Consider the following 135683-nt stretch of genomic DNA (forward strand, 5'->3'; position numbering starts at 1 on the left):
TGCTAGGGAAATACAGCACAGTATGTCACCTGTATCTGTTCTTCCAACTGCCTGTCTGTTTTCTAGCCTTAACATGGTATTGGCCTTGTAAAAGTTGAACAAAGACTCAGACAGAAACAGAAGGAGCCATGAGTGTATCAACCACAGTACTGAAAATATAACAGAAACAGCGCAGACCTGTTTCTGTGGAGAGTGGTAGTAGATTGGGGGTGTGCAGATGATGTCTGCATTTTGAGGGCTCACCTAGGGAGAGTGGCAACACACCCTAGGTTGTCTATGTTGTGTTGTACGCAGCATGGGAAACTAAACAAAGGCACACAGTAAGATTTAAAAGCCATGCTTTACAAGATGCAGACAATAGTGAAATAATAAACTGTGCATCAAAACTTTTCTTCTTCGTTTATTGTTATACAGGTCCAATGCTGCAGTCACCATGCAGGTACAGCATAAGGGGAATGATCTTGCTGAACGATTCTGACTAATCAGATTTCAAGAGACCATGAACTACAACATTCCAAGTGACTGGCCCTTTCATTCCGAGAGAACAAAACACGAATAAGCAGATAGACAAAAATGACCTTTTCACATATGGCTTATGATCATGCTTCTCCCCACCCCCACCCCACCTGAGTTGATCATTAAACCAAGTCCACATGTTTGAGCCTGAAATGTAGAGCTTTTCTTTGGGTGCTTAATTAGGAATATGAAAACTCTTGCCTGCTGAGTGCATTTTAAAATTACTTAATTCCCACCCTTTCCCAATTTCATCATTACTTTTCTTTTTAGAGCTTAGTCTTCTAGTTATTAATAGAGAACCGAAGGACGAGACTGGCCAAATACTGGCCCTGGGATTTTAATTTCCAGTTCTTCTGAAACTCAGAAGACCTTTCGGCTCATCAACCTGAAAATAGCCAAGTGTTCTCCGGGCCTTAAACCCAGAGCCCTAGACCTCCTGTGCCAGGAATTAAGGGCTTAGGAAGTGGCGTTTCAATGGATCACAAAACATGATGCTGCTTTGGCATTCCACCTTTGTCAGTGCAAACGTCCAGAACTGAGGGCACCAGTCACAATTCAAGGCCTACACGATGACTGCACATGTGGTATTACATCAAATGGAGCCTCCTAAGAACACATGTAGAGACATGTCCTGAAAGAAAATGGAACACCTTTGACACTGTAGCATTTTTGTTTTCTTGCAACCTGTCCTTCGATGACTAGCATTAGAAGATGCAAGTGGGTTTTAGTTTATGATTTACAGTCCAGTGTTTTCTTCTGGTCCTGCAGAAGAGCCCCTCTCTCTGTATTGGATGCAAAACAACAACTGTTCCTTTGAGCAGTTCATCCTCAAAAACACAAAAAAAGATTTAAAAAAACTCACAGAGTTTATTGCTTTCAATTTATAAAATTAAGCCTGCCTCAGACAGGTAATACTGGTAGGTACATTCGTTATCCCTGGTTTCTACTGGAAAGTGTGCTCTGACACACAACTCTTCCTCAATATATAACGCCAGGTTCCTTCCTTCTAATACTTCGCAACCAAGATCCGATGTGATTCCCAAAAGAACACTGAAGTTCTTCTCATTGAACTCTGCCAAGCTCAGCACCCGGTAAGCTGCCACAACATCCTTCATCATATTGCCTGTTGACAAAAGGAATAATTACTAATTGTCACTGGACGCATGTTTCGAGCTTTTTTAAAACAAATGAAAAACAGGTTCAACATTCAAAAGCAAATACAGAAAATTCCCTAGGTTAGTATTTAATGTTTTCAGCAAGCTAATAATAATATCCGAAGTCACGTACAGTCTTGTGTTTAAGCCTTGCTTCTGGTTGCTATAGGTGACCAGAAATTGTATGTAAGTGAGTGCATGGAATTCTGTGTAAGTGAATGAGTGGGATGGCAGAAAAGGGGTTGGGCACTCAGTCCTCCCTCTGTGACCACAAGAGAAACCAAACAGTCTTCTAGAGCAGGGAAATCTAACCCTCTTGTGCCAAGCACTGACAGGATAGTTCAACAGGGTAGGGTTTTGCCGGGGCAGGTGAGGGCTGGCAGGCTAGTAAATTCTTTGGACTTATTGACAAGGCTGGTCTATGTATTGATACTATTTGTTTTCTCTGTGCTCTCCAGACTAAACTGAACAGTTATCTCTTCTTGCTTACTTTGACTGCAGGATTGCTACACATTTTTTAGAAGACACACTTCTAAGGGGTGAGCTTATTTCCCCCCCCCAAAACTTTCTGTTATTCATACTTTAATTCAGCAAAGAATAGTGGATTGTTATAAAGAAGACCATCATACTAAGAAGTGAATGATCCAAAGAGCTTGAATATACACCCATCACAATTGTTCCCAAAATCAGTGATGCTGATGACGTCACTGCAGACTCCTGCCTCACCTGAATCATCTAGGTACTGCATTAACTCATTAAATGCCATCTGCATGTAGATTTTTATTATTTTTTGTCTCTTCTGCAAATGAATATGAAATAAATTATCATCTTTGAACAAAAGCACTCTGTGTATTTTATCCAGCTTGGAATGAATACCTGGTGGGAAGGCATGTGATAGTTGAGTTTATCTGAGACTTTGACTTAAGGTTACTGTGCTCTAAACCATTCAAGAAATGTCCGCAATCAGGGAGAGGGTCCTGTTACACTGGTCCAACACATTCAAACCTGGAAAGCTACACAGTGCCCGTGGTACAACACACCTTGGCCCACCAGATACCTACCTAGCAGGCTGGTGGCATCAGCAATGAACAGGTAGGAGTCTGAGCAAATCTCATATGGTATATATTGTATACCTGTGTGGAGAGTTTCACTCGTGGGGATCAAATGTGGTTCTCCATAGCTCTATATCTTGCCTGTGGCATTCTCCCCAGGCCCTGCCTATCATGGATGGGTCCTGCTTCAGATCCTGAGTCCTTTTCATTGGCTAAAATCTGCCCTTGAACTCTGCTAATGGCCCTTGCTTGTCTGGATGTAGGACAGAGTGTGGGCAGAACCTAGCTTATTGTACAATGGTAAAATTTACACTTGTTGGTCTGCTCCCCTCCTTTGCCTCTGGCCCTGCCCACCACAGGCATGTGGGCCCTGGAAGTTTGCCCAGAAGGGAATGAGGTCCTCAAGATGATGACGGTCTCCTACCCTTGCTGCATAGCCACAGTTCTGTTGTTCCCACATCACTGGAACCACCCCACAAACTCTTTTTCTTTTGTGGTTGCTTAGAGGGAGAGGGTGTCCCACAAGTTGTAACTCTACTCAAGGAGTTCCCTGTAACCCACCCGCTTTGCTGGTCTGATAGGCTACACCATAAGTGCTTCAGAATCCACCCTTTGAACTAATGCAATGTCAACAGAGCCCTCAAAATCAGGCGGGGTAACAACTAAATAGACATGCATTCAAGAACCTAGCCCTTACTTTGTGCAAAGATATTCCAATGTAAATCAGAAGGCATTTCCCGTTCAATCAACCTCAGAGTGCAGAATAAAACGTGCCAAGGAAGCACTTGACAGAACTGCTTCGAGACTGGGCAGGGATAGACGGCAAGTAAATAATTCCCCTTGGAAAGTTTAAAATATCTGAAACATAATCTAAAGAATATGTTTAAACAAACAGGAATCTGCCAACTCTCCAAAGAAAATTAAGATCTATTAAAAACCCATGCACTTAGAAGTAATGCTGCACAGCACATTAAAATGTTTGGGTTAATTTCCTGTTCTGAAAAATTGCTCCATAATGACAGCTTACGGTCTTGCTTGACTCAATAAAACCAGCTCAAGAGTGCTTTTGTCAGCCTCTTTATTTCTGCATATTTCTGTACATATGCAACTGTTATTTTTTTTTACAGAGGGGCACCTACTAGCAGGATCTCCTCCTTTCTACCGAGGTCATAAAGCTGCTACAGCCCTACTCTTGCGACATAACCACCTGAGACAATTGACCTAGCACGGTCCTTTGGTTCAAGGGCTGTGAATTGCCCTGAAAACTACAGAGGAAGGGCCGTACACAAATTTAATTAATACTGTAAATAAAAATACAGGTCAGTGCCTCAGCACCCAGGAAGCTGAGAGGAGAGGAGCTCAGAGGGAGAGCAGCTCAGACTTCCTTGGCTTGCAGGATGTCAATAGTAAATTAGCAGGTCTGCAATCCCAACTTGTCTCCCATGGAAATCCATGAACCTAAGTTAGTCAGGTCCGTTAATTTCAGCGGGTCTACTTCTGACTAGAACTAGCATTGGATTCAAACCACAGGAAGTGCTCTATTAAATAGGACCGCATTACCCATGCAGAATACAGGACAGAAATGGTAGAATATGGTATCACACCAATAAAAGAAAAAGGTTGAAGCTTCTTCTAAATACCACCGAACCTGTATCAACAATTGACGATATGTTAACTACTAAAAGCTTAACTACTAAAATGCTCTTTGGTAGTTCTTGGAAGGATACATCTGCTGCAGAACCCAGTGGTGTACATCCTTATAGGAGCACAATACACCATTGAATCCTTCTGGCCATAATTAAAGATGCTGTATTTATATACAGTGTGTGTGTGTGTGTGTGTGTGTGTGTGTGTGTATCTCCTTGAGGAACAACATGAGTAGCTCTTCCCTTGTTTTAATGATCTCTGTGGTAAGATGCAGGCAGATTCTTGATGACGCTCATCTTGTAGTAAGATCAAAAAGTGAGAGCATGTTGTAGAGGGACAATTGTTACTCTATTTTTATTAATGATCTCATTCCCTCCAGAGGCTCTGCATACCTTCCAGAAGATTATGAAGATTATTTTGGGGAAGGGAGCCTGGCATTGATAAGCAGAGAATTGCTTTAATGGTGGGTTCATTTTTAAATATATATGTTACGTATATGTTAAGAGTTAACATATAATCACTGTTAAGGTTGGGGGTGCCTGTGGCAATTGCTCCAATGTTACTGTATGACCCTGGACCTACCAAATAGGCACTCATTTACCCTAGCTTTGGAAACTTGAGGTATATTTTTGGGACCCACCTCAAGTTGTTTTAAATTGTTTTAGTATTGTGTTTTAATATTGCAACTTGCCCTAGGACTTTGGTGGAAAGCGTGGTTTAATAATACAGTGGTACCTTGGTTAACGAACTTAGTCTGTACTTAAACCAAAGAATTCTTAAACCAAGGTGTGCTTTCCCATAGCGGGGGGGGGGGGAGACTCAATTTACACTCAACCGAAAGCGGAACATGTTCTGCTTCCAAGGTAAAGTTCACAAACCAAAACACCTACAGCATTGGATTTGCAGCATTCTTAATCCAAGTTGTTCATAAACTAAGCTGTTCTTAAACCAAGGTACCACTGTAACAATAACAATAACAACAATGACAATAATCATTTTGGAGCTTCACAATTATATCACCAAAGCACAATTAGGAGGAGAGAAAGGAGTATTGTGCTGATCATGCTCTAAGGGAAGCTCAATTTGGAATCAATAAGATGAAGCTCCACTGTCATTATTCAGGGCTATTACAAGAGGAAAAGGTCATTGATAAGCGGAGATCTTAGATTGCAAGGAGGTTTCCCCCTCAGAACCGGTATTTGATTTCCTGCTCCGCTTAGGACTTTCAGCACCAGAGGAGCTTGTAATGTCAAGCTTGTAATGTTTGAAAAATTCACATTACCTTCCTCATAGTCAAAGGACCAGATCAGAGTCCACAGTAGAACCCCATTTCCCCATGCCATCAGAGTCAAAGGCTCTTAAAGCACAGCCCATAAGGGACGGAGCTAGCTGCTCAAAGGAAGCTGCAGTCCTACTTAAGACTCAATATTGATTTGCTTCTTGCCTTGATGGAACCAGTTGGTTGTTAACCATGGCTTGCTTGCTGGATCACAAATTGGGATTAGTGGCATGTGTTGTTATGGTTCTAACACCTGTGTCTAGTGACACCCCTCCCTTCAGCCTTGGGCTCGAATCCTGTCCTCTGGTTAGGATCACTGCCTGAGATGGAGCATCTACAAATCTACCAGTTGATGGCATATGCTATTTAGGCTTAAGAACATTATCTTAACTGAATCAAGCGCTACAATGGGCCTGTTAACATAGCTGCAGTCCTATATGCCTACTCAGAAGGAAGCCTAGGTAAGTGATGTCTTGGGTATAAAATTATCCAATGTAAAAATTTAAAACATTTTGTGGATTCTATTGCTTCATTCTGTGGCCTACAGAAAATATTTCTCTATTCCCCTTGAGTTGCAGGGGCGGCTGCAATTAAAAGTGGCATGATGGGTGGAAATAACTTTGTAAATAGGATTTGCATGTTCAGGGCTAGGAAGAACTGAAGTACAGTGGTACCTCAGGTTAAGAACTTAATGCGTTCTGGAGGTCCGTTCTTAACCTGAAACTGTTCTTAACCTGAGGTACCACTTTAGGTAATGGGGCCTCCCACCACCGCCGTGCCGCCACCACGCAATTTCTGTTCTCATCCTGAAGCAAAGTTCTTAACCTCAGGTACTATTTCTGGTTTAGCAGAGTCTGTAGCCTGAAGCGTCTGTAACCTGAAGCATCTGTAACCCAAGGTACCACTGTAGTATCTTTCTAGAACTATTTCCTGCAGGTAAAGAGACTGTGCCTTGATCACTTATGTTTTCTGCTTTACACTCAGATTAGTCTGTATTTACTTAATACATTTATATCCTGCCTAATCCAATGGAAATGGTTAGTTTTCCAGGCAGTCTTCATCAAGGTTGCTGCATCATGGCAAAATAAAGTTCAGTGTAGGAGTACAGACCCTTGGGGTATATCTTGACAGGAGGGTTTAGATGTGATGACTGTAATTTTGTGACAGGCTCCTTCCTCCTATGCAAACAACGGTGAGAGGATTCTAAACGGAATACAAATTGTGCATTGTCTAAGCTATGGTACTTCAAATTTGGTTTCCATGTATTTTCTGCTGCTGAAAATAGAAGTGATATAATCTGGTTCATTTCCAGTGGAGAATTAAAAATAATGGTCTTAACGTGTCAGAAGAAAAATGTGTTAGCAGAGTCCAGTATAAAATTGTAGTATGTAGCCACTGTCTGCATCTAACACTGAAAAGAGATGGATGTGTGAATCCATTCACATCTTCAAAAAGTAACAAAATGCTTACCATCTAGCTTTTCTCATTGTACGTGGCATATGTAAAGTCTGTATCCTCAGGGGATGTCAATTAGGGTTGCTACTTATACATTCCCAAATATTAGTACTTGCAAATTGTATGCTTATTTATATTTATGGATATACGTAAATTGGGATATGCTACTATAATTTGAATCAAAATGCATCCTGCCCAAACAGATAAGACTGTGATCGGGTGACCTGTGAGCCTCCTCTGTTTGCAATATCAGATTCTAACCATTGATGGCCACCTTTAAGGCCCTCCCCTTTTATAACCAGACACGGACAAGACAACCCTGCAAATAGAGGACCATCCTCTGTACGTAAGATACTTGGCCACCCTAATAACACATTTGAGGATATACCAGTTGAAGAAAATGTGAACAGCATTTCTGCTGAGATGCAACAAGTGCCCACTGTCTGTACTCTCCGTAAACAATTGAAGACACTTTTGTTTCAACTTTTCCAGCTGGGTTAAAAGGTCACTCTCTCCCTTTGGTTTCCATCTTGTTTTGTTTTTTAAAACCTATATTTAGTCATTCTTCCATACTGCTTTCAAAACTATTTTTTAGTTGTTTTAAGATATATTCGGAAATTGCTTTGAGAGGCAATTATTAAATAAATAAATAAATAAATAAATAAATAAATAAATAAATAAATAAATGGATAGATGGATAGTCTATGGCAGAAAATACATTTAAATGGAAGGTTTGAAAATAATTTGAACATTAAACGAAACTTTCCTAGCTTTTATATGAAACTCTACAGTGGTCATTGTCAATGAAATAATCTTACTCGTATTTGTCATAATTACAATCTGTACAGTGCTGGATTACCAAATAGGCAAAGTAGGCACCAGGCAATGGGCCCCACTCCTTTTAGGGGTCCTGTGACAACAGATCAAAATAATATTGATTTGGTTTATGAAAATTATTGGTTGGTAAAATCAAAAACTTATTAGAAGATAATTTGTGAAGGCCCTCCCCAACTCCCCGAAGATTTCAACTGCTTCGAGGCCTCCAGTCCTGAATCTGTACTGTCAGAAATATCGACAACAATATAAAGAAAACAACATTATTAGGATTATAACAACTGTGCCATCTTAAAGTTAACAGCAGACCTGGATGTGGCAGAGAAACCTCCAATGAGAGTCATTGGTGGAATGCAATGATTTTCAAATAAGGAAAGACTCTTTTTATTAGAAAGGAAATGACTAAGAGGGAACTTAGCAGGTCTTAACTGTAGCTGAAGGCGTAAGTGCAGGACGTAAGCCTCTCCCTCCCAGAAACCTCAAGTGTTGGGAGATGTCTGATTAATTGCTGACAGGTAAGTTTTAATGAAAGCCAAGTACTTATTCAAAGAATGAATAGCGAGCTTGTTAAATTTAATCCTGAGGGATGTTATTAAGAGAAATAGTACAGGGAGAAAAATAAAACCAAGTCAAAAGGAAAGAGCTCCGGCGATCTTGTAGGGTTGCTTATCTGGTGTTACAGTGGTACCTTGGTTCTTGGATTTAATCCGTTCCGGGTGTCTGTTCGACTCCCAAAACAGTTCAAAAACCAAAGCACAGCTTCTGATTGGCTGCTGGAGCTTTCTGCAGTCAATCGGAAGCTTGAGAAGCCGCGTAGGACATTCGGCTTCCAAAAAACGTTCGCAAACCGGAACACCCACTTCCGTGTTTGCGCCATTCGGGAGCCAAAACGTTCAACAAATAATGTGTTCGACTTCCAAGGTACCACTGTACTTGTATTCTCACAAAGAAAAAGCGTTTCACTACCCTTAACAAATATACAACTCACGAAGAACAGAGTTAAGGCAAAACATTCCATTATAAACTTCATCTCTATTCTTTCTAAGGCACTTGTTTTCAAACCAAAGAATCGCACTAAGCTTCCAGGAGTTCCTAGGAACAAAGCTGACTGACTACCAGTGTAGTCTATTAATATCCTTAATATCAGCCATTGTCAAACAGGGTAAGAGGTCAGGCCACCATAAAGCTGACAATATATCCCAGGTTTGATTAATTTCTGGTCACACACTTTATCGTTCCTGCTGTAATTATATCTGTGTTTCAATTTGGGTTCACTCTTTTTGTTTTATATTTATTTAACAAAATTTATATACTGCTTATTTTAGAAAAGAGCTCTAATTGGTTTATAATTTGGGTCAGCTGCTCTGAATTTCATTATGATGAAAAGGCAGCAAGATGATGTTTTAATAAATTTAGAAAACAGTCAAAGATTTAATTAGAAGAATCAAACCCTCCCCTGCTCCTGCCAGCTAATGCCAACACTTTTTACATATGAAAATATTCACCCACAGATTTTTGTTTTTGACATTGGCTGGAATACTAAAGGGTAGAATTACTTTACTACATGTTTAAATACCTCATGAGTCTCTGCATGGCATCAGTTACTTTGAGGTAAATTTGCTTCTTTTTTAAAATAATGAAGAATGGCTACAACAAACTTTGAAACTCAGAAACAGGCAAACTTTTAGCCATGGGTTACCATGTTTCAAAAAGCAAAAACCTGGACAGCCCCCCAAAACCCGCAATTTTTCGACTGACTTGCCTAAGATCCAGGCCACCTTTTGGAAATTTATTCCGGACATAAGTTCCACCTTTGAATTACTTTTTTTGCATGTGTGCATACTCGGAAGTAAGCCCCATTGAGTTCAATGGAGCTTGCGCTCAAGTAAGTGGCCATAGGACTACGTCTAAATTAATATGCATTCTAAATTAATTTGCAGATTAAACCACACCAACATACTGCACTAACAGCAGAGAGTATTACGGAGAACATTCTGGGAATGTGCTCATACATAACGTTGAGTGAACTAAGGGGGGAAAAACAAACTTCAGGGAGGGAGGACCTGAGGAATGTCAGATGGTGACATGGAACAGGGCCTTTTCTGTGACAGCCCCACCTCTACAGAACTCCCCACACTAGTGGTGGTGATTTGGTGCCATCTTAAAATGCTTATATTTCATCAGGTATTTGGTGACTAACCATACAGCACTTCTGAGAGAATATATTGTTTCATGTTGCTATTTTTATAGCTGGCATGAATTTGTTGTATTTCTAACTGCTGCCTTACTATTTTGTTACATTTTTATGGCTTTCAGCAACGTTGTTAGCTGCCTTGTGCTCTAATCAGGACAAAGGACAGGCAATCAACCAACCAACAAATGATGACAGAAAAACTCTGTGGCAGATGCAACTAACTTGATTCCAAACATTTCAAATAATTTATAGTCAAGGGAAAGAGCTCTGGCACACCTGCTCCACACCAGACCAATTACATCTTCCTCCGAAGGGATGGGGTTTTCTCTGATGCCATTAGACAGGGTCCTATGGACTTTCCACACTAGCAAGTTCTTATAAGGAAGAATGTAGTCACAGAGTATGGTTTAAAGGGTATGATTTGAAAGCAACTTCCTGAAACTAAGCAGGTCTGGGACTAGCCAGTGCTAGGATTAGTGACCAGCTGGGAGCCACATGTAAACGATCTTGGATTCCATGATGGAAGGAAGTAGATAAGAAATGAAAAATAAATAAATGAACGAGTGTGCTAGCAAGCAAGGCAGCCTGCACTGACTTTGTTTTTCTCATCAATTATTATCAGGCATTTCCTTCAGGCAGTAGAAGATACTCCTGGTACCTTTCTGGTAATGCTGATGGAGAAGATTGAACTATCATCATGGACGGTTGCAAGAAGCTGAAGTCAAACCTCACACTACTGAAGAAATCATGGATTCAGATAACCAGGGTGAGTGAAGATTATGACAGGTTATATACGTCATATGTTTCTCTTCCAACTGCAAGAGATACTTGCAAACTGCTTCTGATTTCATGACGTACAAAAATATCTTGCTCCGCCCACATTCTTAGGCAAACCATTCTTTATTTTCCCTGAGAGATACTGTTCCTGGCAAATCACTGGCTGGGAGGATGAATTAGACTGGGTTTAGAATGCTTTTAAAATGTTTTTATATTGATGTATTTGCAGCCCTGGGCTCCTTCAAGAGGAAGGACAGGATAGAAATTGAAATACAGTGGTACCTCGGGTTAAGTACTTAATTCGTTCTGGGGGTCCGTTCTTAACCTGAAACTGCTCTTAACCTGAAGCACCACTTTAGTTAATGGGGCCTCCTGCTGCCACCGTGCCACTGCTGCGCGATTTCTGTTCTCATCCTGAAGCAAAGTTCTTAACCCGAGGTAATATTTCTGGGTTAGTGGAGTCTGTAACCTGAAGTATATGTAACCTGAAGCGCATGTAACCCGAGGTACCACTGTACTACTACTACTACTACTACTACTACTATTCTAGGAACGATCAGACTAAATTAGGGTTGGCAACCTTTTAGGACTAATGGGGACATTTTGAATTTTGACAGTGTGAGGGGGGCACCAGTCACAAATTGGCTGCCATGGGGCATTGGCAGAACACAAATAGATTGTTCTGGAAAGCATGGCATTACATAAAACTAGTGGTAGCCCTAGTGAAACTTTTCCCATAACTGTTTCCATACTATAAAAGACTTAACATGTTGGATTTATTCCTGCCAGACAGCTATTAAAGGCATAAGAGCCCTGTTTCCCCTCAATGCTAAAACCTAGGCTGCTATCCTGTACCCACTTACCTGAAATTAAGCCACATTAAACACAAGGAGACTTACTTCTGAGTAGATATGTAGACCATTGTACAGTGAAATCTTAACAACTGCCTAGTCTTTATTTCCTGCAAAGCAGACATGCTTAGGCTTCTTTGCAATGCTTTCACATTTGCCCTTTGGGGACAAGGCATATTCTTTAGCATCTACTCACACGTATTGTGGAGTAGTATTTGCAGAAAACAACTTCTAGGGAGTACTTGATCTCAGATTAACCCTCCATAGAAAAGATGCATCCTGGTTGCTGGGAAAAGGGAAGGGCAAACTATGGAGATTCCAAGAGCTAGCCAATAAGACAGAGGCAGGAAAAGTGCACTAAAAGAGAGGGAGAAACAGCAGCTCTGTGCGACCCCAGGGACTCCTATTGCCTGATCTCCTGGCAACTCACTTATCAACCACAGCTGTTTGGCCACAAACACTGACAACTGGGGGCAGCCAGGATAGCTCGTCCCAAAAACAACTCAGAAGAAAAACTCCATATTTTGCTTTATAACTTTCTAAGATTGCTAGAGCCTTACTTTTTATTAAAAAATAAATGAAAGGTCAAAGTCTCTGGTTCCTAATCAGGCATGCCAATGAAGGCCTTCACAGGTGCCACAGTGCACATAGGGGGCTAGGCTGGTGCCCCCCCATCCTAAATATTTGAATAAGAACTTAGTATCTATTCCAGTCTAATCCGTAATAATAACATTTTACTGAATTTTGGGTGGTAATGCATGTTGAATAACACATCATTCATAATATTTATACTATCTTAGCTGCCTGAAGTTCTGGTGCAATATCACTGAATACTGCTATAAGGTAAAGGTAAAGGTACCCCTGCCCGTACGGGCCAGTCTTGACAGACTCTGGGGTTGTGCGCCCATCTCACTTAAGAGGCCAGGGGCCAGCGCTGTCCGGAGACACTTCCGGGTCACATGGCCAGCGTGACATCGCTGCTCTGGCGAGCCAGAGCCGCACACGGAAACGCCGTTTACCTTCCCGCTGGTAAGCGGTCCCTATTTATCTACTTGCACCCGGAGGTGCTTTCGAACTGCTAGGTTGGCAGGCGCTGGGACCGAGCAGCGGGAGCGCACCCCGCAGCAGGGATTCGAACCGCCGACCTTTCGATCGGCAAGTCCTAAGCGCTGAGGCTTTAACCCACAGCGCCACCTGTGTCCCAGGTATATTATTGTATTGATGTAGCCGCTTGCTGGCCCCAACCAAAGCACTTCTGTACTGATAAATAAAGCTTGGGCCAAGACTGTTAACATTGGGCCTGCAACCCTATGCATATTTAGCCTCTTTGGCAAGTGTCACTGAACACTTTGGGAACACATTTGGGAACACAACTCAGAAACATCAATAGGATGTTTCATCAATAGGATGTGTGCATTTATACATATTTACAAGTCCCACTTTGTTCTGCAAACTTGCTTCCAAATAAGTATAAGTAGGGATTAGGTAAAATTGTCAGATACTGTCTTGTCTCTTGTGTTAAGAGCGGGATTTCTGAAGTGCAAAAGTTGAAATGGTGTTCATACACCGTACAAAAGAAAAGATGATATGTTCCAACATTTGAAGTCCAGTTTTATTGAGACAATACATTGGTGTACGCAATTCAAACTTTATTTTTACGCACCATCTATCATACATGTTTTACAAAGTTCAGTAATACAATTTCAGTGTTGATGTAAAATGAAAGCAGATGGCATATCGATTCAATGTATGATGCCTTTTAAAAATGTACACAGATTCAAAAGAACTCTCATAGTCCTTAGAAGCCCGCTTTGTTCTGTCTCAGAAGCTATGAACCTTCTCTAGGTCAACTGTGAATTGTTCTAAATTGCATTGGGATTAGGTCTCTAAGGTCCTGCCTGAATGGCTAATCAAAACCTACATTTCCAACCCTAAATCAAAATAAATATAATGATGCTTCTTAGCATACAGGTGGAAGAAAGACAAGTTGTTAGACCAGATACCTAAATCCTCTTGCTGATGGCACATTCACCTCTCAGTTGTGTGGTATCTATACAGAATAAAGTGAGGAAGGTAGAATAAAGCTGGTAGCTAGACTAGGCAACCCATTGGGCCGTCTTCAGTCTTGATCACTTTTACACTAAAATACCATCCAAATCACACTAAAGTCAGAAGACCACCCTCCCTTATAGGGACTATTCCCAACGTTCAGCTTTTGAGTGCCATTGCTTATGTAAGAAAAAGGCACCAATCACAAGTGGGAGACATCACTAGGGGAAGGAGGCAACAAATCTCGTAAAAGAACAAAAAAATTAGAAAAATTGCCTTCTAAGGGGAGAACCCTCCCCCATCGTGAAGCCTGAGCACATCCAGTGGTCATGGAATGCTCATTGGCTGTTGGGGAGATGCTGAAATATGGAATCCCTTTTTATATACCCAATTAATCAATGTGCTCTGTAAAAGTGGACCTCTTGAACATGCTATCATGCGAGGCACTACAGGAATTGGGCCATTAGTGTGGTGTCAACAATTCTTCGGCATACTCTCCTATTGCATGTTAGGTACCATGTCCGCTGTCCTTTTGGTTCCTACTGAAGACCTCTCTTTTTCAACAATTATTTCATCCCAGTCTGCATCTGTACTGGAACTATTTTTATATATTGAATTGTTTTAGGTGTTTTTAACCTTTCCGTGTTTTATGGTTGTTCCCACCCCACTTTATAATCACATAGCTTACAGTTGTAATCTGCCCTGGGACCTTATGTGGTCCCATAGGTGTAGGAAAGCTGTGGTGCTCCAGATGTTGCTCCCATCAGTCCCAGCAGGCACAGCCAATGGCCAGGGATGAGAGCTTATTTCAGTGACATCTGGAGGGCCAAAGATTCTCCACATCTGCGGTAAAGGGTGGGTGAGACATCAAATACACAAATAAACACTTTAATAAATAAATAAAGTTCAAGACATTTCAGCAATCTTTACAGCCGCTCTTTAAAATAGGCCAGTATTATTATCTCCAAATTGCAGGTGGGAAGACTGATACGGAGAGAGTCGCTTGGCTAACACTGCCAAGGATGTTCTCATGAGCCAGGGATGCCTGAGCATCCAGTCTTCTTCATACCTGCAGCAAAAGGGGGACATGTTCTGAAATGAATCTGAGTTGTGTTATCTCAACACTTTGGAGATGAGGTAGATAAGATTTGTAAATCCTGAAAATGTCTCAACTTTCAGCTTTCTTGTATCAGAATGTTTTGTGACAACAGGAGCTGTCGTAATTGTAATCAGAGGCCTCTTCTATGAGACCTCTTTCATATTAAAGGAGCATTTAAATGTTTTGACTTAATGCTGAGTCATGTTGGGGTACCCTACCAATGACTTCTTCTAAAACAGGTGCAGCCAACCAGGTGCCCTCCAGGTGTTAGACTATGATTAGTATCAGGCTCAGCCAAAGATAGCCAATATTGAGGCATGATGGGACTATATTAATTTGTGGAACAAAGTAATAAAAATAAATGGAGAAAAACAATGTGCAAAAATTACAAAATCATGTAAACAACTTAACAACAAAATAAACAACAAATTAACAACTCTGTTTGTCCAACAACACCTCAAGAGTACAATATTGGCTCTCTTTGTTCTAAAGTGTATTTTTCAAGCGGTTTTTAATGTACTGGGTAGCAAAAGGCTGCATTTGCATCATAACTGAGATGTGATAATCTCAAATAACTTAAATTTTGAAAAACATTTTCTAACTGCAGGCACATCCTTTTCATCATACATCTATTAAGTGCACTTAGCGAAAGTCAGTTTCTTGAACTGGAGCTACATTCAAATACACCTTTTGCAGCAGAATCCTGGGCATGTCTACTCAGAAATGAGTTACCCAGAGTTCAGTGGTACCTATTCTCAGATTAAGTGTGTAAAACTGATACTTCTGAGCATCCATGCATTGGATTACATTGTTTAATCTCTGCTCTTCTCATTCTTGTTTCCTTTCTTCTTTTGCCACTTCACACATATTTCCTATAACCCCAGGCAGCTGATTCAGATGTTGAGGGACAGCCACCCTACTCTGTTGTGACACAGCCTCTTCTGGGCTCAATCTTGCCTGCTTTCTCAGTGGTGGTGGGGGATGATATTCTGCCACCAGTGCTGAAGTAAGATTCAGCTGTAGTCTAGTCAGCATCTGTATGTGGACAAATACCACATGTCTTGGCTCAGCTCTGTGAAAACCTGAGAGTTTGTGGATAAGACTGGGGCCAGGAAATACACTGATTTTGGCCAGACCTGCTTCTGGGCTTGTGATCTTAGGCAAAGTACTGCTACAAGGCCTTAAAGGTAAAGGTACCCCTGCCTGTACAGGCCATTTGTGTCCGACTCTAGGGTTGTGCGCCCATCTCACTCAAGAGGCCGGGAGCCAGTGCTGTCCGCAGACACTTCTGGGTCACATGGCCAGCGTGACGAAGCTGCTCTGGCGAGCCAGCACCAGCACAGCACACAGAAACGCCGTTTACCTTCCCGCTATAAAGTGGTACCTATTTATCTACTATTTATCTACTTGCACTTAAGGGTTCTTTCGAACTGCTAGGTGGGCAGGAGCTGGGACCGAAAGACGGGAGCTCACTCCGCTGCGGGGATTCGAACTGCCAACCATGTGATCGGCAAGTCCTAGGCACTCAGGTTTTACCCACAGCGCCACCCGCGTCCCTGCTACAAGGCCTTAGGAAACCACAAAGCACAGCTATGTGGTCCCAATGCTAGACCTGGGATTTCTAGTGAAGCCCAGCTGTGAAGCTCCAATCATGCTAAATCCAGTGATTTTGACTGGGTTTTTAGGAGTTTGAAGTCCATTGTATGAGAAATCTTAGGCCCAACTGCATTTGTGACAGGTAAGTCTAGCTAGAATCTTATTGTGCAACTTAGTTTGAAACAGAAAGCTTCTTTTTACATCTGTAGTAGCATGTTGAGCATGCAATAAATTGACCAGTGCCACATATTCACTTACTGCTCAACACGTTGTACCACTTCATATTTTGTGTCCTCCAAAATATGTGTAACATATATGAGTGAAATGCATGTATGGTTGATTCTTGGTCTCCGCAGTGAATATTTGTGATAAAACACACACATGGCACACATCATATATTAAGTAGCTCTCTGGATCGATATAGCTGCAGTCATAGGAACTATGGGTTAAATTGTTATGAATCTGGTTATAAATACCCTTTTCCGATGCTTCTAGGCTAGAGTCCACCGTAGGGCCCTGAGGCTTAAATATAGCATCCACATGTGGCAATCCAGATGTCGTATGTGAGAAATACAGACTTTTAAAATATTCTAAAGGCCAATAATTTATTCGCTGCATGAAAAGAACCACTGCAGCTGCTTTTGAATGTCATTTTCAACACAACATAACTATCTGTTGATTCAGAGATAGTTGCAACTTTTATATAAGTGGCAGCCGACAGGCTTCCCTCCAGATACTGATTGGACTGAAATTCGCATCATTCCTGATCATCAACCTTGCTGGCTGTGGCTAATGTGAGCTGTAGTCCAACATGTGGAAGGCATTATGCTTTCACCTTGATCTTATGTATGCCTCTCCCAGGGTCATACCAGAACACAAATTGTCTGTAATGGAGGATCAAAGAGTCCTTTTCAATGACAATTGTAAGATTTCTTGTAAACTGCTTAAAAGGTTTTGCTACGACTGAGTGGCATAAACATAGTTAATGCATGAATCAACCAATAATGTATGCACTTTGTTGATACCCAGCCTAAGCATCAATGGGGTCTAGATAATGCTGTGAAGGGCAGCCAACTTTGAACTGGCCCCACCTGTAGAGTGTATAGCAGCCGTCCCACCATTACAAATCTGTATTGGATGACCCAGACATCAGAGCCTCGTGACATTCCTGGTGTCCTGCTTCTGAACAGTGTTTGTTTCTTGCTTCCTGTTTTTCTTTTCTTCCTCTTCTCTCATTGTGGCATGCTTCAGAATCTTGGCAAGATGATGGGGAGCAAAAAGAAAGATCCCAAATCCTAGTATCAATAGTGCAGTTTGTCATTTGCTGGGTGTGTGTGTGTGTGTGTGAAGACAGTAACAATTCCTTCCAGTTAAAAAGCTAGTCAGATGCTCTAATCAAGCCCCACTTGCAGTTTTTCCCTTTTACTAGTCTGTAAAGTAGATATGTGAGAAATGAGATTTCCCCATGTTAAAGTACTGCAATTAACGCTTACCAACCATTTATGAAACAAACTAAATGTTACAAGTCCCCACAAAAATGATGGTGGTTAAATACACCTGCCACTCACAAGCCCACCTGAAATTTCTGTATATTGTTGGAGACCTCAGGGGAGCAACACTTTGTACCAGAGACTGGGGTCCGGATGAGACCTTGAGGAATGACTGTGCCTGGCCTCTCGTGTCTCATTTCGTGCAACATGACAAAAGAAGCCTATGTTATTAATCCCACAGAAGGTTAAGTATTGGGATCCTAGCCCAAGAAAGGCTAACCGCTGAACCTGAATAACGGGTACTAAGAGGCTTGAATTCAAGAATGTGAAGTGAAAGATTAATAAACTGCTGGGAATGCTAGTGCAGCAGCCTTTTAATGAGGAAGTGGAATGAGAAGTCAGCCATTTAGAGTTTTAACCAGCTAGTCCCATTTAGGCAGGGATGGGAAACCAGTGGCCCTCCAGATGTTAATGGATTACATTGGCCATGCCAGCTGCAGCTGATGGGAGTTGGAAATCCAAAAATATCAGAACGGGCATAAGTTTCCCATCCCGGTCTTAATGCAAAATGGAAGTTGGCATTCCTCAAGAAGAAGAAAATACTGCTCTCCACATATGGTACAACAAAATAATAGACCTTTAGCACCTTATTGCTGGCATCCAAGGGTGCTATCATCTTAAGTACAGGATGAAAGAGCATCAAGTTGCAGGGAGCATCTTCCTCTAGTTGTGGCAAAAAGGCAAGACGCAAAACTGCTAAGATTAACAACAGAAGCTACTGATTCTACTCATGTTTTAGTTCTATGTGGCTGCATTGTTTTCTTTTTGGTTTTTTAAAAAACACACAGATATAACCTGATGTAAAATTTGCTTTTCTGGCTTTTGGCAAGACTGCATGCACACAGGTAACAAGCAAATGTGATCCGTAAAGATTCCAGACTTCTGACAAGCCACAGGGATAAAATTGGGGGAACAAGAATGAGCATTGCAAGACTTCAACTACTATGCTTGCCTACATTTATTAAGAATTTGAATTATTAGCATTACACTAATAGTGTATGCAACACCTTTCATAGTTACATAAACCAAAGAGACTAGTCTTGCTACTGAATTGCTGACAATCTTAAATACACAGTGGGGATACTGTCCTCAACTGTGGCTTGGGTGGGGGGGTAGAGAGATATAAAAGTGTTGGGTGGTAGAATGTATGTAAATTGTCATTATAGCTGCTGAAAGCTTGCTTACAGGCGAGGATGTGTGCAACATGTATTACATTCGTATATGTAAAGAATATGTTATTTCTGACTTGTAGAAACATGAATAACCAATGTGGTCCTCTCCTAATGTTCTGAGACTACAGCACTCATCATCTCTAACCACTGACCATATTGACTGGGGCTGCAGTCCAACCATGTCAGCAACTCCTGCCCTACATCTTTTATCGAATGTCACTCATCTGGAGCAAAAAGGAGTGCGTGCACACACACCCCTCATAGAAATGGGACCCCTCTCCTGTACATCAAAAAGAAAAGTTGCTGCTATTCTGCACTGTGTACATAATAATTTGCTAGTAAGATAACTAGAAAGCACCAAACTGCCTAGCAACATCAATTTAAGAGGTAAATAAGAAAATCTTAATACCACCAAGTTTGTGGCCTTACACCAGCCAGTCTTTCATTCAATCTATTTCTTTTGGAGTTCCAGTTCTTCCACATTTAATAGGCAACCCATAAACATAATAAACAGAACCTTACAAATGTTAAATCTCCACCTTCTTTACCATCCTTTCTCTGGTTGCCAGAAACCAATGTAAGTAATAAGAAGGTACTGCAAGATTTTTGGAAAATGCACAGATTTGGGTTTGGTTAATCTTTTTAGGAAAGTGTTTCTAGAATATACTGGCAGCTACTGAAAACTCCTCCTTGGCCCCCTTGCTGTCCTAAAACATGAGAGATAAATAATAAGCTTAACAGGACGCTTTGTGCTGTGTAGATGGGTCTCATAGAACAAAGGATCAAGCTTACAGGTTCCCTCCCCTTCTCCTACTTGCCTCGGAGGACTTCTGCCACATTTACTTTGGGGCGACTGCTGCCCCCCGGACCTGGTAGGATGGCTAGGAGGTTGTGGGGGTTTGGTCAATGGGGTCAGGGAGTTTCTCCTCATATCCATCCCTTACAAAGATACTGTGAGCATTTAATAATTGCCTTTTTACAAACGCTTAGTACCTAACTAAACTATGTGCTGTGATGATAGTTATGAGACTCACAAAAATCCACACATGCATGCACACACGCACAGTGGCATTCAAGTAGATTTTTCTGAGAGTAAACCCACTGAAATTAATTAGTTAGGGCCATTCATTTCAATAAGTCACCTGTACTGTACTGTGAGCATAATGATGTTAACGAAACATTCATTCTGCAACACTGAGTTGAATGAGGATAATATAGTCCAAGATGATGGATAACAAAAGCATGAAGCAGAAGACCCACGCTGCAGTCCTAACCCTAGTGCTACTACAGTGATGATGGTGATGGTGATATTGGTAACAAGAAAAAATCTCCCCTGAAGTAAATGGGGAATTGAGCGACAAACACACTCTTAGGCTACATTTCTAATCCCACTACTACACTGCTGCTGATGGTGATGATAATATTTTTTTAAAAACATCTATTTCAAAGGAAATAGGGAATTGTGCAAAGAGCATGAGAGAAAAACAGAAACACTTAGCAAGCCATACTTGTCTCTCATTTCAACAAAAGCCTCCAGAATTATACCCCCTCCCAACTAGCATCACACATGTATTCTAGCATGTGGGTGGTATTCAGTGCTAGTTCTTCTCAGAGTAGAATCCTGAAAGGGCAATGCCACACAAAAGAAGACCGTTCCATTGTATCTGCAATCTTGGTTTACAATAAATGATGGTTAATTGTTGAGTCAAGCAATTTCAAAACATAATTTATGAAGCTGGCTTGTTTAACAAACCAACGTTGTAAACCAGTATTCCTGGTTCATGCAAGATTCTTTGAAACTCTAAATAAATTTGGTAGAAATCAGCTTCCCATCTATATACAATACAGAATTGAGGAGGGGTTGGAGTTTACAGAAATCTGCTGGGATTGGCTATGCTATGAAGATCCTGGTAGTGAACACCACTGAACTGCTGATCGCTGCTGGCTTGCTGTCACCACCAATCACCTGCTTGGCTCTGACTTCAAGCCTCCTTTGCCAAGGCACAACAGGGAGCACTTGTAAGGATTTCAATTGTTCATTGGCAGCTGCATTTCTGGCTGTCATCACATATGACATCAGGTGTGGGGCAGATTACATGGATGGGGGAAACAGCCACGCCAGCCAAATTGGGACCCATGCCAGACCTAATTAGGCCCACAGGCTCTCCACTCATGGACCAAACCATGATTTTAGCGTTATGTGCAAACAGACCCCATTCTGGAGCCATTTATACACTGTTTTAGCTGCACAATTGCCTCTACTCCTGCAAGTTGCTCCTAAGCTGCTCCTGGCAGCATTTACACCTCCTACTTACATGACAGTGGATTGTATAGTTACATACAATGGTAACAATATCTGACCCATTAAGCAAGTGTGTAAGGAGAGTGATACACAGCCACACAATTAACAGTGTCTCCCACTGGCCCAACTGGTGGTGACATAGGGCTAGGCCTTCTCTGTAGTGTCATCCTGGCTGTGGAACACTATCCCAACAGAGATGTGCTTGTGCCCCACACCAACATCATTCCACCAAAAGCTAAAGATCCACTTGTTTTTCCAGGGGCTTTGGGGAAGGGTGGATTTGGCTGATGACCTGTTATTCTTTGAAAGCTGCACTGTGAATTCTGTATTTTACTGACGCTATTGCAGGTTTTCAAGGTTGTAATTTTATTTGTATTATCTGCTGATCTATGCTCCACCCTGGGATCCTAATGGAGGAATGGTGGGGTATAAATATGAAGAGTAATAAAAAATGACAGATGCAATTATTCTGGAGGGCGGTTTGGGAGCAACCACAGTAGTGGCAGCGACCACACAGCTTTCAAGGTAAGATATAGAAAGTATTAACAGGACACGATTGGAGCTTTTCAGGGATTATATTATCATGAACCAGATCACTGGTGAAAAACTGTTGTACTGTTACCAAAGCATTCATCAGGCACTACAAAATCTTTATACAGTATAAAATATGCAAGTTTGAGGGTTCAACAAACTGACAAAATTTGCATGGGGTCCAGAATAAACCAAAGAATGCTATTTAAAGGAACTGGTTACTTGTCATTTTATTTATTGTCCATTTACTTCAATAATTTATATATTGCTTAATCAGCTATCTCTAAGTGGTGTTGTCACTAAGCAGTTTTGAATTGGTTGCTTTCAGGGAGACAGCAATTGTGATTTTCTTTTAAAATCCCTTGTCAATGCAATTTGACAAATCAAGAAATAATTTGCACTGGTCTAATGTTTTAAACTACTGTTTAAATCTGTGATCAGATATCTACTGTTATACAAACCTGATATTAATACCCCACACCAGCAGTATGATGCAGAAATGTATTCTTAAAAAAAGGCAAAATGGATTTTATTATCTCCTATCTTACAACAAAAGCAGAAATTTGCTAATAATGTGATCATTGCAAGTCACGTTGATCAGAGACTAAATCTACAGAATTCCTGGAAATGTGTGTTACAGTGTCTTACAGCTTTGATTTTGTTCAAGTCACATTAATCCAATTTATTATCTTATTAGTGCCTTTTAATGCTGACAGAAGTACTGATGAAATTTGTCCTCCTAAAAGATGGGCTCACCGCTTACATCCAACTGTTCACTGTGCTCTGAAGCAGGCATCCTGCAGCAATCATCTCATCAGGAGGTTTGTTCCACATGTTGTTGGAATCAGGTTTTCAGTATGGCGGCACCTACCATTTGGAACTCCCTCCTCTTACATATCAGACCAGCAGTGTCTTTTTTTGTCTTTTCAGTGAAAACCTTCCTATTTCAAAAGGTCTTTTAAGTGGAGATTTCCCCACCAGGTACTGGATTTGATATATATGATATTGTGTTCTTTTATCATTGATATTTTTATTGCTTCAGGATGTTCCATAAGATGCACGCCACAAACCGAATGAAATGAAATGAATAAAAAGAATCTTCCAAAAAGAGCCCAAATGAGTCAAGGGTTAAGCCCTGAAAACAATAAGGTACTTATTTGCATGAGAAGCTGTGTGTTGATACTACCAGTTTTCAATTATCTCAGTATCTAATTGGATTACACAATGAAGTGATTAATTTACAGCTGATGTTAGCGGACAACATAAACGAGACTCCATGCCTCTTAGCTTATATGGAGCTCAAAATTCAGTGCAAGGATTCAATGATCCACTGTAACTTGAGTAACTTTAAAGAACAAACTTAGTTGGTCCCTAAGGTGCTACTGGTCATTTATTTTAATTTAATTTTAATATATTTTTAAAGAACCCCAAGAGACTGGCTGCTTATATTGATCCAGGATAATTTTAAATCAACGTCTGATTAACTTGAAGTGGGGAAGAGCTCAGTGGTAGAGCATGCCAAAGCTTCACATTTCAATCCCCAGCATCTCCATGTTCAACTGAGAAAGGCTCTTGTCTGAAACCCTTAAAAACTTCCGTCAATCAGTGGAGAGAATAACAAGCTACATGGACCAATGGTTTGATGTGGCATAAAGAAAGTTCTTGTGTCCTAGGTCAGGCAGCAAAATAGTTTGCTGTCCATTTTCTTTTTCATCCCCTTACACAGCATCAAATGTGGCTGAGAAGAATCCACTAAACTTCAAGAGCAGAATTTGGGGAGGTTGATTGGGAAGGAGTAGCCTGAAAAGATCTGGTGCATGTGCAGAATGTTGCTTTCAAGCCTTTGGATCCTGGTTATCTTTGACAAATAGAGATATACTTTGGTATCTATCTAGAACAAGAGCTGAGATACCGTACAAATGTGTGCTACGTTATACCAGAATATTCAAAATGTCCTTGATTCAACAATCACATCTCAAAATGTTAACCTGGGTCTTGCAAGATCCAAGGAACCATCAATTTCAGCAAACATGAGAGCAGCCATGATGAACTAAAATGGATGACAGCAATGGAACAATCCTGCTCTTCAAAGGCTGCTTGGAAATGCTGCTGAATATAATGACAGCCAACATGTGACTTTGGTATCTGGATTGGAGAGGAAGATTAAAAAAAAGCTGTACAAAGATGCCAAAGGATCAGCAAGTGTTATTGCATATGGTGAAACACTTGGACTATTTTGGAAGATGATACAGTACTGAGACATGTAACACATATTGACACTGGGACGTGTCAGTGACCTGTGTGAAGTCTATGGTGAATGGCAGAGATACCAAGTGCACCTTCCACTAGATCAGGTTGTTAATGATAAAAAATTATGCAGAATGAGTAAAAGATTAGAAGAGGGTGTACAGCCTCGGCCTCGGCCCAATATACCTGAAGGAGCGTCTCCTCACCATCATTCTGCCCAGACACTGAGGTCCAGCTCCGAGGGCCTTCTGGTGGTTCCCTCATTGCGAGAAGCAAAGCTACAGGGAACCAGGCAGAGGGCCTTCTCGGTAGTGGCGCCCGCCCTGTGGAACACCCTCCCATCAGATGTCAAAGCGATAAACAACATTCAGAAGACATCTTAAGGCAGCCCTGTTCAAGGAAGTTTTTAATGTGTGACATTTTAGTGTATTTTTGGTCTCTGTGGAAGCCGCCCAGAGTGGCTGGGGAAACCCAGCCAGATGGGCGGGGTACAAATAAATAATAATAATAATAATAATAATTACTACTACAACTTTATTTCGTTTACTTTTCTTCTTCACACTACACTACAGCTTCCTTTCTTTTCTGTCCTTATGGTTTTATCTCCCTATCTCCTTTCTTTTTTACTGTTGTAAAAAAGAGCAGTGGTTAAAAAAAAGAGCAATTATAAGACAGTGTAGAATAGCCAGAAAAACAGATGATATGGACTGGAGTGAGTTTTAGATGCAGGCATTGGATTCTTATTCAAACTGCTTTAATAGCTTGGACAATGGCGTGCCATTTCTTAGATATTATTCTGTTAGTTGCCATTCTATGCTTTTTCCATGGTACTGCCTGAATAGGAGGGATAATTCTGCCATATTGCAGTAAGCTCAACTGAAACCCCCTCCCCTTAATTACAGTGTAATTCCATATATTAAGAATAAGACACCACCAGTAAATCTTTAGGTAAGCTGCAGATACACAGCTATGAAGGTCAATTTCCTTTTGTAACTAACACACACATAATTTTAGTAAATGTCTCTTCCATGAAATTGTATCACTGATACAATCATTTTATATAGTCTAAAATCTCTCTTGACATAAATATCCCAATTTTCCCACAACTGAACCAAGGGTCTCCTCTTTATACCCGATTCTTTAAACGATCTTTCCTGCTGGCCCCTGCTTCTCATTTTACAACTGTGAGGTGAATTCTATTTTACTGCACAGAAAATATTTCATGAAAACGTGAAAGGCAATTATGGGCAAAATTTACAGCAGCTATATTTTAAGAAGCAATTGAAAACTTAGGAATTGCTTTTGAGATCACTTTCAGGCCCTATTAGAAGACATTTTTCCCCTTAAGGGATGACAGTTTAATGCATACTTGGTTTGATTATAATGCTAGGCTATGCACACTGTGGGTGGAAGGGGGAATGGAAATGTAAGAAAAGGCATGTACCATTTCTTGGCTGCCTATCAAGTTTCTTAAAAAAAAATTAAAGCCTTCAAAAATAAGATACAACAAAACTAAGCTCTTTCACTTCTATTTTTAGCCAAACATTGTACAGGTGGGCTGGCATTAACCTACCTCTTGCGTTTATAGGCTACTGAAGGAATGTAGTGTTAGCACTGTGCTGAAAATTTCTGTTTCCACTATTCAAAATGAAAGTAGCACTCTCAGTGGGTAGACATACCCTTTACATTTTCACCTTTTTTTATCCTGTTCTTTACAAATGGACACATCAGTTTATTTTCACTCTATATCAGTTCTGAGTGTGTTCAATCATAGGTTCATCCATCCCAAGTTTTGTACATTTTAAAAAACCAACCAATCATGAAACACTTAAACTGGTCACATTATATAGGCATTTTGCATGCAGTCTTCCCCCTTCCTTTTGTATACTTTCAAATGCATTTCCCCCCCTAAAATGGATTGTTTTTTTGGACTAAAAACTGCAGCACAAAAAACAAAATCTATAAGCAAGTCTGGCAATTTAGGTCACTTTGCTTCAGTATTTGGACTAAATGGATTACTCATCCATCCCTGCTATCCATGGGCACTTGCTCCCCCCCCCCATACGATGCTTCTTCAATTACCATTTATGGGTCTCTCCTTTCCAGAGTGATCCCAGCCAATCAACGACAATATAATAAACACAATGATTTCATGATGCTGTAATCCCAGTTTGGGTAGCTAGCTACAAAGCCACCTGATGGAGGGCAACACAACTAAGTCAGAGAGGGCAGTACGTCCTGGACTAGTTACACGGGTTATCCTGGTCAATCAGAAAATATGCACTAAAATGATGTCACTGAGGGAAAATGGATTCCCGTTTAGGAAGTCCTTTCCTGAATATAGGAACATTTGTTGCCTTTTGTCTTACCCTAAAAAATAGTAAGAGAATATTCTTTCAATGCTTATTAAAGTGTCACAAAAGCTGCCCTTTCTTTTGGTTCAAACATACAGTGGTACCTCGGGTTACATACTTAATTCGTTCTGGAGGTCCGTTCTTAACCTGAAACTGTTCTTAACCTGAAGACCATTTTCGCTAATGGGGCCTCCTGCTGCTGCCGCGCCGCCAGAGCACGATTTCTGTTCTCATCCTGAAGCAAAGTTCTTAACTTGAAGCACTATTTCTGGGTTAGCGGAATCTGTAACCTAAAGCGTATGTAACCTGAAGCGTATGTAACCTGAAGCGTATGTAACCTGAGGTACCAGTGTAATGATGACTTGTAGGACAGCGAGTAATGGGAAATGGTTTGCATGTACCAGGGAGTATCAAAATGAACAAATAGCCCTGAAGAACATAGCATTCTGGTGGCCATGTGTACTTGTGCTAAGTATAATGAAGTCAGATAAAGAACCAAAAGCAAGCTTTTTCAAAAACTCCCAACTGTACATCCACATTAACTGCTTCATTTCTTCAGCATCTACACACCCCTTTCAAGAGCCATTTGACAACTTTCATTAGTCACCTTTCATGTGCATCTCATATTAGGGAATCAATGCTGTGGTTATCCAATGTTCCCTTGTATTGATGAATCAAGTATAATTCCTAACAGTTTACATGCTTGTCGCATGTCTCCCAACAATCTGACATAGCCAAATTTACACACAGTGGTGGATCTTTTGTGCACTTCTTGCGGATATGATTCAGATAGCAGATGATATTTCCCAAATAGCAAAAGCACACTTTATTCTTACATTTGAAAAGGTTTGTTTTCAGATTGTGTAAGAGCCAGAATATCCTCTAAGGCAGGGGTCAGCAACCTTTTTCAGCCGTGGGCTGGTTCACCGTCCCTCAGACCATGTGATGGGCCGGACTATATATTTTTTTGGGGGGGGGGATGAACGAATTCCTATGCTCCACAAATAACCCAGAGAAGCATTTTAAATAAAAGCAGACATTCTACTCATGTAAAAACACACTGATTCCCAGACCGTCTGTGGGCTGGATTGAGAAGGCGACTGGGCTGCATCCGGCCCACAGGCCTTAGGTTGCCTATCCCTGCTTAGCCCCACGGGTTCAAGTGCATCTGGAAGGGAACATAATTCAGTGGCAGAGCACATGCTCTTGCAAGTCTCTGGTTCAATTCCTGGCACCACCAATTAAATAAAAGATCAGGTACCAGATATGGAGAAAGCCACATGGATCTATGGACACAGTATAAGGAAGCTTCCTAAGAAAGCAGCCCACAGCACTGACTTATATAGATTCAATAAGCAAATGGGCACATATGGACAACCTCTGATATAGAGAATAGTCTCCTCTATGAGCTTGGACTTTGAATTCATGAACAGTTCTCTATTAACACAGGATTTATTGGCATCAACTTAATTGCAATATTTTTAGTCAGTTGAGCAACGCAGGGGCTATAGTATGTATTTTAGGTGCCACAAATGAATAAAATTACCACCATTAAATGTCATTCAAATGTTTTACTCCTTCCAATACTGAACTAGGTAATTATGTACCTATCAGTCAGGAAGCAATATGAGGCCACCCCAAAATAAAATAGTGGTTTCCCTGTACTTGGGGAAACAGGTATGCAGAAGTGTATTAGTTTGCATGTTTCATTTAAATGGTCCTGAGAGTTTCTAGGACATACAGAATGCTGAATGCATACAGGCAAAAACTTAGTAACTATTTTCCTTTCCTTCACATCTCCAAATCTGAAGCACAACTACAAGTGTCTTGATTCATACTGACTGGAGCCCCGAACAATAGCATTTCAGCTATCAACAGGGATATTGCATGTTTTCCAAAGGTGGTGTCCACCTGTCTTTTCTTAAAACAAAAACCACAGAGGAAAGATTGACTCCAAATTCTATTAGTGATTTTTAAAATCTCAAACTCTTGAAGAAAAACTGTAACTACTGATGAGAAGTTGGTGGCATGGTGAGTAAGAATCTGATGTTCTAGAGCTTATATCTTCAGTTTTACTAAACTTTAGCAAAGAGGAAACCCAGGATTTTCGGAAAAAAGAGAGACATCTTGGAGAATGGATCCTCATTGCACCAGTGATCACAGGATACTTTTTCAGGTCCTCAGTAATCTATGATATCCTATATCTGCCAAAGAATATTATTTGCCTGTGCATCAAAATTAAAATCTGAGCAACTGGACAATATTTAAACTTCTTGTATGCACTTTCAGGATCCAAGGAGGAACAAGCCTTGAGAATGGGGAAACAAGAAAAGATAGAAAAATGAACCATCTATAATGCTGGAAAGAAAAGGGTTGTGGTGATAGCAAAGCAAAGAGACATAATAAAGAGCCAAGAAGTTCATATGGGCCACAGTGAGGAGAGACCCACTGTGCAAGCTCAAGTCCTTCTACTGACTGGACCTATCAGTTGAATCACATTCATTACATTTATAGTATTATTTCTGAAATTCTATCTATACATATACATTAGCATATGCAAATCCATGTGGGGGTTTTTTATTATTATTATTAACAATGTGTTAAGTTTCAGAGGGGACCAAGTTGCAGAGGAGGGCTAGGTGACTAACAAAAGGCTCAAACATCCTTTCAATCCTACATGCTTTTCTTCAGGAGGGGAGGAGCAGCCTCCTCAGCCCCCACATTGCCTAGAACTGGAAAACATCCCCACAAGCAATAAGCTTATTTAATACCAGAACTTCTTCTCAAAGCCATTTAGAACAGAGGTACCATGTTCTGTGCTTCTATAAGCACATAGCTCCAAAACCGCCCCTTACTGAGAAGCAAGCTTGCCTGCACTTTAAGCAGGTCAACAGAAGTGTAGTAATGCCAACAAAAGATGCTGGGTAGAATCCAATGCAGTGCTAAGTCTCTTGTTCCACTGGCGCACGGATTTTTTTTTTTGCGGAACGGAACATCCCCCCCCCCCCACACACAGGGGGAGTGCTATTGTGCAAACAAAAATCATTGCACTGATGGGATGCAGTTGTTAAATACCATCCACAGACACAACAAAGACAGCCTGGAGCAGCTCCAAATTTTGGAGATTTCAATTAGAAATTGTGGCTGGGCCCTTAGCTAAAGCTGGTTACAGATGCCTGGTTACAGCAACACCTTGTCAATGTTGTATTTCCATACATGATGTTTTCCCCACTTAAAAAAAAAAAGAAAATCTCAACATTTTCCTTCAGTAAGATTCTGTATTTCCTTACCATCCTGTAAGCATAAACTGCCAAAACTGAATAGCATAGACATGTCTACTCCAGGAAATTAAAAAACTAACTATCCTGTTGGGTTGGATTAGTCCAGTTGCGGATGACTCTGGGGTTGCGGCACTCATCTCACTTTACTGGCTGAGGGAGCCGGTGTTTGTCCGCAGACAGCAGACAGCGTTTGTCTGCGATCAGCATGACTAAGCTGCTTCTGGCGAACCAGAGCAGCACACGGAAACGCTGCCCCCCCCCCCGCTGGAGCAGTACCTATTTATCTATTTGGACTTCGTGCTTTTGAACTGCTAGGTTGGCAGGAGCAGGGACCGAGCAACAGGAGCTCACTCCATCGTGGGGATTCAAACCACCAACCTTCTGATCGGCAAGCCCTAGGCTCTGTGGTTTAGACCACAGCGCCACCCGCTGATGGGAGTATTAAATGTATTCCCCCTCCCCTTTACATCTTAACCTCTGCATTTCATTGTTTCTGGATTTTTTAAAAAAGCTTTAGTTAGTTTTTTGTGCTGTTTTTAACTGGAGTTGTGATTTTCAATGTTTTAATCCATTTGCTGCTGCATTGAACATGAGCATTGTTATGAAAATTAAACAGCTGCATGTTTGACTGCAAAAATTCATGCATTTATCTCAGCCAAGACCTTTAAATTGATGGAAATAAATATATGCTTTATTTAGTACACATTTATATGCACTTTTATTACTTTACATCATGGGTGAGGAATTGGATCTGACTAGTAGGCCAGATTGTTATCTCCTTCAGCCCACCACCCACAGGCCAAGTCTGACAGGTGGATGAGGCCCCCTAGCTGTTAATCATCTGATGCTTTGACATCAGGTGACCTGTTTTTGCTCACAACTTACTTTCAAACCATGTGGGTAAAGGTGTAGCCCATGGAAAGCACTATGAGGGGCTTTGCTATGCATAGTGCTCTGTAAGTGCAACAATCAGCTGTGCATAAGTGCAACACAGTTTCACAAGCCTCTTGCATAGCATGTCAGAAGCCTGACAGCTACATCCTTACCTGTCCTACAACGGGCATCATATAATGGCACTGGTGGGTGTTGCTTGGCTACAGTGGCCTGGTGGACCTAATTATGCCTGTGGACCAAAAATGCCCTACACTGGGTTCCTATTAATGAAAGTATTTTTTGGCAGAATTAAACTAAGAATTTTTTGGCAGAATTAAACTAGCTCATAATCAGTGCAAGAGTATTCTGCTCACAGTGCAAGCGTATTTCAAAACATTCCATTTATGGCAGTCCTATGGTATTTTACTTATTTTTCTAATGCATTAAGAGAAAATTCTTCAGCACTGGCCATAAACGTTAGTAAAATAACATATAAGAGTAGTTTCCATTCACCATTTGCTCCATCTTGTCACCATGTGTAACTTTGTGGGACAGCAGCAACACTTACAACTAATTCTATTTTAGAGTCGCTTGAGGTCTGGCAGAAAAACACTTGTGACTACGCCAACAAATAGGATACTTTATCCCATATATACTTTGAAGTCCTGAATCAGGTGATCCAGCATGTACTATGCACCATTCTTCCCTGTGTCTCTGGGGCTGTTTGCATGCCATGTATTTAACTCTACAGTAGTTTTAATGTCTGTCTGCACTGAAAGTGGACAGGAAAGGGAAACACAAGAAATGTTGCATGCTTACACAAGCTTTGAAATCTAGTTTGGGATTGTAAATTTTCCATCTATCCATGCTTCTAAAGGTTCCAATCCCAAGCTTCATGATAAACTGAAGAACTGATCTGTTACAAAAATATGCAGTGTTTCAAAAGTACAAATACACAAAGGTTATTCGGTGCTTAGCATGAGAAAATTGCTGTTACGTCATTTTCACTTTTCAGGTCATTCCATGGTTGGGTATGATTTACAACAAACATGAGGACCAGGTGGAGAAAAGTGAGGTAAAAAGCAAAAGAGCTTTCAAAAGTAAAAATTTCAGAAATTGTGGGTGTCAGAGGTAAACTAGCTCAGTTCTTCCTTGCCTGAGAAACTGTTCAAGAACAATTATATCTGCTTATCATTTTCAAAATGCCATTTCTGAAAATCACATTTGTAGGGACTGCAAAAACTTATCAGCTGTACTCCATAAATAAGACCAAGATAGCTTAATTTAAAAGTGAACAAGCACAAGCCCCCGAGGTTAAATTTCATTGAATGCCAAGACTGCAATCGCCACTGAACTCAATGGAGTTAGTTCTGAACAAACAATGCTATAAGAGTAATAACCAGGAAACAAAGAAAATCAAGTTTTATTATTAAATAACCTGACTGATGTCTTAAAACAGCTTACATATTTTTAAAAAATAAGTCTACTGGCTTAATCACTTGTGATTTGAAACAAGAGGTTTTAGATGAATAATCCAAATATGCGCTTTGTTTAAAGTAGTTCTGATTATGAGGATATGATTTTACATTAATTATAGGAACTATGCAAAGTGTTACTGATGACTGTAATACTCCATGTGTATTCGTGGTCAATATGAGTTAGCTTATTTTAAACCGAACGAAACAGCATATTTAATTAATCCTCATGCAGTGCTGTCAAAGTATTGAGTTGTAGGAGAATAATTTTATTGATCAATTAAATTTGCAAAATATTTTCTCTACCTATTTGGGAATCTGGAATATATTTCCTATTATAACACCACATCACAGTCAAATTTAACATGCTAAAAGCCATTATGCCATCAGTGAAAGAATACTGCCAGTTACTTCACTTGACTGTGTCATATTACTAAAAGAAAGCCCTTAGCAATTTCAACCTAAAATGCAAAATATCTGCTATGTGTGGGTACAAAATAACAGGAAAATAACAGGGAAGAAAGATCTGTCCAGCAACACTTCCTCAACGTTACTGAACAATCTGGGTGGAAAATTTTAGTTTGCCATTAAAGCTGATGATCTAATTGACAGATTAGTCACTATACTAAAGCTATTGACTCTAGCTAGCATCACAAAGAACAAAACAGATCCTTTCAACTAGAAGACTCAGAGAGCAGACTTGGATCTCAATTTTTGAATTTTGTCTTAACAGAATGCCACAACTCAAGACTAATTTAACCATAACTAAAACCTTTGGTGGAAAACATACATAATGTTGAATAATAAAAGGCAGGAGTCTTGTCTTTCTTACTTAGCCTATTCCAATAATAAGCGACAGTACTCACAAATATACCATTCTGTATGCAATTGTATTGATGTACAGATTCTAATCAGTTAAATACTAATACCAGTGTTGCTACATTCATTATTTTAACTGTTAAAGTCTTAAAAGACCTGCAGAATTGCCTATCAAGGCTCATCACTTAGGCCAAACTTTCTATCCAGAATCTAACAAACATCCAGACTGATGGAATCTGGATAACACCAGTTCCAGCAAGAATATTTAACAATCTTTCTCCCAAAATAGGGAAATGCAAAGACATTCAACCTATTACATTATTCCAGATTAGCACACAAAAACCCTTCAGGATTACATGACTCAATTCCTTCACTACAATTTGAAAATTACCTTAAAATGTGCAAGTCCAATGAATCTGAATCCATTTTAACAGCCAGACCATCAACAGTCTGGTGCATTTTTAATGTATATCAACAGACAATAGTGTACAGGTTTCCGTTCTGGAATGAAAGATAGAGAACTCAAGCTTTCCTAAGCAGCAATGTAACTGTAAATTGGATTTCCCTTCCCAAACAGCAATTACCAAACATCATGGCAACAAAAAGATACCTTCTATTAATGGCTGTGTTCTAGTTATTCACGGACTCTTTTCAAGTATTGCATTCTTTCAACTTCTTAGGGAAAAAAGTTAACTTTGTAAGACCTGAATTGCTTCTCCCTCTAATTATTTTCTACATCAAATGTTAGTTTATTGCAACACTCTCAACATTATTATTAAAAGGTGGGATCCAAATAGCATTGCTTTGCTAACAGAAGACATCTGTCAGCAAAATGGAAGACAATTTGTGGTGGTTGCTCTTCCCCCCATCAGCCTGCACTGCCTCCCTAATTTGGTCTAGATGGTTTTGCAATCTTCTTGAACAGACTTTAGGATTATACAGGAAGGGGGAAGTGCCTCAAATAGCCTTCCATTCTACTGCTAAATGTCAGGGGAGTAATACTGAGTTCCACCCATATTCTTTTACCAGGTTGTATTGTGAGAGGATGAGTAAGAAATGTAGAAAATAAAGTTTGCTTTTTTAAAAAAGAAAGGACCATGTGACAGTACGATGCCAACCTGACTATTTTTTGGCAACTAACAGGTCCTAAAAATATTTTCATCTTTTAGTACAAGGAATCACATTTTTGGGGCTGCATTAAATTTTTAGAAACTGGTCTGCTAAAAATATAAACTACTAGATGGTAGTACCTAATATTTAAGGAGATTGACAACCAGATGCCTGGGATTTTTTTTGTGGCCTCATCTAAGAGATATAAGATGCTAATTACTGGCATGGTAGCCATTTTAGTAATAGAGCAATCGTATGCATGGCTACTCAGAAGAAAGTTTCACTCCTAGGTAAGCATATATAGGATTGCTGCCAGGATGATCTGAAGTGGCCAGCTATTTGTTATAAGCTAATAGTGTTTTGTTTCATTTTGTTCTTAAAGAGGTTCAATTATGTTTTGGGCAACAACCATGGACCAGATATTCACTGCAAGAAGATAATCACAAAGTATTTTAATGCTACCACTTTCTATCCAGAACACTATAACTATTACAAAAAAGGACAATTCAAACATTTTCTTCAATATTTGCTTCAAACATAACCACACTTTTTTTAAAAAAAACAACAACTAAAATCTTACTTTACACCCTCCCTTCAGAGTATATTGGACTCCACCTTCTAAAGCAATCATAATTTAGAAGAGCAAATGTTAATTTGATTTAACCTGTCACATCAGCTTTTATCATCTTCTTGCTATCTAAAGAAGGTGAAAGACAATTTTTCATTTTATAACCTAATTCCATTTCAGTTTTATTTAACTGTCTACATTATTCTGTGAGTGTGTGCACATACACAATCACACACAGAAGCAGTGGTATCTACATACAGTTTTACACAAATATTTACATACACATGTTATACACAAACTAATGCGATTCCATGATTTACTTTTAAGTAGAAAGGCATATGCTTTTGTAGCATATTTAATTGTTGCACTGGTCTTACAAGAGTACTATAAACCTTTTGCAACAATTAGCTAAAGCACATTTCATTCAGGATTTTATAGATTGTATATAAAAAATACAATACCTAGAATGCTTATCAAACAAATAATGCTTTATTGGCATCTAAAAAAAACATTAAAATGTATGTTAATTTTTCAAATTTTTTTAACCCACTGCAGTACGAGCAACAAATCACAGACACGTACTTTTGAGAAATAAGAGACTATAATGCAGAAATATCAAGAACACACCATTTTCTGTATTATTTATGCTCCTTTTTTCTTTTTGGCCAAACTGTAGGAACATATAGTATCACAGCTCTGCCTATGCTTTAAAATTCTGCAGCAGCCTAAAAACCTGGACAAGATACACCAGCACCTGTTTTCAAGTATAACAATTTCCATGGCCAACCTAATAGCAATATCTAAAAATTTCCATTTCTTCCATAGGAAGTCTTTGTTTGTTTGACAAGCTGTTATTTATCCTTGTGAAGTAAAAGCAAGTGGGGCAAGTTTGCGTTTTGTCAGAAAAAATAAAAAAAGAAAAAAGAAAAGAAGGAAAGTTTACCTACCATGTTCAAATTAAGAACAATTTTCTATACAGGTCAGTTGTACAGCTATTTAAGTGAAAGATGAACATGAACATTAGATTAACTTAATTCTGGCAGACAAAAGTGAACTACTAAGGTCCAGTCAGCAATTCATCTATTACAGAGAGAGATGACAACTTTACAAAAGGTATCTTTTTACCTACTGAGTGATGATTATGTCCCCTCAGTTTCTGTGCTTTCTACCACTGGTTCACTTTCTAATTCAGCTTCTGTGTCACTCTTCTCTTTTTTTGTGTCACTTGAAGTTGCCAGCTTTTCATAAAGTTCTGGTTCACCCTGTACTTGCGCTGCGGGTGGCTGACTCTCTGTCTCTGCATTTTCACCATTAACTTGGGGCACACTGTCAGTCTTTTGTTGAGATGTGCCACCTTCAAAAAATTCAAATGCTCTTGGATGTGGAGGGGGTATCCAGTTGTTCTGTATTCTCTCTCTCCCAAATCTGTTTCCATTAATTTCTCTGCCAAAATTAAAATCTCTGTCATCCCTGTCCCTCTGCCTTTCCCAAGGTCTTCGGCGATCATCAAAGTCTCTGTGAGTGTCTTGTTCAAGTCCCCGGTTCCAAGTTGGGCCACTTCGATTTTCAAATCTGTAGTTTGTTTGACGATACCTTTCTCGGTCTTCCTGGAAGCCTTTAAGACCACCAAATGTAGGAAATGAATGATGCTCTCTTTCATCAAAATCTCCTCTTTGTCCCCAGTGCTTGTCTGAATTGAAAGCAAAATGGTCTCTCCTACCAAGTCCTTCCATGCCTGGTCTTCCAAAGTTCTCTCTTAAATCTATGTGTGGCCTGGCAAGATGTTCTCTTCCATCTACTGGAGGTCTTCCTAGACTTTCTCTTGGATCTAGTGATGGCCTTCCAACTGAATCCCTCATATCCACTGAAGAGGTCCGATTAATGTTCTCCCTATTTTCCACTGGAGGAAAGCGATAGTCTCTATCTCCTTCTTGCTGAATGCTGTCATCTCCAAGTGCCAACCTTTTATCTGAGTTAGACATGTTATCAACACTTTGTCTACCAGAAGTTCCAAATGGTCTCTCTGTTTGAGTAAACAAATCTCCTGAAAGAAAAGCTCTAGGCGGAGGAAGGGATGGGTCAAGGATTGCTGGAGGAGGAATGCTATGCTGTAGTGGTATTCCAGGCTGCAGGAGAGGAAATCGTGGCCCAGGTGGCTGTGGCATTAGTCCTGAGCGGATATCTACTAGAGGCATTCCAGGCAACCTTTGACTAGCAATAGTTAAATGGGGTACATTTTGAATTCCAGCATGTGGCTGTAACCCTAAAAGTCCAGAGCCACTTGAAATATTTGGTGGTGGTAATCCTAATAGTCCAGAACTACTTGAGACAATCGGTGGTGGCAATCCCAGAATCCCAGAGTTGCTTGATACAATAGGTGGTTGGAGTGCTGCCAAAAGCCCAGAACTACTTGACACTATAGGTGGCTGGACTCCTGACAAAAGTCCAGAGTTACTTGACACTATGGGTGGCTGGAGTCCCATTAGAAGGCTGGAGCTGCTTGAGACAGTCATGGGCTGGAGTCCTGCCAGAAGTCCAGAGCTGCTTGAGACACTTGGAGGCTGGACACCCGTCAAAAGCCCAGAGTTGTTTGAAGCATTAGGTGGCTGAACTCTTGTCAAATGTCCAGAGCTGCTTGACACACTGGCTGGCTGCACAAGCCCAGAACTACTCGAGACACTAGGTGGCTGTATTCCCCCAACAAGCCCCGAACTGGTTGAGACACTTGGTGGCTGCATTCCCCCAGTAAGTCCAGAACTGCTTGAAACATCATCTGGAACTGAAAGGCAAATACAAAAATTTAAGTCAGCAGAAAAAAAGAGTACATACTATGAAATAGCTAATTTTCTTTTTTTAATCAACTACTTGTGTTGCTTGAAACTGTAGCTGTTTAATCTCTGAGTTAGATTAAACCAAGATCAACATTTATCAGTTGGCTTCTTATCTGTTTGAAATCATATTTGTAAAAAGTAAACCCAGCATCTCAAATTTGGGGACAGACTAAATTAAGCAGGATTTGAAATAATAATAATAAAAATGCTCCTCAAATATTTTAACTAGGGTGTCACACAATCAAAATCAAAAGAGGAGATATTTCCCTGTCTACCTAGTCATGTAAGTTGAGATAAAATATAAAAGAATACAGAAAGGGATTTAAAAATTTGGTGCCGTTCTTTGTAAAATGCCAACATGGAACAAGAAATACACATGAATGCTACTGAAAAGGCCTGCAACGCTAATGAAAGTAACATGTACTCTGATCTTATTGTAGAACACTCCAGAATGTAGGAAACAACAGGAACTATGTTCCATATGAGATAGCATGGAGCTCTAGACATTATGAATCCATCTTTTACTCCTCCAGGAAAAAGAAGCAAAATGTTTCTTGGTCTCAGATAAACAGTGTTTCAGCAGCTGTATCTGCATCTGTTGCACATTCAAAACCAACATGTCATGTAGAAAGCTAAGCTATGCACTGTGAGTTTTAAAATCAGGGGACATTTTATTATTTGATCAGCACCTTACAATATGTGGCCTTGGCATCAGTAGCTACTCCAATAACTACCCCTTTAGAATACCCATGCAGAAATGACCACTCTAGTTGTACAAACTTTATGAGCAAAGTTTCATTGGGCTACTTACCAGCTCTGTTTTCACTTGATGAAATCTGAAGATCTGCAAGATGGGATCCCTTTTCATCTAAATCTGACTTGTTACTTGACAGAGGAGTAAAAGCACTTCCAGCAGATAATGTTGGGGTGGTAAGACTACTAGAAACAGTGCCAACTGGTAGAGCAAGGTTGCTATAATCTTTCATTGACTCTTGAGCAATTGGTAGCGAAGACTGTACAAGAGCTGTAAAACAGAACACACATACAACTTCTTATAACCCTATGCATGCCTACCCACAATGAAGTCCTGGTATATTCAATAGGATTTGCGCCCTAGTAGAAGTGTTAAAGATTGCAGCTTATGTTGCAGTATCACAGTGAATTCTTTTCATATAGTTGTATGTGCAAATGATGTAATAAAAAAATCTGGTAATCCTAAACTATAGACTAAATATGCTATTTGCAGTATTATCAAGCTACCATTTACAGCACCACAAAATGAACACACATTTACTATGCCTTCACCTTACAAGCAAACAAATCATTTTAAAAACAGTTTGCTATCAAAGTAGCTATCATAGAGGCTGGCAAGTTTCTCCTGAGCTACAACTATTTCCACTGATCTATACAATTAAAAACAAAGGGCATATTCCAATACAAATACACAACACAGTTAATGTTTTTTTAAAAAATTCTCATCAGTAGCTCCCTCCAACAAACATACCAAATGTATTTTAAGTTGTCCTCTAAATGTAGGAGCCATTTTGGAGTTTGGTGAAAGAGCACTGCCTAACTGAAGACACAAGAAGGAAAGATATAAACTAACTTACGGGTTGGAACTACCGGCGGTGGAACAGGTGGTGGAACTGGGGGAGGCAAATAACCTAGAAGAAACAAAGAATAAATCTGAATAGACAAAGCCAGCAAAAGTGATCTGAATAACTTATTTGTATAGAAGACAGCATTCACTGCATACAGTCGTACCTTGGTTTTCGAACACCTTGTCTCGAACGTTTTGGCTCCCGGATGCCACAAACCTGGAAGTGAGTGTTCTGGTTTGTGAACTTTTTTGGGAAGCCGAACATCCAACGTGGCTTCTGATATAAGAGTGCAGAAAGCTCCTGCAGCCAATCGGAAGCTGCTTTTTGGTTTTCGAACATTTTTGGAAGTTGAACGGACTTCCGGAATGGATTCCGTTCGAGAACAAAAGGTACGACTGTATTTGCAAGTGCTCGACTGAATTAAAATTATGAGCAAGCGGTATTATTTAAACCAATATATTCTGTTTTGCATCTTTTGTGTTTTAAAGTGCAGTTGTATGGGGTTTTTTATTTTATTGTTTCATCTTCTTGTAAGCCGCTCTGAGGTTTTTACAATCAAGTGGTGTATAAATTTTAATGAAATAAAGGAGTATCATTTAAGCATTACAAGTTAAATAAACATACGTCAGTTAACTCCAACAGCCCATCCTATGTATACATACTTAGAAGCAAATCCTACAGGATTCAATGAAGTTTGCATCCAAGTATGGATCTTTTAATCAGATCAATCTATGTGAATTTATGCATAAATTTATGTCTAAATTATATAAAGGTAACTTACCTGGAGGTGGGTGTGAAGGATTGAAGCTTGCTCTCATGAAGGGAGGTGGAGGAATTGGACTATAGCCAGGAGGAGGGACAGACATTGTAACAGGAAATGTTGGTGGTACTAAACTAACTGCTGGCACAGATGGAGCTACAGGAATCTGTTTAGGAGAAAAGCAAAGTATGTCTTCAATATTTACATAATCCCGTTATTTTAAGGCTATGCAGATTTACTGGGAAGTAAGTCTCACTGAATGTAGCAGTACTTCCTCTGGAAAACATGCCTAGTATTGGGATGTATAAGTAATAATTAGAATCAAAATCTACGCAATGACAATAGTAACTATGGTAACATTTTGGAACTATGGTTCCAAAATGTGAATTAAAGGCTGTTAAGCCTGCTCCATCTTGCAGTGTCACTTCTTACTAAATCTACTGTACACTGCTCTGATCTCCTCCACTGAACAGTGATTTGGGACTTTGGGTCCCCTACTCTGTCACTTAACAGCCAACCAGCACTATTGTACTGTACAGTGGTGCCCCGCAAGACGAATGCCTCGCAAGACGAAAAACCCGCAAGACGAAAGGGTTTTTCGGTTTTTGCGATGCTTCGCTAGACGATTTTCCCTATGGGCTTGCATCGCAAGACGAAAGCCTATAGGGAAATCTCGGGGACCTTTTTTTAAATGCTGGCGGTGGGGAGCAAAGCCTTCCCCCCCCCCTCTGGACTTCAGAAGAGGTCCAGGAAGGCCGGCGGGGGCGAAAGGCTTTGCTCCCCACCGCCAGCATTTTAAAAGCGGCCCGGGATAGCAGGGAAGTGCTTCCCGCTATCCGGGACGGCTTTTGAAGGCAGGCGGGGGGAGCAAAGACTTTTGCCCCCCGCCCGCCTTGGAAAGAGGTCCTGGACCTCTTCCCAAGGCGGGCGGGGGGCAAAAGTCTTTGCTCCCCCCTGCCTGCCTTTCCGGGAGAGCGGAAAAGGCAGCGCTGCATTTTAAAAGCCCCCGGGACTGTCCCGGGAAGGCAGGCGGGGGGGAAGCAAAGACTTTCGCCCCCGCCAGCCTTCAGAAGAGGTCGGGGGACAGACTGTCCCCAGACCTGGTCTGAAGGCGGTTCGGTTTCCATAGGAACGCATTAATTGATTTTTAATGCATTCCTATGGGAAACCGTGCTTCGCAAGACGAAAAACTCGCAAGACGAAAAGACTTGCGGAACAAATTACTTTCGTCTTGCGAGGCACCACTGTATCAATATTGCCTAAAAATCATGTCTGATTGGCTGAAATTTCCCAACATTTTGGAGCTTAAGTGAATACAGAAGGTTCTTAACACAAAAAGCTAACTCAAAGGTATTTTGGTTAATTGAAAGAAACAAATGACTAAGTAAGAGAAAAAGAGATCCCTGAAATAATTAAGCAAAAACATAAACAATTAAACTCACAAAAACAAACTCCCAGATCTGATGAGACCCCGCAGTGAGCAGAGCAGAATCTATTAACATACGACCGGCAGGGAATATTGCCTTTTCATCATTAGTGTGCAATGAAAATTCACAGGAAATCCAATTTTCAAACTCATCCAGAGAGAAAATAGGAACTGGATGTCTAAAAGCAACCACTTATCCTTAGAGGTTCAGAGGAGATTCTTGTCACACTTGCCTACCACCTATGTGTTAGTTTCTGTTTCCCTCACTGAGCAGCAGCTGCAAGTCATGGGACTTTGTTTTCATTCCACAGTGCAGATACTGTTGGATTCTCACGGGAAAGGGAGACTGGATGTGACGTTCACTGGTTTCCTGTTTCTTTGATCTTTCGTTTCTTTGGGAGTTGCTCTCTGCTTCTCACAGAGACAAGATGTATATTTGAATGCTCTCAGCATAGGTTAGAAATAAAGCTTGGCAATGTAGCACCATATCTGCTTCATCCTTTCGTTTGCGGACTCTGGGATGTTTACTCTGCTGGGCTCAAGGCAAGATGAGCCATATCAGCTCAAGGGCCGGAGCTGAATAAAACTAACACTATGTGCTTAAAGCTCGACTCTACTGAAGGATTTCCTCTGGTCCATTTTGTGGTGATTGTCAAGAGGCTGAAATAAGTGCCCATGCTAATGACTGTGAGTGGGACCTCCACACAGAAAAGGACAATCATAATCTTTCAGCACTGAAAGAATCATCACCTGGATGCTAGGCCTGCTTTCGGACTTAGGGATGTATACACTAAATAAATATCTCTTCAGACCATCTTAAACCTGCAGCATATTTTAGGGTATTATTTGGTTGTTATTTTTATTTTGATTATATATATTGAGATTTTTATGTTGATCTTTTATGTGACCTGCTCTGACACCTCTGGGTATAGGGCAGTACATAAATTCAATCAATCAATCAATCAATCAAATAAATAAATAATCATCATCATCATCATCATCATCATCATCATCATCATCATCATCATCTCTCTCTCTCTCTCTCTCTCTCTCTCTCTCTCTCTCTCTCTCTATATATATATATATATATCCAGGTTGTGCTTTCCTTCAGATGCACAACCTTTAGACATAAAAATGGTTAAAAGTGTATAGTTAGTGTCACTTTACATTGCATAGACAATAAAAGATACTCATAATTATGGAGTACTAATAATTGGGTGTTTCTTCAACTCACAGCTAACTAGAGCATTGGGAAAGTGAGCATGCAGGGAGAGAGATTTACTGTAAATCGGGTGGCAAAATGAGCCTATTCTGGCAGCCTTCTAGCCCCTGATCAGACAGCAGCTCTAAGCAAAGTACCTCTTCTCACCACCAGTGAACAGATAGGAATGCTCCAGAAACAAGAAGGAGCACAATGATGTGATCCATGTTACCTGGGTGCTCAGCAAGCTCAGGAAGCATTGGAGGAGACTGTTATACACCTTCCTGTTTCTGGAGCGTTCTGATCTGCCCACTGGTGATGAGAATAAGGGGTTTCATTCTGTGTCATCTAAGCTAGAGTGATTTTGATCCTGATCATCCTTGGGGAAAGTGTGTTGAGTTGGAGGTGAGTTAATTCTGACTTATAAATTATAATGGAAGATGGAGGGGATGGAATGTCCACTGTCTCTATTTGAGGGGCTTACTCTACTGTCATCCCCTATCCCCGGTCAGCAGGTCGTTCCCCACTGCTGCTGGGGAGATTGGGAGCCCTCATCCCTTGCCAGACTGGCTATATCAGTGGTCCCTTACTAGCTGAGTGCTCTCTTGAGGGCTGGACCTGTAGTCTATCTGTTTTAGCATATATCCCCTTCCTTCTGCAGTTGGCAGCCCTTCAGCTTATTGGATAGCAACCTTCCTAGACAACTTGCTTTAACATCCATGGGCATAGCCAAGGGGTTGCGGCTGGGAGCAGCTGCTGCCCCAATCAAGAAAATAAATAAAATTGCTTAACTGACCAATCGTGTCACAGATAACTCAGTTCTGCCCCCCCCCCAACATAATGCCTGACTATGCCCATGCCAAGACCCAATAACAGAAGTATAAATTCTTCACTTTCTGCTTTTCAAATGGTATGGGGGATGAGGGGGACTTCTCCTACAAACTGCAGGGGGTCAGAAACCTTCTGCTAAAAGGGGAAGCAAAAACTGCCTGGCTTTGCAGGCTGCAAAAGTCAGGCGTTTGTGCTAGATGGCAGCAATAATCGAGAAGGGTAGAGTAAAAACTTTTGAAACCAGAAAATTTCAAGTCCTGCTTGCTGACACAGAATATAACCCATTCCATGTCTGACTACCTTTCCTGGATGAGAAAAGCAAAGACAGAATTGAGTCCAATACTAACCTGTAGCATAGTGACAGACTGTGTGTAAGTTTCTGTTTGGGTTGTTACGGCTGTAGTCTTGTCAACTGTTATAGTCTGGGTTGTTTGCACAGGCTCTTTCGTGGTCTCTGAGCTTCTTGCGGTTTCCCATTCTTAAGAAAAGAAACAAGATAATAAGATTTAATTAGTGTTTCAATAAAGGAAGAAAAGGACAATTGGTCTTACCTGAATAGTAGATTTATTAGGTGGGTGATGTAGTATTTGGACTGGGCTGTTTCTCTTGTATGAGACTTAGACAAGAGCAAATAATTGTGTGTGGTAGACCGCTTCTCAGTTTTTCGGACTTGCCAAGCAGGAGCATGGTCACAAAAATCTCAAACTAAATTAAATACAAGGGCCTACCTCCCCACAGCTAACACGTGAACAAGAACAAGAGTAAAGAAAATCAACTCCCCATAATAAAATTCAGGCATATATAGCATCCACCTCCTGACAATGTAATTCAAAAGAAATAATGTCATATAATGTATACAGTAAGAAACTGTTAAGGAAGCAGCGTGTGGTTGCTGTAACAGGTAGCCCACGCCACAAAAATCATTGAGGAAAATGGCAGTCCAACTGCTGAAACAGCAACTGCCAGCAACAGGAAATAAAGACCAAAAGTAAATAATTAATTGGAAATAGAAGTAAAACACTGGACATAGGTTAGCAAAAGACGTTTAGCAGGCAGAAAGGTTTTTTTTGGGGGGGGGGCTGTTTTACCTCAGCAGAGGACAAATCAAAGGGCAGACAGCAATAGTAACCAAGACTGGACAAAATATCTGGACAAACAGATTAAGAAGATGAAGATTGTGAAGTAACTAAGAATAACAAAGAAAGGTGTTACAGAGGACTCAGTTGAATAACAGCCAACAAAACAGTGGTCTACCTCCCACAATTCTTTGCTCCTGCCTGAGTCTCATGAAAGAGGAACAGCCCAATCCAAACACTTCATCGTCTACCACAATAAATTGAAAATATTAAAACATTTTCAGAATACTTTCCATGAAACCTAAATCTTTTTAATGACTGGAGAATAAGGGGATATGCTCAGAAAAACTGCCTGGTCATAGCCAATTCATGAAAACTTTAATGCACAGCTAGATGTGAACTACTAAGCTTGCTCTTTGAATCTACAGTGAAGGCAGTCAACAATTTGTGCCTGATAGTTTTAGAAACTCTTATATCGTATCGACAGTTTTTGGAAACCAATAACTAGAGTTGTTTTGTTATACCATCCTTAGAAGATCTAATATGGCAAGTTTTAGAGCACAATCCTACATTTTTACTCAGAAGTAAATACAAGTATGCCCTATGGAACTGACTCCTTGGTGAATTAGTTTAGTATTGTCAATCAATCCTAAAGAAGCTTACTCAGTAAGTCCTAATGAGCTGAATGGGAGTTACTGCCAAAGAAGGGTATAGAGGACTGCAGTCTTAGTCTGGCAATCATTCTAGTGCAAGATAGAAATTTTCTAGTGACTTTAGAAACTGGACACTTATGATTCAGTCTGACTGCCACCTGCTAGCCTACCTCTTAATTAGTATGAGAACAAAACACCTGTCATTATTAGTCTAATGGGCACATCTAGTATCTCGGAAAAACATTTTTCTGTAACAAAAGATGAAAATAAATAAACGATTCTTACCACTATTTACGGTTTCCTGGTCAATCATGCCTCCTTCTGCAAAGCCATCTAAATCATCCAATTTAACTTTTTCCCAAGGTATATATGAAACTCCAACATCTGCATCCCAAAATTGTTTGTATTCAGTTTTCACACCTTTGTTTAAAGCCCATGCAATCTGAAAATAGAATACAATTCAATAGTTATGGAAATAAATCACAACTAACATTTCTACTAGGCTTTTGATCTCCTTTCAAACATACTAACCAACAGTCCTATTACATTGTTCATAAGATGGAAGAACTCGCTATGCAAAACCTTCAATATATCCAAATTAAAATGAATTCTTTCACCATCATGTAATTATTTTCCTCTTCTGAGTTATACTTTCTACAACTTCATTGTCAAGTTATTTAGCACAGACCAAATTCTTTGAGCCTTTTTGTCCTCTACAATTATTGTGTTGTACTTGCCTGAAATTCTTCCCCTATAACCAATCCCCCCCCCAAATGATGCTCTAATGCAGATACTGTTACCACCAGCCATAAAGTTATATTAATTGGTGTTTTAAAACTGTGTTCCTGTTGATTTCCCATTTTGAAATATTCCACTTGTAATTCTAATCACTGTCTTGACAAGAAAATTATTCTACAGAGTATCAAGAAATTCCTATTTTTTGTCAGTAACTATAGGTATTACCAACCATGAAATGTTATATTCTTCACTGTATATGAAAGCAAACAATTAATATAATTTATCTTGAAGATGAATAATATGAAGATGTACCTTAATAATTTTAGATCCAATCTTGTAGGATCCAGAGCTTAGTTTCTGAAGAGCACGATAGGCATCTTGTCTATGAACCATACAGACATAGGCACAGCCCCTGGGAGGGATCATCTATAAGCAAGAGTCAAGTAATAGTAAAGTGTAAACTAATGGCTAAGACTCAGGAATGGCCATCATGGTGGGGCGGTGCTATCCTCTCAACTCTGGTGTTGCTGCCACTTACTAGGATTGTGCAGAGCTGTGCATCAGTCAAAGTCTCTGGTGCTCCCATCCTGTGCTCACAAAGCTCTGACCTTACCACTGCCCTGTCCTAGTACACAGCAGTGATACCGAGTGTCAAGAAGATGACTCCACAACACTCTTGCAGCTGTGATCCCGTCTCCACCACCACCACATGCACACACTTTATGTCAGCTTCCCCTCCTTCAGCACCACCCATGCCATTCTGGAGGGTCAACCTGACTTTCAGGAGTGACGTTTCAAGAACCACAATGAGCTGCAGATGCAATGGAGAGGCAGGCAAACCTGCCTTGTTGTGTAAGCAGAACTCCACTTAAATTCCTCTAGAACTAGCTAGGAAGTACAGTTACCTCTATGTAAAAAGGTAAAGGTAAAGGGATCCATGAAAATTAAGTCCAGTTGCGAACAACTCTGGGGTTGCGGTGCTCATCTCGCTTTAAAGGCCGAGGGAGCCGGCGTTTGTCTGCTTCTGCAGACAGTTTTTCCATGTCATGTGGCCAGCATGACTAAGCCGCTTCTGGCGAAACTAGAGCAGCACACGGAAATGCCATTCCCGATAGAGCAGTACCTATTTATCTACTTGCACTGTGTGCTTTCAAACTGCTAGGTTAGCAGAAGCTGGGACAGAACAACGGGAGCTGACCCCGTCGTGGGGATTCAAACTGCTGACCTTTCGATTGGCAAGCCCAAGCAGCACAATGGTTTAACCCACAGCACCACCCACATCCCTTACTGCTATGTACTAACCCTTATTTTCTACTAACGAGTACACAACTGTTCAAACAAGGTTATATTATTTTTAAAAAGACATATGCTGATTATTTCACTTACATTTATAGATTCTATTTGTCCAAATTCTTCAAATAAATTGGTTAAATCTTGCTGGGTGGCTTTCTTGTCCACCTGACCAACCCAAAGTGTAGTACTGCAGACTGTAAAAACAAATTTTGAATAAATCAAATAAGAGTTTGTCGCATATGTTCACTTAAGCTGGAATCTTTTACGCAGGCTTTTGCCACAGACAAGCTAAAGCAAGTTGGGGCCTTGCACAGGGCATGTAATGTATCAAACCAATAAATACAATTGTTTAATTTTAAGCAGAGAATTCTACTCTTAACTAACCCCTACCATAAAGCATGTAAAATCTCACGCCAAAACTAATATGTACCGTAAACACATTGCAGGAAAGTGAATTAGGAAACGTTAGGAAAAAATGTCCCAAGAAATCAGTCTCAACCCTCTGCTTCTTTTGAAAGAATGACTAATAATAAATTAAATATTATTTTATTCTTAGAAACATTAAAGTGCAAGCAGATGACTTACCACTTAGTGTTTTTGACCGTATAGGAGGCAATCCTTTTTTCTGTCGTTCTTTTTCCCTCTCTCTAGCTCTTCTTTCACTTGAGTAGGACCTGGAGGACTTCCTCTTCCTTTCCCTTGATCTAGAGCGCGAACGCTTTCTATGTTTACGCTTTCTAGAGCCAGATCGTGATCTGGACCTTCTTTTTCTTGGAGACCTGTAAAATAATTGGTTCAATGCTGCTAAAAGAACACTCATAAGAAAAGCACAAAACTCATTTTGGTTTTTGAACTTTGGGACAAAAAAATAATAATCTACTATATTAAGAAAATTACAAAATTACCTTGAGCGGGATCTTGAACGTGTTCTTGATCTTGCAGGAACTACAGGTTTCTTTTCCTCTTGCTCAAATACCTCTTGTTCTACAACTTCTTGACCTTCATCTATGTCCATGTCCTGAATAGAGAAGAAAGAGGGGCTCACAGCAAAGTACAGGAAAACATGCTCACAATAATTTCGCAAAAGCAATCTATATGCACAAAATGGCTTGCATATGAAGATCTTATTCCTCATTGCGGTTCTATTCGCAGAAAAGAGTGATGTGGGAAAATCCCCACATGCAGAATTTGAGGGTATATGTGCTATTCTCTTGTGGTGCACATATTCATGAAATTATCACTAGATAGCAACCATCTGTTCAATGAATGGGGAAGAATTCTTAGGCCCAGTATCATATCAATAGCATACTGCTGCCCAGGAAGACCCTAACAAAGGCTAGTGCATTTAGCCTTTATTTTACAAAATTTACATTACTGATCTTGTAAAACTGTAACGACAGAGATCACACTTCATAGATGTAAAGAGAAACAGCATATTTCACCTGTTGTTGAACATCCATTGAATTGTCAAGATTTGTTTCTACTTCTAAAAACTGCTGGTGGCTGCTGTCTTGTGAAGGTGATGCTGAATGCTCAGAACCAAAATTCCCTTCTTGTGTTTCCTCAGGACTTGCCTGCAAAAAGAAATTATACAAGGTTAATATTTCCATCCATTTTACCTGAAACTCTACTGGCTTTGCAGGAGGCGGCATGCTGTACATATGTAGCAGCCCAATTTGGCATTAACTTGTATCATTATTAGAATATTTGTTGGTTTGTTTGTTTTTGCCCAATTATGTGAAAAAACCAAGAGAAGAGCCGTTGCAATTCTAGTGAGGAATCGAAACATTAATATTATGAACTGCGAAAAATATTGGAAGATGAACTTAGAATGCATAGTTCTGCATTTTAAGGAACTGCTGTATAAAAAATTACATTTATTGTTTATTTATTAAATTTCTATATTGCCCTTCATCCGAGGATCACAGGGTGGTTTACAATATATATATATATATATATATATATATATATATATATATATATATATATATATATATGCTTTCGTAGATTTTCACGGGTACAGGAATGCAGGTTTTGGTGTCCTCGGGTGTCTTCCCGTGTAAAAGTTGGGGTGTCTAGGCGACGTTTCGACGAGGTCTCACTCGTCATCTTCAGGCTGGTGCTTTCGGCTTCTTGTTACTGGAACAGAGCAGGATCTCAGTGTTTGAGTTCCTATAAATACTGTTGAGGGGGTGTGGTGTATAGCCTCCAATGTTCTGGGCAGAGAGGAAGTTCCCAGGCTAGTGTGCCTTTTCTTCTTTTGTTCCTTAATTACTTGAGGGATATCCTGAGTGATTTCTTGAGTGATATCCTGAGTACCACTTAGGTGGGTCATTAGGTGTGGATTAGTTGCTAAAGTCTTTGTGTCTTGACCTCTTGAACTTTGTGAAGAGTTTTTCTGAGAAGATGGCTGTACTGCACTTAGTTGTGCTCTGGCTTTTCCAACACATGAAAGAAACAGGACACGAAATTAATTTTGCAGATTCCAAATTGCTCTTTAACATGGAACATCACCACAAGAGAATAATCATGGAAGCCATCGAGATAGAGAAACACCCTCACAACATGAACAAGCGTGACGACACATCCCGCTTGCCAGACATCTGGAAATTAGCCCTCCCCACAAAAACTGACACCAGATCCAGAGGCACACAGAACGCCATCACCAATCAACCACACCAGACCCAAACCCAGACCCTCTCCACAGATAAATTACAGACACCATCCAGTAGCCAAACCATGGTGGCACCTCCGGATGCTGCACCCCCCTGCAATCCCTACACAGATCTGGCTGACACAAGCCACAAAACCACAGCTCGCCCCTATACACGAAGCCAAGCCAGAGCACAACTAAGTGCAGTACAGCCATCTTCTCAGAAAAACTCTTCACAAAGTTCAAGAGGTCAAGACACAAAGACTTTAGCAACTAATCCACACCTAATGACCCACCTAAGTGGTACTCAGGATATCACTCAAGAAATCACTCAGGATATCCCTCAAGTAATTAAGGAACAAAAGAAGAAAAGGCACACTAGCCTGGGAACTTCCTCTCTGCCCAGAACATTGGAGGCTATACACCACACCCCCTCAACAGTATTTATAGGAACTCAAACACTGAGATCCTGCTCTGTTCCAGTAACAAGAAGCCGAAAGCACCAGCCTGAAGATGACGAGTGAGACCTCGTCGAAACGTCGCCTAGACACCCCAACTTTTACACGGGAAGACACCCGAGGACACCAAAACCTGCATATATATATAAAATCTACGAAAGCATATATATATATATATATATATAGGTTACACAGGAGAAGTTAACAAATTTGCTGCCTTTTGAGACTAAAATTATGACTCCATCAAATGCCACTCAGAGCATAGATTCATAAATCCAGATGGATATGTTAGATGTGTGTTAGATGTCAAGGCTTGGTGACATCTAGTGGCAAATCTACTCAGGTTTTCTCCTGAAAAATGGAAAAAAAATTCTCCTGAAAAATGAAACCAGTACTGAAGAATACCAATATTAAACTAACTCTCAACATTACAACTCTGTTCAGCAATGTACGATTTTTAATTCATCCACCTCAAAGTTTGCCAAACCTTTTCACTATGCGAACCCTGTATTTCATTTGATGACAATTTATAACTAGACCGTTGTGAGAGAGGTTAGTTTTACCCTACTGATGATGTATTGTTGCGATCGTAATCCTGCTCAGTACAAGAGGAAAGGCAGGTTCAGACCTTTGGTGTATGTGATTGGCTGAGGAGCCAATGGGGTAAAGCCATGATCTGTCGGATTATAACTGAACGCCTCTAAGTCAGAATCCCCCCCCCCAACGTATTTATAACTATTATCTAATTCCCACTTAGCGGTGTTTCTGCTATCAGAATATTTTTATTGAAACAATCCATTTTCTTTCAAATCCATTCCTAGTCTGTCGATTCAGATACTCTTTGTACAAGTCCTTTGCAAAACTATGTAAATCTACAAAGTAGGGCTGCTATGCTCCAAATTCACAGTTATGGAGGGATGTTAACTACTAGTATTATTTCGGGGTTATGACACTAGGAAAAAAGGCCTAAATTATGCAAGCCTTTCTTCATAACCTTCTGCCACCCCACTTGAATAGTTTGAACCTTGAAGAAGAAGAAGAAGAAGAAGAAGAAGAAGAAGAAGAGGAGGAGGAGGAGGAGGAGGAGGAGGAGTAGTAGTTTGGATTTGATATCCCGCCTTTCACTCCCTTTAAGGAGTCTCAAAGCTGCTAACATTCTCCTTTCCCTTCCTCCCCCACAACAAACACTCTGTGAGGTGAGTGGGGCTGAGAGACTTCAGAGAAGTGTGACTAGCCAAAGGTCACCCAGCAGCTGCATGTGGAGGAGCGGGGACGCGAACCCGGTTCCCCGGATTATGAGACTACCGCTCTTAACCACTACACCACACTGGCTCTCCAGTTTGGACTTGAAAGCTGCTTAAAGAGAATGTCATTGGGATATTGCTACATACTCCAGTTTGCGTTTAAGCCACTTTCACCAAACCCTCATCCCCAAGCACTTTTTGATCTCAGGGAAGTGCTTCTTGGTGGCAACTGATCAGAAGAAATCACTTCAAAACAAACATACACACACAGTTGCATGTGTGCATCTTTGTACTGCTGCCTTCACTGTGTGAAAAACATTAAAAGTAAGTTATAATGCTTTTCTGCTTTTATGATAAAGAACATTAAAGTAAAACTCACTTTTGCTAACTAGAAACATAGTAATAATACTAAAAAGATGACCACCTATTGTCCAAAAAACAAAATATTATACCTTTGGAGGTTGCTGCTCCAGAAGCTGCTGGCGGAGATGTTCTAGGTTTTGTTGCTGTAACTGTTCAGCTAGTTGGTGAAAAAGTGAGTTGTTCACAGATTCAGATACAAGAGGCCTAAAACACACAATTAGAACAGTCAACCGACCTCTTACTACGTAGTAATAATCTTATAGATTGCTTTAATACAAAAACAAGTTCGGTAATAGGGCTGTGCGATAAATCGCCATATCGTGGTAAGTGTTTCAACAAGGCAATATACTGGTGAACAAAAGGTGGAGACTTGACATCTTCCCAGGGGGTAGCTCAGTTGAACCTATACTTTACAGATACTTTGCAGATTATTTGCAGGCACCTGGTCTCCTGCTTTGGTTGCTCTCTCATGCCGTTAAGCCCTCACACAAACCAGCATACTCTCTCAGCTTCATGGTATCTTTCCACTTAGAGCTCAACTAATTATTCAGAGTCTGCTAACAATCCAGGAGGAGACCCCCCCCCCAGTTAGACAATCAAATATCCTGGGAAAAGTAAAAAAGGTAAACAAAAAACTGGAAAGCACTTCTTTCTTCCCTCACACTCACACCCACCAGTGAAAAAAAAGAGGAGGAAGAGTTTTATTATCATTTTCTGGTTGGATTTTGATTGTTGGTTCCCCCTAAATAGCTTTCCTGCATATTAAAAAGGAAGGGTTTTTAAAAATTTAAATGAGACTATCTTTTTGCTTGCCCTCCCTCCCTTTGACAAAAAGGAAGAGATTGGTGGGATGAGGGCTTCTGTGAGGGGCCTTCTGTGTGGTGGTGGTGGTGGGGAGTAGATTAACTGGCTGCCTTATGCTGAAATAGGAGGTTGGGTAGTATGTAAGAATGGTGGGAAGGGTGTTTTTCGGTAAGCAGTGTAAGCAACTGCGTACATACTCACAAGCAAGCCCCACTGAATTCAATGAGGCTTACCCCCAGGAATGTAGAAGTAAGTTTAGTTGAACTTAGTGGGGCTTACACATGCACAGATTCCACTTAGACCTCTGAGTGGGGAATCAGATGCAACTTGACTAGTAAATCACCTAAACTACTCTTAAATTAGTTTAAAATATATTAAATATATTATATGGAGGTTTATTTAATATTTTTGTGAAATCTACTACTTCCTTACATTTTAAGGCCCTCCACTGCCACAGGGAGCCTCATCAAGGCCCATAGCTGCTACAAGGAAGCACAGCACGCCCTCTGCAGCTGCGAGGAGATACAGTGGGACCCTCTGACCACAGGCAGGCACAGCAAGGCCCTCAACCACAGATATATATATATATGGTGATATATCACAATATTGCGATATTTAGCTGGTGATATATCATGGTGTTGAAAATCAGGTATCACCCAGCCCTATTCAGTAATACAACTGAATTGTGCACTAATTTGCAATCTGTTGCTATAGACTTGAGGTTACAATAATAGCTTTGACCCAAAGATGCTGTTGTAGGCCTCCGTGAATTCTTGCTCTTGTTACAACTCCGAGGGCCAAATCTTATGCTAGTTTAGAAGGCTCCCCAGGAAGCAGCTTTTGGCAGCACAAAGGGCTCCAGTAGGAAGGGGGAAGCAAGAAAGTATTTATCAAAGAAACTCATACCACTCCTTTCTTGTTCAAAAGAAACTGCTCAAGGAAGTTTGCAACATACTCACTGATACAATATGACAGAGTAAAACAGAGAAGAACACAACCCATGGAAGTTAGTATCCAAGCCAATGTTCTATGTACATTTAGATTAATGAAGCATGGGACTTTGAAAATATGTTTTAAGAACAGAGTACAAAATTGTAACATCTGCTTTGGCAAATCGTTTTTTGTAAAAGACCAGCAACTTTGAAACAAGCAACATTCAGCGTAATAGGAACAATATCAAAAGTAGCAAACTCTGCAACTAAAAGGCTTCAATGAAAATTAAACTCATTTCAGAAGTTTCCATTGAGATTTAAATCCAATGAAAATCTGAAGTAAAGAAAAGTCTTATTAATTTGCTGGGACAAACATAGCACTAGATGTTATAATAAGTAATGCAACTAATTGTTTTGCCTTTGCCCACCTAACAAAGTTTGAAAAAAAGGAATCTAAATAGGTACACCCAAAGGTACTTCATAAAATAGGTACATTTATATAAAGTGGTTTAGAAGTGCTCTTAATTAAATACTGCTTTTAGATTACCACTTATTAGCTTAATAGGCAAATACAGAAATGAGCATTCTGTCTACACATGCAGCCCCTCCGCTTTGCAAGCAAGAAAGCAAACCAACCAACCAACCAGCCAACCAGGAAGTCTACTTTTCACACTATTTCCACTTGATATATTAAACAAAGTGAAGTCTTACATTTGGGAAGTTGGAGTTTCTTTTTTAGGTTCTTCATTAATGTCAGCTTCTTCACCAAAATCGCTAAACCTATCCATCAGCTTCTAGGAGAAAACAAACAATGCATTAGAAATGCACTATATCCACAAACTATTCAAGATGGCATGTTAAAAGGAAGTCACACTAGCTTTACTTGTTTATTTTTGGCCTGTTGGAAATGTACATTTTCATATTTCTGTATGTATTTTACTTACTTGGCATATGAAAATGGTAATACAGATAAGCCATAAATAGCATGAGACTAATGAATACAACTTAGTTATTTGTATGGTTACATCTTATGCCTGGGTTAAATGTGATGTTTGATATGCTAGAAAAAACCAGCACACCTCAAACAAATGCAGCCAGTGCCCCATTTAAATTGGGTTACCTATACATATGTATAAAACTAGTGGTATATTTAAATTGGGTTACCTTACTGAATCAGGGATCTATGTCCCAGGTTTATGCTGGTGTACTGACACATAAGCAACCACCAACCAATTTAAAGCTGGTGCCAGCAGTACAGAATTATGTACAGGTAAGCTGCTTCATGGTGGGACACAGGTGGCGCTGTGGGTTAAAGCCTCAGCGCCTAGGACTTGCTGATCGAAAGGTCGGCGGTTCGAATCCCTGCGGCGGGGTGCGCTCCCGCTGCTCGGTCCCAGCGCCTGCCAACCTAGCAGTTCGAAAGCACCTCCGGGTGCAAGTAGATAAATAGGGACCGCTTACCAGCGGGAAGGTAAACGGCGTTTCCGTGTGCGGCTCTGGCTCGTCAGAGCAGCGATGTCACACTGGCCATGTGACCCGGAAGTGTCTCTGGACAGCGCTGGCCCTTGGCCTCTTAAGTGAGATGGGCGCACAACCCCAGAGTCTGTCAAGACTGGCCCGTACGGGCAGGGGTACCTTTACCTTAAGCTGCTTCATATGGCTAGGTCAAAGTTTAGACCAGTCAGCATAAAATAGCCTACTGCATTCATAAGTAAGCTCCTGGGATTGCAAAGAAAGAAACTCAACTGTCTGTTACCTTTAAAAAGTAGGTTTGATGAAAAACTAGTTCAGTGATCCAGCATCCAGGTCTGTGCATGCAATTCCCAACACTGGGTCAATAACTGCATATTAAAGCACCAGACATGGTGTGAATATGGATCATCTGGTTGCAGGTATGGGGAACTGCATCCAGATACCCCCCACCATCCCCGTATCAGGAAGGGGCTTGGATTCAGGCTCATCTCTCTTTCAATCTAGGTGACATTTTGACCCTTTGATTTGTTAAACATATTTCTAGATCAGGGCCAATATCGCTGAAAGAAGATGAAAGATTCAGCATATCACTTCTAAAAAAATTTAAGAAGCTGACATATTTTAATAAAAAAATTCTATTAACATCTTAAGATTTAGAAGATATTAAAAATCTATTTTAAAAACAAAGCAAAAGGGAAACAAGGAAACAAAATCCATATATATTTTTCAAATTCTAGCAACCTTTCTCAAACTTGGTAGATCAACTTCTACCTTGTTAAAAGAGACACTCTGTTCTAGTGGGTTAAGTGTATTGGCAGCAGCGGCAGCGGCTGTAAGTTGTGCAGTGAGGGCTTGTAACTGAACGACAAGACCCGCATCCAGTGCTTGAAGTAATGATGGCTGTGGTTTCTGCTGTTGCATTTGCAGTGTCTGTATTAGTTGTTGAAGCTGGAATGAGGGGAAGAAGAGAGAAATGACATTGCTAGTGTTATGTACACATTTATAAAATAAACATATAATTTGACTTCGAAAATTAAGTTTCATTTATGTCCAGCTATTCGTATAATGTGCTTTGATAGACAAGGGATGGCAAAACACCAAAATAAAACAAACCCATTTATATATGCATTATTATTTATTGTATTTGCTTATATTTTATACGCAACATTCAACTCGTTCAAGCAATTTTCTGCTTCCAGAGAAATGCTGCTTCCAGAGAAATGCTTCCAGAAATGCTGAAAGGAAAAAGATGGATATCAGGGCTCTGCACCCAGTCTGGCCAAAACCCAAGAGCTGATTTAGGCCAGTGTGTATCCTGTCCAGATCAGGCTGAAGCAGTTACAAATCACTACAGGCAGGATAAGATTGCCTCAATCAATTTGTACAGATTTGTGTCGATGCGTAGCTCAGAACTCTCAAAACTCAAAAAGTGTGTCTCTGAAATGCTGCAATTATTAATTACAACACCATAGAATGGCGGTGAAAGGGGAAACAGGGGAGCTGAACTATGCTTAATGAGAGCTGTAGGGTATGCCTAGTATGCTATTACCCCACCCAACACTCTTCAATTACTGTATGTGTCTGTGAAAGTTTTAAATGCACAACTCTTTTGTAGGTTCTGTTTCTTAAGAAGTGTTTGGTGGGATTGGGTGGCATTCATTCAGTTTGTGTTTATTTTCTATCCTTTTACAATCAATGCCAGTTCCATCATTAAAACAAAAACAAAATTTTGTTATCTGTCTTTTTTCATTTTAGTCTCTATCAGCCAGCCAGCCTATCATTGTGGACGTTGTCTACTTAACTTAGCATTATCATTATTATCAATGTAGGGCAAACACAGGAGCATGAAAATTGACATAATTGAGCACTCACTGTTTTTTATTGAAAAATTATTTGCTTTTTTTAAAAAAATGTAAACTTTAAAGATGACTAACATGAAAACCCCTGGAGATAGCCATATAACATTTCACAGAGTTAAACTCCTCTATACGGCCTATCAAGTCTCCATATTTCATATTCCTATGTAAAAAAGGAAAAGTTACAACTGTTCTTGTTTTGCAGTGCAAAGGGATTTCTCGAGATTTCCCTAAAATCCCGGTCCAGTTGGACCAGGTCCAAACCATATTTACAAATCATAAAACACAAGTCAAATCAGGGCGGGATACCTCATGCATTACTCTTTTGGAAACATACAGACATACAAGGGTACCTATCATGTTGGCATTCAGTATCACATCCAATACCAGCATTTGACAAATCAAGAATAAATTAAAGTAGGGGGGGAATACTCTTGGACCTTTCATGGACAATTTAAACTAAACATATAAGTAAGGAGGTTAATTACCCAATTCTGTGATTTTGTTTTAAAGCCGAACACACTTTACCTGTTGGCCTTGTGGACTCTGCAAGATCTGTGCTACAGCAGTAAGAGTATCTGTATTAGTTATCTGAGACACCCAAGGATCAGGTAAACTTTGGACCACATTGGCTGGTGTAGCAGGTGTCACAGGCGTTCCTGAAATCAAGGGGAAAGGCAGGAAGCATGTAATAAAAAGTATGTAAAGAGAATGAATGGGGAAGGGAAGGGAGAAGACATACAAGAGCCAGGTTGTTGTTGTTTTTTTAGCCTAGGCTGTGAACATATATATGTAAAGAGAAAAGCTGCATATTGCAAAAATACAAATCAACCAAAATTTTCTCTCTCTCCGAACAGAGCTTCAGCAAACCATGTGAAAGCAAGGCCTCCCCAACAATTAACTTATTCTGATTTTAAAGTTTTAACACATTTCCAGTTTTATTTTACTGGGTTTCCTGAGAAGACTGTGACTAAGCAGTATACAAAGTGTTAAATTAAAAAAAAAACTTAATGGAGCTACCTATAATGACAACTTGTACTTGACCCATATGATAATCCTACAGGCAAGGACTACGAGCAGCACAAAGTAACACTATTCCTTCGACAATGCACACAAAAGTATACCAGTTGAAAACCATCAGACAAAAAGGGCATCTCATCATTATCAACCAGTCAAATTTGAAGCAAAGAGAACTTAGTTGGCACCATCATTTCATACCCCTATATGAAAGCCTTGGGTATGTTTACACACATCCCTCTCTAAACACCAACCAGGCAAGCAAGAGTAATTACCAGACTTCAAGATCAAATTTCAGGCAGCAAAGAACAAAAAAATATGGCCTGAGGAGGTATGGAATGGCGAGAATCCCAAGGGTCAGAACATTTGGCCCCTGGACCGGAGGTTCTCCACCCTTACATTAACTGAGATATAATTTGATTCAAATCCTTTTAAGAAGAGCTATTATATGAGGTCCTTACTAAATAAACTTCTTTTCCTTATCAACTAACTACAATTTATTATAGTAGTACCTGAAAGAACAAGATACAGTACTAGGATTAAAATATCAAAACACTGGACAAAATAATCCCTGTATATGAAGTTCATCATTCCTACAGACATAAAACAGGCAAGTGTCATATATCAGCCTTTGCCAAATTAAAACCATGACAAAGTATTAATGGAGAAACAGTTTTTCACAATGGTGTATTGTTACCTGGTGTATTGTTACTCATAGTAGCAGTTGTCCCAGGCAAGACAGGGGTCACGACTGGAGGAGGAATTCCCGCTGCCATATCCAATAGAGGCTGGATAATTTCACTTTTGAACACATTATTCTTCTGCCACAAGTTTAGCACTCTCACAATTTTACTCTAAAAGGAAGCAAGGGTAACACAACATTTTATATTAGAATTTACATAATACACACTCCCTACTGTGGAATAGATGGCTGAATTTGGATGATTCTCCAGAATATGGTTTGGAAGAAATGTGTTGAGGGCTTGTGTGCTCCCAGTTTCCCTCTTGAATGTCAATTCCCTCTACCATTTCTAGGTTGCTTTATCGCATGCATGCCAAACCTGCTTCAAATCATGGTGTTATGGTCTATAACTCCCATCATGCCTGTCCATTAGCAATGCTATCTGGAGCTGATGGCATCTGCAGACCAACAACATCTGGGTGCACCGTGCTGGTTACCCTTAGCCTGGAAGTTGCGACTCATCTACTTTGCATGTCAAGGCAAAGTAGACATGCAAGGCAAATTACAGTTACAGCAACTTGGAAATAAATGAAGGAACCAGTATGCAAGAGGTGGCGGTGGCAGCAAATAAGTCTATGCCATGCTTCTGATTTTCCAAACTGTTTCAGAAAATTGTTCAAAAGAAACCCACAATGTTATCAGATATAAAGGAGGATTTTTTAAAAAAATCAGTTGCCCCTTAACCTGAAGCTCCCTCCTGCATGTTCCCTCCCATGCTGTTCCAAAGGGTCCACAAACTCTAAAGCAAATGGCAGATGGAAGGGGGGTTTTTGTGTGGCAAAAATCACCTCTCCCCATTTTGATCCAGCCTCAACTGGATCAAAGCGCAAGCAGAGGGACACCATTAGATACAACCCCTATCGTATATGAAAGATGAAACATGAGACTGATGTGCTTCACATTATGCTTATAGCTAGGCTGACTTGAATGAAATTGAGGAAATGAAACAAAAAATCCTAAATTCTGTTTTTAATATAAATAGTTGTGCCATTAAGCTGCATGATAAAGAGATGAATGCATTATTCCACTGACATAAGCCTATGCTTGATCAAAGCCCTCTGTCAGTGGAGGGACTCCACTGGATACAACCCTATGTGGATAACACCATTGGATTCTTTTTGCTTGCTAATATTTTTAAGGTTGTTGAGAAGATATACTGAGAAGGCTTTTTTTCTGGCAGATGAAGGCAACAGCCACTATGCTGTGATTCCTTAATTAACAGTTCCTCTTTCATAGAATCTTAGAGTTGGAAGGGACCTAAGAGTCATCTAGTCCAACCCGCTGCAATGCAGGAATCTCAGCTAAAGTATATATTATAGATGACCAACCAAACTCCGATTTAAAACCTCCAAGGAATGACTTATTTGAAAAATAAGTCATGAGCAACATGCCATCATCATCATCATTATTATGCAACTGAAGCACTTTGAATAAACAAAAGCGTTATATAAGAATAATATCTATGATATAATAACAATGTAAGGGTGTAGAGAACAGTGATAATCCTGTACTTAAAATACATAAAAATCACTATACTTCTTTTCCACTTTCCACAAATAGTAGTACAAAATTTCCAGTCACTATTTTAAAAATCTTATTGATGATTGCTACACCTTTCTCCCAAATTCTTACTGGAAATGTTTGCCTGTTTTCCCAGAGACACTGTCAAGAAATACATTATCACCCACAGTACTAAAATGAAATTTAGATATGCTGAACTTTAATTACTGGACTGTCTGGGGGGAGGGGGAATAGAGATGATCACCATACCTTGTCATCCCCAGGGCAACGGTATAAATTCTGGAAAGTGCTAATTATGTTATTGCTAAACCTAGGAGCGAACACATCCTTTTCTTGTCCAAACTGATGTCGAGACTGTCGAACAATAGAGTCAATGACATATAAGCCAGGCACCTTGTATTCTGGTTTACACTATGAAGGAATGTAGAAAGAAAACAGCCATTTTATATGTGAATCTGCAAGTAGTAGAAACAATAATAGCAAATTAAAACAATTGACCTAATTTCAATACTGTTTCAACAGTTGAATGTACCTGGGTAACTGCAAAAATAATGACAGGCAGGATGTGGTGGGGATTCTTCTTTATCTTTAGCTCTCTTTCTTTTTAAAAAAAGAGTTCTATTCCCATTGGTTTACATAGGAACATAGGAGGTTGCCTTATAATGAGTGAGACTATTGGTTCATCTAGCTCAGTATTGTTTACACTCACTGGTAGAAGCTCTTCAAGGTTTCAGGCAGGGTCCTCTCCCAGTCCTACCTGGAGATGCTAGGGATTGAACTTTGCACCTTCTGCATGCAAAACAGATGCTCTATTACTGAGCTCTGGCCCTTCTCCTATGAAGGGTTCAAGCTTTCAAACTATCTGCAGAATGAAGGGACTTTGAGTTACCTTATTCATTCATTCATTCATTTCTATACTGCTCTTCATCCGATGATCACAGGGTAGTTTGCAATATAAAACTACAAAAATGCACAACCCAGTAGCAAATTAAACCAGTAACTACCCCCACTCCAACAGTTTAAAAGTCCATAGATTGTTTAATTAGCCAAAGGCCTGGTAGAAGAGGAATGTTTTTGCCTGGCACCTCAAGATATGTAATGGAGGCATCAGGCAAGCCTTTCAGGGGAAAGCATCCCACAAGTGGAGAGCCATGGCAGAAAAAGCCAGTTTTTGAGTTGCCACTCTCCAGACCTCTCATGGAGGATGCACTGAAAAAGGGCCTAAGATGATGATTGCTGGGTCCAGGTCAGTTCATATGGGGAGAAGTGGTCCTTGAGGCATTGCAGTCCTAAGCCATTTAAAGCTTTATAGGTCAAAACCAGAACATCCCACTTTGAAATCTACCTCTGGTATCAATGCGGTAAGTAGATCTATACCCATGGAGGTTTCTGTGCATGTAACTGTGGCTTCCAGGTCAGACATATACCAGCCGCCGCAGCCGCCGCCCGCTAGTAGAAAAGCATCTCTATCCCATCCTAACTCTGCCAAGCCAGGAGACCTGGACGTCAGAAGCACCTCCTAATCTTTAAAATTAAAGTATCTTAAGCTACAGCAACTTATTCTTCCAATAGCAGCCTAAGAATAAAAAGCAGTGGGGTCCTTTTTTATTCCTTACTTGTTGTATAAATGACTATACTTTGGGTGCATGGCACAACATTACTCACAACACAGAAAACAATGCTTCCATGCAACAGCTTCAGCTACTGAGAAAGTTTTACACTATTTTTCTTGGATGTTTTACTATCAAAATGATGTGAAATGAACAGTACATATGAAAGTTAAAGTAATTCATATTTAGCTCTCAACATGCAACAAACACCTATCATAACATGAAAAAGGAAAGGAAGCATAATAGTAGTTATCGTGCAAATAAAGATTTTTAGCCTGATTTCTATGCACATACTCTGAAGTAATTATTGACATCAGTGCCTCTTATGCATATATGTATTTTTATTTGTCTTTAACAATCTATCAATTGATTTGATCAAGATACTAAAATATTACTAATATGATTTTATTTGGTAACTTACCTTTTGTATGAATTTTTCAACACTTTGTACAACATGCTTGTAGAACTAAAAGAAAAGAAGATATTTTTTCATTGGTTTAAAAATATATATATATATTTTCATTGGTTTAAATGTATGTGTATATATATATATATATATATATATATATATATATCCCTTCTTGTTTAGTGATTTCCTTATATATTTTCTGGGTTCAATCTAATCAAGCACACAATGACCACATGTTGAAGACTCCCACAGGACTCAATATATCCCAATCCTTTCCCCATTGAGAACATGCAATCAGCTCAAGATGGGTAGAGGCATGGCAGGGAACGTGGGAATGTTTCTAATGCTCCATTCAGACCTTTCTACGGGCAGCATGCAAATTACTTGTGATCCTATTCCTTGCAATGTCCCCTAAGACTACTTAAATGCACACCCACATACTTATTGGGGGGGGGGGTAAGGTGAAGAACAAGAGTAGGATGAAAATCATGGCTCTAAGGAGGCCTGTGGAATTCTCCACCTGCTGATATTGCACTTGCACTCATCTGGGTTGAACATTAAGTATCTACTTGTTTTCCCCATAAATAAAGGATACCTACCAATACCTTTTGCTCAACATTTTAAGCTACCCTGAATAAATTGATTGCTGGTTGCTAGTAAGGCAAAACCCCTATTTTCTCCCATGGCTTCAAAATCACCAGAACTTTTACAGCTCAAGTAATCATTATTTGACACTGATCTTTTAAATTAAATTTTTTTTTTTTTAAAAAAAAGATCAGGAATTTATAAACATTGTAGTGCACTAACAAAGACCACTACCAGTTAAGAGACATACGTAAGCAGTAAAACCAGTTTCCTACCTTTATAGCCTTGATTGCTGCCTTAGTAATCTGTGTCATTTTAGCCTTTGAAATAGGAGGTTTGTAGTCATTCAGCGAGTAGAGCTGAAAGAAAGAAAAAAGATTGCTGTAAATGGTGCCTGCAAACAATTTCCATGTTAACAGCACAATACCAACAGATTGTTCTCCAAAGGAACCTGGGAAAGGAAGTTAACCTAAGGAGAAACTCAGCATAGGAAAGTAAACAAGTATTGGATTTGGACATGAGAAACTTAGGTTCAACACCCTGCAAAGTTATGAAGCTTACTGAGAGTTCTACTTTTGCCATAAGGGTGAATAGAATCATTCACTGTTTTGGAGCAAATAAAAAGGCACAATCAGAAAAAAAGCATTAGAGGAGAAACTAAACCTGTCTTCTCCTTCAATGACCCTGGTGTCTGCAGAAGGTACAGATCCCACCCCCCACCAATCAATGCTGCCAAGTGTATCCTGTCTCCTTTCTTTCATAAATCACTGGAGCTTATCACTTTTGTGGAAGAACTTTAAGCAGACATAACTGAATTCCACAATTTGCGCACCTCTATGTGTCTGAGACTGCAGTCCATTTAATGGTCCCTTAGAATTTTATGGGAGCCACTGACAACTAAGAATGCCCCTAGATAAATAAATCTCTCTTTCTAGATTATGGAGAAACCCTGAATTAACCTTTAAATATCATATATATTTTATATATATAGACAATATTTGGGCCAATATGCAAAAAGCTGTTCCATTTAATTATACTGATAAAATTTATATCCTATTCTTCATCAACAAATGGTTTCAGTGTGGATCACAATAATATAAATATACTATTTCATAACTTTTGCTGATCCAATGACCAATTTAAGGTGTTTTAAAAAGCAAAATGGACACATTACATTTTACATTGATGAGCAGACATCCACTCACACAATAAGACTTCCTCTCCTTCCACCTACAGCCCCCTGCACCCCTCTGGATGTGCTCTGGAGGGTCCCCCAACCCTCTGCAGATTTGGGGGGCACAGGGTGGAGTGGAAGTGGGAGTCCCATTTCCCAAGTGGAAGCACATTCTGCAGGCACCTTTGGATCCAATATTCCTAAATCTCATGGAAGCACTAAGATTCCTAGGTAGAACGGATTTTCCTGGGCCAGGAGACTTTTGCAACTATTGTTAAAAGTTGCAATAACAAAGAAGCACAGGACTGAGTGAGGGAGAAACTTTTGGAATAACATCTGGACATCAGCTCCGCGCAAGGCATGACAGATAGCAGCAACAACCGGTAAAGATAGACATACAGTGAGGGGGGGAAGTATTTGATCCCCTGCTAAATTTGCCCGTTTGCCCTCTGACGAAGAAATGACCAGTCCATAATTTTAATGGTATGTTTATTGTAGCTGTGAGAGACAGACTAGCAACAGGAAAACCCCCAGAAACCCAGAAGACAAAAGTCAGAGATTGATATGCATTACAATGAGTGAAATAAGTATTTGATCCCTTTGCAAAAGATGACTTAGTACTTGGTGGCAAAACCCTTTTTGGCAATTATAGAGGTCAGACGTTTCTTGTAGGTGGCCGCCAAGTTTGCACACATCTCAGGAGGTATTTTGTCCCACTCCTCTTTGCAGATCCTCTCCACGTCAGTAAGATTTTGAGGCTGATGTGTAGCTACTCGAACCTTCAGCTCCCTCCACAGATTTTCGATGAGATTAAGGTCTGGAGACTGGCTAAGCCACTCCAGGACCTTCTTGTGCTTCTTCTTGAGCCACTTCTTTGTTGCCTTGGCCGTGTGTTTTGGGTCATTGTCATGCTGGAATACCCATCCTTGACTCATTTTCAATGCCCTGGCTGAGGGAAGGAGGTACTCACCCAAGATTTGACGATACATGGTCCTGTCCATTGTCCCCTCGATGTGGTGAAGGTGTCCTGTCCCCTTAGCTGAAAAACACCCCCAAATCATAATATGCCCCCTCCATGTTTGACAGTGGGGATGGTGTTCTTGGGGTCGTAGGCAGCATTCCTCCTCCTCCAAACACGGCGAGTTGAGTTGATGCCAAAGAGCTTGATTTTGGTCTCATCTGAGCACACTTTCACCCAGTTTTCCTCTGGGTCATTCAGATGTGCATTGTCAAACTGCAGACGCGCCTGTACATGTGCGACCTTGCGGGCTCTGAAAGATCTCAGTCCTTCATGGTGTAGTGTGTTACCGTTTTTATGGCGACTATGGTCCCAGCTGCCCTGAGATCATTGACAAGTTCCCCTCGTGTAGTTCTGGGCTGCTTCATCACCGTTCTCCTGATCATTGCAACTCCACGAGATGAGGTCTTGCATGGAGCCCCAGACCGAGGGAGGTTGACAGTTATTTTGTGTTTCTTCCATTTGCGAATTATTGCACCAACTGTTGTCACCTTCTCACCAAGCTGCTTGGCAATAGTCTTGTAGCCCAGTCCGGCCTTGTGCAGGTCTACAATCTTGTCCCTGACATCCTTGGACAGCTCTTTGGTCTTGGTCATGGTGGCTATTTTGGAATCTGCTGGATTGATTGCTTCTGTTGACAGGTGTCTTTTGTACAGGTACTGTAATGAGCTGGGATTACAGGTAACACCTCTCCCTTACAGCAGGTGCTTCTAATCTCAGCTCGTTACATACAGTGAAGATACCAGGTAGCCTGACATCTGGCTGGTTGATAGGGGATCAAATACTTATTTCACTCATTATAATGCACATCAATCTCTGACTTTTGTCTTCTGGGTTTCTGGGGATTTCCCTGTTATTATTCTGCCTCTCACAGCTACAATAAACAAACCATTAAAATTATGGACTGGTCATTTCTTCATCAGAGGGCAAATTTAGCAGGGGATCAAATACTTTCCCCCCTCACTGTAATATTTTACAAGGACAGGAAGAAACAACATGGGCAGAGCAAATGTTACACACAGGAGGAACAAGGATACAGTAGGAGATCTTCACTTGTTGACTTATAAATCATTGAATGTGTCAATATGAATAGACGTTATAAATATTGCAGCTGTTGTATAAGGGATTACTATTATGACTGGAATATAATTGAAAGAAATAAGATTTTGGAATGTAGAAATAATGTAAATCATCAAACCATCAATTCTAGAACATGGGGAGCCACCTAAATTATGTAATTTGGTATTTGAATGATTGATATAGGGAATTGTATTGTAATTTGACATTGATATAATGAGGCTATTATTGGATTGAAAACTAATAAAACTACTTGAAAACTAATAAAAATTATTTAAAAAGAACAGATTTGTGAGAAATCTGGAAACACTTTATTTGTTTGTTTGTTTGTTTGTTTCATACATAGACAAACAAACAGTAATTGTTCGCACCAACAAAAATACATGTAATATCCCCGAAATAAAAAAACAGAAAAAAGAAAAGAATAATATTAATACCTCGTATGAGTTCCCTCCTCCAATACTCATCATCCCTTAAACTTTAAATTCTTAGTTACATTGCATCTTATACGTCTCATCTTTAATGTTCTGAATATATTAGTTTTTCCTAGGTCTACTTTACAAACTTTAGTCTAAACATACCAACATGATTTCCTTTGAACAGTGTTTACTCACATACTCTTCAAAACATTGCCTTTCTACCCTTAGTTTCGGGTTTGTCTGATACCTTATGGCTGCTGTTAATTTTGCCATTTCTATAAATTCAGATAAATTAAAAATCTAGTCTTTCTTTGTGGGAATAGAATTTCCTTTTCAATTCTTTGCAAGTAAGAGGCTGGCTGCTGCTGTTGCATATAAAAATATTCTTTTCTTCTCTTGCGGGATCTCCCTCCCAATTAGACCTAATAGATATGCCTCTGGCTTTTTAACTATAGAAATTTTGAGCATCTTTTTAAATTCCTCATGGATACATCCCCAGTATTTTTTAACTTTCTCGCAGCCCCACCAAACGTGCATCTGGAAACACTTTTATTAGTAGTAGCAGCAGCAGTAGTAGTTAGGTTTTTTTATGACAAAAAATGGTTGTTCTCCCATCTATACATAGAGCAATTATCATGCTAGTCAGATTGTTCTTCACAACTATGGGTTTAGCCCTAGAGTTCCAGATAGGCATTGTCTATGATACCTTCAATTTTAAAACTCCACTACAGGCAACTCCCCATTTGCGTGCATTCAAACATACAGTTTTCTGTGCCGAAAGGGGTGGGACAGAACAGAAGGGACCTGGCACACAGTAGCCAGGAATGGACCTACTGCGTAAGTGGGCATTCCCCTGTCTAACAATAACCATAGTGTTCCGAGTTATACAGCATTTGTCTCAAGTCATAAATCTACTTATGACAATATTTTTATGGAAGTTTTTGTAATTATTATAATTATTGCTATCTTTTCAAAACAGAGCTCCAAAACCGGAAAGTTATTTCCCTACTAGCCAGATACTATCAGCTGTATTTGTAGCATAAAAATACAGCAGGATAATTGATGCAGACCTGAATGAGTGGAATGCTTGAGGGAAAAAACATTCCAGATCCTTGAATCTCCTAGAAGCCTATAACTGTAACTTTTGGAAAATCTGTGTCTATAGGTACTTTTGTACTAAACTTTTTATCTGATATTGACATAACCCACTCACTCATTTATTCCTGATAACATAGACAATGTAATAGTTTGGGACAATAATTCTCCCAAACTACTGCATTTCCTTGCAGTTATTCTCTCAAACTACTGCATTACTGCATTTATTACTAGGTGTCACGCTAAGTTTTGAAAGTGCTGTAAGAATTTTTTGGAGCTCTTGTACTAATTCAAATCACAACTTGCCACAATTGTAAAACACGCTTTTCACAGCATTTCTAAGCACATAGCTTAGAATTGTGCTTTGTGACATGTCTCATAATATGTAGTATTATGAGCTTCTGAGAGAAGGGGGAAATTGAGAAGGATTTCCTCTCTTAAATTCTGCACCTAAGATTTCAAGGGAAAAGGCAAAAACAAAAAATGAAGCAACGTTGACAAATCATCTGTAAATTTGCCTTCTCTTCATATGGGACAGTAGCTACAATAGCGTTAAAGAAGAAAGGGATGTGCAGCCGTACCAATAGTGGCTAGTGGGAATATATTTTTTTACCTCCTGGAACAGAAGCAGCAATTACAGCAAACTTATTTGTTTACACCTTGAAGCATTCTAAACTTATAATCATCTAGAGAGTAATTCATCTTATTGATTTATTAAATTTATATCCCATCCTTCCTCCCAAAGGAACCCAGGGTAGTAAACCCAGCCAGATGGGTGGGGTATAAATCATAAAATTATCATCATCATCACTATCACTTTAAAAACAATTCCAATAAAGATGCAGGCTGCGAAAAGCTCACAACACAAAAGGCCGGTTGAAAGAAGAAGGTCTCAGTAGGAACCAAAAGGACAACAGAGACTGTGCCTGTCCAAGTCATGTTTTTTATTTTCTTTTTTAAATCAATTATCACTGGAAGACAACGGCTTCCAAGGTAACTACATCCCTACTGACTTCCAACTCCCATTCAGCATGAACAGGGCTCACTGGCAGAAGGTGACATTAACTATGCACTGTTCCGCTAACTTTCAGTACCAAATGAATTACTGTGGTATCACACAGCAGAATGGGAGAAAGCTCCAAGCCAGCAATCAAACTGTAGTTGGTGTGCTGTGTGTGTAACATGTCTGTCCTGAAGAACAAAAAGCAGCAAAATATTCTAAGACTACTATGACTGTGTGACAGTTTAACTTCAACTTGTTAACATTCTGATTTGCTACATAACAGTTGTAGATCAGCCTCAGTTGGGCCAAGCATCTGTAAGTTAGCCCACTACTGCCTTTTAATTATCCCATTCTGCATAAAGACCTGTGTAACAGTCAAAAATCTAATCATACCTGACCAACTCACACTTGACATAATTAGACAGGTCTTATAATAAATACCTCATCCCCACCTAATTCTGCCACAAATGGCTCAGACATAATAACAAAATTCCACCCAAGAAATAGCAAAGAATGAATAACCAGTTACTAAAAAGGACAAAAAAATGAAGGTCACTTATCTTACATCTGTTTTATTGTTCATTAATGGCTCAAAAGTGTCTGGAGTGCCCAAAGGTGGGAGAACTATTGCCAATGGTCAGAATATGCAGAATCCTAGGCTGCAGTAGAATTCAATGAATTCAGTATGACTTACTTATGGGTAGGTAGGCTTTGGATTACACTGTTAAATATTACCAATGGAGTACTGAGGAAACAAGTTGTGAAAAGGCATGCTTATTGGAAGACTAAGCAGCATTGCTGCTCCTGTTCCCCTGAAGGTCACAACCTCATCTCCAAACTGCTTTCTCAAGTATGCATACATCCAACTGAGTTCTGCTTTGCTTTTTCAATTCACTGTTCTTTTTTATGCACAGAGACAAAGCAGAGTCCACAAATAATAACCTGCAATGCAGCTGCAGATGGGATTGAACAGAAAAGTATTTGGGGTACATGTGAACTAAGAGTCATGTAATGTGAGTGATAGAAAAATTGTCCCCAAATCTCCTTACAAATCTTATAAGGCTGCCACTTGCATGTGTTTGCTGACTGATGCCAAACTTATACACACATGCCACACATACATTTGTTAAATGATGTTGTTTGTATGTGACAATTTCACAATGTGAATCATGAAGTTTTCCACTGGACTTCATCGGCCATTTGAAATTACATACCATATATGTAGCACAAAGTTACACAAGCAACATGCTACATACAAATTGAAAGGCTGAATAAATGTCCTCAAGCTGTTGTGATAATGGACTAAAAATCCAGCAGCTTATCTAAATACACAAATGGCAGGTCACTGATGTCCAGACAGTTTCCTAGAATGCTTAAAGGTACTGCTCCTATGCTAAAGTTCAATTAGAAATTAATATCAGGTTATAATATCAGACAAAATACTGGAGAATCTACATCAATGAAGAAAAAGGTTCTCCAGCTTCTAAAAATGTACAATTTAAAATGTTTATATTATTTGCTTCCAAATAATGTTGTTTCCAAATCACTGTGAAATTTCTGAACTCTTAAGACCTATCTCAAATATTATTTTCATGTATTATGCAATTAACAGACTACTCTAACAATAACTTTTGACTGCACACTAAAAGAACCTGGGATATCAAAAACACACAGTAGGTAAAAATTTATCCACAAAATAAAAGGGAATGCAGTATTAAACTGCAAATGGTTGCTCCAGTGTCTTTCCTTTTCCATTTTCTTTTCTGTCTTTTTGAGAGGTGGAAGGTATTTTGCGTTGTTTTAACAATAATTCCAAGAACTGGAATTCCAGAGGCTCCAAAAACAACTGAAGTCATTTGTCTGTCAGGTGCCTTTAAAATGAGAGTCACCTCAGAGGCCTCTGCACAGGTTTCCAGACTGACCCCTCACTTCCTGATGCCAGTGTCACTGTCAGATTGTGAGCAGAATGCAAAAAAACTCACACTGCCTTCCTGAATTTATGAATACTCTTAAAAATACCACTACTGTAGCAAAAAGTACACTCTATGCTTTCCCTGCTGGTCACTGAAATATAATTTCTGGCAATCATATTTGAGGACTCATGAGCTAAAACTACATGCATGCCTGCTCAGAAGTCCATTGAATGCAATAGTTCCAAGAAAAAGTGAATAAAAGTACAAACATAAGACTGCAATCCTTTACATAGTTACTTGGGAGTAAATATCATTGAACTCATTGGTGCTTGCTTCTGAGAAGATTTGTATAGGACTGCATTGATAGCCATTAATAGTACATGTGAAGAAATATGAACACTTGAAATCATTCTAACTTATTTTAAATTATTTTAACTATTATTAACATTATAAGCACCAGAACATATAAAATGTTTTATACTGATGACTTCAAAGGATATATAGTTCTGTGGTATTTAATTTCTGTCCTATGTAATTTTTATTTAGTCCAATTCAAATCATACTTTTCTGTGAAGTCCCACTGTTTTCAATGCAAAAAACTATACTGCAGCTGCAGCTTTTTAGCCGATTCCTATGTTTGTTGACTCGGATGTAAATTCCACTGGGTTCCATTGGGTTTACTCCTGAATTATGGTACACAGGATTGCAGCCTTGCCATATAAGGTACCACGAATGCCCTCTTTCAAAATATTGTATCATGCAATACTATCATATTCACAGATGTAGGTTTGTTTTGAAAACTAAATACACATACTGGTTTTAAAAGCTGGAGTTCTGCTGAAAAAAAGTACACCTTGCACTATAATGCAGTTCCGTCATATTCATAGATGTAGGTTTGTTTGGAAACTGAATACTGTACACATACTGGTTTTAAAAGCTGTAGCTCTGCTGAAAAAAGTACCTCCTCACACCGTGCATAGTCAAAACTGCAGAATTCACTCCCACAGGAGACAGTGATGGCTACCAACTTGGATGGCTTTAAGAGAGGATTAGACAAATTCATGAAGATAGGACTACCAACAGCTACTAGCCACAATGGCCATGTTCCACCTCCACTGTCGGGAGGCAGTATGCCTCTGAATATCAGTGAGTCAGAGTGCTCTTGTGCTCAGGTCCTGCTTGTGTGCTTCCCACAGGCATCTGGTTGGCCACTGTGAGAACAAATTGTTGGGCTAGATGGGCCATTGGCCTGATACAGCAGCTCTTCTTATGCCAGTATAGCAGTTCTGAACGTTAGCCCCTAGTTGGTAAATAAAAGTGTGTTTGGTTTCTTCTTTCTACTTATTTCCCCTGAAAAGCATGTACCTTTTTAACAGTATTAAATCACTTTTCTAAACAAAGCTGCATGCTGTTTGTACAACTGGAGAGTTTTAAGATAATGCAGCTTTATTGTGAAAAACTGATTTTATTCAAGGACACGTGTCTCATCAACTGGTGTTTCCTTTCTTTCCAGACCAAATATTTTTAAAAAATAAGCGACATAACCAAACTCCAACGTGCATACAAAAAAGACCTTCATTTTCATTAGCAAGGCGTTTTTTGTTTTTTTTGACAGGCCAACGACTTCTACTGTAACCATCTGACCCCCTGACCCTTCTATTTGGCGTAATAATATTCTGCATGTGGAGCAGCAAACCCACTGGGTACGCTCCTGGGCAGAGGGGGAATGTTGTGCATGTGATGCTTGTTGCTTTAACAGGCTAACGGAGACGCAGACTTTTATCAGGCCTCTTCCACCATCTGCAGTGTTGCTGTCTCGATATCCCAAAACATAACCTACAAAAGCAAAGGCTGGTACAGCGCGTTTTAGTTTTGACTGCAGCAGAGATAGACGAGCATCATGGAGGGAAGGGGGAGGGCGGCGGCGGCGGCTTATTAACCTCCCCCCTCCCCGACATAATGTAGGCAGTCACGATGGAGGGGGCGGCGACACACGGAAGGTGCTCGGGCAGTATTTAAACAAGGACGGGCAGGGCAGCATTTCAACGGGGCAGAGAGAAAGAGAAGGTGAAAGTGGGGAGGGGAAAGGGAGCAGGGGGGTCAGGAGAACAGGGGCCAGAATGGGAAAGCAGCCGGGTTCTTATTTTCACCTCTCCCCAATTCCCTCCCTCCCCTCGCCGGTGTTTCATCGTTTATATAGGAACCGGGCCTCCCAGACTAAGGAAGAGAGCTCCCCCCCCACCGCCTCCCCCCTCCCTCGCACCGAGGGCCTCTCCTTCCCTCGTTCCTCTCGGGAGGGGAGAGGCCACCCGGCGCCTCCCCGCCCCTGGGCCTGCCCCCGGCGACCAGAAGCGGGGCCCCTGCCGCCCTCCGCCCGCCCCTGGGCACAGACCTCGCTGTTGAAGGCTTTCACGGCCTCCATGTTGTGGCGGAGGGAAGAGGCTGGCGACGAGCTGAGCGGGAGGGGGGACGGCGGCTCTGCTCCCTGCTGTGGCGGCGGCTGCGGCCGGTTTCCTTCAGAGGCCTTCGGGCCTTGTCGCCATGGCGGCGGCGGGGTGGCGGGGTGGCAGTCGGGTAAGGGAAGGGGGCTCCTCCCTTGCTCCGCTGGGCCGCCCCAGGGCAGGCTCCGCTGGCGCTGCAGGGACAAACACGCAATAGCTGCGGCGCGGGCACCAATATGGCGGCCGGGAGGGCTCTTCGCTCGCTTGCAGCAGCAGCAGCAGCGCAGTTCTCTCTCCGAGAGCAGCCGAGATGCCGGCCAGAGCGGCCCCTAGCGGGCGACCGAAACGCCGGGCAGACAGCCGAGAGGAACGGCGGGACACCAGAGAAAGCGAGAGACGCAGAGCGGCGTCCCGAGTTCCGCCACCTCCCCCCCCCTTGGCGGACTACAGACAGCTAGGGTTGAGGACGAGCTCCCCTCGCAGGGAAGTAGGAGGTAGTGCAGCTTGGTGGGCGGCGGCGGCGGCAGAAGGAACGCAGCTTTTGGTCAGCTCTGGGCGCAGAGGCGCGCGCAGAATGTCCCTGTGTTGGTAGCAAGAGATGCGAGGGGACAAGAGAGCTGTCACCGCCAGCCTAGTTGCTGGATCCTGCGCCGTTTTGCTCTCCCTCCCACCCTCTCAAGTCCCATCGAGCTGAATTCAAGATGGATTCCGCACCCAAGGGGGAGGGGAGAGTGTTGCAGACTGAGGCTGCAATCCTGAATGCGCTTACTCGGGAGTAAGGGTCACGGGAGACAGTGGTTTTTGCATAAACACACATAGGATTGCTCTTTCAGTAATATTCCTACCGGATATGCCGTTACAATATAGCTGTTCTAAATCTGCTCTTGGCAATGTTTATAAAAGTGACCATTTTTGCAGTGCCACACATGTATTCTCAAGAATTAAGTCCTACTGCGTTTAACGGGAATTACTCCTGGGTAACTGGCACCGTAAATTGGATTTGCAGTCATCCTTAAATTGTAGGTTTGTCTGAATGTTACAATCTTGAATAGTTACAACAGAAAACTTTAGACACTCTTCTACACAGAGTATTCAGTAAGAACAAAAACACAGGAAGCAACAAAAATGCATTTTTTAAAACAACCAAAAGGCAGCCATCCTTTTTGTCAAGCTCATTTGCCAAATGATTGGTTGATGTTTTCTCTGAAGGTGTCAGTGATTGTGTTATAGCTGGGGTCTTCCTTGGGTGCTTTGAATAGGAAAAGCCACCAGAACTGGGAGGGAGACCACTCCCAAGCTACATGTGTTCAGCGGAGCAGCATTTGTGGAGACAGAGTTGGACAGAACTGAACTGCTGCTGGGCTCCTAAGGGCACCAAGTACCAGATGCCTGAGGTTGGGCTTGTCAAGGGTGTGTTTGCTGCTTGCCTTCTACCTTCCACTAGCATAAGAACAACACTGTTAGCTCAGACCAGCACTAGTGGCTAACATGGGAAACCACAAGCAGGACCTGAGTGCCATAGGGGTCTCCTCACATATCATTCCCAGCCACTGGTATTCAGAGGCTTACTGCCTCTGACAGTGGAGGGTACAGCCAAACCCATCATGGCTTGTAGCCACTGATAGCCTTATCCTCCATGAATTTGTCTAAGCCCTTTTTAAAAGCTATCCAAGTTGGTGGCTATCACTGCTTCTTGTTAGAGTGAAATTCATAGCTCAGCTATGTGCTTTGTGAAGGAATAGTTTCCTTTTTGTCTGTCCTGAATCTCTTCCAACATTCAGCTTCCTTGGATGTCCATAAGTTTTAGCATTATGAGAAAGGAACAATGTGGGCAACTTCTCCCAATCCACATTCTCCACACCAGGCACAATTTTATGCAACTCTGTTTGTGCTATGTGTGTGCAGATTAGGTAAATGATAAAGAGGATAGCAACTTTCAAGTGCAGCTGAGAAAATATGCTGGATATCCAATTTCTAATATTAATGAGCAATTGATATATACAAAAGTGTGTTCATATAAAAGAATCACTACCCCTGGTACTTAATACCTTATTGATTAATCCTTTTAATAATGACCTCAGAATAACAAAGCTACTACATTTTTAATAGCTTAGCCAAGTCATAAATAAAATGTAATAGATAGCATTACAAAGTTGTTATTTTTTTAGTCCTTAGTGTTACTTTATTAATTGATTTTAGATTTCTGGACTGAAATTATTTTTCTTTGAGTTTTGTAATGGCCAATGCAGCTAAATAACAGAAACTGAAAAGTTTACATGATTTTTGGCACATTTGGTGGAATTTTAATTAAAACATTCTGGTGAAAGATGCTTTTTATATAGTTCCATTTACAATTCATACTCAGAATAGGCCCACTGAAACCAACAGACATGACTAATGTAGGTCCATTAATTTCAATGGGTCTGTTCTGAGTTGAACTTAGTTGGATACAACCATATACTTTAGATTGGATAGGGTTTAAATATCAACAGAGTCTATGTTTGATATGACTATCATTTGTGTACATATTCTATACAGTGGTACCTCGGGTTACATACACTTCAGGTTACAGACTCTGCTAACCCAGAAATATTACCTCATGTTAAGAACTTTGCTTCAGGATAAGAACAGAAATCATGCAGCAGCGGTAGTGGGAGGCCCCATTAGCTAAAGTGGTGCTTCAGGTTAAGAACAGTTTCAGGTTAAGAACAGACCTCCAGACCAAATTAAGTACTTAACCCAAGGTACCACTGTAGTACTATACAGTATTGAAACAACTGGCGTGGAGGTATCCCGCTGGCTCTGTGAGCTGCAAGTGGGAAAGTAGTGATAGGAACATTAGAATTCTTAGCTGTTCTTTCATCTGTGTACAGTGGTAGCTCCAGTTATGAACTTAATTCATTCCGGAGGTCCGTTCTTAAGCCGAAACTGTTCTTAACATGAGGCACACTTTTGCTAATGGTGCCTCCCGCTCCGCCAGCTCGCATCCCAGGGCAAAGTTCGCAACCGGCAGCATCTGCTTCCGGGTTAGCAGAGCTCATAACCTGAAGCGCTCGCACGGAGGATGGTATGTAACACGGAGGTTCCACTGTACATGCTTTTAGACTACTGCTATGACTTTTAACTGGTAGGGTGAGTTGTGGGTAAGCTACCAGATGCAACACAGCACAAATGATGGTGTTGACCTGATGAGCTGCTTCCTCAACTCCACAGCACATAGGATCAGATGTGTACGGTTTTCCATAAGGAAGGAGTTTATATTCCTGCCAGCTCAAGACTGGCATAAAATCACCATTCGTGTCCTGGTCCAGCAGCTGCCACCACAATTACATCACTGGGTCTTTCCCCATACATAGCACAGTAGCACAGCTTGTACTGCTGCTGCCTTTTTATAGGAAAAGGGTAGAGGAATAAGCCAAGTATAGGGTGCTTGTATTGCAAAACATTTGCTTTAGTAGCTAAAAATAATTCATAGGGTTTTGCTTGCTCCAATAATTGTGGGCCAGAACTGAGAGTGATTCCAACTACGGTAATCAGAATGTTTCCATTGTGTTGCCCATTTAATAAATGCTTTTAGAGCTGTCGTATCAGTGGGACCGGGGGCTTTCCACTTCAAATACTGAGCTCACCAAAGCTGCAGTTTTGAGCATACTAGGGAGAAAGCCCTATTGGACACAGTGGAATTTACTTCTGAGTAAGCGCAAATATGATTCCATTGTAGATGCAGCAGGCAGGCTGCTCTCAGTTCTTTCTCCATGTGCGTTAGGGGAAGAAGCCTTAACTGGGTTGTCGAAAGGGTTACTGACAAGATATGCAAAACACTTCGAAGTTGCTTGCAGCAATATAGGAATGTTAAGTGGTTAATTTTAGAATCCTTGCCAGACACCGCTGCAAGAGGTGCTGATAAAGACAATGCAGAAAACAGTCCTAAATGGTCCGTCGTGAGGACAACAGCACCATCTAGTGAGCAATCCTGTGGCTAACAAGAAGAAAACCTGTACCTGTTTTTAACTCATTTTAATTTAAATCCTTCTCAAGGTTAACGGAAGGGCTGCATCCAATGGAATAAGTGACACTAACAACCAAATTCAGAGCCTGACTTTTATGCATTTGTTTATTACATTTCTTTCCTTACTTTCTTCCCAAAGGACCCCATGTCAGCAAAAAGATCAGCCTTAAAAGAATATGGGGTGTGGAGCAGATGTAAAAACAATCATATAAGAGACTGGTTTGCGGAATAGAGAACCGGTGCCCATTCAGATGCTGCTGAACTGTCAAATTCCATCATCTAGCCATCCTGCATAACTACTGGTCAGAAATGATGGGAGGCAGCAGCTTCTGGGGAACTGTCCCTTCCCCATCTCTGCCATATTTTTTTTAACCTGCATGCATTTCTCAGGGAGAGATAACCATCAGTGTCAGCTTTTTAAGATGGAAATGTTCTGTTGATTTTACAAGTCATGATTAAGAGCTGCTCACATATCACTTCTGGTAACAGCACTGCAAAACGTATGGAACCAATGATGGTATCACTGGTGTGAAATTTTGAGAGAAGACCACATCTGCCACCAGTGGTTCTGGTACTTTTGCTCTACAGTGGTACCTCTGGTTATGAACACTTCTGGTTACAAATGCTTCAGGTTATGAGCTCTGCTAACCCGGAAGTAGCTGCTCCTGGTTGCGAACTTTGCCCCAGGATGCGAATGGAAATCACGTGCCGGAGGCATGCACACAGCAGGAGGCCCCACCTCCTGCGAAAGCACACCAGGATAAGAACGGTTTCAGCTTAAGAACAGACCTCCGGAATGAATTTTGGTAAGTTCATAACCAGTTCGTAACATCATGGTGTTCACAGTTCTTTAAAGTCCTAAATAACTTGGGACCGTGTTACCTAAGGGACAATCTCACCCCATATATCGCTGCCCTGAAGCTGCACTCCTCAGATGGGGACACTGTTAAGGGTATGGAATGCCCCAGGTACGCTTAGAATGTACTAGAAACAGTTTTTAGCAGTTTTTGCAGCTGCAGGCTTATGGAATCAATTACCAAGTGAAATAATACAAGCATGTAGCTTTCCTAGAAATCTGACTTGGGTCATTTTATGAAATAGTAACTGTGTGGCCTCAGCCTTGTTGCTGGTTCCTCCCCACCCAGTCCCCTGTCACACCGCATCTGAGTTTTATTCTCATATTCTCTTTTAGTTGCTGCACTTATTGATGGAATTTGTGTGATGTTATGTTGCTGGAAAGGTTTTATTTCTATAAAACAGATGAAAAGCAAATTTGTGCACAACTGATTGGCCCAATAATAATAAATATTTAGAACCGTGCGTATCCGCCTGTGTTTCTCCAGCCACTCTGGGTGGCTCCCAACAGAATATTAAAACCATGATAAAACATCAAACATTAAAAACTTCCCTGAACAGGGCTGCCTTCAGATGTCTTCTAAAAGTCAGATCATTGTTTATTTCCTTCACATCTGTTAGGAGGGTGTTCCACAGGGTGGGCGCCACTACTGAGAAGGCCCTCTGCCTGGTTCCTTGTAACCTCACTTCTCGCAGTGAGGGAACTGCCAGAAGGCCCTCGGAGCTGGACCTCAGTGTCCGCACTGAACGATAAGGGTGGAGACGCTCCTTCAGATATACAGGGCCAAGGCCATTTGGGCTATAAAGGTCAGCACCAACACAAGAACAATTTGAGGGGGGAAGGGAGGCTCCAAAATGAACCTGGCACGAATGTTCCAGCCAGTGCTGGTGTGCCAAATCAGTTTCACACAGTGTTTATGCTCTGCCTATCCCTTATGTGGAGAAAAATTGCTACTTGTGCTGTGATTCTGTGGGGGATGCCTCTTGGGACACAGCTGGGTGGCTGATGGTTGACTGGGCAGCAGATACATACATTTTAGTTGTTATGCCTTTTGTTTTCCCAGCTGGAGGTGAGGCCAGGAAAACGCAGTAAGATAAGGCTGCCTAAGAAACAGAAAGCCTCTCTTGGCAATCTTACATTAAGCCCTACCCTAGTTTTTGTATTTTGAGCAATGGGTGTGGGGGAGAATAGCAGCTGGCCTTTTGAAACTCTGCTTGCATTTGTGCTGCCCCCGCTCCTTTCATTGCTGCTTTTCATCAGAGAGTAGTGAAGGGAAGGAATTGACAACAACATCAGTAGCCTTGTGACCAGCCAGGCAATGCAGGCTCAGGCTGCGCTAACAGGCTTTATGGAGTGCAAAGTGGAGTCTGGAGACAGTGGAAGCAGAAGGCTAATGTTAAAACTACAGCAACAGCAGCAGAAACAACTGAATGGGGGGAAACATTTTAAAAGTTGGTACTGAAGTGAATTGTGTCTCCTGGATCTGTGCAGCTATGCCTTCTAGTGTGGGCAGATCATAGGATGTTCACACACACACACAGTGATACCCACAGTCATGTTGAAAGTAAATGGTGCGTACATTGTACATATGTTCACTCAGATGTAAGACCAAATGAGTTCAGTGGGACTTACTCCCAAATAAGGGAACTTGAAACTATACCCCTGGTCTGCTAGGAGCTCTATGTGTTGTACAACCAAGGTTCCATCTTTTCAAGTAAATCTCTTTACATGAAACAGTCGCTTTCATTCCAGGCTTTAAGGTTAAAGGGAGCTATAATGTCTGGGGATTTTCTGATATTCTTTCTGACAAGTACAACCTGTGGCTCTCTGCCACTGGAATACAGAGCTGATCTGGTAAGCAGTTGCGTTTATTCTGTAATTTCCTGAACAGATTTAAAGCAGGATAAAACACTGAAGCACAGGACAAGGTTTCCTTGAACTCACTTCTAGGCAGGCAGGCAGGCAGCTGCTTAACCTGGCTACTAGCACAGGGTGGGACACATTGCATCATAAGGGGAGTTAGCAGCACCTTCAGAAATCAAGATACTTTGTTCAAATGCAGCTTCAGGAAGTCAGAAACCCTTTAGGAACCCTGCATTGCCTTGAGTGTAGGGGGAAGCCTGGGAGCCAGGCGTGCAACCTCCCCAATATAAAATGTTTTTAAACAATAATTTTTTTAAAAATTCAATGCTCAGATCTACAATTTTTCTTAAATGGTAGTTAGTCATAAAAAAGGTAAAGGTAAAGGACCCCAGACAGTTAAGTCCAATCGCGAATGACTCTGGGGTTGCGGCGCTCATCTCGCTTTACAGGCCGAGGGAGCCAGTGTTTGTCTGCAGACGGTTTTTTTGGGTCATGTGGCCAGCATGACTAAGCCGCCTCTGGCAAACCAGAGCAGCGCATGGAAATGCTGTTTACCTTCCCGCCGGAGTGGTACCTATTTATCTACTTGCACTTTGACATGCTTTCAAACTGCTAGGTTGGCAGGAGCAGGGACCGAACAACAGGAGCTCACCCTGTCGTGGGGATTCGAACTGCCAACCTTCTGATCAGCAAGCCCTAGGCTCAGTGGTTTAGACCACAGCACCACCCGTGTCCCAGTTAGTCATAGTTTCCAAAATAAAATATGATAAAAGGTTTCAGACACTCCTGGAAACCATCCTTCAACTAGAACCACAAAGCCTAGTGTGTGCTGGCGGCTGCTTATGCACCCTCATAAAGTGCAATTGTTTGGAGGGCTCAGATGAAACTTGGTTGTATCTCTAGATTTCAAGAGTGGGGGTGGAGCTTGGCTTCCATTTCAGGATTTCAAGCAACAAACGATAATTGATTTCATTATTTATTTCATTAATTTCAGCCCCCCTTCTTTTCCTCCAAAGATGGCAATAATAATAATAATAATAATAATAATAATAATAATAATAATAATAATAATAATATACCCCGCCAATCCGGCTGGGTTTCCCCAGCCACTCTGGGTGGCTTCCAACAAAATAGTAAAATACAGTGGTCTGTTAAACATTAAAAGCTTCCCTAAAGAGGGCTGCCTTCAGATGTCTTCTAAAAGTCTGGTAGTTCTTCTCTTTGACATCTGGTGGGAGGGTTTTCCACAGGGCAGGCGCCACTACCAAGAAGGTCCTCTGCCTGTTCCCTGTAACTTGGCTTCTCACAGTCAGGGAACTGCCTGAAGGCCCTCGGTGCTGGACCTCAGTGTCCGGGCAGAATGATGGGGGTGGAGACGCTCCTTCAGGTATGCTGGACTGAGGACATTTAGGTACATGGTACCCAGACCATGAGAGAAGGAGGGCAGGGAGTGCATTTGAAGCATACTCTTTTATGCAAAGAATTCTGGGCACTGTTGTTTTGCTCAGGGGTTGCTTGGAAATGTAAGTCTGTGAGGAGTAAACTACAGTGCCCAGAATTATTTGAGGAAAAGACTGTGCTTTCAAAGTACAGTTGTACCTTGGAAGTCTATCGGAATCGGTTCTGGAAGTCCGTTCAACTTCCAAAACATTCGAAAACCAAAGTGCAGAAACTGCGGAAGCAAAAATAGTTCACAAAATGGAACAGTCACTTCCAGGTTTGCAACATTCTGGAGCCAAAACATTTGGGAACTAAGCTGTTTGACTTCCAAAGTATATATTATAGTGCTTACACAGCATATCTCTCAGACTAATAGGGTTGTTGTGAGGATACAATGCAGGGGTGGACGGGTGGACCTCATGTCACATTAATGTGTCTTAGTTCTGCAAGGACCAGAGAACTACCCAATGGATTTGAGGGTCAAAAGTTATTTTTAAAGAATATCCAGTGTTGTCTTTTCAATTGAAGATACCCTCCAGACAGTTTGGACCATGACTCCCATCATTCCCAGCCAACACTGTGGGAAAGGCTGCATTCTGATGTAGGGAAGCAGCCAGTTTTGCACCCATAGTGTAAATATGTATCTTTGAATTTAGCCGCCGGTGCTTTGGCATCTGGATGTATAGTGAAATGTGGGAGGGGGAGAGCCTTCTCTGTTCCCATGGCAGCATGAACAGTGTTTGCCCTTTGGAGCAAGCCTAAGCACATCTACACCTGTGTACACCCTTGAAGGTGAAATGTCCTCAGTGAAGCTATCTGAAAATATTAACCCTAAACAGCACGGTCAATAGCCACGGACAATGCATTATGTTATACAACAATGCATTAGGGCACGTTGCTTGCAAAAAAAATATGTACATTAGTCAGAACTGCATACAAAGACGTGTATTAGGAGAAATATGTACTAAAATGTTGATGTATTTCCATGTGGATTTTGTTTTTAATTTCAAATTGTGGCTGAAATGTGGAGAAGTGAACTGTGAAGAAATGAGCAGCACAGAGAACTGAAACAGACAGATCCAGCCATCTGTGCTTGAAAAGAGGCCTGGGGCACTGTTTTGGGGAGGTTAGAGGTGGGTTCCAGCAGCAGCATTGCCCAAGTTGGTGAATATTCTGCCAGAGGAGGCTGAGCTACATCTGCCCATGCTTTGCACATCCAAGGTCCCAGGTTCTCCTATCCAGGTAGGTCTATTCAGTTCATAGGTTTACTGTTCAAGCCAAAGACCATGACAAACTTGTGTTAAGCAATAGTATTAATAAAATAATACAGAGCATCCATCCATCATATAAAAATCTGCAAAGACTTTGCCAAGTGCCTGAGCATAAAAGCACAATTTTCCTTGTGCATCTCTGACAACTCCAATTCTAATATTATTTTGCCTTTTAAAATCCAATTTGTCAAGATCCATGATGTAAGAGAGAGAAGTTACCAGAGACACTAACAAACTCAAATCCAACTTGATTTCAGTTTAAATCTCTGAATCACCAAAAAATATAGTGATTTTGTATATTTTTTCCTGACTCCCTCCCCCCCCCCCCAGCCTATGCATACAGGGCCACTCTGTGTGTTATGAAGCTATGTTTATCTCTCAGAAGAAACCAAACCCTTTCTGTGAGGCCTGAGAAGGACTCCTGTCTGAAACTATAGAGAGACATTGCCAGTCAGGGAAGAACCGACGATACTGAGCTAGATGCATAAAACAGCTGCCTCTGCAGCCCCATCCACTCTTGGATTGCATGAAATGGCATGGTTACATCTTGCTGCCATAAAACCGAATGAGTTACAAACATTCAGGCACTTCTGCCCAGGTTTGGAAACTTCTACTGTACCATGATCAACTCTGCAATACCTTTAACTTAACACTCTCCAAACAAGTAAGACTGCCAGCTGCCCAAAGGAACTGGAAGGAGGTGCTTTTTCACACTGTGATAGAAGTCACAGACCCAGTAAAGCATTATAAATGTCCTGCTTGGCTCATCATAAAACAGTGTGTAATACACCTGGAGTTCAGTCCTGCTCCTTGGGGTATGAAAACAAAGCATAAGAGTTAATTCAGACTCTGTCTTCTGAACTTGAATGGGAATGTTCTGGGTAGAGCACCAAGCCCATCTTGGAATAATGCTTTAGACAGGAGGTGGAGAACCTCAGGCTCAGGGAGCAAATGTGAGGCCTCTGTACCTGTCCCTCAGAACTCCAGGTGGTTTTACCTGACTGGAATGTTGCCCTTGAACTCTAATAATGCCCAGAAAAATGGAAGATAGAAAGGTGTGTGTGAATGTGTGCAGAAACTAGCCTCCTCCTCCTCCTCCTCCTTCTTCTTTTATTTATACCCCGCCCACCTGGCTGGGTTTTTTCCAGCCACTCTGGGCTGCTCCCAACAGAATATTAAAACCATGATAAGACATCAAACATAAAAAACTTCCTTATACAGGCTGCCTTCAGATGTCTTCTAAAAGTCAGATAGTTGTTTATTTCCTTGACATTTGATAGGAGGGTGTTCCACAGGGCGGGCACCACTACCAAGAAGGCCCTCTGCCTGGTTCCCTGTAACTCAATTTCTCTCAGTGAGGGAATGGCCAGAAGGCCCTCGGAGCTGGACCTCAGTGTCCGGGCTAAACGATGGGGTTCCTTCAGATACACTGGGCCGAGGCTGTTTAGAGCTTTAAAGGTCAGCACCAACACTTTGAATTGTGCTCAGAAACGTACTGGGAGCCAATGTAGGTCTTTCAGAACTGGTGTTATATGGTCTCGGCAGCCACTCCCAGTCACCAGTCTCACTGCCACATCCTGGATTAGTTTCCGGGTCACCTTCAAAGGCAGCCCCACGTAGAAAGCATTGCAGTAGTCCAAGCGGGAGATAACTACAGCATGCACCACTCTGGTGAGACAGTCTGTGGGCAGGTAGGGTCACATATTCACATTTGTTGCTCTAACCACTTTTGTCTCTGGCCTGACACCCCACTGGCACATAGCCCTTGGAAGCTGCCCAGAAGGCAATGCAGCCCTTGGACTGAGCAAGCTTCCCCACCCCTGCTTTAAACTGCTGTGTATCCCAAATAAGTCTTGCACAGTATCACTGTGCTCTGTCGGTGATCTGAAAAGGGCTTCTGACATCATAGCTCTAATCAGCTCAGTCCCTATTGAACAGAATTTGGCCTTTTAACCCTCCCTGAATGTGCCATTGCCTTGTTGGCAGGAAACACCATTAAGATAACTCAGGAATGAATGGTTTGGCAGGCACAGGAAGGCCTCCTTTTATTTCCTCTCCTCTGCTCCTTCCATTACCAGACAGCTTGACCTGCCTTCACATTTATGGGAGAGTCTGGCAAAGGTTTGTTGACATTTCTTTTAATGTCAGTGATTCCATACAGTCAGTATTTAAGGGTGTGGGGAAAGATCAGCAAGTGCCTATCTTTAAACGCAAGGCCAAGCAAATGACTGCTATATTTTACATTCCTTTGCAGCTTTAAAAGAGTGCTGTGATGTTAAAAGCTAGCTCCTCATAAGGGAATGTATTAGCAACGGGCCTTTCTGTTGGTGGTGGCCTGGAGTCAGGGCAAGTAGTGAGGACTGAGGAGAGAGAAGCTTTAACTTTTTCTGTAAAACTGCCTTCTACAGTTGCCTAGGAAAGGGAATTTCAATGCTGCGGCCCCTCAGCTGTTATATAGCACTACAGCACTTCAATGTTATAGATTCTTGCTGTTCACAGTTGGTACATGCTGCACAGAACTGCTTTGCACAGAAAATTGCGACAAGAACTTTATTTGGAGGCTGCCCTGCAAACTTGGCAACTCTTTCCACTTAGAGAAGTGACCAAACAGTGTGTAGCATTAGGTGGTAAGAAACATTGTATTAGTTGTTGTTGTTTTTAATTAATGGTTATTTTTTATTTGTGGTTACATTTTTTGTGTGCTGGGATGTTATGGAATGGTGAGGAAAGGAAGCTTTCAGTAATAAAATGTTTGCAACTATTATAATTTATGTGAGGGAAGCAAGTTCTGGGCAGTTTTGTTTGGGGGAAAATCCGCCTGGGTGAGGCAGCTTGTAGAGAGGTTTATTACTTAAAAGCTGACTGGAAATTGATTCCGGGAGGTAAGGAAGCTAAGGGATGGAGGCTGCTGGAGGTGTGAAGGAGCAAGAAATTAGAATCTGGGGGGAACATATGCGCAAGATGGAGCACAGAAAAAGAAGAAGAAGAAGAGTTTGGATTTGATATCCTGCTTTATCACTACCCAAAGGAGTCTCAAAGCGACTAAATTTTCCTTTCCCTTCATCCCCCACAACAAACACTCTGTGAGGTGAGTGGGGCTAAGAGACTTCAAAGAAGTGTGACTAGCCCAAGGTCACCTAGCAGCTGCATGTGGAGGAGCTCATGAAAGGAGGGTTATAATAAGGACATTTGGAGTCCAATAAGAACAGGAGAAGCTTTATATTGATGGTGGGTCAGATCGCTGAGGGAATAGTGAATTCTGGCAGGCCGAAAGGTTGGAAAATTGTTAAAAGGGAAAGAACAGAGAAGGCAGTGGCCTAAAACAGGAGGTGATGAGTGGTGGAGGCTTGAAAATGAAGAAAAGACAGGAGAAGAGAATAAAGTGGGGAAAACCATAGGTGGTTCTGTGAGCTATTTGCAGTTACCAATGCCACTTGTTTTAAACTCATCCCATTTGACAATCTTTGATAGTTTAGGAGTGTTTCTGAAAGACACAACACAGACTGGGTAGTTTCTTTTGTATAATTTATATGAGAGAAATATAAAACGACACCGATAATCCTTTCTGCTATATAATAAAACTGTGTGACAATAAAATACACAAGATAAGCAAAGAGATAGCATTAAACTGATTGCAGTGGTCCAAGGCAATCACACATGTGAGGCGCCTTCATCTGTGGCTCCCACCTTGGAAGAATGTTAGTGCTTCTCACCCAGCAAAGTGAGAAGTTACAGGATTGTGTTTTCGTCAAAGTTCAAGTCAAGTAAGCAAAGCATTTGGTTTGGAATCCGCTCTACCCCGTACTACATAGAAAGTTGAAAGTGGCCTTGTACATCATCTAGTCTAGGCCTGGTGGGAGTGGGCAGCCAGGTTGGGCAGTGCTCATGACAGGCAGAAATGGCCAAAGCCCATTGATACTTGGCAACGCAAGAGCCCACAAAAACCTGGAGCTGGCTGTGAATCTGGCTCTGAATCCAAGCCCATGGTGAATTCTGGAAATCCAGAGCTGGAGCTTCCATGGCAAATGGTTCTCCAGTCTCTGCTTGAAGACCTTCAGTAATGAGACACCCACAACCCCTCTATATGCCAGGAATTGGTCCCATTGTCAAACTGCTCTATATCATCAGTAGATTTCTTCTGCTGCTCAACACTCATACAAATTAAGCACATTAGGTCTCAACCTGCAGAGAACAAGACTTTGCCCTCTTCTGTGTGACAATACCTTTATTTATTTGAAGAGTGCTATCTTGTCCCCTGCTTCAGTCTTCTCTTCTCCAGGCTTAAGTATCCTGTACCTAGTTCCTTCAACTGATTTCATACACTACTTTCATGCACTAGGTGGCAGCACTAGTACTGGCAAAAAATCAATCAAGCAGTCCTAAATTACCTGCTATAGTAAAGGGGAAAATATTTAATGTCTCAAATGGGGACCAGTGCTAAGATGGTTTACTCTTTGATGTTATTTGGGATAGTCAGTTTTAAATCAGTGACAACAGTGATTTCAACATGGTGGTGTGATTATAAAGCTGCTTAATTTGTCCAAGATGTCCTTTGGAAGCAACTGTTGAAAAATGGAGTACTCCTGATAGCACCTTTTGCTCCTGCTAAACTGTGTACAGCTTCCACCCACTTTTGAAATAAGGTGTATTATTAACTATGACACTATGCAGTCGTTTCCCCAACCATAGGCCACATCACAGGGATGCAAACATAGGAACAAGATCTTGCAGCCAGATGCCAGCTTTACCTTCATATCGACCTAAGCAAAACCACTATAGGGCCTAATAATGTCAGCCAAGACATCAGATGATTGTTCACTTGCTTCTCTGCCAGCAGTGCTCTTCTGCATTCTACATAGGACTAACTGGTCAGTACATATGCAAAAAAAATCAATGGACAGAAATCTGACAGCAGAAATGACAGTATTCATAAACCCAGTGATTTTTTTCTAAAAAAAAAAAAAAAGTTCAGGGATACTCTCATTTTGACTCAAGAAAATTCCATTTTATAGTTCAAATGGGAAAAAATAAATACAGTAAATGGACAAAAGTACAAAGGTTCACAAAATGTTTAGGGGTATGCATCCCCCTGCATCCCCCAGAAAAAGCACTGCATAAACCATTGATTGATTGATTGTATGCCACTGTATCATAAAAAATATATCACAGAGGTTTGCAACAATATAAAAACATAAAACAGGCAATAAAATATAAAAATCATAAAAAGATCAGCAGGGGAGGCTCTGTGAATAGTGCTGCCACTCTCTGTGGTTTGAGGGCTTGTACTACATGTGAGGGTCTTCTCTGTGGTGGACCTCAGGTTGTGAAGTGACCTCCTTTCTGAGATGCATCTTGCCACCATCATTGTATACTTTTCAACATTTGGTCAATGTACACCTTTCAACCCATGTCACTGGTTGCCTGGCTGAGTTCCCCCCCTCTTCCTTCATTGCTGTTCTGTGCTCTGCTTTGTTTATTTTGTTGTTGGTTAGTTTCATTGATCTATTTTATGGTTTTAATATAATATGCAGTTGTTTTAACTGCAGTATTGTTGTAACCTGCCCTGGGACTGTCCGGCAAAGGATGGACTATGAGTACAAATAATACATAAATAAGTAAATATTTTGCATATACTCTGCCTCTAATTCAGCTGTTCCCCATCTTGGTGCTCTCCAGATGTTTTCAACTTTGTAACAGTGAGTCCATAAGTGATTGTGGAGGCCAATTCTGGATCCACAAGTCCTTCCACAGTGGGGACATAGGTTTCCGGGCAGGAGTTGATCACAGTGAGGGTTTGCCAATCATGCCTTCCTCTCCTTTCTCCGTTACCATTTGCCAATTGCCATGGGACTCTTTGAGGTTTGAGTTTGGGATGAGTTTTTGGAAGACGCCTGTGCATGAATTTGTTTTATGTGTATAGATCAGTGCACACTGACCAATGCACAGTCTTTGCAGTAAGGCTCTATTCCAATGGCATGAGTATCATGACGGACCGGTAGATTCTTATCTACTGCAGCCTTCATCCGCCTTCACAGCTGTTGTAACATGCCACTTGTTCCCTTCCACCTGTTCTGCTCCTCCGCTTTGACCTTACTTCCTTGGGTGACCCTGCTGGGAGTATGTGACTCCTGACGGCTTCGCTCACAAGGGTCATAGATGTTGGTTTCTGCTTTCTTCTCTGTGCAGCGAAGTGCTTGTCACGAGACAGGTTGTTTACATTCCACAGTAAATGCACTGTTGGGTTTCCCACGGGAATGGGAGACTGGATGTGACGTACACTGGTTTCCTGTTTTTCACTGTTCTTTGCAGTTTCACTTTTGTGATTCTCTCCGTGCTTTAGAGGAGAGAGGATGCCTTTCTCTGCTCCGGCAGAGGGAAGATGTTTTTCTGTAACTTACCAGCTTTGAAATGTAAATAAAGCAATATAGAGTATGTTGGCACGTACTTTTCATCATTCCGCTGTGCACGGGACACTGCTTATCTCCAACATTTGGTTCCGGGCCCAGAAAAACGCAGTGTTTTGAGAATGGACTCCAGAAGTCGGGCTCCTGGCAAAGGAACAAAGGAGCAAAGAAACGGAGTGCCGGCAAAGGATCGGAAAGCAGAGGGACGGATCGCACGGTATCTGCTCTGCGCGTCAAAATGATTGATGTGAGGTATGTGCTACTGCTCCGGGCAGCCTGCCAGCTTCTAATTAATGGCTTTAAGGCTGGACTTTGAACTTTTAAAGCCGTTTTCCACGGCACAAGCGTAGTGGCTTGGATGGCTGGGAAAGTGAAAGTAACTTTGAATTTGCCTTTGGAATGAGGTTTGAAGCAGCAGTAAAGCAGCTTGATTTAAAGCAGCAGAGATGACGCAGAAGGCTAATGCCAGAGTCATGATGGCCCTTCAGGATGCTTTTGGGATTCCTAAGCTCAATAAGAAAAATTATACGGACTGGGTTCTGTATGCAGAGGCAATTCTGCGGAAAGAGGGTCTGTTTGAGGTGATTACAGACAACCCCCCAGCTCCAATTACAGATGCATGGGAAGCTAAGGATTCCAAAGCAAGGGGAACTCTTACATTGATAGTATCCCCAGAAGAGCTCTGTCTATTGCGTGATAAGACCTCAGCCAGAGAAATTTGGGACGCTCTGAGAGAGGCTCACTTGAGGACAGAAGCTGGATCCACTATGTTTTACTTTAACAAGCTGCATAATATGGCTCTTGCTGAAGGTGGAGATGTGCGTATACATCTGATGGAGATGCAGAATCTGAGACATGAGCTGCAACAGAGAGGACTCAACTTTCCAGAGGCTGTGTATTCCTTCATGATACTACAATCTTTGGGTTCAGGTTGGGAGTCTGTTGCAACCCAGATTGCTGTACAGCCAACTGCTCAGCTGACAGTGGACTATGTTACTGCCGTGATTCAGAATGAAGCAGATCGCCGGGGTGCTGGCTGCATGGGAAAGGGGGAGTCTTCACAGACGTCATCCCATAGTGCAGTGGAACCACCAGATGGCGCCAAAGCTTTGAAGGCAGTGAAATGCTACTCGTGTGGACGTCTAGGCCATATGAAAAGGGAATGCAGATATCCCAGGGCCAAGACAGAGCAGCGCAGCGAAAGCTCATCGCGTGGAAAAGGCCGAGGCAAAGGCAAAGGTCCGGTGTCCAGGACAACGCAGCACAAGGCAATGGTCTCACGCTTCACTCCAAAGGTTGCAGAGGTCCAGAAGACGTCTAGATCTTTCTTCGTTGTTGATTCAGCGGCGACCCACCACATGTGCAACGATAAGCGACTGTTCGTGTCTTTTACACCGCAGGAAGGTGCAATTCACCAGGCGGATGACCACACAATTCCCAGTAAAGGCTACGGAACTGTTGTTCTTCACAGTTTGGACTTATTGATACAGAATGTGCTTTATGTGCCGGATGCCAAACATAATCTGCTCAGCGTTGGACAGCTGAATGAGCGGAACATTGACGCTTCCTTCAAGAACAAGAAGTGCATCATCACAAAGAAAAACGATTATGTATTGCATGCTGAATATGTCGATCGTTTGTTTGTTTTGTATTATGATGATGTTGTGCAGGATGACACTTGTTGCATTGCAGGTTCTAACAAAAGTTTGCATGCAGAATGTATTCACGATTTTCATCGAAAATTTGGTCATTTGCATTTTGAGGCAGTATCTAAAATGCCTGCCTTGGTTGAAGGTATGACTATTAAACCCTGCAGGTACCACATGAAGTGCAAGGCATGCGCAGCAAACAAGGTGAAAATGGCTGCGAAAGGTAAGGTGTCTAGTAGGCAAGCTACAGAACCATACCAAGTTATGCATGCTGATTTGGTTGGACCACTAGCGCCCTCTTTGGGTGGAAATAGGTACTTCATGGTTCTCATTGATGCATTTTCCAGATATATTTATGTGTATAATCTCAAGCAGAAATCAGAGGCTTTTCCTAGGTTCAAGGAATTCTGTGCTTGGTTGGACAATGTGCATGGCAAGAAGATAAAGACTCTTTTCAGTGATCGGGGGGGAGAATTCACTTCTCAGCAGTTTGAAGCTTTTCTGACTCAGAAAGGAATTCAACACGATTTGTCTAGTCCTCGCTCGCCATGGCAGAATGGACTTGCGGAACGGGCAAATCAGACATTGCTTCAAGGGTTTAAAACCTTGCTGCATGATGCCAATCTTCCAGAGAGTTATTGGGCCGAATCTCTCTCGTGTTTTGTTTACAGTTACAATCGCAGGTTATCTTCAGCGATTGGTTGTACCCCCTATGAGAAGATGTTTGGCAAGAAGCCATACATCAAACACATGAAGATTTTTGGTTCTGACATGTGGGTTCACTCACCACAAAATTCCAAGTTAGACAAGCGTGGATTGCATGGTATCTTTCTAGGTTATCAGAAAGGGTCTTACAGAATAATGATGACTGACTCTAAGGAAATTAAGCTCACAAGAAGTGTTGAGTACAATGCCAAGTGGGGGGAGAATGTGGGAATTTTCCAATGTTATCCTGATGACAGTGATGAGACTGAGGATAGTCAAAAGCAACCGCAACAACCCACACCCACTGATGAAGGTTCTGATTCTGAGTCTGAAACTGAATCGGGTGATTCAGAGGATTTCAAGAGTGCGAAAGCCTCTATGTGACCCTCTGAAAGCTCTGATCAAGAATTGGAGGAACCATTGTTCACAATAGGTCACTTTTCTCCTAAGAAGGAAGAGGAGAGTGTTGAAGACTTAAGGCTAATTCGCAGGTCACAGAGAGCCACAAGAGGCAGACCTCCAAAGAGATTTGCTGATGAGTTTGCTAAGATAGCAGTAACAGCTGTTAAAAGCTCCAAGAAGGTTTTTGAACCTTCAAGTTTCCAAGAAATCCAGGATCTGGATTCAAAGGAAGCTGAGCCATGGTTAAATGCCATGAAGGCTGAGCTTGACTCCTTGGAAAGGAACAAAACATGGGACCTTGTTCCAATAGTTCCAGGAATGAAATTGCTTGGAAGCAAATGGGTCTTCAAAGCGAAGACTGATCGAAATGGCAAGATAGTCAGACACAAAGCCAGATTGGTAGCCAGAGGTTTTGCACAGGTACCAGGTGAAGACTATCACGAGACCTACTCACCCACAGTGAGGTATGAAAGCATTAGGCTTATGCTCAAGCTAGCTGCAGAGGAAAATCTACACATTAGTCACCATGATGTGAATACAGCTTTTCTGTACGGATCTCTAGATGAATCACTTTATATGCTTCCACCTGATGGCGTACAGGTAAAACAGGGATTTGTTTGTGCTCTGAAAAAGTCCCTTTATGGTCTCAAACAAAGTGCACGGTGTTGGCACACAAAACTCACTGAAGTATTGTTTTCTCTAGGTTTTAAGCAAGGGAAAGCTGATCCATGTGTATTTGTCAAAGAGGAAGGGCAAAAGAAACTGTATTGTTTGTTTTATGTTGATGATCTTTTATTCTTTTGGAAAGATGTCACAATGTACAATAACGCCCTAGCTCAACTGAAAGAGCACTTTGACATGAAAGATCTTGGTGAGGTAAACAACTACCTATCTCTGGAAATAGACAGAGATCAAGATGGTAACATTCTAGTACACCAGTCACGGAAAATTGCTGATGTGTTAAGCAAGCTAAACCTGATGGATGCTAACCCTGTAGGCACACCGATGACAACAGGTTATCAGGTAGATGACACTGAAGAAGCATTTTCTGACACTACACTGTACAGAAGTGTGCTAGGCAAGCTAAACTTCATTGCCAGATGTTCAAGACCAGACATTGCTGTTAGCTGTAATTTGCTAAGCAGACAAGTCAACAATCCTACTGTTAAGGATTGGAAAGCTCTGAAACGCATAGCGCGGTATTTGAAAGGCACTATGCATTACAGACTGAGATTTAACAATCAGAAGTCTGGTGGTCTTGAGATATTTGCAGATGCAAGTTTTGGAAGTGACACTACAGACAGGAAAAGTACGTCTGGAGTTTGCTATAAGTACAATCAGGGTCTATTTGATTGGTCATGCAAGAAGCAAACAACAGTTAGCTTAAGTACTTGTGAAGCTGAACTGAATGCACTGTCTTATTCACTTAAGGATTGTGAATGGTTGTTACAATTGTGCAAAGACATGAAAATTCCTGTCAAATGTCCAATCCAGGTTTACCAGGACAACAAAGCATGTTTGGCTTTGCTGAATTCTGAAGGTTGTAAGCAAAGCACAAAGCACTTGCAATTGAAGTTGCAACATGCTAGGGAACGTATTCAGAAGGGACTCGTAACGGTGTCCTATATGCCAGGTAATGAAATTCCTGCTGATGTATTGTCCAAGATTGTATCAAGGGATCAACACTGTACCTATGTGCAGAAGTTGGGTTTGTACTGATATTGTACGAACACGCTGCCCAGAGATGTTCACAGAAAGGGGGAGGATGTTGGTTTCTGCTTTCTTCTCTGTGCAGCGAAGTGCTTGTCACGAGACAGGTTGTTTACATTCCACAGTAAATGCACTGTTGGGTTTCCCACGGGAATGGGAGACTGGATGTGACGTACACTGGTTTCCTGTTTTTCACTGTTCTTTGCAGTTTCACTTTTGTGATTCTCTCCGTGCTTTAGAGGAGAGAGGATGCCTTTCTCTGCTCCGGCAGAGGGAAGATGTTTTTCTGTAACTTACCAGCTTTGAAATGTAAATAAAGCAATATAGAGTATGTTGGCACGTACTTTTCATCATTCCGCTGTGCACGGGACACTGCTTATCTCCAACAATAGGAACATGTGAGCCCACTCACCACAACAAGGTGATGATCCAGCGAGAGAGTGTGTGTCTGTGTGTACACACACACACACACACACACACCATGTATCTGATGAAGTAGACTCTAATCTATGACAATTTATGCCATAATCAGATCTGTTAGCCTTTAAGGGCCAAAAGACATTCTCTTGTTTTTTCAACAAAAAGTGCTCAAGGCAGTTTATTTGAATGAGATCGGATGGTCAGTGTATAGCAGGGGGGTTGTGGGAAGGAGATGCCTCAGGGAGAGGACTAGGGAAAGCTAGTAGGCCACATTGTGAGGCCATGCAAACCACATTTGACCCATGGTCCAGAGGTTCTCCATCTCTGCTCTAGAAGCTTCAGTGAATTGGCCTGGGCATGTGCAGATCCTATTTCTGTGACTGCAAAGAGAGCCATTTGAGTAAGGGAGGCACTAGATTGTAACCCGGCAATCCTAGTTTTCAGTGACCCATTCATGGGGCTTAGGGAATATCTTTGGCTATGCAGAGATGCTAAGGTATTGCTGCCAACTTTTGATTCAGATTGAAAGATGCACATTAAAAAGACACACATCAAAGGATGCTTCAGCATCATCCACTATTATATGCTTTGTCTTGTTTGCTCTTGTTTATAAAATTCCAGTATGCCTTTATGCAGTGTCATATGATGACGTCACTCCATCATGGGTGCAGTTTTAAAACCATAGCAAAGCAATCACTGTTACCTGCCAATTTCTCTTTTCAAAATAGAAGCATAAAGAGCTGTGTATGTCTTCCGAACAATTGCTTTGGGGATTTTTTCTCAGCCCATCAAAGGTCAAGTATGCACAGTGGTCACTTTAGCTCCTGCATTTCAACCTCTGCAGACCACAAATTACCCAACACATGCACACAACTGGTGAGTCGTCATTGTCTGTTAGTTAGGACAATAAGAAAACTCCAGATGTTTGATCATCCAAAGGAGGAGGAGGAGAAAGAACATTTCAAAATTAGAGGTTTTGTTTTCTGTTGCTCCTTACTTTGTTGGGGCTGCAAATGACAAAAGTAGGTTTTGAGTCTAAGGATGATGCTTATCCAGTTAAAAGAAACCACTGGTGAACACTTGCAATTTCCCTTCCAAACCTGCTTCTCCTGGGGCCAGATTATGCATGATGTTCATTGGATAAAAGAAATTAACATGCTTAGTCTTTTAAATTCTAAGTAGCAGTCATAAAGAGAGGGATGAGGAGCAGGGCATGGCACATTGACAAAGTGGGTGTGTGGGTTAACATTTTCCTCCCATCCTGTGTTGCCAATAACCAATTTTGGGGTCAGGGAGGGATTGGAATCATAACATAGGTGTCTGGGGTTTTTAAATTTTTTTAAAAAAATCTGGTGTAGGAGGCCTGAGTTGGATTGGGACCATGGCAGGGGTGGGGATTATTCCCTTTCTAGTGCTGTGGTCCTGACTGGAATAAACGCTTACACATCCCTCACACCTGCTATTCACAGTGGGAAGAAAGCTCCCAGTTGGAACTTTCCTTTCATTGTGATTAGCCGGTGCCATATGTGTGTGTGTGTGTGAGAGAGAGAGAGAGAGAGAGCGCAGTGGCGTAGCGTGGGTTGTCAGCACCGGGGGCAAGGCAAGTAATTTGCACCCCCTAACCCGTGGATTTGCGCCCCCTAACCCTAACCCCGCAGATGTTGCGCCCAGTGCGGCCAGGCCCCCCTGCACCCCCCACACTACGCCACTGAGAAAGAGAGAGAGAGAGAGATTCCGTTTGGGGTCACACAGAAAGCAAAGGGTTAAAGTCCCTTTCTACCCATGTCTATCCTGCCCTCCGGCCTTGCCTGCAACTTTTGTGTTGCATAGGTGGACTTTGTTAAGCACTGGAACAAGATGTCCGCATTGAGTTTGGCTCTTGAGTTCCTACACTGATTTCCTTCATTTAGAGTGCTCCATGAAAGATCAAGTGTGGGGTGCGGAGGAACCACACAAAGATCCAAAGAGCGGGGGATGAATAATTCATGTAGTTCCATCATCATCTAATTAGTGTTAGAAATCTTTAGATAACATGATCAAACACACTCAGTTTCAATTCCTACTTCATCTATGTTGAAGGTATTTTTGCCTCGAGAAATAAATACTTGTTAGGTTTTCTTGTTTTAAGTAACTGGAAGAGAATAAGATGTGTTTAGAACTGAGTGTTCCATTGTAGGGTTTTCCAGATTGTGCAATTCAGTCTTTTACAAATGAATTGCTGGAGCTGTTTCTTACAAAGATGTCAACAGTTTCTTCTCTCCAAACCATGATTGGTATGGCCTCCTTGTTCCTATCGTTGTGCTTCTTAAGTAGGACTGCAGGGGATCTTGATGCACATAAGAATAATTAACTTTATGCCTCAATTCTATACACACTTACTTTTGAGTTGATATGTATTGCACTTAAGTCATGCTCAGTGAACAAAAGGTACAGCTTACATACAAAATGTTTCCTACTGATAGAAACTGTGCTGAAGAGCAAAATAGCATAAACATAAGAGAAGCTCTGCTGGGTCAGACCAGTGGCCCATCTAGTCCAGCATTCTGTTCTCACAATGGCCATCCAGATGGTCTCTGGGAAGCCTGCAAGCATGACGTGACTCACTTGTCATTCCCAGCAACTGGTATTCAGAGGCATATTGCCTCCAACATTGGAGGTAGAGCATAGCCATCATGTCCAGTAGCCAATACGAACATATATTCTTAATGGTGTTTACACTCTTCTTCACAGAAAAGCAAGGTCCTAAGTGTGCCAGCTACTTCATTTAAACTTCAATATATTGTGCTTCTGTTCTTACATGTCCAAAATGTTCTCATAAGCACCCGGGCTCTTTGCTATCCTGTGGGTGGCAGTAACAGGCAATTCAATCATGTGAAACAGGTGTACAGGTATGGTTTACCATGAGAGAATGGTGGAACACACAAACATGGAACTTGTTCCTGTCAATTCCACTTCCCCACACTAGCTGCAGCTGCCAGTAAATCTAATGAAAGAACTTCATGGATTTGGAAATCTGTGGAGAGTAGGGTGGCAACTGCATTGCTCCTTAACCTTCTGGTCTACTACCTAGTTCCTTTCTGGGCTTCCACAGAGCCTAAAACTCATTAAAAAAAATTATCTCAGTATAGCATCATTCAATCCACTTGAATTCTTAGGAATGTAGGAAGCTGCTTTATATTGAATAAAATTTATCCACACTTTTCATCTGCTCTTGCAGGCGACAACCTGTTCTTTAAAGCTCAATCAGAGCAAACTTCAATGTGTGAAAAAACCAAATTGACATTTGCTCCAGTTGAGTGCTAAAGATTGTGTTTTTGCGTGGAAAGCTCTGGAACAAAAAAACTAAAACCAAAACCCCCACAGAGCTTTTAGGTACGAACCTGTGCCTGGAGAGAGTGGTGCAAAAGGTAAGTGTGGATAAACCATAAGACCTTTTGTCCCTCTAGCGTAGTGTTGTGTACACTGTCTGGTGGCAGCTCTCCAGGCTTTCAGACAGTTGTCTCTCCCAGTTGTACACCAGGAAATGATCCTGGGAGCCTTATGGTGTGACCCTCCACACCGGATTATAATCTTCTTTTAAAAATAGTGAAGGGACCCTAATATTGTTCCTGTCCATGCTCTCAGATCAGCTTATGTGTGCACCCTGCCTGTGTTCAAGGTGCATTTGGTTTGGTGGGGACTGGTAAGATGTCCTTCTCCATGGCTATGCCAGGTTGCTGAGCTCCCTCCTCCCTTCTCAATGTCCCATCTATCACCTCCTTAAGACATTTTTATTTCAGCACTTGTCTGCTTAAAGCTTGTTTTATTTCCTGATCTGCTATCCGTCTGTGTTTAATTCTCTTTTACTTTTTTAATTTAAAAAATGTGGTTTTGATTGTTTTTAATTGTTTACTTGATCTGGATTGATAGCTCCCTTGCATGCTTTTAAAAAAGTACAAAGGAAGGCTAAAAACTGATAAAATAAATATGCATCAATTGCCTGGGGAGCAATTCTAGTAGCACAGAGCTGGGGCAATCGTGCGTGGGCGGTGAACGAGTCAAGACTAGGACTATAATAAAAAAGCAAATCAGAATTTATGTGGCATTTAAAAGGTAAAATGGGTGGGAATCTAAAAAAAAAAATACAAAAGGCATCGAAGTATACAAGCTTTCTAAGTTGCCTGGTCAGGAGGGTCCCAAAACTACTCTGTTTCAAGAGATAAGTGCTTTGTTTGCAAGTCATTTCTATCCACATGGACCAAGCAGCAATTTGATCTTGCTACATCATCTAGAAGGGCTGTAGCTCAGTGGTAGAACATCTGTTTCAATCACTGGCAACTTCAGGTGGGACTGGGAATGTCCCCTACCAGAAACCCTGAAGAGTTTCAGGCCAGTTATTGTGGACAATACTGAGCTATATGAACTACTGGTCAGACTGGGAATAAGGCAGCTTCCTATGTTCCATAGATGAAAGAACCACCTCCTTTATTTGAATATTTCAGCGGGATTGAAAACACCTCCAACCATTGGCCTGCAGAACATTGTCACGTGTGTGTTTTAAGCCAATACAATGACTGAACGCAGGAGAAGATTGCAACTCATTCATCATGGCAAAGAATGCAAAGGAGTTTTCCGAATCTTGCACAGTATATGAAAGCTCAAGGCAGCGACTTCATCTGGTTATATGACGTGCAATCTACCTCTGACACCTACGTGAGATCAGATGTGGAATCTTCTCATAGGAAAATAAATAAGACAATCAAAGAAACTGTTGTGAGACTGGGAAAAGGAGAAGGCTTTGTGACTGTAGAAAACTGGCACTTGTTTGATTAAGCTGACAGACTTTCAAAATCCAGCCAATTTCCTCCACAAGGATCAACACAAAAAGGAGAATGGAGAGACTACATGCGAGAGGCACATAAAGGGATAAAGTACAGAGAGCGACATCTTCTCAATTAACCTAAAAAGAGTCAGGAACCAGAGAAAATGATTTTGGCTGAGGGCAACCCAGTTCCTGCAGAATAACCCACAAGGTGTGGACCCAGCATACAATTTCTATTGAGTGGCTTTAAAAGCAGCTATGTCACTCTCTTTTTTTATCATCAACGTGCATCAAAGCTGGTTTGGGGGAAAGCACATAAAAATGCAGTGGTGCAAAGAGTAAGTGCATCTGGCTGTTAACCAGAAGGTTGTTGGTTTGAGCCCACCCAAGGATGGCTGGGGGTAGGATTCCATAATGTGGCCCATACAAAGACAGGTAAAGGGTTGATTCACAAAGTATCCCTAGAACTTCAGTTATCAAAAACATTTCTAAGGACTGCTTGAAAGTTGTTGAACTATTCAACACATGTTTTGTTCCACAAATCAAAATGCATACATAGCTCATACATAACTTTCAGCCTTACCTCCCAGTCCAGGATGGCCTGGGGATGTTACTTACGAGTGCTCCTGGAAGAATTGGAAGTTGAACTTCTCACAATGAGCTTTGGTGACTTTGGCAAGAGCTGAAGAACCCAGAAGAAGACATGGACCTTCCCTTTATTTTCTTTTGCTAGTCTCTGAAATCTTGTTCCAATCTAGGCACCCCAGCTGGGTTCTTGTCTCGAAGCCCATGATAGACTCTTTCTTCTCCTTTTTGGCTAGAAGATCTAATGCCATCTGCAGGCCAATAGCCTTCATGTCATTCTTGCCAAGTGCATTTCCAAGAAGCAGTTGCTAGGGTCTTCTTCAGACTGATTGATTTCCAGCTGGGTCAGCAGGCTTACAAACCATTCAAATGATTTTCGGTCTCTGTTGATCCAGATAAAGTCAAACTTCAGGAGAAACTCCTGTGGATGTTGACAGAATCTACAATACCTCAACACCAGCCATTTAAAGGGCGTGAAGCAGATGCATTCCATATGTGCTAAAATGCAGAGTGATCCACAGTGGTCTATCAACTGCCGTCAACAGGACCAATCACAGGACACAGCAGGCACTTTTGCTAAAGGCATGCAGAGTGTTTTTCCAACACTCAGTTGTCCTCTTAGGATGTCTACGGGTGTTTCCAGTCTATGCACAGATCTTTCACACATTTGGGCAGATGTGCTTAGTGCAAAAAGGGTGCATCTTCTTAAGCCTGCAAACAAATGGGTACATTGCAATAAACAGCAATGGTTAACTAGTACTTTTCTGCTTTTTAAAAAATGCCTTTAAAAAATTGTACAGTAAGAAAAGTGATGCAGTGGAGCTTGCAGAATAACAACCACTTGGTGTCAACATTGTATAACCTCCGTGCAATTTTTGTATGAACAAATCAGGGGAATTGCTCAATATACACTCCTTCTCAAAGTGAACCTAGTTCTGTTTAAACTGAACAGTCTGAAATTGCCACAGAATGCACAGAATGAGGTTAAATTTCCAACATGAAGACTGTAGTCTGGGCCTCTGCAGACCTTTCCAGGGCTTGAGCGGAAATATTATCTACCTGCAAAAATCTCCAGCCTTAATTAAATGCATTCTGAGAACAGGGCTTCTGGGAGTGCAGATGCAAACAGTTGGAAAAAGATGCAGGATGTCAGCTGATGGGGTGATGGATTAGCACTAGAGGATTTTGTTTTGTTCCAAAAGCAGACGGATTAGATGGTGCCCCAGTTGAAACTGGCTGGTGGGATTGAAGACAACAAAAGGGCAACTGTCATGTAATTGTTTTCCAAGAGTGCAGACCCTTCCTCTTTCTCTGCTCATGTCAGTGTAGTAAATACAACTCCAATGATTTGTGTGGGGGAAAGGAAAAGTATATACAATAGGAAGAATCCATTGTATGGTGGAGCACATCTGCAGATCTTAATGTCCCTAAGGACCAAACTAGACATTATGTTAATTGCATAGGTAAAAGTAATTGCTGCTTCTTTAAGTGCAAACAGCACTGTGCAGTAACGGGGGGGGGGGGGGGTTCAGGAGGAAAAGTTTAACCCTTTCCCACCATGATCCCAATGAGACTCACCTCCCTTAAGCAGCTATTTGCCCCTGGAACCAAGCACCCCCTTTGTGCCCAGGAAGGCTTGTCTTCTGATGCAAATAGCTTTGGGTATAGTGGGGATGTCTCGTCAGTACTACAGTGGGATGGGGATTAAACTCTCTTTCTCTGTCCCCATATAGTACCCTTGCTGCTCCCCACACCACAGCTATAATTTGCATTGAAAAAAAACCCTAATGTTGTGCCTTCTTTGCCCACATTGCAGCTTGATATTGTTGTTGTTGTTTAGTCGTTTAGTCTCCAGGCACTCCTGTCTTCCACTGCCTCCTGCAGTTTGGTCAAACTCATGCTGGTAGCTTCGAGAACACTGTCCAACCATCTCGTCCTCTGTCGTCCCCTTCTCCTTGTGCCCTCCATCTTTGCCAACATCAGGGTCTTTTCCAGGGAGTCTTCTCTTCTCATGAGGTGGCCAAAGTACTGGAGCCTCAGCTTCATGATCTGTCCTTCCAATGAGCACTCAGGGCTGATTTCCGTAAGAATGGATAGGTTTGATCTTCTTGCAGTCCATGGGACTCTCAAGAGTCTCCTCCAGACCATAATTCGAAAGCATCAATTCTTTGGTAATCATCCTTCTTTATGGTCCAGCTCTCACTTCCATACATCACTACCTACAGGCAACTCACACCCCTTCCAAGGGCGAGACTGCTGTTTCTTCATGACCTTACAGCAGCCCCAGTTGCAACAGAGATCAGCGAAAGACTGTGTGCACATATAGGCGTAATCCCCGGCAAGAACACCTGAAAAGAATGTGCTGAGTGGCAGTCAGCTTAGCTTTGAAAGCAGTTTTTCAAGCATTGCTTTGTTATGCTACAATAGAAAATAGGGCTATGGACAGATTGATTCTTTTCTTTTCACTTTCCTGGGAAGTGAGCGCTCATTTTAAGGCTGGTCAATTAAAAAGATAAAATCACATTAGGGTTATAATCTAGTCTACAAAAGCATTCAAACTGTTCTTAGAATACTAGCAGGGGGAATCCCTAGTCCTTTCCCACCTCCCTCAAAGGATGATTCACTGTACAGGGAAGCTGGCAGTGGATTCAGGAAGCCATGGTTGTATCAGTGCTGTTCGGCTGCCAATTTTTTATGAAAGGGTCCCAGAAACATTCTCCCCTGTACGTGAGAGAGCCCAAGTACAACATGTACGCATGCACATAGGAGCAAAGGCATCCTTGCAAAGAAAGGGAAACATCCCCAAGTCTCTGTCTCCTTTCCTTATTTAGTTTCAGTAAACAATGATATTTAAGGAGGAAATTAAGGCCATTGCATTTTAAAAAACTTTTCCAACTTGTTAACCTATGCTTGTCAAATCCCAATTTGCATGCATGCAATTGGAGTCATATTTTTGAAGTACACCACCCTATCTAATGCATTTTTTTAACCGCTTGGCCCATTTTAAAGCACCAAGCCCTTCCTCTGTGCAGAAGACATGATAGACGCTCAGTTTCTTTTGCCCATCTCTTCCATTGCTCCTTTTGCCAATGTCCTGCCCTGTGTACTATAGCAGGAGCAGATGACCTTTTGGAGTCTGACGGCCGCATTCAATTTGTTGGCAACTTCTGGAGGCTGTTTACCAGTGGTGTGCAGGGCCAGATGCAAAAGGAGGCAGAGTAAATGAATGTCATTCTTACTTTTGAACATTATGCAACATTCCAGCCTTGCAAAAGTCAGGGATTGTTTATTAATTAAATTTATATCCCACCCTTCCTCCCAAAGGAGCTCAGAACAGTGCATGATGGAAGGAGAGCAATGTTTAATTCCACCCAATACTACCAATTTTCCAGGAAGGCATATGGGTCTCCAGAGCACAGTGTTTGCCCTTTCACTGAATTAAGCATGCCATAGCCCACTGATTTCAGAATCAGCAGATAAACACACTGATAAAATGGGAGACAAAGCAGCTGAAATTTCATCCTGCTCTTGGTGCCAAGGCCAGCCCTACCATCAGGCAGAGTGAGGTGGCTGCCTCAGGCAGCAGATGCTGAGGGGTGGAGACCAGACCAATCTGTGTGTGCTGTGCAACTTGCATTGAACTCCCTAAGGTTCAGGGAGTTGCTCTGAGGTTCAGTGGGAAATGTTATCCTATCGCTCGTGTTGAAATGCCTGTATGGGTGGCTTTTGTACATGGAATGGGGAGAGACACCACCTCATCCTTTGTCTCACACAGCAAAATAACTTGGGCTGGACCACAGTTTGTGCTTTTATCCACCTGAAGTGGCCGGTGTTTGTCCTACTACTTGCCAGGAAGGAGAGGTTGGGTGGACAAATGGTCCTGGGAAGAATGGACAGGAAGAAGCATGGATACCTTATCTTCTGCTGTGCTCTTTCATCTGGCTCAGACCAGATGTCTGATCTTGACTTCATTTTGCCTGCCTCTGCCTGTCTTCACATTAGCTCTATGGCTATAGGCTCTGTCTGTATTATTGGGGACTAGCCCTTTGACGAGTTGCCTTAGATTTACCTGGTTTGCCGGCCTGGATCCATGGGCCATGGGCAGCTCTGGTGCTCCCTCTGACTCATATTTCAGCTAACATCTTGATCTGAAGTGAGGGAACCCATGGCTCTCTGGATGTTACTAAAACTACCATCCCTAATGATTGGCCATGCTGGCAGGGGCTGATGGGAGTTGGAGTCCAGAAATATTCGGGGGGGGGGCGGTTTACAGGTTAACTACTGCTGATCTAGATCCTAATGCAGACTGAATTTAACTGGGTGATGGGGCCATGGCTTAATTCTTTATGCATTGTCTGCATTTTTTTTCTTGTTTAAAAGGGTGTCATGAATGTTTTCAGTGACAATGATGAAGGCTCACCAAATTTTATAATGAGAAATCTTACTAAGCTGTAACATGCATATTTTTTCAGCGATACAGTTAACATTTGTTGAAAAGGGAAAAGAAGATGAAAGATTTCCTGGCTGGGGATCAATAAAGCTGTTTGAGAGATAAAAAGCATCCAACTGCCCTTTTTCCAAAGATCTTCTGTGGGATCTCAGCTTCCCCTCTATCTCAGTTCAAGCTGCTTTATTAAATATCAAAGAATATTTTTTTAAGGTTTAATCATTTCAAAGGAAAGCAGCAAATTGATTTAATCTCTTCCCAGATCTTCTGCACATTGGGACACATTTTCCCATCAGTTCTCACGGAACACTAAGCAGAAGAAATAGATAGTTAACAAAATTGAGGCCAGCTTGCAAAGCACATGTAGCCCAATGGCTGCTCTCTGCATGTACACCATCTACAGTGATGCTTATGTAAGTGTGCCTAGGATTGCAGCCTTAACTGCTTTCTTCGGAGCACAGTCCTCATATACTCCAAAGCAATCTTATTGCTCTAATAGGACACAAGTTCTCACTGTAATTACAAGTCCCAGTTGTCTCAGAGAGGGATGCATGTGGAGGCACAGTATTCATAACAAATCAAGTTGCCTGCTTGCAATTCTACAACACCTTGAAACTCTCCAAGGAAGTGGAAGTCACAGGAGGTGGCAAGCAGCGTGCTCCTCTGGGGTCCAGATCTGCTGCCCCTCCAGCTGTCCCCTTAAAGCAGGCATCCCCAAACTTGGCCCTCCAGATGTTTGGGGACTACAACTGCCACCATCCCTAGCTAAGAGGACCAGTGGTCAGGGATGATGGGAACTGTAGTCCCAAAACATCTGGAGGGCCGAGTTTGGGGGTGCCTGACCTAAAGCAACTGGCTGTAGCCTCTGCTTCTCATTTCTTCCCAGACCCCTCGACTGCTGTTTGGCATGAGAGAACCTGACAGCAAGAAATGGACAGGGGACTCTCTGTGTCAGTGAAGAATTTAAAGGATTTGTCTCTGGGTTACAACCTGGCAAACCCAAATATCAAGTGATCTTAGTATGAGACATTTAGCAAGTCAGCACAGCTGATGCTTGCAAGCTCGGAGGTCACTGACGATTCCCATGCTGAGGACTCATTGCAGCGAGGGGCGCCATCCAGAACGGCAGTCACTGTCAATAAATAAATAATGCCCTACACCTATACTAGTTGGTTTCTCATTCTTGTTATACCTTTTCTCTACTTCCACTGCCCATTGGGACTGGTAGAATGGAAACCAGGAAGACCAACAGTAGAGGCAATGACAAGCAAAGCCGATCTAGTTTTGTCCGCATCCTTCTTCCACAAGAGCAACACTGAGGCTAAGAAAGAAGAAACCGATGGGCAGTGCTCCGCCTGTACTGGTTGCAAATAAGAAGTCAGGCAGGTGGGGTCTGGCCAAGGGCAGGATGAGGTTAGTAGGGCAGCGCCCCATTCACCCTAATGGCCAAGCCTCCATTGCTTCCTTTTCTTATGGGTTCCCGATCAGATTCCTAGGTGGGGCTTTCATTGTGGGGTGCCCTGGAAGCAGATCTGGCCAGCAGTTCAGCCTTGATGAAATAGCATTGGTAGCCAGTTGATGTGCCTTTGTGGGAGCTAAGAGGATCCCAAAAGGTCAGGTGATGGTCAGAGGGCATGGCACTTCCCTGTATTGATGCATCACTTTGTTTTAAGCATTGAGTAGGAACAGAAGATTTAAAAATATGAAAGTTACATGCCATTGCAGCTTTTAAAATGAGGCGTCAAATGTGGAATTGCTGGTGTCAAATGTTTCATCTTCGGTTGCTACTCCCATCTGTTTTGTTGCATGTTTCTGTTGCTATAGCCTTTGGCTAAAAGTGATGAAAATACTCTCGTGTCAATCTATATTGCTTCTTTAAACATTTTCCTGCTTTGCTGGCAACACTGACACAGCAACAGTAAGGGTTAATTACCTTGAATCTACGTGCTTTCTTGTTCTGCTAACCACCTCTAATAATCCCTCTCCCACAAAGGGGCTTGGTATAGTTTGTGACAGACTGTATGATTTAGAAACACATTTGGGGGCGGGGGAATGCCTTAGGCTTTTAAAACTTTTTTCTTTTCTTTTAACCTCTCCTGATACAGACACATTGGAAACACATGTTTAACACTCTTGCTTCCCAACAGGGCTTTAACTATCAGGGTTGACCTTTTAAAGAATGTAGACTGTGTAGTTATTGCCACTAGTATTTCACACAGTTATTTATTTATTTAAACATTCATATACCAGTATTCTTTTAAAAAAAAATCAGAGTGGTTTACAACAATTATACATAAAGCCATATGATAAAAGCCATATAAAAATGTTAAAATCAGAAATCAGCCAAGTCTTATGGAAATAATTGCCTGCATAGGCCTGATGGAATAGAAAAGTTTTCAGAAAGTGCCTGCAGAATTGCTATTGGCAGAGTATTCCACAATACTGGGCAGATGACACTAAGGGATCTGTTTCTTCTTGTTGTCATATGAGCCTCACCAGTTCAAGGAATGACCAAGGATGCTCCTGCAGATGATCTCTATGGCTGAGCTGGGATAAGGGGCCAGGCCACCCCTGACAGACCCTGGACCCAAGTTATTCACGATTTTGTAGCAGAAGGACCTTGAACTTGGCTTAGTAGTAGATGGGCTGCCAGTGCCGATGTCACACGTTGTTGGCCAGATACCGCCCCCCCCAGCAATTTGGCTGCTGCATTCTGCACCAGCTGCAGCTTCCAAACCGCTTTGTTCTAAACAGAAGTACTGTAATTCCAATGTTGTAGCAAGCATGTTATATTCATACACACAATGCCCCTCATCTGCCAGCTCTAGTGGCACAGCCTGCAGTAACCCCAATACCACTAGTCCCCAGGTATTTCTGTAGACGGGGATCAAATCCCCATATGCTTCCAACAACCACTGTTTTATGAGCACAGCACACAAAGGCAAGGCAAGGAAGCTAATCAACACAGCAACCACATAACGCCCTGGGCACAGAGTTCACACAACTCTGTCTGAAGGAAAGATAACCAGTGAAATGAAGGGACTAGGACACACAGCAACAGTGGCCACATACACGCAGTGCTGCGTGCATCCCATTAAATCATAAAGGTAAAGGTAAAGGGACCCCTGACCATTAGGTCCAGTTGTGACCAACTCTGGGGTTGCGGCACTCATCTCACTTTATTGGCTGAGGGAGCCGGCGTACAGCTTCTGGGTCATGTTGCAAACCAGAGCAGTGCACGGAAACGCTGTTTACCTTCCCGCCAGAGCGGTACCTATTTATCTACTTGCACTACTTGACGTGCTTTCGAACTGCTAGGTTGGCAGGAGCAGGGACTGAGCAACGGGAGCTCACCCCGTTGCAGGGAATCGAACTGCGACCTTCTGATCGGCAAGTCCTAGGCTCTGTGGTTTAACCCACAGTGTCATCCACGTCCCTTCATTAAACCATAGTTTATGGTAATGTGAAGCAGCAGGATGCTAGTCCATACTGCTTCAAAAACCTTGCTTTGCTTCTCCCCCACCAGAGGAATATGAAGAGCGAACAAATGAAAAGGCACATTTATTCCTTCCTGGTGTATTGAATAAAGGAAGCTGGGAGGAGTACTGTGGTGGCCTTTGAGCCGCATGCAGCAGCATATCGGTCATTTACTTTAAACCATAGTTTACTTTAAACTTTGGTTTAAATAATGTGCAAGCCAGACCGCTGACAGCAATGGCCTCCAGAGGCTCCCTGGCTAAGGCATGTGGTTTGGATTCAGGAGTTTACACTAGCAATAAAGTGGGGGAATGCTTCCAATGATATTTTGCATATCTTGAGGCAGGAGGCAGAATCAGTCATGTCAGTCCAAAGGTTCAGATCCACACTGCAAATACCACAGAGCATCCAGCCACTCAGTTTTCATCATGACTTGAATTATTTGACCTAGGTTCAGGTATGTAGGAATGCCAAGGTTTGGTTATCCAAAGCTTTGAAATACATTCATACTTGAATCACGTTCATATTTATCTGATTAGTCTTGGCTGCCCTAATCAGTCAGGGAATAACAATTTTGGCCAGTGAAAAGAATGCAAGAGGTGGATCACAGAGACTTAGAAAATGCAAGGTGAACTTTAGGCAGAGCAGAGGCTGTATTGTTGCTTTGACCAGAAAACTCTTACAGCACAATCCTATCTATGTGTACTGAAAAATGAGACCCACTGAGTTTAATGGAGCTATAGAGGTAGGTAGGTAGCCATCTCCAATTCATGCCCCATCAGCGCATATATGAAGCTGGGATTCTTTTGCCCCAAATTCATGCATCCCTTTGCACACTCACCAAATCTCATTTGCCAGTTTGTTGCCCCATTCACCCAATTTTGAGAGATGTTTCTGGTGTTGTTTGTTCAACAATGAGTTTTCAGCAACCTGAGTTTTCAGCATCTAGAACAATTAACTGGCGTCTGTAAACTTAAGCTACCTTACTTGCTCAGTCTTACACTAGTTCATTCATGAATGTTAAAGAATATTGGTCCCAAATACACATACTTGGGTGTGTGGTTCATTTCCACTGCTTGCTTTCTGCCCCTTAAACAGTCATGAATCCAAAGCAGGATCTGTCCTCTTTTCACAGAGCCATTAAGCTTATTCAGAATGCTTTGATGAGGGACTGTAAGCCCTGACAATCATGTAAAGAAGAGCAGGGAAGCACTGGCAAACCATGCACCCTCTGACATGTTACTTTCCCTGTCTTTATAGATTTCCCTCATTCAAAGTGCTAAATCCTGCATAGTCAGGGTCTTAAATCACATGTGGGGAACCTGACTGATGGCCAGCCAAGACTAATAATCAGATAAATATGAAAGTGATTCAAAGTTTTGGATAACAAAACCTTGGAGTTCCAACATACCTGAATCAAGGCCAAATATTTCAAGTCATACTGAAAGCTAAGTGCTTGAATGCTCTGTGCTATTAACAGTTGGGTTGGAGTCCCAGAGCTTGCTCTCTTTGGCCTTTGACATGGCCGGTTTCTCTCCCTCAGACATGCAAAAGCTTATTAGAGGCAATGCCCTCTTCCCCCTGGTGGTGCCACCACAAGTGCAGGAGGGTCCCCATTTCAGAAGTCTGCTGTTCAATTTACAAACAGCTGTTAAAATGGGGAAGGTGACACATCAGAGTGGGTGGTCCTGCCAGTACATCTTCCATGCATGCTTATCCTCACAGGAGGAATACCCAAATAGGACTTTTGTCAACAGTTTTTTTTTTTAAAGCTGCGGTGCACCCATTTCTGTGCGTGTTGAGGCTCCCAAATATCATAAAAGTTTAGCAACACCACTTGGCTGAAGCCATTCCAATTCATCCTCAGCAAGTCTTGTTCTTCTAAATGTTTGACAATTCTAGCTTTAATCATGCTTCTACTAAATTTCCTTGGATAGAAGTTAGGCTCTGTCTGTAATTTCCCAGCTGTCCTCCTTGTTAAAAATTGGATTCACTGGTTTGCAGTCCTCTGATAAGGGAGCTGATGTTCATCATATGTTTGCATATTTTTATTAAAAGACACATAATTTAACATTTCCACCTTCAACCCTGTTGCAAAAATATAGAAAGAGCCATTTGGCATCACTCAAATTATAAACAATTGCAAACCTTATTTCTCTGCTGTGGGGTCTGTGACCTATTCCTATTCATGTCTTACATGCACCCACTTCACCATATGCTTGCCTACACCTAGCAACTAATTGTAGCCTTGTTAGCTTTTCATTTTGTCTGTTTGTGCCCGGGTTACATATGTTTGCAGGCAATTTCTGTCTCATTTGCAACCTTCATTTAATGAGCTGATTTGTTTGAAACTTGACTATTGTCTGTTTACAGAATCTGGAGGGAGAAGTTCTAATCTGCCCAAACAAATAATGTGGCCGTATTGAAGGAAGTGGTTGGTGTTGGGAATGTTCTTTGGATATATGAGCCTCGGACGAACATTTTACCCTTGCTTGGGGTTGGTGGGCAATGTATATTGATTCACTTATTTCAGTGGCAAGGCAACCTTCCTGTATTTGGTGTGGGGGAGGTAGTTTCCTCCAGCTTATGCTACTAAATGGCGCCCTGAGTTCTTGCCCTGAGTGCATCATTACTAAGGGCAGGTTGGCCATCCAAGCAGGAACTGTCCTTGGCAAAAGCAAGTCTCTTTCCTTCTGAGGCAAAGCTGTGGAAACTCTGTGCATATGGACTATAGACCCCAGAGCCCACTTTGGCACCACGCATGCAGTCCTTTTGAGCAAATAGGGCTCTGTGGTCAACACACACACTATGCAGTTCTTTACGTCTCTGAATGGCAGGAACAGAGTTCACTTCACAAGCACATCCAACCTATGAGCAACAGGTGGATGCTGCACCTATTGTACAGGGCTGTAAGAGAACCATACAGAGCACCTTCCAGGTACAGAGCACCTTCAGAAAGATGGTAAAATAAAAAATGGGGCAAAACCTAAAAAGCCCTCAGATCCCAAAGGGTTTGGCCTGGGCCCATACAATACACATGAAGTAGAAAGAATTTATGATTTTATTTAGAAATATTTATCAACCACTAAATCACAAGACTCCCTAAATAAAATTATTGTTAAAACACATCAAACTGTTAAAAAAAACCCCCAACTAGAATACGTAAGGTAATTATCAGTAAAACATAGATACAATCAGTAAAACATTTTAAACAAGCATAGATAAGCATGTAAAAATGCAGTGCTTTCTATAATGATAATAGAAAGAAAATTAATTACAGTACACAGCATTGCAGTCGTTCAAAGAAAACATTCCACAGCCTGCATGGTTTTCTCCTCCACATGAAGACATGAAGTCCGAAAGAGGACGAAGGTACCACTAATTCCTGCTCTGAATACATCCAACAGCTACACCAGGGCTTTCCAAATTGTGTGTTGCGACACTTTAGTGTGTCGGTTGCAGTGCGTAGGTGTTTTGCACGAACTCTCCTCACACTCCTCCTGGGCCTGGAAAGAGGTTTGTTTAACCTCTGGTTTCCTAGTAAAACTGAATTACTGTGTCACGAAATGATGCATGTCTAAGAAGTATGTCACCAGCATGAAAAGTTCGGAAAGCTCTGAGCTACCCAGTAAGGGGTTGGTGGGTCAAAGTTTGTGATTCAAAGTAAACATTCACTCTGAAGGAAGGAGAGGTCAGTTTTGTGAAACCTTCAAACCTGTAAAGGTTGTGGAGGGTGATTGTGTAGAGCAGGAATGTCCAACAGATTGATCAACAACTTTGGGTCTTCCTCCCCCAAAAAAGCTCAACAACTTTCATCAATACAATGGGTAGATCACTGCCGGGGTCTTTTTAGTGGGAGTAGATTGCAGTCTCTTGGAAGTTGGACATCCCTGGTGTAGAGCACATGGGGAAGAGGAAATGCCTGATCCTTTAATATGAAGCATCTACCAATCCTTGTCTTGATCACACAGCAGGCTGAGTGGCAGAACTAATGACTAAATGGCTAATGGCTAAAATGGGGTGACTCAGATCTTGATTTCACAAACTGCACTGCCTAATAGCCAGTGATATTCTAAGATACTATCTAAGTCACCGCTCAAAGATGAGGAGAAACAAGAAAGAGATAACTCACTCCCTCCCTGATCCACAGTACCACAATCCTTGTAGTGATGGCAGTAATGGAACACTTCAGCATCTTCTTGTAGGCATCTATTTTCCCAGCATCTTGTAGGCATCGATTTTTCCAGCATAATCTGATCTTCTCTGAACTATTCTACAAAACTGGAAACAGAACTGGGTAGCCAATATGGCACCCTCCAGGTGATGTTGGACGACATATTCCATCTTCCTGACCATTGGCCATGCTGGCTGGGGCTGATGGGAATTGTAGTCCAACAAAGATCTAGAGGGCATCCCATTGAATGAATTATGGAGAGCCTTCTCCAACTTTTGATGCAAGGTTGCCATGCAGATAATTATTTCCTTGGAAATGGGCTTAAGGACAACCACTCCTTCACAAATATTACTTCAGTGATCACCACAACAGCCCTAGTAAGGTAATGTGTGGTGTTACTATTATCACTAATATCTCAACCAATAGTGTCCTATGTTACCAGTTTGGGATACAAACAGTTGCCTTCTGGATCCAGTAGGTTTTCTGTGGGAGGGCCCTGGAGCTCATGCATAGAGGTGCTAAAAAGTACTAGAATAAGTTAGTGACTTAACCTCCATTATGTAATGGGGAAAGCTATGCTTTGAAGATGAGAAATGAGATGCAAATGGAAGGAGATGAGGTTTGCCTATTCTGGCCAGTTGTATGAATTTGGCGTGCCTATTTTCTGGAGCATTTCAGAGAATTCACACTAATCTCTTAGTGTGGCAGCACCTACACTTATACTCTTTCCAGTATGTCCTTAAAACATTTTTGTTTCAGCAAGCCTATCCAGGCGTGCAGAATTTACATGTGCTTTAATCTACCGTATTGCTAATTTTAATTAGTTGTTGATAGTTTTATTTTTTTATTATTATTATTTTTTAATATAATTTTTATTGGGTTTTACAATTTTTAAAGACAAACACACAAAAAACACAAAAAATACAACAAAAACAAAAACATATATCCTCTCAAAACCTTGTTTTCTTTAACCTTGTTTCCCGGACTCCCCCCCTCCCCCTCTTCATACATCCCTATTTCCCTAATTCATTCAGCAAATTTTTGTTTCTCCTTCATAACCCATAATAATATTTTTAATGGTTTCTCTTCAAAGTTGACCCCATTTCTCTCATCCCCAACTCTTATAAACATTTAGATTCTTTCCTAAGGTCGGCTTAATTTCCCTTCCACCGATTCCCCATTTTTAAAAATAAACCCTTTTCACACAACCCAAAATTTATCATCGTTCTTACCCTTCTGCCCCCCCTCCCCTCCCCAGGTTCTAGTCCCTTTTCAAACAAAAGTCAACCATGGTTTTTTTTTTTTTAGCCCGGATTCCTCACGTCTGAAGCTTTTAAGTCACTTTCAGTTCCTCTCCGTCGATTTTGTTGGAAATCTCTTGTGTCAGTCATCAAATCTCGGAACAACCCATCCTCCATCACTCCGGTTTTTCTTTTAAAATAAAGGTAAAGGTAAAGGTACCCCTGCCCGTACGGGCCAGTCTTGACAGACTCTGGGGTTGTGCGCCCATCTCACTTAAGAGGCCAGGGGCCAGCGCTGTCCGGAGACACTTCCGGGTCACGTGGCCAGCGTGACATCGCTGCTCTGGCGAGCTAGAGCCGCACACGGAAACGCTGTTTACCTTCCCGCTGGTAAGCGGTCCCTATTTATCTACTTGCACCCGGAGGTGCTTTCGAACTGCTAGGTTGGCAGGCGCTGGGACCGAGCAGCGGGAGCGCACCCTGCAGCAGGGATTCGAACCGCCAACCTTTCGATCAGCAAGTCCTAGGCGCTGAGGCTTTAACCCACAGCGCCACCTGTGTCCCCTAGTTTTAAAATACCTGCTTTTAAATTTCTTTTATTTATTTCTTTTTGTAAACCATTCTGAGGTTTTATTATGATCAAGCAGTATATAAATTCTGTTAGATAAATTAATAACATAAATAAAATCTTCATTATGAAGATTCAGTGGACAGCATTTGTTATGGGTGGTGTTCATTCTGCCCTAAAAGAAACAAGTAGCCAAATACTTTGTAATAATGAACACAAAAACATAATTGTTAGCAATATGCTCCATTAGTTACTCAGAGGCTATGTCTGTCCATACCTCTTGGCGCTAAATATTATGACCATTCAAACTCGGAACATCTGCCTTAATTGTGCCAGTTCCTGATGCTTTGTGGGAAAAGGGCTGAAGTATTTTATATCTTAATGTCATAATCTCTCAATTATTATTTACACAACAGGCAATAACTATATTTTATAAGTCTCATTTCTTCTTTCAGACAGGAAATACCTCTGCTTACTCTTCTCATAAAGTATGACCAGTGACCTCAGCAGCAGACACATTTGTATCTCCGATCTGCTCTGACATAGAGCAAACAAGATGTGAAAATCTCATTTATTTGGAGGAAATCTGTCTATTTTCCAGGATGCTTTGAAGACTTCAAATACATTCTCCTCCTGGATGAAGAATTGGGGCCTTTTCAAGCAATTGTGTTTTAATGCAAACACTGTACAGCTGTTAACTCAGAAGGGTTGAGGCCCAGTCATCCTTTGTGAAGGGGAGTACACAGTTGCTAGATCAGGGAACTGTCATATTTTGTTCCTGGTAAAATGCAAATACATACCTATTTTAGCACTTCCTTTGTGAGCCTAGCTTCTATCAGAGCTTGGATTGAATCTAATGAAGACCTTTTTCTTCTTGTTTATGACATCACCAGTGACCAAGCTGACAAGTTCTGCTTCCATTTCATTTCATTTGTTCTTTTTTCTTTTTGATAATCTTTATAATATATGATAATATCAGGAAATATTTAATAGATTCTGACAACTGAGTTGCAACAGTACTTCATAAGTGCTGTGTTAGCTTTTCATCGTTACTTAAATCAGGGAATGTCCCTTGGAACTAATGAAAAAGTATTAAATAGATTAGTCATACTGATGTCAAAGTTTGATTTTGAAATGCAAATGTCAAAATTTGGGCTCAGTTTTCACCATCAGAATCTGAAGTGCTACATTTGAAAATGTGCTGGTCAGAATTTAACATTTTAAAAAGATGTTCTATATCCATTTCTGATTTGGGTTTTTTATTACAGTTTTAAAATCAAGCCACTGTTTTATGAAATTCTTTGAAGATAGTCACTGGGAAAGATGGGCCGGAAAGATTTATTATAAATACATTCCAGGATGCATTTTTTTTTTTTAAAAAAGATGAACTTACTGATACTATTTTGGGACTTGTCCAATGCTGCTCACTCATATACCTACCTGCTTTTTGCCAGTTCAATTATGGGAGCATTTTTATTTATTAATATAAATTTCATCCCACTGCTAGACAAGGCTCCTCTGATAAGTGGAAAATTAAAGAAAAACACATCCATGCCATTGAACAATAAGAATGTACCAAACAGAGATTAGAGGTAGTTGCAATATGTTGTTATGTCAGTAAGAACAATATAATGATGATGATGATGACGATGATAATGATGTAAATGATGATGATGATAATTTTATAGACCGCTTCACAACATGAAGCCATTGAAGTGGTATGCACAATTAAAAAAGCAGAATAAAACACACAAACATATGTTCTAAAAAAATAAAACCAACCATATAATTTTTAAAAACAAAACAATTTCATTAGAAATAAATATATATATTCCACAGATGGTTGACATAACATTGATGGAAGAAAGTGAGGAGGAATTAAAGAACCTTTTAATGAGAGTGAAAGAGGAGAGTGCAAAATATGGTTTGAAGCTCAACATCAAAAAAATGAAGATCATGGCCACTGGTCCCATCACCTCCTGGCAAATAGAAAGGGAAGAAATGGAGGCAGTGAAAGATTTTGCTTTTTTGGGCTCCATGATCACTGCAGATGGTGACAGCAGCCACGAAATTAAAAGACGCCTGCTTCTTGGGAGAAAAGCAATGACAACCTAGACAGCATCTTAAAAAGCAGAGACATCACCTTGCCAACAAAGGTCCGTATAGTTAAAGCCATGGTTTTCCCAGTAGTGATGTATGGAAGTGAGAGCTGGACCATAAAGAAGGCTGATCGCTGACGAACTGATGCTTTTGAATTATGGTGCTGGAGGAGACTCTTGAGAGTCCTATGGACTGCAAGAAGATCAAACCTATCCATTCTTAAGGAAATCAGCCCTGAGTGCTCACTGGAAGGACAGATCCTGAAGCTGAGACTCCAGTACTTTGGCCACCTCATGAGAAGACTCCCTGGAAAAGACCCTGATGTTGGGAAAGATGGGGGTGCACAAGGAGAAGGGGACGACAGAGGACGAGATGGTTGGACAGTGTTCGCGAAGCTACCAGCATGAGGCTGACCAAACTGCGGGAGGCAGTGGAAGACAGGAGTGCCTGGCGTGCTCTGGTCCATGGGGTCACGAAGAGTCGGACACAACTAAATGACTAAACAACAACATTCCACAGATGACTGGGTTGCATTCTTAGGTAAATATGGATCTTTGCTCTAATGGAAGCTTTTGCCCAAGCAAAGAGCAGGTGCAGGATGCCCTTAACCAGATTGGGACCCCAGAAGGGAACATAGGCTAACCCTTCCTCCCCTGATTCATCAAACCCCTTGTAATTTGGCCCTGTCCCGGTATGGAATCCCACACTCAGCTTCAGCTTTCAGTTCCCACAAGTTTTCATCTGTATATGAAGTAAGGACATAACTGGCGAGGGCACGGCAAGCTGTAGAGCAGAATTGGATGTGTCACTACAAGCCTTATCTAGGATATCTGTGCGCTGATTGCTACAGCTAAGATGGTATCAGGAAGCATTCGGAAGTAGGCTGGGCAGATGAAGTACCCAGGATGTCCCCAAGCCTTTCAGTGATCTTGTGATGAGATATGCTGACTTCAGATTCATGCATAATAGAAAGTGGTGGGATGGGCAAGGAAAATGTACTTGATCTAATGTGGCGACATGTACATGAATAACAGGAGTGATGAATGGAAACATTCCCAAATTGGCAGGTATGTAAATGGATCCTGTTTTGAATAGGTGTAGTGCTTGTACTGTTTCTCTTAAAGCAAACCTTGTTTCAACAGTGTTTAATAAGGTGTTGTGTTCCTTAGCAAAGTGACTGTAGGGCCAGAACATTTTGCTGCTTGAGGCAAAAGAGAAAGTGCTTCCTCTTTCTCCGCTGCCCAGCTGCCACGTCTTCTTCCATAGAACCCCCCTCCTGCTCCCTGCCCCTCTGTAGCCCCCTTGCTGCCACTATCACCTTCTCCACAGGGAGTAAAAGGAGGCCAGAGAGGAGCAGGTGACAGGTGGTGGCAGCAAAAGTCTGTGGTGGGTGACAGCAGCAAGCAGTGTGTCCCCCAGAGGCTGAATCTGCCACCTGAGGTGCTCTCGGCTCACTTCATGAGCAGGCCGGCCCTGTGTAGGACTAAAGTCATTGGCAGACACAAACAATGAAGGCAGAATGACTTCAGAGTGGGTGCCCTTCTACCTTTCAGTCTAGCGCAGTACTCAGTCTACATCAGTAGGCAGTAGGGGTGGCAGGACCTGTCAACTTCGATTCTCTTCATTTCTCATTTTTTCCTGTCTTAAATTTATTTCTCCAAATTTTTGCAGCAATTTGCATTTTTTTAAAAAATCGGCATGGAAATTGTTCAGCATTTTTGTGTGAGTTTCTCCTAACAAAAAGTTTTGGTGTGCAATTTTGACTAATGCACACATTACTGCAAGCAATTTCTCCAAACAATACATTTTTGTGTAATATTTCCATCACTGTGTTCATTTTATCCGCATCTCCCCCTATTAATATATGTATATATTTTTTGTAAATATTGGTTGGAGAACTGGCCATTGGCCATGCGGACTGGGGCTGGGAGGAGTTGGAGGCCACTTCTACCTGGAGTTTCCCATTTCTGATCCACACTAAGTTGACAATAGCTCTCTAGATTTGCAGATAAGAACCTGGGACGTTTTGCGTGCAATGCCTGTGCTCTACCACAGAGTTGTGGCCCTTTCTCCAAATTAGACAACATTTTCAATTTAGGCACTGGGATCCAAATGTGTATACAATTGTATACATTAAGCAAGGGTGGGGAGGGAGAGGATGATGTCATAAGCCCTGCATTGCTGTTGGGATTGGGTTGGCAAGTTCTGACAGAGGAATAAGTTAAGGGAGGGGCTGAACTGGGGCTGAATAAATTAAAGGAGGAGCTTCCCCTTTCAAGTATTTCCAAAATGCTATGAAGCACTTGACTAATTGGGCAGAGCCCTGTGGTAAGTAGGTGGGTACTGGGCAGCCCTTGTGTGAAAAGAAGGAGCACAAGGGGTGGAGCATCAGGTGTGGCCAGTTACTCACAGATGTTGGAATCTCTTCTGAAAAAAATGCCACAGGTAATTAGCCAATACATCTGTGAACTTGGATTTTTATACTACCAAAAACGAATGCAGGGCGGGCCACCCATGAGGCCAGGTGAGCCAACCACCAGATCCACAGGGCAGCAGATCCCAATGTAGATCTTTATTCCTCTCTTGCTCCTAATGTAGATCTTCTTCCACCACTTCTTCCCTAGCAGTAGGGGACACCATTTGGTGGTGTGCCTCAGGTGCCAAAATGTCTTGGGCCAGTCCTGAAAGAATGTGTCCACACATTGATAAAATATAAAATGGGAAGGAGAACTGTCGATTATATATTATATAAATTTCCTTTGAAGGTTGTCCTTTTAAACTTCACTATGTGGGCAAAGCTTTTTTTGGGAGGGGGGGGGGGAATCCAGCATGCTACAGTTGCTTCTCACAATTCAACACTGTAATTACTTTGGATTATTTTTTTTCCAAATGCAATCCTACTTCTTTTATAGAATTATCATGAAAGAAGAAAAAGGTGCATCCCAAACAGCTGGGTGATTACAAGCCGGAATTAAAGCTGTCGTGTTAAGTGTTAAAAAGAATTATGTTGGCAGATCATGGGGATGTTTTGTGAATTCAGATAAGTAAGATGTTTAGTTAAGAATTCCAGTCCTATGTATGGTTACACAGAAGGAATTCCTTCTGGATTACACAGGAGTGGGGGCTTATTCTCAAAGAATTGCAGCATAAAGCTATAAACATAATAGAAAGGTAATAAACAATCATACTCTGTCTTTTCTCTACATGTGAACCCCTTTTATCCTCATCACAATTGTGTATGGTAAGCTAGGCTGACTAAAGATGGTTGGTTTATTCCCAGTTAACTTTATGGCTGAGGAAATATTTGATATGGGGTCACCCCAGTCTTGGCTTAAGTCCTCCGCCAAACTTTCTCCTAGTCCACTCCCCTTCCCCTCCTTGAGTTGAGCCCTTCTTCCAAATCAGGCAGCATCTGCCATGTACCATGTAGGCAGTGGGAACTGCATGTCAATTAAGTCTTATCATTTCAACAAGTTAAGAAGAAGCTCCTGTGTGCACCCCCTTTTTTTTTGTTCCAGTGAAAGGGCATGGATAATGTAATAATAGAATGGGATTTCTCTTTTATATAAAACCAAACATATTTATTCTGATTTATACCTTTCATGTGCAAGGGTGGATGAAAGGGATGGGTTTCTGTCCCTGAAGGCCACATGTCTTAATCCTATTAGAATATAATAGAAGAGAGGAATTAGAAGAACACTAATAGAAGATACCAAAGATGTCCCATTTATAACCTACTTAAGTATATTATGTAATGCATATGCCCCAGTTAAATGAAAGATTATATTTTGAAAAGATAAGATGTCTTTCCTGTTTACAACCAGAAAATGAGTAAAAATTCGATTTTATTTTTTCACAAGCAGGAGAAAGATGGGATCTGTAAATGCGCACGTGCTCGCGCGCACACACACACACTATGCAACCTGCCCTGCATCCAGGAAGACTAATACAAAAACATCTGCATAACTTCTCTTGGATTCCATTTTAACACTATTGCAAACTGCAGATTTTGGGAGAACTGCATCACACACTGTTCTCACCTGCCTGCCCCTCTGTTTTGCTGAATATCAGCCTGAAAAACATGAACATTTGCCCACAGCTTTGTGACATTTAGGTTGGTACTAATTAAAGTATTAAACTACTGTTGTGGTACAACTCCCATCATCCTTGACCATTGGGCCATGCCGGCTAGGGAGTTGTAGTGCAACAACATCTGGAAGACACCATGTTGGCTCTCTTTTTCATAGAAAAATGTAAGCTGCCTTTTATTGACTCAGGCCATTGGTTCATCTTCAGGCATGACTAAACTTGGCCCTCCAGATGTTGTTGGCCTACAACTCCCATCATCCCTAGCTAACAGGACCAGTGGTCAGGGATGATGGGAATTGTAGTCCCAAAACATCTGGAGGGCCGAGTTTGGCCATGCCTAACTAGCTCAGTGTAGGCTTCTTTGTCTGCAATTACTGGTGCCAGCTTCCCAGGACTGCAGCCAGTGTCTCTTCAAGCAAGACCTTGGAGGTTCCAGGGATTGAAGATGAGACCTTTTTCACAAAAGGCAGATGCTCCAGCACTGAGCTACAGCCTTTCTTCTGCTGACATAAGTATCAGATGGATTTTCTTTGCTGCATTTGGCAACACAATGCCTGAGAAACTCAGTTCCAATCTGTGGGAAGTTTGTGTCACAGTAAATTGGTGTCATCATGCATTGTCCAGACTGTTTCTTTCTTTCTTCATCCTCTCTCTTTCCAAATCCCATTCCCCACCTGATCTAAATTCCCACAGCTAAACTACTGATTCATGCAATGAATTTGATCTTATCTCAGCTACTGGAACCATTTCATTTTTGATGAATGGTGGGCCTGGATGGTGTTCTTGCAACATTCTGAGAGTGTGCAAGATTTTCATTTGCTTCACTAATGTGGTAATGTGATAGGGTTATTAGAATAGTGGCATCTGGCCAAATTGGGCCAAACACGTGGTCAAAGAAACAATTGGCGAAATTAGTATTAGAAAGAATCCACAGCAGGTTAAAAGACACAGTAAAAAGGTAGACTTTGCCATTTGTCAGATCAGGGACAGGGAAGGTTTTTCAGCCAGAGGGCAACATTGACTGATGGGGACATTCTGGGGGCCACATGCCAGTGCTAGGCAAGGCTAGAGGCAAAGTGGTTGGAGCAGCAGTTGCAACTCTTACTTTTACACAATAGGGCACATTCCACCACATGAATGCCACAGGTTTCTACATACATGTCCCCTATCCAAACAAGCAAGAAGTATTATTATCAAAGCTCAAGGACACTTTCAGCCAGGCAAAAGCACTCAGCGAGGCTACAGAGCAGGAACCTGTAGATGGACGTCATGTTGCTAGCAAGGCCCTGTGTGTATTGCAGAAGTTAGATTTGCATTCATAGCCCTTCCACTTCTAAATACTTGTGCAGATACTGCCTACACATTTTCAGGAATTCCCTACCAGCTACCAGATTTGTATTTGTGCTCTGCATTCCACAGCATGAAGTGTTGTTCAGATTTATAGAGCTGCTTCAGATTTGTACTACACACCAGCTCAGAGGCTAGTGAATTATTTTGCTTTCTCTCTTTGTGTCAGATTTTAAAATTAAAATGTTGTTACAATGCTGTTGCAATTCACAAGTGCCCCCCCCCATTTTTCATCTGCTTTTCAATGCACAGTCCTAGGTGTCACATTTAAGTATTAAATTAACCTCCACAACCATTCTTCTTCATCTCTCTTGACCACAGCACATAAGAATGCAATCTAAAAGACAACACAGTTTCTATCACAAATGCTAACCCTCAAAATTTTGAAGTTTTGCATACTGTACATCTCCAGCACACATATTTTGGATATTTTTTTTCTTGCTTGGAACACAAACATTGAATTTCTAGTTTAAATTTATTTGCGCAAGTGTCCGCATGAGCATTCCTTGCATTCTAGGCTGTCCTCACTGGAATTGATTTAGCAGTCTAGTAAGCACATGCCATAAAATCAAACTAATATAAACTTAGTATCAGCACAATTCTTTTAAGAGTTAGGGCCCCTCAGCCATTTAAAATACATATTGTTAATGCCCCCCCACAAACACTGTTATGCTCCCTTTCAAAGGAATGGAGAGGGTGAGAGTGCTGTGGTTCCACTTCTCAAGAGTTGGAGAAATAAGTCAGTGGTGGTGATGGTGGTGGTCCACAGTCAGTGTCTCCACTGTGTCATTGCTGACCCATCTTTAGTATTCTAAGGGTTGTGTGTGGATAAAATGGGGTCTTCCAAAGGTGTTTTGGGGCAAGCTGGGGGAAACTTTGGATCAACCAGATTCAAATCTGCATTGTTCCCCAGACATGCTCCTGGAATGGAAAGGGGGGGACCATGCCAGCTGGCATATGTATTTTCCTGCCCATTTGAATCCAACAAGGAAGGATTTTCTTTTTTTTTAAAAAAAAAAAAGAAAAACCAGCAAGAAGAAAACTTCTGTCCCTCAGATTTTGCCCTGGCCAGCATGAGATTGGTAGGTCCTGAACACAAAAATGGCTGATGAAAGTAATAACAGTTGAACAGGCTTACACAAGAGAATCACAAGAGATTCCCTACTGAAAATGCTTGCAGAACCTATTTTGAGATATCAGATCAGGTCATAATCAAGCTACACTTAAAGACACAGACTCAGACTGATGGCAAGGTTGCCTCAGTTGATCTTTATTTTTAAAGGGGGGGTCACAAAATAACATGCTTATAAACTATTCCATGCTTAGATAAAAGTCAATGTTTGAATCACACTTGGATAGGAACCAGAAGACTACGCATGTGCTACCCATAGTCAGTATTTTTCCATAATTGATAAGCTTTTCTGGGTCCAGCTGGAGCTCCCAAGTTAAATCTCAAGCACTGCTCCAAGAAGCCATCTAATGTGGAGGCAATAAATAAAGCTACCTTAGGAGATAAAGTGTTTGCCATCTGACTGCCCCATTTCCTCTGGTTCTATTTTAATTGTTCCATGATTAGAATCAGTGCTGTTTTTCTAGAAAAAGAGGTGTCAGAACTCACAATGAACTCCTCCCTTGTCCTCTTATAATGGCAATGGCACCCACCTGACCGTTGCTGCAACTGAGTTCCAGATGAAAAAAAAAAAGCTCTGATTAGAATCATTATTGTCAACACATTTTTATTACTGGGTAACACAGGGCTGGCATGCAGTGCCTGCGAGAAAGATTCAATGGTTTCTAAAGAAGAAATTCTCACCTCCTGCAAGATAAAGATGGGCAACTTTCCTGTTACAGGTAGAATTTTGCATGCTGCTTATAGATTTTTAAATTAGTAAACAGCTTAGAAATACTTCTAAATTAATGAATCAATATAATCAGTAGTTCAAGCCTCTGCTGTAAGCCTATCACCTCCATTCTAGTAATACTCTGAGATGACGTGATAATGATGATTTAAGATGCTGGGAGTAGATTCATAGGCTGCTCTGGGTTTGTTGCACAGGACTGGTTACCCCATTTTTCATTGAGCTTACTGATTCTCCACCACAAGAAAGGATGCATGGGAGATAGGATTATGCAACATTTTAAAAATCAGATTCCAACAATGTTAAACGCAAAACGGTTGGCCTTGAAGTAAAGAAAAGAAAACAGCTTGGCAATCAGTTTAACTGAAACTATCTGTAGAAGCCAAAAAAAAAAAAAAGGTGGTAATTTTAAATTGCTACTTCTGCTTGCTGCCCAGGCCCTGCTAACCCAGTTATTCCTGTGTGGTGGGAGAAGTTCATTGGTTAATATTACTAAGTGGGAGTAGAAGAGGAAGCAACAGGATTGAGGCAAATGTTTGCTCTAATTTTGCCATTTCTTCCACCTACACAGATGTTGTACAGGTCAATTAACAGCAGATACAATTAATGCCCCGTATATCTGAAATTAAAGTACTGCTTGTTGATCCCCAGCTTGATTCATTTCCTGGATCAAGTTGTTATTAGATTGGTGGAGATTGAATCTGTTATTAGATTGGTCAGGAGCATCCCGGACCCTGATATTTCAGGGCTCAAACCATGGGAGATGTCATGGGTGTGGGACCTAGCAATGCCACAGAGGATAGGCCCCACTGATGTCATTAAACGTGATGCATTAAGCATTGACCACAGTCACTCAGAGCATGTCATTCAAATAAGAAACACAAAGTTTAGGAAACAAGCAAATATGCCAGTGGTTGGAACATAAGACAGAATCCTTAGCTAAAAGGGGGTATTCCCAGGACCAGCTGAAGTGAGGGGTAATTCCTTTTCATCTTCTCAGGATACCTGGGTAAGGTAAGTGCTCTCTCCTACCTGGAGACTCAAGCTGTTCTCCTGCTACCTGACAGGTGGCAGGCAGTTATGATGCTCTGGACTTTGGCCTTGAGGTATAGCTTTAACTACACCACATATCTTCAACCTTTTCAGACCCAGACCCACTTTTAACCCAAACTTGCATTTGGGAACCCATTTCGTAATCTTTTACCATATGTTTGCATGGTAGTGGTGCTCCTGTTGCAGCCCACCTTGGATCATGCCACAACCCACTAGTGTGATGTTTCTCAGATTTGGGTCCCCTGCTGTTGTTGGACTACAACTCCCATCACCCTTGACCACTGGTCCTGTTAGCTAGGGGTGATGGGTAGTCGTAGTCCAACAATAGCAGTGAACCCTAATTTGAGAAGCACTGTACTAGTGGGTCCCAATCCACCAGTTGAAGACTAGTGAGCTACACCATAGTTTGCCTTCCATGAGTAATGACACTCATGCAAGCTCCTGTACAGGCCCCTCAAACTGAATGGGAAATTTTAAATGGCTTTGATGAGAGCTTTCAATGAATCCCTAGATGTTGAACAATAATCATGAAGCAATTTGCTTTTGGCTTGCATTACAGTGGCAGCCTATTAGCAGAGACACTTCGTATTCATTGTGGATGTGATACCGGAGGTGGGGTGGGGAGCGAATCTAGCCTTGGTTAGATGAAATATTTTTTATGTTAGGTATATATGTGCACCCCTGAGCCAGGGCAGGAAATCATGAATAAAGGTGGACTAATTAGAAAGTTTAAATTAATCATTTTGTCAAAGGTAATGCATAAAAAGAAATAAAAGTGGGTGGAAAACATTACTCTAACTTCTTGGCAAGACAATTTACTATTGTATATTTAGTTCTGGACTATTTAGTCATGGTACATCTTGTTAGGCTATTCTTACAGTAATCAAATTTCCTCTGCTGCCTCAGCAAAACTGATATTAATTCACATCCTGATGCAATTATATCACTGAGAAACCCATCTTACTGGATATATCTATTCTCTTTCTTCCTTTTCCTTCTGTACAACAGTTCTTGTTTAAATTTGTATACCCTATGACTATTAAACATATGAGAGTTCAGGCTCTCTACAGAAGCAAGCGGTCGGCTTTAAAACAAACACTGTATTTCACTTTGCAAAACATAACATTCTTGCACATGCAGAGTCATATGTGTGAACAAGTGGGGGATCCACGTACAAGTGAGCCAGTGTGGTGCAGTGGTTCAGAGCGGTAGACTCGTAATCTGGTGGACCAGGTTTGATTCCCCGCTCCTCCACATGCAGCTGCTGGGTGACCTTGGGCTTCTCTGAAGTCTCTCAGCCCCACTCACCTCATTGAGTGTTTGTTGTGGGGGAGGAAGGGAAAGGAGATTGTTAGCCGCTTTGAGACTCCTTAAGGTAGTAATAAAGCGGGATATCAAATCCAAACTCCTCCTCCTCTTCTTCTTCAAGTTCTTCCCCATACATATACTAGTCCACAGCAAAGCATGATGTTACTGTGCTGGGCACACTGCTGTATGTCAAGCATCGTGTTTCATACACCCCAGTAGCTGGACTGACAGTATGCAAAGCACATTGTGCAATCACTTCCACAGGAAATGTGAGTCCTGCTTTGGAGAGGGTGGGTTGGAGAGATGGAGAGGATCAAGAGGCAGATTAGAGAAATGGGCCAAAACTAACAAAAACAATGTCAATAGGGACAAATAGGGACTAATGCAAGGTTTTACACTTAGGCAGGAAGAACCAGCTGCACAAATATAAGATGGGGGGGGACACACACCTGGCTTGCCAGTAATACATCTAGGGGGGCTGGTAGACCACAAGCTTAACATGAGTCAACAGTGTGATGCAGCAGCAAAGAAAGCTAATGCTATTCTAGGCTGCATCAACAGAAGTATAGATCAATAGTCCCGCTGGAACATGCGCAGAGGAGGGCAACCAAGATGATCAAGGGTCTGGAAACCAAGCCTTATGAGGAACAGTTGAGGGATTTTGATATGTTTAGCCTGCTAAAGTGGAGACAGAGGAGATATGATAGCTATCTTAAAATATCTAAAGGGCTGTCACATGGATTTGTTTTTGCCTGCTCCAAAGGCTAGGACCCAAACCAATAGATTCCAGTTACAAGAAAAGAGGTTCCAACTAAACATCAGAAAGAACTGTTAAGAGCTACAAAACAGTGGAACAGACTCCCTAGGGAGGTGGGGGACTTTCCTTCCTTGGAGGCTTATAAGCAGAGGTTGGATGGATATCTGTCATGGATGAGATTCCTTGCAGGGGGCTACCACTCGATGACCCTCAGAGTCCCTTCCAACTGTACAATTTTGTGATTCTAGGATTAATATTTACTGTGTAGCTGTTAAAAGGGATCCTCTTTAGAACAGGAGCTGGCACCCCTCAGCTTTTAAGCAACTTGTCAATAGGCTATAACTGGGGAAATGGATACTGTAATTTAAGTTATTATTTCCTGGTCTCTCAGGGTATACGTTTTACAATGCTGCTAATTCTCGTGCATACTCTATGCTCTTTTATTCTAACCAGCCAACCACAGCTGGCCCCCTCCCATGGAAAATTGCTTTGAAGCAAGCTATCTCCTCCCACCCAGAATCATTATGCCTCATAGTAAAGCGCTTTCGGCAGTAAAACAGAAGGCAGATGTTTTCTAATGTACAGCACACACCCTTGCCAAGTCCATGCGAACAAGGTAAATAGAGGCCTTTTGAAAACAATGGCTGTGCATTTTGTGGATGGTAGCGAGAGCCCTAGTCATCAAAAGCAAACAGTTTTCTGGCTGAGGGTGGATGCGACAGCTGTTGGAGCAAATGTTCCCGTTGCTTAAGGGTCTTCCACACATCCACAATAATTATTTTTTTAAGAGACCACCCAAACATACAAATAAAACAAAAAAAACTTGGAAAGGATTCTGAATAAGCATAGGGACTCAGTGGATATTTTTAAATAATTGCATCATCATTGCTCTGATATTGCTGATCACGAGGATTACAGTTGTCGGGAGGTACCGGTCAGACAGAAAGGAAGCTTAATTTCCCCCTGTTAGGCTGAACTTCATTTGCACAGACTCTGAAGAATCACAACTTGCATTCAGTGTCTGCTAGTCAATTTTATTTCAATATGACTTTCAGTGTGTAAAGTGGTTTGTTACAGCCCAATCCTAAAAACACTTAGAAGGCAATAAAAGCAAGCAATGGGTTCAGTAGCACACAATGTAATTTCTGAATAAATGTGGTTGGGATGGTGCTGTTACTGTGTTGGTCCTCATCACAAGGACTGGAGTCTGGTAGGCCACTATTCTTGCTATTTTCAGATGCTAGAGGTGTCTTGCCCAAAACACACAATTGGTGGCAGGGGTGGGTGTTGGCTGCAGGTGTGTGGTATCAACACCTTTCTTTGCTGGGGTGTACTGGCTGTTTTACTGGTTACTCATATGGTCAGCAAATCTGAAATCAGATTATTGTTATTGCAATGCGTTCAACCAGACTTTTCCTTTACCTGCAAGAAAAACAACACTTACCCACTGCACAGAATTACGCTGTCAGCATTCCACTGCTTCCTATTAATTTCGCCTTTGGGGAATAGTAAGAGGTGGAAATGTTCATACTAGGACTATTAAGTGCTTAGAAAAGCATGCAAAATGGCCTCTCGTGGCACTGCTTGAAAAAGGCTAAAGGAATACATGTTCAACTTGCATGAAAACTTTTCACTTTGCCAGGGAGGCTAAAGGTATTATTTCTACAAATGAATTAACATGTGAGCACACATGCCTAGGTAATATATACACATTCTAAGTACAAAGGAAGCCAGGTGAGTGTGCACTGGATAGTAGCCAAGGTTTCTCCAATCTCTTCATTTTGTTATTGTCAAATCTACTTGAATAAAAGAAAACTGGCACAAAGGGGCATATTCATCATAATAATACGAGAATCAAACTGATACAGGGTTCTGGAAGAAGATCAACAAACTTCCTGGCTTGTGCTATATCAGAATCTCATCTCATATGCACAGGGTGGTATTCAATTAAGTTTTACTCAGAGTAGAACCACTGAAATCAATGGATTAACTTGGGCCCATTAATTTTGATGGGCTACTCTGAGTAAAACTTAGCTAACCATCATCCACATTTTTTTAAGGAGTTCAAATGTATCTTCTCCTATTGCCGCCAAGGCCTCAAGATTACTAAACATCTGTATTTAGTTATAACAGGAACTATTTCAAACTTGACTTTTATTTATTAATTCTTGCATCCAATGCTTTTTTAATTGCTTATTCTTTTTCTTTTTTGGAATGATTCCCCTTTGACATACATTCCTGGCAACAATTAAAAAAACAAAAACCTACTTGACTGAATTTAGAGTTTGGTTGATGGATAAGGATTTGTTTTTCATTAACTGCACCAAGTACAGCTTCAGGTCAAACTGGCTTGTTACAACAGTGGCTACAAAATAAAAATAGAATGGTAGCTGTCTAGAGTTTTTCCCCTGATAGGACCACTAGGGAATTATTGCTCAATCAGGGGAAGGCCCATGGGTCAGTGGTAGAATACATTCAGAAAATCATAAATTCAATTCTGGCTTCCCCACTTAGATACCCTCCCGATATTCTGGAGAATTGCTACCAATCAATAGAGATGAGCCTTCCTCAATCTGGTGCCTTCCACATGTTTTGGTCTCCAATTAACCTCAACCAATATGGCCAAAGGTCAGGGATGACGGGAGTCTAGTAACATCCAGAGAGAGCCAAGTTGATGAAAGCTGCCTGGTGTAGTGGATACTGGGCTAGTTGTAAGGTTGTTGTAAGCCACTTAGTACTTGGTTGTAAATAAATGATCAGGCTTCGAGAGACATCTGGATAAATGCACCATTCAAATAAGTATCATTGCCATGAATTGGTAGGATGATGGGGAGGAGGAAGAGGAACCTGGCAAGGGGTGTAGAAGGGTCTGGGACACACCAAGGCAAGCTAGGGATAGGGAAGGAGAGATTGCTGTAGGATGTAGTCACAGGGTGACAGAGGATGGCAAGGGGATGGAGGTCATTGCACAAAAACCAGAGCAGCAGGACCCATCACCAGAACCAGAGTTGCCCCTGTACCCACGAACATGGCAGGCTCTGAGGCGGAGGGAGAAGTGGGAGGGACGCTCTAGGAGACTGAGGCACTCAAGAGCCCCCAGTCCAGCTCACTAGCTTGCTAGCTAGCTCTGGGAGGAGGTGTGTGCTTCCTCAGCTGAAGTAGGCTTGGAACAGGTGAGGGTCACATGCCTCATCAAGCCCAAATGCTGCAGTCAATATGCAAAGTATAAAAGGGAAGCAGAGCCGAGGTGCTGTGTCTGCTCAACTTCCAAGCTGGTTGGAATGTGGCTTGGATGTTCCGGCACGCTCTTCAGGACTGCTGGTGTGGGGTTGACCTCCAGGTGCCCTGAACCTTGGATTGGCTGCTGAAGCTGGAACCTGGCCTGACTGGAACTTTGGACCTGTTCGCTTGCCAGATAGTATGCTACCATCTGCTGTGGAATCGTGTACTCCAGTGGGGCTTGCTGAGGTTCAGGGTACTGGGTGGTGGTGGTAGGAACAGCACCATAGTAAGAAGAAGAAGAAGTCCAGCTGTGAAGAAACCATCAGAAAAACTTGGGTAATTTCTGTGTTAGTCCAAAGAGAGCTCATTTACTTCTAATCCAGAAAGAGGTTTGCCTGCATCTTTCACTGTGTCTTTTTAAGGTACAGTGGTACCTCGGGTTACATATGCTTCAGGTTACAGACTCCGCTAACCCAGAAATAGTACCTCGGATTAAGAACTTTGCTTCAGGATGAGAACAGAAATTGTGCAACAGCAGCACAGCAGCAGTGAGAGGCCCCATTAGCTAAAGTGGTGTCTCAGGTTAAGAACAGTTTCACGTTAAGAACGGACCTCCGGAACGAATTAAATACGTAACCAGAGGTACCACTGTAGAAAATTAAGATTGTCATTTGAGAGGGGACTTGGGGATAACAGATCGTTAACTTCCCCCATTTAATCCTGTTATTTCATTGCCAATTCTGCTGTGAGGGTTATTATTTATGCTAATTTTTATTGGCGTGTCTTGTTTCATTGCTTGGCTGCCCTGTGGATCCTGGTAAATGAAAAGGTGAGGCACCAGTCTTTTAAATACCTAAATAAATAACCTTCCTGGTCTGCTTCCACATGTAGATGTGACCACCTACACAGTTTAAATGAAATGTTGGACACGTGGAATGCTGCCCAGGTATGTTCTCCTTACACACCCAGAATCACATGAAATAGGGCATGAGTAATGCAATAACTAGCAATGATGTGAGCCACATTGTTGTTGATGTTTTGTGGAATTCTGTGATCTTGTAATCTCCTTTTTCCTGCCAGGTACTATGTTTTTGACAACAAAATTAATTTATAATGCCTGGGCGGTGCTTGTGACTTGAATGAGGACTGAGTAGCCTGATCTCTGCATATGGCACTATGTGTGTGCATGCACTTAACCGCATATTGAGTCAGGTCATGGGTCCATCTCGGTTTGCTTTGCATTGTCTATAGCCTCTCAGCAGCCTCAGTCACCATGGCCAATGGCCAGGGATGATGGCAGTTGTAGTCAAGCAACAAGTGCCACTAAAATATTAACCAATAATATCTCCCCTAAAAATGATAAAACAAGTGCTGAGCGACACCAAATAGATATTCTAGTCCATAAAATTACCCACTAAAGCAGGTGAGATTGATATACTGCCCTTCATCTGTAGATCTCAGGATGGTTCACATTGTAGTGTTGGAAGAGTGTTGGGAGTCACAGATAGCTTTTACTACTAACACTCTTCCAACTCTATTCAAATTGTAATATGAACCACCCTGAGATCTACAGATGAAGGGTGGTATACAAATTTAATAAATAATAATACAATTCTATTATTCTTCCTCCATGGGCCTGTCATTTGCTCTCCTCCTTTACCTGATGTGCTAGACTGGAGATCTGTTGATCAGTTAGCTGCCGACAGGTCTATGAAAGGAGTGGGTGGAACCTGTCTCGTGCCTGAGTGGGAGACCTAAACTTTAAATTCAAAGGGCCTTGCCCAGGTTGTGATACTGGAGTCCTAAGATGGTTGTATTACCAGTTTTCAAGATTCTCAGTGAGGGAGCCTTAGTCATCTAATTATACTTTCCTAACATCCAGCCAATCCCAAGCAATACATATATTCAACCCAAATTAAAAAGAAGGTATTTTGGTGGGTAGCCTACCAGAAGAAAACTTGTATGAATGTGGGGCTTAGGTTGACAGATGTGGGATTGAATTGGTTGATTTCCAGTGGTTAGTGACACCCTTGGCTTGTTTTACTTTATTCTAGCGCAGTGCACAAACATATATAGCTCAACCTTAACAGACATAGCATGAAATTGTTTGAAATATTGAGTATCGGTACTGCAAATCTGGCATACATTATTTCCTTTATTTTGAATTACTGGGAGAAGACCTTTCTAAAACATTGTTTACAAAGCTTGCACCCATAGCAAGATTTTGCACAGTGTTTGTCCTTAAGATGCATCCAGTTTCTATTTACACAAATGTTTTCATGTGAAGCTGAGTGTTTAAAGACTTGCTTTGGTAACAGAGACAATATGCTAATGCTCTTGGATCTCTTTATGTCATCAACTGGCATGTGCTATTAATTAAACACTTATCTAATTTTATAATGAGATGCAAATTGGCAATGGCCTCATTGTTCAGAATGTTCTGTGATGATATCACTGGGTTTGATGATCCCTTTACATTATTTGTATGGTTCCTTCTGCCTCTTTGTGTTATCCTTGTGGGAGGCCATAACACAGTGGTAAAGCATCTTCAATCTCCAGTGGCTTCAAGTAGGGCTGGGAAAGACACCTGTCTTGCATTTTAACATTGTTGAACCTGCCCTGGGACCTTATGGTGAAGAGCGAGGAAGAAATTTAATTATTATAAACAACAACATAATGAACAGACATTGAATATTATCTCCATAGATCTTAGGGTCTTCTGCTTCCTCCTATTTCAGTGGCATTTCCAGCTGCCTATTTAAGACTACAGATGGTTCATTCTTCTCCAGCCTAATCACTCCCTGATATTTACTTTCTGTTCATAACATCAATAGGCCAGGTAACGTGCATCATTGTGCCTAATTTCTTTGTCTCTCAAATTCAGGCAGGTAGTGATTTGTTTGCTTGTTCTCCGCAGCCCCAGCCCAGCCCTGTTTTGTATATTATTGCCATTTATAAATGATGGCATGTTTTCTTTAACTTCTTTGATCCATTTGTACATCAATGGACCTATTTTGATCCACTCGTGGTGGGTGGACTTTTGCCAGGTTCTTCCTTCCTCCCCAGTGCCACGGAGATGTCAGTGCACCCTTTCCCACAAAGAAGAGGAGACAATCCATTATCACTGCAACAGCTGTCCAGCAAACCCCAGCGAAAATCCTCATTAGGGATGCATCCACACCAGAGGGTCCTGAAAAGAAATTCTTTCTTCCCAGCACAATAGCTCAACTATGTTGAGTCACTGTGGAGAAATCCAGCTGTTGCAAAGAATGCAAAGGATTTCGGGGGGGGGGTCCCACGTAAATACAAAGCCCCAGCATACAAAAAATGTTAATCCCTGCTGCTGCCACACCTGCCACCTCTCCATTCTGTCTCTATCACATGTTCATGTTGTTTTGACTATGACAGCCCTGACCCATTCAAGCAAGCAGCAACATATGAAAGGTCACTCATGGAGCAGCACTGGATCTCTGAACTGCAGAGCATCTGCCTTGCATGTAGAAGCTTCCAGGTTCAACAGTTAAGTCAGGCTGGGAATGTCTATTGCCTGTCATTGTGGACATTGCTGAGCTAGATGGAGCAACCAGAAGGCAACCTCCTGTGTTCCTCATGTTACAGAGAATTATGCCTTGGTTTTAAAAATAATATTTTTAAAATTTATTTTCCACATTTTTAACATCCTCACAGTATCCATTTTTCACCTCTACTTATTAGGTTCTTTTGAACCTTTGAACTTCCCTCCACCCCTTCATGGTTTCTTTCTTTATCCCATAATTAAATGCATCTTTTACGTTTTGTAAATCATAAGTAGAATATAGAAGAATTTCACATTACAAGTATCCTCACATTCCTGCCAGTGTCTTTAATTTTTTACAGTGATCTTTTAAATAAAGTACAAATTTGTTCCAGTCCTTTTCAAATGCTTGATCTTCCTGGTTCAGACCTTTCCCATCAATTTCGCCATCTCCGCATAGTCCGTCAGTTTCGCTTGCCACTCCTCTTTCGGTGGCACTTCATCTTGCTTCCATTTCTGGGCTAGTAATACTCTTGCTGCTGTTGTTGCATACAAAAATCGTCACTTGTCTTCTCTCGGTATCTCTTTACCTATAATACCTAATAAAAAGGCTTCTGGGTTTTTAAAATAAATGTATTCTTAAACATTTTCTTGAACTCATTATAAATCATCTCCCACAAATCTTTTACTTTGTCACATAACCACCACATATGGTTGAGAATTATGCCTGTTAATTCTTTGACCGGGCAGTCTGATATGTAATCTGAGAAGTGCACACCAGCATCCTCTGTCATATTGTAAGGGATCCCAGGATGCATCACTCTGATCGTGTGTTGCTGTTACTTGGGTCACAAAATGTTTTGCGTCAGCCCTAGGTCTCTTCCAAGGGTACCTTGTCCGAGACATTTTTATCATTGGAACTTTCTGGCTAATCCTATTGTTTCATGAACTACCTTCTGATCTTAAAAGAGAAGTTGGATATTGGAGAAGACACTAAATTAAGGCAGGGATGGCCACCAACCTGGATGGCTTTAAAAAAGGAGTAGACCAGAGCCTTCCAAAGTGTGTGTTGTGACACGTTAGTGCAGGGGTCCTCAAACTTTTTCAGCAGGGGGCCGGTCCACTGTCCCTCAGACCTTGTGGGGGGCTGGACTATATTTTGGAAAAGAAAAGAAAAGAATGAATTCCTATGCACACTGCACATATTGTATTTGCTGGCACCAATCAAAGCCCAGCCCCCTTCCACTCAGCTCTAGGCAGGGTGGGGAGAAGTCAGGAGGAGGGAGGGAGGAGATAGAAAGATAATGGCACCAATCAAAGCCCAGCCCCCTTCATCCGCAGGGCAGGGAGAAGCCAGGAGGAAGGAGGCGCTGCTGCCACTGCCGGCAAGTGAGGGAAAGGGAAAGCATGCTGGCGCAGCCCGAACAATCAGATCCATGCTGATTCCCAGACAATCCACGGGCCAGATTTAGAAGGCTATTAGGCCAGGTCCGGCCCCCGGGCCTTAGTTTGCCGACCCATGTGTTAGTGTGTCAGCTGCAGTGTGTAGGTGTGTCGCACGAACGCTCCTGGGGCTGCAAAGGGGTTAGTATAACCTCAAGTTTGCTACTAAAACTGAATTACTGTGTCGCGGAATGATGCATGTCTAAAAAGTGTGCTGCCAACATGGAAAGTTTGGAAAGCTCTGGATTAGACAAATGGAGGAGGGGACTCTCGAGGGCTCCAAGCCTTGAGGGTGATGCTCTGCCATCCCAGCTGGAGGCAGTAATGCTTCTGAATGCCAGTTGCTGGAAACCACAGGAGAGGGAGAGGGCTCTTGTGCTCAAATCCTGCCTGTGAGTTTCCCACATGCATCTGGTTGGCCACTGTGAGAACAGGATGCTGGACTAGATGGGCCATTGGCCTGATCCAGCAGGCTATTTTTATGTATGTTTGTTCTCAGACAGTGCTCTCATCCAGATCATTTTTATTTCTTGCATTGAGTATGAATCAAGCAAGGAAGCAGCTTTTGGTTGTTGAATTTTATGCTTTATTTTATTTTTGTATGTTGACCCATCATTTTATTTAAACTGGAAGCAGCCTGTGAAAGGATGAGTTAACAGATGATGCAGAAAATGTTCTTAACTCTCTGGAGAACAACTGCTAATCAGACCAGATCATACTGTGCTGGAAGAGCCAATAGTCTAACCTGGTATAAATCAGATTCCTATATTAATGGAATATGTTCTATACTCCCAGTCTGAATCCATTTAAGTAGAACAGTGACATTTTTCTAGGGGTAAATATTAAATTACCTAGGAGGGTTCATTTTCTCCCTTATGGACACATATCTATAGCACATGGATTTTGAGGCACAATATTATTGTAATTATCTATAAGGGGTATAATCCTCAAAAGGACTATCCTAGTTAGCAGCTGGGTAGATTAAAAGTGGCATCAGAACCCCTCATTGATCTTTACTGGTTCCTACTCTGCACCAACAGTTTCCATTGGGAATTCTCTCATTTCAACTGAGATACTGGTGTGCCAGGATAAATGATGTTCTGAAATACAAGCTGACCTCTGTATCCTTTGATGAAGTAGGCACACACACCTAATGTTGCAAATCCGTGCTTACATTATTTCCAGCTGCTTTTAAAACCCAACTGAGACTCCCAGACCATGATATTCTGATAAACATTGGATAAATGACTAGCCAGCAATGCTTCTGAATTTTTGTATCATATTAAACCTGCGAAAAATGTACCCTGTAAGATTTTATGTAATACATTGAGTCTTACCCTATAGCCTGGCATTCCTGCTTCCAAACCTGATCAGGAAGTCAGTCATGGATTTTTGTGGTGGGTTTGTTTGTTTTGCAGAGAGTGAGTGTTTTTCTCCTACCCCAAAAACAAAACTCTCATCGATATGATTTAACTTGACAGTAAAAATGGGACTGACCTGACCTATGGCACTGTGGTGGAATGGTCTAATGCTTTAATCCACTAAACCACCATGTCAGCTTAGCTATCTTTTTTTTCGAAAACTGCTATGCACAGAGCTGTTCCCCCACCTAATTTCATGTGACAAGCCAGTAGATTTTAACCCTCTCTCAAGCCTCCCTCTCTTTGATGTGTTTGTGCTTATGTATGTCGCATGATTTAGTGAAATTATGTTGGAGTTGCATGTGATGTACTTAATGAATGAATACTGCACTCATACTTTTAGGTAACATCATATCATGTGTCAAACAAGAAACTTAACCATTCGAATGAATTATTTTTAACTGACCTGTTTATATATATTGGGTTGCATCCAATTCTAGCCTACTCAGAGTAAAACCATTCTCTATTATGGACAGGCTGGCTGCATCTAAAATAATGATTGTACCTTGATTTTTGTTCCAGATGTTGCCAGTTTGGACAGCAATA

The 135683-nt window shown here is 41.5% G+C and overlaps 1 protein-coding gene and 2 long non-coding RNA genes across 6 annotated transcripts; all 3 read right to left on the bottom strand.

Moving 5' to 3' along the window:
* Nucleotides 1–385: 385 nt before the first annotated feature.
* Nucleotides 386–73118, bottom strand: SCAF8 (SR-related CTD associated factor 8). Of its 4 annotated transcripts, XR_014166722.1 has the most exons (22): nt 72954–73118; nt 63138–63221; nt 62290–62334; nt 60508–60669; nt 58693–58849; nt 57507–57637; nt 55894–56070; nt 54361–54443; nt 52003–52117; nt 48638–48769; nt 48101–48213; nt 47781–47974; nt 47289–47389; nt 46215–46328; nt 45450–45606; nt 43783–43913; nt 39999–40143; nt 39227–39280; nt 38428–38640; nt 35911–37564; nt 33499–33608; nt 386–1639 (listed from the first exon to the last, which is right to left on the bottom strand). XR_014166722.1 is itself a non-coding variant. In XM_081905134.1 (21 exons), the coding sequence occupies exons 1-20, from the start codon at nt 72981–72983 to the stop codon at nt 35925–35927; spliced, it is 3978 nt and encodes a 1325-aa protein (XP_081761260.1). In that variant the 5' UTR covers nt 72984–73118; the 3' UTR covers nt 386–1639; nt 35911–35924. The 4 variants fall into 4 exon arrangements, 3 of the variants coding, with proteins under 3 accessions (XP_081761260.1, XP_081761261.1, XP_081761259.1); XM_081905134.1 differs by lacking the exon at nt 33499–33608; XM_081905135.1 differs by lacking the exons at nt 386–1639; nt 33499–33608 and having other exon boundaries at nt 34653–37564; nt 54361–54440.
* Nucleotides 13388–15985, bottom strand: LOC309366234. Its single transcript, XR_014166597.1, has 2 exons — nt 15904–15985; nt 13388–15871 (listed from the first exon to the last, which is right to left on the bottom strand). It is a non-coding gene; the product is annotated as an uncharacterized lncRNA (long non-coding RNA).
* Nucleotides 18994–24464, bottom strand: LOC309366233. Its single transcript, XR_014166596.1, has 2 exons — nt 20284–24464; nt 18994–20218 (listed from the first exon to the last, which is right to left on the bottom strand). It is a non-coding gene; the product is annotated as an uncharacterized lncRNA (long non-coding RNA).
* Nucleotides 73119–135683: the final 62565 nt, after the last annotated feature.

This window comes from Podarcis melisellensis (assembly GCF_964234715.1).
Source record: "Podarcis melisellensis genome assembly, chromosome: 3".
Lineage (NCBI taxonomy): Eukaryota > Metazoa > Chordata > Lepidosauria > Squamata > Lacertidae > Podarcis > Podarcis melisellensis.

Coding starts and splice junctions, on each gene's coding strand:
- SCAF8 (XM_081905134.1), bottom strand. CDS start 72,983: ATGGAGGCCGTGAAAGCCTTCAACAGCGAG. Junction 63,222..72,953: donor TGAAAGCCTTCAACAGCGAG/GTCTGTGCCCAG, acceptor TCTTTCTTTCAG/CTCTACTCGCTGAATGACTA. Junction 47,975..48,100: donor CGTTCAAGATCCCGCTCAAG/GTAATTTTGTAA, acceptor ATTATTTTACAG/GTCTCCAAGAAAAAGAAGGT.